Raw genomic sequence first — 144,179 nt, 5'->3', positions numbered from 1 at the left:
TTGCCCCAAATGGCTTGTCATATGTTTTAAAAGTCTGAAGAGTAAAATATGCGTTCTATGTATACAAAGGTAATTTCTTTTCCAAAGCTCTCTTCTTTTGCCCAAGCGGAGTGTTCACTGGCCATAACCACTTAGACATTATACATTTCAAAATGTTTTATCCTCAAACACTTGATTACTCTAAATACAACCCCTGCACTGAAATCACCCCCACCTAAAAGGCATTCAATTGACCAGAAGGAAGAAGCAGGCTGTTCCAAAACCACTACTCCAGGAACTTGACTAGTTTATCACAGGTAGACAATTTGTGTTATTTTCTCTCTTTGTGGAGCTCACCCCACGCTGCTCCTTACAATCCAAAGTAGCACTTTCATTTTTCTGATAGTGCTCCCAGCGGATGCTGAAACACTGTGCCACCTCTACTTTACTGATGTGTGGATTTCGCCCCCCTGTGAATTACCTCTGTTGAATTTTCTTTTGCTTTTTCTCGGGCTCCTGCTGACAAAGCCTGCAGACAGCAATGTACATCCTTAACAGACAGAGTACCCTGCTCCCAGCAGGGCGACCCAGGCATTCACAGCTCACACACATTGTTGATCAAGTGCTCCACGGAAAAAAGCTGTCTTTCTGCCACAGGCAGAGGGTGAAAAATCTTTGAAGCTTCTCAGAGGACCCACCCACTCACCCCTACCTATTTTTTCAAAGTAGGAAAAGAAAGCATCAAGTCCATTATAGTGTAGGTAAAGCTTCCCCCCACCTCCCCCCACCCCCATTCCTTGCTTCGTTGGCCTGAAATAATCTCTGTTCTGGGGTCAGGCTTTAAGAAACAGAAAGGCTTAATAGAGTATAAGTTTGAGTTCCGACTTTATTCCAGCCCAGTCTATCATTTATTCATTTAACAAATATTTTTGTATCCCTGCCATCTGTCCGACACCATTCTACACCTAATCTGTCTTCAAAATGTGTCCTGTTACCTCTACTTTTAAACATGTTGAGTTTTCTCTCCTGTCACCATAAAAATCTTCAGAACAAATGTAATTGATGACATTTGCTATTTCTTGTGGCGTGGGCCCTCTTATCAGGTACCACTGACTTTTCCAGCAGGAGTTTTCAAATCAAGAGTTCTACATAGGGTTGCAATGCTGAGTAGACTCATTTCAAATATCCATCACCCACTGTGTCTTACTTCAGTGTCCCCTCAACTCCCAGTCTATAGAAATGGTGTGGAAATTATCTAATGGACCTTATAGAGGCAGAAATAACTCACTGTGTTTGTTCAAAGACTGTTTATGTAGGGATCCCTGGGTGGCGCAGCAGTTTAGCACCTGCCTTTGGCCCAGGGCGCGATCCCGGAGACCCGGGATCGAATCCCACGTCGGGCTCCCGGTGCATGGAGCCTGCTTCTCCCTCTGCCTATGTCTCTGCCTCTCTCTCTCTCTCTCTCTCTCTCTCTCTGTGACTATCATAAATAAATTTAAAAAAAAAAAAGACTGTTTATGTAGATTTATTTGAAGATAATTGCATTTTAATGCAAAGAATAATATACTTCTGTGGGCAAAATTAGGATTACAATTTATTATCTTCTTGCTTTTTTAAAGTTTAGTTTAAATACTGTTTCCTATTATAAAAATTTTTATGTGGTCTGTGTTTATCATAATGACTCTGTTTATATAACACCACAAGTGTCAATTCGTTGGAGAAAAGAAAAACAGATAAAAATAAATCCTTGCTATGACATTTCCTTAAAAAGTTATTTAAACCTTTTTTGATTTCACTTGGGAACTTGAAAAATCTACTAAAATAGTACAGCAGAAGAACCAGATGGTAATACAATAAGTCAATGCAAGAATAGTCTTTTCATATTACAGAAAGGGCTCAGACATTGACTTCAAAATCACACAGAACGGCTGAAATACAGATGCCAGTCCTAGAAATTACTAAATCTATTGCTTTATTCTTTCAGAGTATGTTTCCTTGTTTCTCATGTACATTTAATAGATCTCCTGCCAGGTTGTGTGAAGTTTGAATGAGATATCATAGATGGCATGAACACATCACAGATCCAGTCATACAGTAGGAACTAGAAAACATTCCTTCTCATGACCTCCTTCTCATGGTTGTTTAAGAATAACCATGTCATCTTTACTCTTTGGGGTATGTTTGTGTGTGTGTGTGCATTTTTACTTATTTAATTTCTCTTTATCAGTAGATTATGGGTTTTCTGACAATAGTGTTGATTTTATTAGTACTGTCTCCCAGTACTTGGCAGAGTCTCAGACATGATTGCTTGCCTGCTGGTAACAAAATGGCAGATAATGATCAGAGCTAATGCAGGTGAAACCTTTTTGACATCACTAATGGGATCCATAAAGATGCAAACTTTCTGCTTTGCTCCATGTTTGAAGGATATGTTCTATCACACAAAGGCTATGACTCTTCCTAACAAATAAAAAAGAACTAACTTACTTTGTTTGAGGTCTAATTTTATCATCAGTGTCAATCACAAAGACTAAGTCGACTAGGTTATAATTCACATTCATTAAGATGATATAAGTAAATTAAGCAATTAAACATGTGTTCACTCATCCTTGAATGAATGATCTCAATATTTAAAAGTAGCAAAAGTTGGAGAGTGATGAAAGACATAGATGATTCCGTTCAATTCAATTTCATAAATAACTATTTCAAAAAATGGTAGGGAAGACAGGTGATAAGCAACTTGAGTTTGAGTTCTGATTTTGGTTACATAGTCTGTTATTTTTTTTTTCTTTTAGTCTCAGGTTTTATTTAAATACCAGTCATTTAACATACCTTGTAATATTAGTTTCAGGTGTAGAATTTAGTGATTCATCACTTAAATAATAATACCCAGTGCAGTGCTCATCACAAATGCCTTCCTTAATACCTATCACCCATTTAGCCCACCCCCACCACCTCTTCTCCAGCAGCCCTCAGTTTGTTCTCTACAGTTAAGAGCCTGTTTTATGGTTTACCTCTCTCTCTCTTTTTTTCTATGTTCATCTGTTTTGTTTCTTAAATTCCACATATGAGTGAAAGCATATGGTATTTGTCTTTCTCTCATGAACTTATTTTGCCTATAATACTCTAGCTCCACCCACACTGTTGCAAACAGCAAGATTTCATTCTTTTTGATGGCTGAGTAATATTCCATTGTATATACACACCACATCTTTATTCACTCATCAGTCAATAGACATTTGGGCTCTTTCTATCATTTGGCTATTGTAGGTAATACTGCTATAAACATCGGGACACAAGTGCCCCTTTAAATCAGTATTTTTGTATCCTTTGGGTAAATACCTAGTAGTGCAGTTGCTGGGTCATAGGATAGTTCTGTTTTTAATTTCTGCAGGAACATCCATACTATTTTCCAGAGTGGTTGCACAAGTTTGCATTCCCACAAGTCTAAGAGGGATCCCTTTCTCTGCATTCTTGCCAATTCTGTTGTTTCCTGTGTTAATTTTAGCCAATCTAATGGATGTGAGGTGATATCTCATTGTAGTTTGATTTGTATTTCCCTGATGATGACTGATGTTGAGCATCTTTTCATGTGTCTGTTAACCACTATACAGGGTATGTAGAACCACATAACCATGTGTCTATTTATATCTTCTACCCATTTCTAACTGGATTATTTGTCTTTTGGGTGTTGAGTTTGGTGATTTAATAGATTTTAGATACTAGACCTTTATCAGATATGTCACACTTTCACATAGATTCTCCCATTCACCTTGTAGTTTTATTGATTGTTTTCTTCGCCGTACAGAATCTTTTTATCTTGATGAAGTCCCAACGGTTCATTTTTTGCTTCAGTTTTCCTTGCCTCAGGAGATGTACCTAGTTAGAAGTTGCTACAGCCAATGTCAAAGACGTTGCTACCTGTTTTCTCCTCTAGGATTTGATGGTTTCCTATCTCATATTTGCATCTTTCAACCATTTTTAATTTATTTATGTGTATGGTGTAAGAAAGTGGTTTGGTTTCATTCTTTGGCATGTTGCTGTCCAGTTTTCCCAGCACTATTTTTTGAAGTGACTGTCTTTTTCTCATTGGATATTCTTTCCTGCTTTGTCAAAGATTAGTTGACCATATATTTGCAGATCCATTTCTGGGTTTTCTATTCTGTTCCATTAATCTATGTGTCAGTACCATACCGTCTTGATGACTACAGCTCTGTAATATAACTTGAAGTCTTGAATTGGGATGCCTCCAAGCTTTGCTTTTCTTTTTCAAGATAGCTGTGGCTAGGGGTGCCTGGGTGGCTTGGTTGGTTGGTTGTCTACCTTCAGCTCAGGTCATGATCTCAGGGTCCTAGGATCCAGCCCTACATCAAGCTTCCTGCTCAGCAGGAATCTGCTTCTCCCTCTAACTCTGCCTGCTGCTCCTCCTGCTTGTGCTCTCTCTCTCTGTCAAATACATAAATAAAAATCTTAAAAAAAAAAAAGAAAAAGAAAAAAAATGCTTTGGCTATTTGTGGTCTTTTGTGATTCCATAGAAATTTTAGGATTGTTTGTTCTAGTTTTGTGAAAGTGCTATTGGTATTTTGATAGGGATTGCATTAAATGTGTAGATTGCTTTGAGTAGTATAGACATTTAACAATGTTTGTTCTTCCAATCTTTTTTCCATTTCTTTGTGTCATCTTTAAGGGTTTTTTTGTAAGCATTCTATAGCTTTCAGAGGATAGATCTTTTGCTTCTTTGGTTAGGCTTATTTTTAGGTGTCTTATGGATTTTTGTAAATTGTAAATGGGACCAGTTCCTTGATGTCTCTTTCTAATGCTTTATTATTGTTGTATAGAAATGAAACAAATTGGGCAGCCCCGGTGGTGCAGTGGTTTAGCGCCGCCTGCAGCCTGGGGTGTGATTCTGGAGACCTGGGATCAGGTCCCACATCAGGCTTCCTGTATGGAGCCTGCTTCTCTCTCTGCCTGTGTCTCTGCCCATGTCTCTGTCTCTCTCTCTCTCTCTCTCTATGAATAAATAAACAAAATCTTAAAAAAGAAATGAAACAAATTTCTGTACATTGATTTTGTATTCTGTGACTTCACTGAGTTTGTGTATCAGCTCTAGCAATATTTTGGTGGAGTCATTCAAGTTTTCTATATAGAGTATCATGTCATTTGTGGAAGTGAAAGTTTGACTTCTTTCTTACCAATTTGAATGCCTTTTATTTCTTTTTGTGGCCTGATTGCTGAGGCTAGGACTTCCAGGACTGTATTAAATAGCAGTGGTGAGAATGGACATGCCTGTCTTTTCCTAATCAAAGAGGAAAAGTTTTCAGTGCTTCCTCTCATTGAGGATGATATTAGCTATGGGGTTTTCATATATGGCCTTTATGATATTGAGATATGTTCCCTTTATTTCTACTTTGTTGAGGTTTATTTTTTTATCAATAATAGATGCTATACTTTGTCAAATGCTTTTTCTGCATCTATTGAAATGATCATATGGTTCTTATTCATTTATTAATATGGTATGTCATGTTGATTGATTTGTGAATATTGAAATACCCTTGAAACCTAGGAATAAATCCTGCTTCATAGTGGGAATTTTATGATAGATTTAGATTTTAGATAGAATTTTATGATAGATAACATAGATTTTTGTTTGTTGTATTCAGTTTGCTAGTATTTTATTGAGAATTTTTGCATCCATGTTTATCAGGAATATTGGTCCATAGTTCTCTTTTTTAGTGGGATCTTTATCTGGTTTTGGTGTTAGGGTAATGCTGGCCTCATAGAATGAATTTATAATTTTTCCTTTCTTTTCTTTTCTTTTTTTATTTTATTTTATTTTTTTGAATAGTTTTTGAATAGGTATTAACTCTTCTTTAAATGTTTGGTAGAACTTGCCTAGGAAACCAACTGGCCCTGGATTTTTGTAGTGGGGAGTTTTTTGATTACTGATTCAATTTCTTTGCTAGTTTTCAGTGTGTTCAAATTCTTGTTTCTTCCTGTTTCAGTTTTGGTAGTTTATACGTTTTATGAATTTACCATTTTTTTCAGGTTGTCCAATTTGTTGGCATAAACTATTCATAATATTCTCTTATAATTGTACTTGTAGTGCTGGTTTTTGCTAAGTCTGGCTAGAAGTTTATCAATTTTATTATTTTTTTCAAAGAAACAGGTTCTGACTTCATTGATCTGTTCCTTTGCTGTTTCAGTTTCTATATCATTTGTTTCTGCTATAATCGTTAGTATCTCCTTCCTTCTGCTTGCTTTAAGCTTCTTTTGTTCTTTTTTATAGCTCTTTTAGGTATAAGGTTGTGTTGTTTATTTGAGATTTTTCTTTCTTCTTGATGTAGGTCTCTACTGCTGCACACTTTCCTCTCAGGATTTGTTTGCTGCATCCCAAATGTTTTGGAACTTCACATTTTCATTTCCATGTGTTTCTAAGTTTTTTTTTTTTCTTTTATAATTTCTTCTTTGATTTCCTGGTTGACCCATTCATAGTTTAGTAGCATGTGGTTTAAACTCCATGTATTTGTGGTCTTTCCAATTTTTTTCTTTTTCTTTTTCTTTTTCTTTCTTTCTTTCTTTCTTTTTTTTTTTTTATTTGTGGTTGTCTTTTAGTTTCATAGTGTTGTTGTCAGAAAAAGTGTATGGTATGATTTCAATTTATATATATTTTTTAATTTTTGAAGCCTATTTTATGATCTAATATGTTATCTGTTCTGGAGAATGTTCCATGTGCATTTGAAAAGAATGTGTATTCTATTGTTTTAGGATGGGACCTTCTGAATATATCTGTTAAGTCCATCTGGTCCAGTGTGTCATTCAAAGACACTATTTCCTTGTTTATTTTCTGTTTAATCTGTCCATTGATGTTAGTGGGGTGTTAAAGTCTCCTTCTATCTTTGTGTTAATATCAATTGGTTCTGTTATGTTATTAATTGTTGATATATTTGGGTGATCCCATGTTGAGTGCTTAAATATTTATAATTGTTATATCTTCCTGTTGGATTGTCTCCTTTATGATTATATAATACATTTTGTCTCTTTTTATAGTCTTAGTTTTAAAGCCTAGTTTGCCTTATGTAAGTAGCACTACTCCAGTTTTCTTCTGATATCCATTTATGTAACAAATGTTTCTCCACTCCCTCACTTTCAATCTTCAGGTGTCTTTGGGTCTAAAATGAGTCACTTATAGGTATCATATAGATGGGGCTTTTTGTATCCATTCTGACACTCTATGTCTTTTTATTGGAGCATTTAGTCCATTTACATTCAAAGTAATTATTGATAAATATGCATATATTGCCGCCTTATTATTTGTTTTGTCATTGTTTCTAGAGATTTTTCCTGATCCTTTCATGTCATTTGGTTTCTCCTTTGCATTCAGAATCCCCTTTAAAGTTTCTTGTGGAACTGGTTTAGTGGTCCCAAACTCCATTAGTTTCTGTTTGTCTGGAAAACTATCTCTCCTTGTAGTCTGAATCATAGCCTTGCTGGATAGAATATTCTTGGCTGCACATTTTTCCCATTTAGCGCTTTGAATATATCATGCACTTTCTTCTGGCTTGCCAAGTTTCTATTGAGAAATCTCCAACTAGCCTTATAGGTTTTTCCCTTCTAAGTTAAAGACTTCTTTTGTCCTGCATCTTTTTAGATTTTTCTTTATCCCTATATATTGCAATTTAACTACAATATGTCTTGGTGTTGGACTGATTTTGTTGATTTTGATGGGAGTTCTCTGTGTCTCTTAGATCTGGATGTCTGTTTCTTTCCCCAGATTAGGGAAGTTTTCTGCTTATATGTCTTTAAATAACTTTTCTATCCTCTTTCCTCTCTTCTTCTGGGATTCCTGTAATATAAATGTTATTATGTTTGATGGAGTCAATTAGTTCCTTAATTTTTCTAGTGTTGCATAATACTTCTTTCTCTCTTTTGTACATCTTCAATAATTTCCATTATTTTGTCTTCTAGGCCACTAATTAATTCTTCTGCTTCTTCAGCCTTCTTCTTCCCTTGCTTACACCAACCCTGTTTCCAATCTTGTTAATTGTTTTCTTTATCTCTGATTGATTCCTTTATAACTCTTTTATTACCATAGTAAGGGTCTCACTGATGTCTTCTATTCTTTTCTCAAGCTCAATGAGTATCTTTATAATTGTTGCTTAAATTCTCTATCAGGCATGTTAGCTATATCTGTTTTGCTTAGATCTCTTGCCATGGCCTTATCTTGTCCTTTCATTTGGGATAAATTCCTGTATTGGAATTTTGTCCAGATCTCCACATTCTTCTGTGTTTTAAAGAAGCCAGTTATGTCTCCTATTCCTGAAAGAAGAGGTCATGTAGTGCCCAGTGCCTGGCCCTTCAGAGACTGTCTCAGGTGTGTGCTGCATGTGCTCTGCTGTTTTGTTTTGACTGTGCTATCCTTCAGGCCAGTTTTTCACAGAACATTTCCTTGCCTCCTGTAGGTAGTGCTTGGTCTCTTGCCTGAATATGGTGAGTTTTAACTAGATGTCCTCTGGTCTACATGTGAAATGAGATCTGACACCACATCCATGAGAACTAAAGCCCTGGAGAAGGCTTTGGCCAGGAGATGTGGTGTGGCAGGGGTGTGTGCTGGTCTTCTGAAGGATGACCTGTCACAGTGGTACTGAGGCAAGCTTGACTGACAAGGACAGGCCTGCCAGAGTTGAGGGTCTTGGGATTGGTGTAAGCAAGTTAGGCTGCCAGTATAAACCTTGTGCTGCTTCACACGGGTGGCTCTGTGTTTATGCTGAAGAACAGGGGAAGGAAATGGTGCCAGCCAACTCCTTTATTCCTAGAGAGGCATCTTTATGAATGCAGTCTCGCAAGGATGAGCTTCAAGAAGAGCAAATAATCTCCCACTATGTGCCCCAGATGTTCTTCAGATTGCTATTACCACACTGTCTGCCCCCAAGCTACTTGACTGCCTCCTCTCCAGGAGCAGCACAATGTCCTTCAGGCTCTATCCCTTCCAAGCTGCTGACCTTTAAACCCCAGGCTTTAAGCTCCACTGGTTGCAAGAACTCATGAAATTCAGCCCCTGTCATTTTCTAACCAATGGCTTTGGGGAAATGTTCTTTTTGTGTTCTTCTGTGTGCCTCCCCCACCATCTCTACAACCATGGCTTCCTCCCCCTCCACAACACCTGTGATCTGTTTCTCCCCTAAACCATGTCTCCATACTTCCTACCTTCTCTGATGCAGCCTTTTCTCTCCAATAAGTTATGGAATTTGTTCTGTTGGTTTTTAAGGGAGATTTCTGAACTAATATGTTTTATTATTTTTTTTTAATTTTTATTTATTTATGATAGTCACACAGAGGGGGGGGGGCAGAGACACAGGCAGAGGGAGAAGCAGGCTCCATGCTCCAGGAGCCCGACGTGGGACTCGATCCCGGGTCTCCAGGATCGCGCCCTGGGCCAAAGGCAGGCGCTAAACCACTGCGCCACCCAGGGATCCCCAATATGTTTTAAAATAAACCTTCATTTGTATCTTGAATGTCCTGTTCTATCATTCCATTTAGTAAACAGACGTAGTCATGATTTTAAATTACATTGTTCACTCCCACCAATGATTGAAAGATCATGGCACAACATCTATAATAACTCAAATATGCCTCAGGCTAAAGTGAATACCACAAAAAAAAATAATGTTTACTTTTAAAGTACATTTGCAAATTCAATACAATTCCACTTTAATAAACTGTGCTCATTGGAAAATGAGAAAACATCCCTTTAAATTTACTCTGAGGAGAGAAATTGGCTGACAAGTCATTTGGATTCAAGGGAATCTTTAAATGACTAAACAGAAGCATTGAAGAATATTTCAGAAATGTAGCAATATTCAGCCAGAGGATTGGATCTACAATGGGGCTTTCTCCAAGGATCAATTAATAGATTGAACAATTTAAAAACTTAACACTAAAGCAATATAAAATTACCTAACATTAGGACAAATTCTCAGATGTGAGTTTGCTCTAGCATTACCTCAAGATAATATTATTATCTATTACAGTGGCATTGAGGGTGGAAGTCACATGGTCTGAATCCGTATAACATAGGGATGGAAAGTAGAACTGTGACTACATTAACACTTGTTGAGTTGTATGTGGTTTGTATCCCATACACTGAGAAGAATAACGTCAAGTTAGAAGAATTGAGAAAGAGAGGGAAACAGGCAAGAACCTTTTGAACTTGGCCGCAGCAACTTCTTGCAAGATACATCTATGAAAGCAAGGAAAACAAAAGCAAAAATGAACTATTAGGACTTAATCAAGATAAAAAGCTTCCGTACAGCAAAAGAAACAGTCAACAAAACTAAAAGACAACCTACAGAATGGGAGAAGATATTCACAAATGACATATCAGGTAAAGGATAGTATCCAAGATCTATAAAGAACTTATCAACACCCAAGAAACCAACAATCCAATCATGAAATAAGAAGAAGACATGAACAGAAATTTCTCCAAAGAAAACATACACATGGCCAAAAAGCACAGGAAAAAATGTTCCACATCACTTGCCATTAGGGAAGTACAAATCAAAACCACAATGAGATACCACCTCAAGCCAGTGAAAATGGAGAAAATTAACAAGACAGGAAACAACAAATGTTGGAGAGGAAGTGGAGAAAGGGGAGCCCTCTTGCACTGTCAGTGGGAATGTGAACTGGTACAGCCACTCTGGAAAACAGTGTGGAGTTTCCTCAAGAAGTTAAAAATAGAGCTAACCTACAACACAGCAATTGAACCACTGGGTATTTACCCCAAAGATACTGAGGTAGTGAAATGCCAGGACACCTGCACCCCAATGTTCATAGCAGCAACCTCCACAATAGCCAAACCATGGAAGGAGCCATGATGTCCTTTGACAGATGAATGGATAAAGATGTGGTCTATATATACAATGGAATATTACTCAGCCATAAGAAGAAGCAAATACCCACCATTTGCTTTGATGTGGTTGGAACTGGAGGGTATGATGCTGGGTGAAATATGTCAATCGGAGGAGGACAATCATCAAATGGTTTCACTTATACGTGTAATACAAGAAATAGTGAAAGGACTTATAAGAGAAAGGAGGGGAACTGAGTTAGAAAAATTAGAGAGACAAGCCATGAGAGACTCCTAACTCTGGGAAACAAAGGCTGCATAAGGGGAGGTTGGTGGGGACATCGGGTACCTGGGTGACTGGCACTGAGGAGAGCACTTGATGGGATGAGCACTGGGTGTTATACTATATGTTGGCAAATTGAATTCAAATTAGAAAAAGCAGAACTGGGCAGCCCGGGTGGCTTAGTGGTTTAGCACAGCCTTCGGCCCAGGGAATGGTCCTGGAGACCCAGAATTGAGTCCCATGTTGGGCTCCCTGCATGGGACCTGCTTCTCCCTCTGCCTGTGTCTCTGCCTCTCTCTCTCTCTCTCTCTGTGTGTCTCACAAATAAATAAATTTAAAAAAATTAAAAAAAAAAGAATTGAGAGAGATTCTGAATGTATGTAACAGAAATAATAATTGAAGGAATCAAAAGTTATTTGAGTGAAAAAACAAAGAAACAAACTTTTATTAGAGATGCAATTTAGCTCAAATATTTAAAGGACTATCATGAGGAAGGAGTAAATGTTCTGATTACTTCCACGGGATGAGGGATAAACATTCTAAAGAAGGCATATTTGCTCTGATGCTTGAGTATAATCATACATGCATATGAATAGTTTGCTTGTAAAATATGAAAGGACAAAATGATGTTGTGTCTGCTTTCATCAATTTTAGTGCATTTAATAGCTTTCTTTTGTGTGAATATATTTTGCTATAATTTTGGAAGGAAAATGTTAGCATATATTGCAACATAAGGCCTAACTTTTAATTAAATGTATCTAGTCATGAATGTGGGATTTTGTAAGTGATATATTTACACATAGAGGTAGATTCATGGTGAAGGTAATGAAGCTTATGCTTCACTCACCTTAACTTTGCCAGTCTATGCAAAGGACCTGAGTTAATTTTGCAATCCTAATTTTATATTATTTTTCTTAACATTGGTTCTTCAAATATTAACACTGCAGGTTCAACCAAAACTTGAATCTTTCTCTGCTCATATGGTAGTAAGGCCTTCATATTTTGTATCATCCTTTCCTTTCTATCATCCTTTTTGTAAGAATCTAAGATTTTAATATTTTGGTACTCTTTTTTTCATTGATTTGATTTTTTTATTCTCAATAATGTATTGATTAGATACCCTCTATTATATATAGATTTGTGAGAATTAGCACTGTAAGTATAATTTGCCTCCCATTCATTGTAGAAATGACAGAAAATATTGGGATAGGAGGCTAAAAAGTAAAATTTGACAAAGTTCTCTCTCTCAAATGATGTCTTTCTGAGTGTACGTGAATAATTAAGAATATTAATTTAAATATTTGGTTTAATCTAGCATTTTAGACAACTATAAAAACAGGGAAGAATAAAACACTGGGTGCTCTGATTCTGGAATATAATCATACAGGCATATGAATAGTTTGCTTGTAAAACATGAAAGGACAAAGTGATGTTCTGTTTTCATCAATTTTAGTACATTTGACAGCTTTCTTTTGTGTGAATGTATTTTGCTATAATTTTAGAAGGAAAATATTAGCAAATATTGCAAACAAGTGCTACTGTCTTCTAAATATTGTGTTCTCCTAATGTTAACAACAACAACAACAAAATACACAAATATGCTTGGAAATTAAGGGGCTAAGAGAGACTCTCAAATATGTCCAGGAAGTTCTAATGAGTAATTCATTAGGTTCAGAGATGATTTAGAGATGGATAAAATGGCAGGTTGAGTTCATCTTGAGATGCATAAGGAATCAATACAGAAAAGTAATAAAGTGGAACTGTTAAGAAAGAAAAAAATGGTATTGAGAAAGAAAGCAGTAAAATCAAGAATGTATTATGAACACTATTTGTAAAGTGCTTTATAATGTAGAAAAAACTCATAAACATTAGGTAATAACAAACATATTACAAGTGAACTTCAACTACAAGGGATGTACTTTGTGAATCCACATTTTAAATCCTTTCTTATTGTAAATCTCAACATAATAAACCAACTCTCTACGTATATGGACAATGTAGACAAGTGAAGTCTCTAACCAATAATGCTGTGCCAAATTGATTGGTTTTAAGCCAGTGCACCAATAAGAAAACATGATGGGTGATCCATAAGGCTGAAAACTTTAGATTTCATCCCTTTATGATGAGAAGCAATGACTCTGGTTCTGCCAAGCATTGTTTTGAACAACATCTAAAATATCCATGAAAAACATTTCTAGTGAGATAAAAGTATGGTATAATTGATTCAAGAGTATAACTGAACAGCGTAACAGCAAGTAGAGAATTAACAATGCCCATCTCCTAAAAAAGAGTTTTAAATTTTTTTGAAAAAAAAAAAAAAGAGTAAAGGTAAATCCATTAATGAGGAAGAATGTTATTCATAACGGGTATTAAATATCTATGAAAAAGGGAGTAAGGATCATTGAAGGGAAAATATTTCCCATTTAAATTGTCAATATTCTATATTAAAAGACTTTTTTGAGGGAATTCTTGCAAATTAAAACATTAATAAAAGTCTTCAAGACAGCTGACCCAAATTTTGAATGCATTTCAGAAGTATTTAGAAAATTAATACACCGTGGAAAGAAGCATCCTCAATTTCTTCCAAAGGAGAAAAATTTCTCTTAAAAAAGACCACTTAGGATGTAGCTTTCACATTGTTTAACTTCACAGATGTCAAGTTGCTTTTAGAAAGCTATATTGCATTTGGTTTTGTGAATTTATTTTGGTGACCAGTGTGGTGAAGAGACTAAAATTAAGGCTCAATGTCAAGTGCTGCCTTGACCTGTAGTAAAGTTGGGAGGGCCTATGATGGCATGACTGCAAGTTTCCTCCACGCTGCTCCCACAGAAAGGGTCCTATAGCCAAACAACCCTCATAAAGGGGGACCAGACACCAGTCCTGCTTATCCTTGAGTAGCACGTTTCAGTTTCCTACCGACCACTGAGTTATTCAGACAGGCCAATCACACCTTCCCACAGGAACCAACCAGGGTGTCACCTGACCTTGATACTCCAAAGTTGGTCTCTGACAGCCCCTGGTGGTTCACTCTATTTCCAAATACAACTTCTCTGTTGCCCTTCACCACTTTCAATGTCTTCCTCTTGTGAGGATATGTGTCTAATCAACTGCTATCAGTGACATTTGTCCGATGTCATGTGTCATGTGTTCGGCCATCTCCAGAGCCTTAGGGCAGAAAGCACTCCTCACCAGTGGTGTGAAAAGGTGAAAGGAAGGCTACAAAAGCAAACAAAATATATTATTATTATTATTTTTATGATATGACATTTATTTCAGGTAGAATCTCAATAACATTATGTATATAGGAAATAATATTTCAACTTATTTTGTAATTTTGCAATATCTTTCTAGAAACTAATGAGATTTTAAGTCGTAGGGTATACTTTATGAGGGGATATACTGAGGCAGAGTTAATATATACGGCTAAGCCACTTCTAGGGTAAATTATCCAGAAGGATATAGATCACAGGTCTTCTCACTTCAAAGTCTGTTTTCTTCTTATAATACTGAGTTGTCAGAGTAATACAGAACTCTCACTATAAAAATCCATTTGCAGTAACAGCCTAACACCAAACATGTATTTCACACATTTCTCCTAGTTTTCACTAAATTTCTTTCTTTGAATCTTTTCAACATTACTCACGGCAGTCAATTGGAGTCTTGTTTTAGTCAAGAATGCCTGCCTGCTACATAGAATTTTCTCTCAGGCAAAAATCAAATAGAACCTTGAGATGACTATTCCCATCTTTCCACCATCTCTCTGGCTATGGTTCTACTGCAATATCATTGATTTTTCTAGTATTCAACCAAGATATAAATAGAACAGTAACTGTCAAATGCATACAATTCCTAACTCTAACTCTGTTCCTATGCTTATTAGAATTTGAGATCTCTCAGTGTTCCAGATTCCAGTTTTTGAAGGGCAAAAAAAAACTAGAAATGTAGCCACTATTCATGTTTAAAAAAATTACTGTGGTGAACTGAGCATTCTTCATCTCTAAATAAAAAGTTTGAGATAGCTTTAATTTTCCTTTACATGGAGAATTTTTGTTTTGTTTTGTTTTGTCTTGCTTCTCTTGATATTGTGTTTGTATACTGCCATGAAAGTTAGGGTAGAAAAAAGAATTAAAAAAAAAAAAAAAAAAAAAAAAGACACTTGGATGGCTCAGCAGTTGAGCATCTGCCTTTGCCTCAGAGCATGATCCCGGGATCTGGGATTGAGTCCCGCATTGGGCTCTCTGTAGGAAGCCTGCTTCTCCCTTTGCTTGTCTCTGTCTCTCACTCTGTCTCTGTCTCTCTCTATGTCTCTCATGAATAAATAAATAAATCTAAAAAATATATATATAAATAAAAATAAAAACAGCCATCAATTAAGCAAAATGCAACTATTCTGGATCTGTCTTTAAAAGGCAACATCTGTTTTTATGATTGGACATTATGGATTATTTTCAATGTACAGCTTTCTGAAATATTTATTTTCTTAAGGAGGCCAACGGCTGATTTGAATATGATACATTTTTATTTCTCTTTTGTTTTATTTTTTATTGACTGTGATACATTAGAAACCACTTTAATGGGTACTTGTTCTGCTTTATAATAATTTCTTTAAGAGATTTGCTATTAACTAGGCTAAAGTTAACATAGTCATTGATGTATGTATTCACTGTTTAATTATTTATACCCAATAATACTGGATATCAGGGCAAAATTATAGTTACCTAGAAGTACAATTTATACTTCTAGTTCCTGCTATGGCGTTCACTGTGTAGTCTGGTTGTTTGAAAACAGCAACAAAAAGCTATATTAGTGTCTTTTTAAGGTTGTAATGCAAAACTCAGTATATCTGTTTTAAATATTATTGCTAGACAAAAAAGTTATTAAAGTTGTTCTAAGGTAGCAGCAGAGCTTTGGTTCTTAATTTTGTTTATCCAAGTGGTGGATTAGACCCACCAGTTATCTGAGGCAAGTTTCTACTTGCTCATGTATATGCTCTATATTAGCTTGTGCAGTGTTGAGTGGCTTTCTTTTCAGGCACCTGTTTTATCTAGTGTCCTTTCCAGCCATAAGGTAACATGTCACCCAATTGCCAAAGCATACACATCGGCCCTTATTTGATAACAGATATTTTGTGAACTGTAGGTATTTCACAGAAAATGTAACCTTGGCTTCTCCACTTTGTAAGTTTTTCTTTTCTTTTTCATTCCTTCCTTTTAATTTTGTTGTGAGAAATAACATTCATGGAATTTTCAAGTCATGTTCCATTTATCTGCTTTCTATGTCCTAAGACTTATTTTAAAATCATATCAATTCATCAGACATGTTGCATACTTAGAATGAATGATTTTGGATTTTTAAAGGATATTCTTTCCTGAAGTTCACCGTGTAATCACGTGGTTATGGTATGTTGATGAAAATGTAACTATTGCCTCAATGCAGTGGCGTACCTCTTATGAGGCTCAAAATATGAAAACTGTGATTTGTTTTATTTTCTTGTAAATGTGATTTTTAAAAGTATTGCGCATATTTATTTATGTTCTCTTAATTTTGCACCCATAGAATTCAGTTTCATGTATGCTCTCCCGCCTGTTGATTAGGTCCTGCAGTTCCATTTCAGCATGGTCATTTCCCACCCTTATCGTCTATGAACTGTCTCTGTTTGATCATGTTGTTACCTTAACCTTAAGTTATTGGCTTAGTGCTCACTAGGAGAGGTGGGCAAATTTTAAGGAGAGGTATATCTTGTGCATGTTTTGGCAGCTGTACTGGTACCCGTACCTGGGGCTCTCTTGCCTTTACCTCCGGGAATGGGATGGAGGGTTTGTTACCAGCCAGATGGCAGACAATGCATTTCCCAAATCCCTTTCCATCATTTCCATTTTCAGACCCCACCGGGGCCCCCATTGCTAGGGCCTTGGAATCCCTGGAAACAGCAGGAGCTTAGGAAGCAGGAGGCATATAGGGGAGTGGATCCAGGCTCAATCCTTGTGAAGGAGAAGGCAAGACAATGGCATTGGAGAAGAATTCTGAGTAGTTCTAACAGAGGCCCCAGACAACCTGACTGTGGAATGAGAAACTGTCATAACTCTTTATAGATGTCTGGAGTTGGAACAAAGGATCCAGGCCATTACGCGCCTGCACAGGTCTGTCACGGCTTTCTAGATTTGAACTTGGATGAGGCAGTTCTCTTCAGTTGATGCATTCCTTCAGTTTCCTTGAAGGAAGCTGACAGCTGAGTACTTTCCCTTGGCAGGGTTTCCTGCAGCTGAGGGAATAAAAGTCCACTCCTCAGGGTCATCTGGGCAGTGCCTCGTGCCATCCTCCACATGGATTATTAAATATTTGTCCATGTAATGGGTTTTACTGAAATCTAGAAGAAACCTCTATGTCATCATGTCTAAAATTTTTTCCTGTTTATTGTCATGCTGGTTTTCTTTTCTGTGGGTAGTGGTTTGGAAACTGCACATTTTCAACTGGATTTTTTTGTTTTTATGTTAAATTGCAGGAGCATATACTACCTCTACCTATACACAGTCTTTGTAGATTTTATGCATTACATCTATATTCTGAGTCTGTGACATGTTTTTGACTTTAACTATGATTAGTGTTAGTGCACAGTAGGTTTTCACGTTATTGTAGTTGAATTCATGAAACGTCCTGTTTGTGCTTTTTATATCTCAAGAACTTTTTAGCTTCTTCAAAGGCATACAGGTGTTTTACTATTCTACTTCTAAACATTGTGAAGCTTTGGCTGTCCACTTTAGTTCTTTACTACTCCTGAAGTGAATATATAAAAATGTCCTTTTATTCTCTGTGGCTGACAACTGTCAGAGCGGCAGCCCTTGACTGGCCCATATGTAGCCTTCCATGCACATTTACAATACCATCTCTGTAAAATATAAAAAGTCATATATCATTGGCCTGGTTCTTGTCTTTACTACTTCCATTAGATTTTTTGCTCATCTCTGAGGTAAATTTTGCTGATTTACTTAGAATAGTCCTAAAATAGATCTTGAAAACTGAGAGGGAAGGTTTTCTTTCCCCCAAAATGTAGTTATTTTGGCTTTTTCATTTTCCTCAATCCTTTAGAATCACCTATAACAATGTCATTTGTAATTTCATTGCATGTATAGATTAGATACATGCAATGAAATGATTAGATAATTAACAACTCTAAGTCACTGAGCATTCTTCTCTACAAAGTTGGCTTCTCTTGCCATTTAACCTAGTTTTCCTTAGTCATTTTTCATTCAATTTTTAAAAGTTTCTCCATGAAGATATTACTCAGATTTATTTTAAAAAGGAGATCTGTGCTATTTAATATTTTTATTGCTTTTATAATTGTTAATGTTTAGAAATTTACATGAAAATATGATTTGCTATCAATTTGTTAATAATGTATATTATACTATTATTTGCTAATAGACAAAAATAAGATCAACTCATGTATATTGTTCTTTTGTTGAACAATCTTGATGAATCCTTATTAATTTTTAAAATTTGACTGCTAAGTAATTTATGTTCCAGGTAGAAAATCATATATACTTTGAAAAACTCTTGTATCCATGTATTGCTTTTAGCCTTTGGCTGAAGCCAATATAACATTATATAGTGATTTTTTTTTCTTCATTTTAAATTATATTTATAAAATCAGTATGTAATGCTATCCTGGTGTATCTATTGCTAAATCTATAAATATATATCTACTTAGATATATATATACACTCATATACTCATCACACATATATACCATACATAGATATACATCCAAAAATATACTAGACACATATACACTAGATAGATATATAATCACTATACTGCTAATGCATCTTCTTTATTTTTCCTAATATTAAAGAGAAGCTTCTGACATTTCAGTTCTAAGTATGATGTAGACATAGATTTTGGTAGATGCCATTTAAGGAGGTTGATGTTTCTTATTAAAATAGCAGGATGTCTGATTATAAATATGAATAATTTTACTGGACGATTTTTCTGTACCTATTGAAATCTCATGTGTTTACTACTTTAATCTGATGTTATGGTGAATTACATTTATTGATTTCCTAGTGGTAAACTACCTGAGCATTTCTGGGATAAACATAGTTGTTCATTATTAGCTTTTTCAAAACATAGTGATGTATTAAATTTTGCTTATACTATCTAGAATTTTAGAATCTCTTATTGACATTAAAAGGTATTCTAACCCCCTAATTATTATTTTTTTTGCAAAGATTATAAATGTTTAGCGTTCAATAGATATCTCTTACAAATTTTTCTGGGCCTGTTGGATTTTGCAGTGTGTAGAGTATAGTTACATTAGTACTGATTCTACTGATTTAATTTTGTTAATGCTTACAGGCCTATTCAAATTTTTCATTTTTTTCCCTTGAGATAATTTTTAGTAATTGCAGGTATTTGTGTGTGTCAGGGGAACAGAGGTGGATTGTTGCTTCTGATTTTATGATTTATTTACCTGAAGTTGTCCATAGGATTGTTTCATCATTTGAAAATCCTCAACTTTGGGGCACCTTTTTAGTTAGGGGGCCAGTCCCTGATTTAGGCTCAGGTCATAATCTCAGTGTCCTGGGATCCAACTGCACATCAGCTCCCTGCTGAGCAGGTAGTCAGCTTGAGCATTCTCTCTTGCTCGTCCTCGGCTCCTCCCTTTGCTCGCACTCATTCTCTGTCTCAAATAAATAAATCTTTAGAAATAAAAAAATATAATAAAAATCCTTAACTCTATCTGCATTATGACCTCTTTTTAGCTACTAAAATTGTTCATTTTACCTATTTTTTCTTGATCAGTCCTAAAATAGTTTTTCTATTTTATTAGTCCTTACAAATCATTAAATATAGGCTTTATTGATCCTTTCTATTTTGTGTTCATTACCATTGTTTTCTGTTATCTTTACATTTTATTCCTTCATGTAGTATTTAGGCATATTTTATTGTTTCTAATATCTTAAGTTGGATGCTAGGCTTATTAGTGATCTACTTTGCTCCTTTACTATAAACACTTAATGCTGATAATTCCTTTCTAGTGTATGTTCTCTTGGTAAAAGTCTTTCTGGTGAGTTTCAGTCCTTTCAATATACAGAGACTATCCTTACCCCGAAAAAAACCCATTTTGCTTTAAAGAAAGCCATACCAGCATTTACTTAGTTGGTCTTTGCTTGCTCTTTTTCCTCTTTCCATTCTTTAACTTGCCAGCATTCAGGATTTTCATGTTAGATTGCCTATTAACAGCATATACCCGGATTTTGTTGTTTTTAAGTCCATTGTGAAATGTGTCATTCAAATAAGGTTTTTTCATTTGTATTTACATTTCATTTAAGAACCAAATTCAGTACGTTTGGATTTTGTATCTTATTTCTTTGCCCTTTATCCTTCCTTTTCAATGCTTTTTTTTTTTTAATTTTCTTGTGTTTTCAATTTACAGCTTTATTTTTAATTCTGTATTTCTCCTGCTACTTGATTATTTTTAATCTTTTAGTTTTTATCCCTAGGATTTTTAGATCTCATTTGATCTACTTATATCTATCTCAAGATAATTTACCAGGATAACCTCCCCAAACATATAGGACTTGAGACAATACTTTTCAAACTGATAGTGGTAAAGATTTTTTTTTTTCAATTTCCAATTCTTTGTAGACTGATAGATCTGTAAAATAAAATGGGCATGTTAGTAGAAAAGCAGAATGATAAAATGCACACTAAATACAAGGCTACTTTTTTGATTACTAGATTTAACAGACATAAAATTATTCTGTCAAAATGCTTTTAAAGTTCCTAAACTCTTACTCTCAATTTCAATGTACTTCTTGTCACAGATCAAGTACAAGACAGTTTGTGAACTGATACTGATCACGGAATGCAGCTTGAATGGCACTGACTTTGGATACTTTAATTGCGATCTGTTCTTTCTCTTTCTTACAGAATTGTTGTCAGATATTGAATATGATTTCAGTCTACCTTTTTTATTCTCATATTACTATTATTTGAACTATTTCATGTAGTTAAGATTTATTCAGACTTATTCACACATTTCTCAATTTCATTGCCTACTTTTTTTTTTTTTTTTTTTTTTAAATCTTAGACCTTCCTGTTGAGACACTATTTGTTCTTCTGAAATAACCCTTCTAAGATTTCCCTCAGTGAGGTTAGATTGGTGGCAAGTTCTTTGTCTCCAATGTCCCTCTGTGTTCTAAAAATCCTTGGTGATACTTTAGTTTGGTATCTAATCCTAAATTGACAGTTTTCTCCTCCCACCAGCCCTTTTTCTCAGAACTCTGAGGGTATTATTCTACTGACTTCACATTCACTGGGATGGTGCACATTTTGTAAGTAATCTTTCATTTCTCTTCGGCTACTTTGAGGTTGTTCTTCCCGCATCTGACATTTTTACATATGTTCATAAAACGTCTTGGTGTGGATTTTGTTGCTGTTTATTTTGCATGGCAGGACGTGTATTTCCTGAGCCTAGATATTCTTATTCTTCATCAATCCTGTGAATTCCTCATTCACCGTATTTGCCAATATTGCGCCATCGTATTTTCCATCATCCTCTGTGAATCCCTTTAGAAAAACGAGACATGTTTATTCTGTCCTCCGTGTGTCTTAGCCTCTGAGCTTCCTTTGCAACTTCAGGTTTCTCCATTCCTTGATGCATTTCAAGTTCGACAATTGTCTTCACAGTTGTGTGTGTGTGTGTGTGTGTGTGTGTTTAATTCACCACTCTATTGTTTGGCTTCAACGATTACCGTCTGGTGTGTGTGGGTGTGTTTCTGACACGCCACACTTCATTAGTGAGGAGCCTTGGTTGCGGGGGTGGGGGTGGGGGTGGGGGTGGGGATGGAGAAATACCCACCTCAGGGAATTTCCCCCCAAACCAAGCGTTCCTCTGCGCAGATTTCCAGGAAACCCCGTGGAGGACGAAATCCTGAGGGCAGCGCTCTGCCCAGCAGGCTACAGGGCCGGGAAGGGTGCCCAGGCACAACCAGGCCCCGGCCAGCAGGGCTTCCACGCTCCCGCCGTGGGCTCCCAGGAGCTCCTCAGCGTCCCGGCCGCGTCGCCCCACTCAGCAGGCGACGGACCACGTGGGGCAGCAGCGCGGGCGTCCTCACGGCGGGCGGGGCGGGGCGGGACCTGAGCCCCACCGGGAGGCCCCGCTGCGCCTGCGCCGCCTTCCCCTCGCGCGGCTCTGAAGGCTGAACCTGGCTGCAGCCCCCGGCGGCCTGAGGGATGCGGATCTCCTGGGTCCCGGCGCTGGGGCCCGAGGCGCCGCTGCCGCTCCTTCACCGGGTGTAGCCCCGGACCATGTGCCTCAGGCAACGCCACGGTCTCTGCGAGGAGCACCGCGCCCCTTGGGGGCCCCAGTGGGCTTCCGGCCCCCCTCACGGCCCCCCTCAGACCTTCCCCCTGGGCTCCAGGCCCCCCTCAGGGCCCCCGAGCTCCTGGCCCCCCCTCAGGCCCCCCTCAGGTGCCCCCTCAGGCCTCTTACCCCTGCGCTCTTGGCCCCCCCAAGGACCCCCCCACGCTCCTGACCCCCCAGGGCCCCCCTCAGACCTCCCCCTGGGCTCCTGGCCCCCCTCAGGCCTCCCCCTCAGGCCACACCCCCCCCGAGCTCCTGGCCCCCCCTCAGGCCCCCCTCAGGTGCCCCCTCAGGCCTCTTCCCCCTGCGCTCTTGGCCCCCCCAAGGAACCCCCACGCTCCTGACCCCCCAGGGCCCCCCTCAGACCTCCCCCTCAGGCCACACCCCCCCCGCACTCCTGGGCCCCCCTCAGCACCCCCCCCGGCACTCCTGGCCCCCCAGGGCCTCCCTCAGACCTCCCCCCGTGGCTCCTGGCCCCCCCTCAGGTTCCCCCTCCCCCCACACTCCTGGACCCCCTTCAGGTGCCCCCTCAAGCCTCTCCCCCCGCACTCCTGGGCCCCCCAGGGCCCCCCTCAGACCTCCCCCCGGGGCTCCTGTCTCCCCCTCAGGCCCCCCCTCGCACTCCTGGGCCCCCCTCAGGTGCCCCCCCCGACCATCCCCCCAACCCCCGCAGTCCTGGCCCCGGCAGGCGCGCACACGAGGCGGCGGACCTGGAGCACCCAGCCGCACGCACAGCGGGTTCTCCCACAAGAAAGCATTCCGTGATTTTTGTTCACAGTTTATCTATTTAATTAGTCTTCAACTCTTTGTGATATTTCACATTATCTTTAATTCTTCAGGCATTTGCTTCCATCTCTTACTTGTTGAAACGTCTTAAAAGTCCGTTCTTATTCTCTTGGGGCCCCCCCCCCGAGGGCCCCCCCGGACTCCTGTCCCCCCTCAGGTCCCCCCTCCGTCCCCCCTTCCGCACCCCCCCCCGCGCCCCGCGCTCCTGACACCCCCTCAGCCCCCCACCCGCCCTGAGGGGGAACCTGAGGGGGGGACAGAGGTCGGGGAGGCCTGTCCTCCATCTAGTCCTTCCACTATCAGAAACCCAGGGATTTGCATCTCCCGTCTTGGTCGTGCAGAATGGCCCTGGTGGTGCCATGTTTGTTAAACTTTCATAATTTGGGGCTGTGAGTTGAGGTTTGGTGGGCTTGTTCTGTGAGAATCCTGTGGGGCCACGTTTGGGTCATATTTTGAAAGATAATATTGTAAAATATAGATGCCTTGGAAATGTCCTTAACTCATGATTATTTTGATATAACTGTGTGGTTGGTTTTCTTTTTCTTTTTTTCCTTTTCTTTTTTCTTTTTTCTTTTCTACTCTTTTTCTTTTCTTTTCTTTTCTTTTCTTTTCTTTTCTTTTCTTTTCTTTTCTTTTCTTCTCTTTTTCTTTTCTTTTCTTTTCTTCTCTTTTTCTTTCCTTTTCTTTCTTTTCTTTTCTTTTTTTCTTTTCTTTTCTTTTCTTTTCTCTTTTCTTTTCTTTCTTTTCTCTTTTTTTTTTTTTTTTTTGCATGGTGCATGGCAAAAACCTGATGACCGAAACCGTGATGTGAGGGCAAGTGTGTATTTGTAAATCCTACGGGCTTGTTCCCACCTCAGCACAGGCCAAGCCAGATAAGTATCTTAGCCATGTTTGCTTATTGGCTTATTTTCTTTTAGAGTTTCTCCCAGGATAGGTCACTTTTTCCTGGTCTGGAAAGGGGAGTTACAGAGAAGTCTAATTCAGCCCACCCATCCACACACACACACCCCCAACACTCCGATCACATGGGCCAAAGTTCATCACGGATATTTTCTAGTAAAATTTGATTTCTGATGTTGGTAGAGATACTAGCTTTTAGCGGACCATTCTGGCTTTCACTTTTCTCTTTGATTTCTCCTTAGGTGTTTTTCTTACTTGGGGTGGGGTTGGACTTAACTATACATTTAAAATAACGTTTATTATATGTTTTCCAGGATTTCTGGCTGTATTATAGTGAGATATTGTTCAGGCTATTTATCTTGCCATAGTGTTATTTGAAATGTAAGCATATGGGCCAATTCACGTTCTCTTTTCTTTCCGTACTCTAGTCATACTTTACATCTTTCAGTCACTCTTTACTTCTTTACTTTCCAACCCATACTGTTTTGGTTAGGGTAGGATTAAGCATACTCCAGCTGTAAAAATAAACTCCCGGAATTTCGGTGCCTAAAAGAGAGTAGATGCTTTTTGTTTACTCATCTAACAACCCGATGTGGGCGTTTCTTGCTGGCAGGTGACTTTCCTTCATGTGGTATTTCAGGTATCCGGGCTCCTTCCATCCCAGAGGTCAACCAGGGAATAGAAATGACACACACCACTTTCATCAAACTTCTTGGATGGGAGTTAGTCCTGTAACCACCTGTGGAGGCAGAAGAAGCATAAGAAACACTCCCTTCCCAGTCAGGGCTTTATCTAATGAAGATGGCACGTTACAGTGAGGGCAACTCATTGTTGATGTACAGATACTCGTTTCTGTGACAGATGATTTGTGTGTGATATTCCCTGTGCCTGGACAGTTTCCCTCCCTTACCTTCTCTAATTGACACTGTTTTGTGCTTTGTCACCCAATCCCAATCTAAGAAATCCTTTCCAGATAAAGTGAGGGCCTGGAAAAATGACTTAAGAAATCCTCCGCTCCTCCTTAGCACTTACACAGTTGTAATTGATTTAATGCCTGTGCAATTGCTTCCTCAGTCTCCAACTCTCCTGCTTAAACCAGCTCTGTAAAGGAAGAGCTCATCTCTTTCCCAGCCCTTCCACTCCTCCCCACAACATGATATTACTAGTCCCTAAGTGTCTGGCAAGTTGTGAACACACAATAACTATGTGGTAATAGGTTAAAAAAATAAATTTAGGAGGTTTGTATAGAATGATCAACAAATTTACAGAGGAAACCATACCATTCAGTATCATCAAACTCTTAAGTGCTTATCTTGTATAAGTAGATCAATCCACCCACAAGGTATTTATGAAGATTTGCTCAACAGAGAGGGTCCTGTGGCAAAACCAAATACATATTCTGTCGTTAGGCATCTCATATTTACGTGAGGGGTGGGGTGTGAGGCATTTCTAAGCTGGGGCATTAAAACTCTCCTCTAAAACATTGAAAATTAGTTAAGCATAGGTTACACCAAGATATGTCAGCTGTGAGGTTGCCACAAATACTATATTTTGGCTTTTCTCTTAGAGACATACACGTTTCTTATATCTTTTTACTCTGGAAACCATTATTCTCTATTAGAATAAAGCTCGTTCCATTTAGATATCCCACAAAAGGGATATCATACAATTAAATATGCACTTGATCCTATAGTCATTATATCAAGTGGAGGGTTTTTATGTGCTCATTCATTCTCTAATTTCAAGTATAAAGATCAAAGGGATTTTTCCCTGTAAAATATAATAAAATTGTATACTTCTTAAATAAAGTGAAAGTGAATGTACATGGTTTTTTGAGGTACATATTGTATCATTAAAGAGAGTAATATGTCAAATATGCGTTAGTATATTTTCTTCAAATATGTTTTCAAAAACCTGATAGCATTATGTTTACGAGCTTTTATTTTTACTTTGTAAAGTTTTTCTTCTTCTTCCTCCTTCTTCTTCTCCTTCCCCCTCCCCCCCTCCTCCTCCTCCTCCTCTCTTCTTCTTCTTCTTCTTTCTTCTTCTTCTTCTTTTTCTTCTTCTTCTTCTTCTTCTTCTTCTTCTTCTTCTTCTTCTTCTTCTTCTTCTTCTTTTCTTCTTTCTTCTTCTTTTTTTTTTTTTTTTAATAGGTTTCCTGGCTTTCCTTCGGAGCTGTTTGCTTTCAAGCTGCTAGATTCCTCCAAACCAGGTAAAAAGAAAGCAATGAACTATTTTTGAACTTTCTTGGTAGAAACTTAGTTTTGTTGAAGTGTTTGCACACCTTTTATCTGACTCTTTAACATACATAACCACTATTCGCCAGTGCTGTATTCTTCATCTTAAGTTAGTCTTGGTAAGTGGCTGCTTATTGCTGCTTCATTTTTTTACCTATGTGGTTTTGCTTTGAATGTATGCTTTTTTTTTTTTTCTTTAACCATTCAGTTTGGTTCTGAATTATATCAGGAGAGCAGGCTTTTAGTAATCAAGGTCAATAGGAATCTCTACTCCTAATAAGTCATATAAAGCCTTTGCTGTGTGCTATTCCACAGGGCAGAGTAGAAGCTGTTTTATTGACCAGACTTTCCTAAGGGGACCTTGTAGCATTTGCAATTTTTGCCCTCAGGGGCTGGTAAAAGAGACCTCTGCTACTCTTTTAATCAGTACCAGAATCAGCAATTAACCTATAACTGTAGCTGGTGTCCTAGAAATGAGGCAATGTAATCTTTTCTCATTACTTCTTATGGGAAAATTGCTTTTGACATATGTGCTTTAAGGTTGCTCACACTTTTCAAGAAATATCCTTTAGCCTATGTCAGTCAGTACACATATTACCTCTTCCACAGATGGTCACATTTCAGCTTATCTGACCTAAAGTGTTCTGCGTTGTATTGTGCCTTAGTGCTTTTAAGGGTGCCTTATGCATATTTCTATCAGAATACTTATCACAGTGTTGTATAATCATTTTACTCTCTTGACTGTAAATCTTCTGAGACAGTATTTATCAGGAAATTTAAGTTACTAGGAAAGCGACTGGTTTTTCATTAATAATGGCATTTCAGATCAGCCTTAGGAAACAGATAGTCTCCACACAATGAAGAGTTCCCAGCACATAGTAATCTCTCAATAAATATTTCTCAAATAACATTCTTTTTTTTAAATTTATTTATTCAGAGAGAGAGAGAGAGAGAGAGAGAGGCAGAGACACAGGCAGAGGGAGAAGCAGGCTCCATGCAGGAAGCCCGATGTGGGACTCGATCCCAGGTCCCCAGGATCACACCCTAAGCTGCAGGCAGCGCTAAACCACTGCGCCATTGGGGCTGCCCATCTCAAATAACATTCTTAATAATAATACCTAATGGGGGTGCCTGGGTGGCTCAGTCATATAAGCGTCTGACTTGTGATTTTGGCTCAGGTCATGGTCCACTCTCTCTCTCTCTCTCAAATAAATAAATAAATCTTTAAAAAATAATGACACCTGATATACAACACTTCTTTTATGATAGGCATGATTCTGAATTGACTTATATTGATTCATGTAACCCTCAAAACAACTTTAGTAGCTAGGGCTATTATTTTCTCCATTTTACAGAAGAATAACTGATGTAAAAGGGGGTAAATACATTTCCAAATGGCACACAGTCAGGAAGTGATAGTGCCATGAGTCATATCTGGTCAGTCTGGCTCCCAAGTCCATCCTCCTCACATCACTGTAGGAAAAAGGTTCTGCAAAAAGAAATTACTTGCTGATGAAACATTTTCACATAAGAGGAAGAAGTACTTATACAAAAGACTGGCATGAAGTATAAATATATGTTCTTAGAGGGCACATGAGAGGTAAAGGAAAAGTTATTTGCATTCCTGCACATTTTCCATGAACCAAACTGTATATCATTTTTCTAGAGAAGTTTATGAATAAAACGAAGCCTTTTTATGTTTAATATCTGGAATTAAAAGACTCAGTGCATAATTAGAAGTGATGAAAAGACCTCCAGTTCTTAATGTTGGACTATTATAAGTTTTGGGTAGTATCTAAATTAATATTACCATGATAATAAAATACTACAAGAGTATAAAGATATGCATCATCAAAATTTTCTCATTAATGAATCGTGTTTTAAGCTATCATACTAATGAAATGAGACTTAGGGTAAAAATATCAGGAAATAGTATACTCTTGATAATTAGACAAAAGATAATTACACAGTCTACTATGTAATAGTAGACTGTGATACATTTTGTAATCCACTTTAAAACCTTTTATTTTCAAAAAGCCTTGAAATGCAACTCCAATTGCATTAGAAAACATTTACAAACTTTAGTTTAAAATATGTTACCTTAAAATTTGTAACGCACCTCAATATACTTTAACAAAAAAATGGAACAAAGCTTATAGACATACCTAAAAATTGAGTTTGAGATATAGTATGCTGATTTGGCATGTGCATGTTCCTATTAAATAACATATTCTGGTTAAAAAATAGTTTACTGCATAACTGGGTTCTCCACATAGAACTCTAAGGAAAAAAAATCAGCCTTTTGATTTGGTTTTAGGAATTATTGCAAGAATATTCATCTTAGAGCTGCTCTCCCACTGAAATTTAAATTTTCGTGTGCAATCTACGTTTCCCAAAGGAAAAGCTACTTGAAGTTGATTCCTAATTTTAACAAAGTTTTTGCTTTGTTTTAAAGTTTGACTGAAATTGGCAACTTATATTAAATTACCTTATTTTATTTCATTATGGGTAAGCATAAATAAATGTACTGAAAAATATAAGATTATGATGATCTATTTATTCAGATGTGGGGCATTATTTAGTAGCCTTTCCCCCAAACTGCCTAGCTTCAAATAATTCTCTTTCTATCTCTTTTTCCCCCTCATCTCTGTATTATTTCAAGCTTATATTTTAGATTTATAGAATTTTACATTAAAATAGTTAGATAATATATTTTCAATTTTGGTTTGCTTTTTGTGTGTGTATTTGAATTTAAGATATATAAAGGTGAGTATCACTAACACTACCATTTTTAGATTTCGTTTTGAATTACATATTCAAAAACTTAGAAGTAAGAACCAAGATATGTCTTCTTTCCTAAGAATTGTAGACTCTGGGCTTTTCTGGAGAGACTTTTTAGCATGAGATATGCCATAAGCCCTTAAATTATTTTCCACAATCACTGAAGCACATGCATTTCTGGGTCATTGTACATTTTCCAAGAGTTTTGCAGACTCTTCATAGATTATCCAGTAAAGAAGAATAGTTTTCAATTTGACAGTTATGGGATTGCAGTGCTACTGTTTGGTAATGTAAGGATAAATTACAATCTCATTTACACCATGTTCTTTTCCTTATGACTCCTGTGTTCTTACTTCCTTTAAACAAGGTATACCTGTCTCTATGACTTCCTGAAAACTCAATTTCTATTATGATGACACTCTTAGAATTTCATCATGTAGAATTTCTCATAGGCTTTAAGAATACCATTATTTTCAGACCACCACAATGTTTTAAACTTATTCTTGTAGAAATTGTGTCAATTAAACATAAATACCAGAAGTTCACCTACTTTGATTCAGTGGACACACTCTTCAATGACTGTAAAGAGGATTGTTACGGCATGAGCTGGGGAGATGTGATAATTCTCCACAGTTACAAAATGTGATTAATTTAGGAAGCCATGCATCTAAATAATAGAGGCTGGTCGGATTCCTTAGAAATCATAGGGCCTAGTCGAGATGTTCTCTCAGAGGTAGTAAATGGAATGCCTTTCCATGTAACCCAAGTCTGTTATTAAATTCAATTGAATTCAATACACTATATAATAGTTTTCATTATAGTCTACTCAGAATTGCAGAGGGTAAATTGACAAGGTCAATGGTATGTGTATTTGTTCTTTAAACTTTTCTGCAGCTTTGAGAATATCAAATAAAAATTTAACTAGTACCAAACCTATTATAGATTAGTACAAGCAATAAAGTAAAACTGAGTAAAATCTACATAGTCCGTAATTTATGAGTATGCGATTAAGTACTCCATAACTACATGGTAACTTTCAGCAAATACATGGATCTCTAATCCTTGTTTTGCTTATCTGTTAAATGAAAATAGTAAGAGTATCTCCTTCACAGGATTTTTCCAGAATTCTGATAATATTATTAAGACAATTGTTAATATTAAATGAAATATTGCATATAAATTACTAAGCAGAGTAGCTAACAGTTGGTTACTAATTAGTCAATAATTACTTGGTAATTATAATGATTCACATGTACATTTATAATTTATCAGCTGTATATAGTTTACAAAATTGAATTCTTTTAACAAGTTAGGTAGCACAAATTTTTCATTTATTTTGCAGTGTAGTATATTGAGGTTCAAAAAGTTGAATCAGTTGCACAATCACATAATTAGTAGATAGAACTATAATTTGAACCCATTCTTTATGATTTTAAAAACGATGCTGGGGACAAATGCATTAAATTATTTTTAAAATCATACTTCAGAAAATATCTATATTACAAAGCAATCTTATAATGTAAAAATTCTAATTTAACTTCTTCTGAATGTTCATCTTCTTTTTTTAAAATATTTTATCTATTTATGCATGAGAGACATAGAGAGAGAGGCAGAGACACAGGCAGAGGGAGAAACAGGCTCCCTGTGGGGAGCCTGATGCAGAACTTGATCCCAGGACCCCGGGATCACACCCTGAGCCAAAGGCAGCTGTTCAACCACTAAGCCACCCAGGTGCTCCTGAATGGCCATCTTATTCAAAATCCTGTATAAAAATGATAAATTATCTTATGTAGAGATGTCAAATTTTTCAAGTTGTATTTTGTTGCCTTGAAAAGTTTTGGAGAGTCTTCTACTTGCTCCTCACAGACCTGGTTTTGCGTCTTGGATCTACCAGTTATGAGGCATTTGTGTATTGGCAATACTTAAAGAACAAAACAGAGTCACTGTTTTCATCAAGCTTATAGTGTCTGGCACAATGTAGAGATTACAAGCTATAATTACTGCTCCTTCTAGAAAATATTTCAGGTGTTGAAGTACAGAATTTGTTAATTTCTATTTAGTTTTCTAATATCAAGGTGAATTTTACATTTAATTACTACATATTCAGTATAATAAATACTTTTGGAGGTATATTCATTTCATAATTGCATTTTTCATGTAATGTAAGTAATGTAAATGGGTGAGATCATCTAACTCAGCCTCTAGCACTTTAAGTTTTACATCTTAAAACTTGGAACTGTCCCAGTGACTCAGAGCTCATCCATTCCTTATTCCAAACAACGCTGTCCTTTGCTTAGGACCAAACGGGTACCCCTATGACTTTCTTAGGTTGTTCATGCAAAATGTGTCTATTCCTTGTTTAATTTTCTATTTTCCAACATAAATGTCTTTGATTTCTTCAACTGTTTTTAATGTGGCCTAATCTGAGAAGCATCTCATGATGCTTCGTCTTTTTCTAAAAGTGTTTCCATTTGTCTATAAGAGTTCTACTTCTAGTAACCAGCCTCAGAGTCATGGGGCAGCTGTGACACTGGAATTAGGTTCCTGACATTTTTCTGATTTAAGTAGCAGTAACAACTTTCTGACCTCAGGATAGGACTGAAAGAGGAATGACTTAAATGCTAGTGGCAGAGTCCCTGACTTTTCCTTTTCTAGTTTGATCATTGCTCCAATAAACCCTTAAATTCTGACCATTGTTCCAATAAGCCCTTACATTCTTAAAATGCCTCATTTTCTTTTCTTTCACTGAACCCTAAGTTATCAATCTGTAAAATGTGTATAGGTTCTAAACCATAGTGTTTAGCACTTACTACATTAAGTGTGAGTACTTTAGAAACTTTAATTTCACAAGCATCCCTATTACAAATCATTTTAAAAAGTAGTGGAAGTACGTATTTTTAATGTTTGATCAGAGAAAATAAGTTGAAGAACAACACCTTCTTATGTGTAAATTCATTGAACATAATATTTATTGAAGGTCTGTTATTTCTGAAAATTGTGAACATGATGGTTAGCAAAATAGACACAGCTCAAATCTTCATATATTCCATTTCAACGGAAAATGCACTCCACAGAAACAGAAATAAATGAATTAGGGACAGATTTTTACTTTCTGAACAAGATTAAATTTCTCATAAACTGGAAAATCTAATGACTTTGTTGATTTTAATATGAATACACAAGTGGGCCTATTTGTATATGTGTCACTGATTCAGTGACACTTATCTTTCCTATTATAGGTATAGTCAATCACCATCATACTGGCAATTGTGGGCTTTCTACAGAGATTTCTTCTTGACAACCCAACACCTACAACTTCATATTTCACAAGTGCAAAGATGACTTTTTATATTTTAATGATCTCTCCTTGCCTTCTCTAGTGATACATATCATTCAGCACTATTGATGATGCTTCCTTGGATTCCTGGATAATATTTTCATGGATTTCTTATTCTGATTATTGTTTGGGAGCCAGAGAACTTGTATCCATTCTCTTTCTCCATCATCTCCTGTCCTCCTGCAGCAATGCCACTTGTCTTGCAAGCAGCCTAGTGGCTAGAGATTTTTTTCACTTTGCCTTCAATAAAGGCGTAATTCTACTCAACCTTCAGTTAAAATCGGTGCTTTGGTTTAGGGTCATAGAGAATCTAGGTTCCTCAATACTTGGGGCTCATGGTTTATTGTACAAACAAATGGGGTATTTAGAGTTCAGGCCCATTCTGAGATATTTCAGATGTCAAAAGTTAAGTCAAATTTTGTGGCCTGACCTCAGGACCAATAACATTTTTGCCTTTAATGTGGAAGTGTGTTTTGAAATTGAAAAATAACAAAACAAAACAAAACAAAAATATTCCCAAAAATATTTACAAGGGATTTTTTGGATTTAACTAATTTTTAAACTAGATATTGTAAATTTACCTAAAATAATCATTCTCTGCATTGTATGCAGTTAAGTGGTTGGCCTATATATATAGTCTGTGGTTCCCAGTAAAACTATCTCAAATTAAGCTAACAGTGAGATAAATGGGGGTAGAACATTAGAGAAAATAATAATGGAACATTGAATGGAAAGTGACAGAAACCAAGGATTTGATTACTTTCTTAAACATACCTAGTTTGAGATTATTTAATCTGGTATATTAAGTCTTGCTTCCAAGAGGTTTTTTTTTTTTTTTCTTTTTTTTTATATCTGCCATCTGAATCATTAAATTTCCCCCCTTCCTCAGGAATAATTTCCCTGTTTTTCCTATTTATGCTGAGCCTCAGATTTGTGTATAAACTTGACTGCACAGGGAGTTGGATATCAGATATGAGGGCAAAATTGGGCCCATAATGGGTATTGAAATAAAAAGAATAATGAATTGAAAACCTGTGTACTTAAATGTGTGTTTTCCATTTCTGACTGAAAATGCTTCTCAAATGAAAGCCAATTTTCTTTTTATGAACTGAACTCATAATTAGGCACTTGAATTATAATAGTCATAGAAATGGTAGTTATAATATAGACGTATTACATTTGATTAGATTTTGCACAAGGGAAATTCTCCTTTGTATTAACTGGGCATTTAATTCCAGCTTCACAGAAGGTAACTTTGAAATTGTAGGCTGTGGACTGTGCCCTGCTCAAACGCTCTGGCTTGGTCATGGCAGCCCATGGAGCATCAGGGCCAGCCACTGAAGACTGTTTGATGCGAAAATTGTCATTTCAATTTTTCTGGGTTTCATTTTAAATTCCTTTTTTAATAGTGTGGTTCCATTGTCCATGGCATAAATCTGGGGGCAAGATTTGCATTTAGAATGCTATCAAATACACTGTTCCTTCGGGTATACGAAGGAGGGTACCCTCCACCAATTCACATAAATCAAGATAAGAATACTAAAAGCAAAGCAATTTGATTAGGTACTAAATTCAAAACATTACAAGATTGTGGTCTAACAGCCACTAGGAACTTAAGTCATCCTGCATCTATAGCATTGTCTAGTGTGGAAAATTAAAATGACACTTTTAAGAGATAAAGGCAATCTTATTCCTATTGAGCTTTAGGGTTCATGCCAGTTTATCTTGGTTATGAGGTGTAATGTAATATTATATACACATCTACTATAAACATTCGGACTTTTATAGACATGTCAAATGGGTACCACTTGATGTAAAATAAAATAAATTACAACCTTGTAAAAAGTTCCATGGTTTACTCTAACCAGAGGTACACTCTTTCTCCACCCTTTCTGCCATCTTAAATCCCCAGGAGAAACTGAAGAGAAACAACTGTAAATTGTACTTTAAGGGTTGTCAGAGCAAAATAATGTATAGTTTTCCAATGCCAGGGATCAAAATCTACCTCTGCTTTTTGTTACGAGATAATATCGTCAAAGTTTACATATTACAAATGAATAAATCCTCTGAAGCTTTTCAAGCTTATATTTAGGAAATGTGTCTATGGAAGTTTCTTTTCAGAAGTCTTACAAAAATCTTATGTATGTTGAGTTTGCCACGAAAATATGTGTTTCTTATTTCAATTGTTATCCTAAGTCCACAATTTCCTTGCATTTCTAAAACAGATATTAAAATAATACATCTAGAATGTAGATTAGGAGCCTTCTTTTTTCAATGTGTCTTCTTTAAAGCTAACATGATTTTTTTCTCATCTCATATTCTGTCAATGACACTGCTGTGGGCTTGATTTCTTTTTCTTTTTCTTTCTTTTTTTTATGTGTAGGAGATGTTTGGCAAGTAATAGCATTCCTTTCCTATCAAGTTTTACAGCTTTTATATAGCCAGAACAACCCATTTAAACTCATATTCATTCTATACATACTCACTTTTAGTGATATTTCTTCTTTGTATGCCCTCTTATAATTAGGAAGAAGGCCCCGAAGGGCCCAATTAGCCAACATGTGAATGTAATTATAACTCTTGACTTTTTTTTTTCTTTTTTTCTCCTTGTATGTATGTCTGTGTAGTATATAGCATAAACTACTTGGGAAAAAAATCCAACCAGGAATAAATTACATATTGAGTTTTTAGCTAATTTATGGCAAACATTCATCATGGTTGCCTAAGAGACACCGTTTCCTTTCACCTATATTGAAAAACAGTAGGAAGGGTGGACCTGCCTTTCATAGCGAGCTCCCTCTCACCTTTGGAAGTTGATCCAAACAACCAAACTTCCAGTCAACCCTGCGCCCAGTGCCCAGTGTCAAGTCATCGTGTAAGCCTGCCACTAGAGGGATTCTTAAGGGGGCTGAAGTTTGAGTGGTGAATTTGTGAAAGACGTGTGATCAGCTAGCATTGTTTTAAAGAAGACAATTTATAGCTTCAGGAAGTTAAGGTCTGAGGAAAGAATTGAAACTTTACTGTTGCATAGTATTAATTCTCAGGACCAAGTTTCCCAGTGTGATTGCCTTGGAACAAGGTCTACAAAGGCCATCCCAGGCACCAACAGACACCACTCTGAGATAGTCCTTGCTCTCATATTTAAGAGCTTCTTTCTTCTCTTGGGGCTATTAAACTTGTTCTCAATACGTGGTGCATTTCCAGAGACCGTGTTTCTCATTATGAAATAATGCATTTTCAATATATTGGAGATTAACCAAGGAATGTTTCGTCTCAGGTTATACTGAACATGCAAGTGGGATGACCCAAGTAAATGTTTCGTGTAAGTGCCTTTACTTTTATAACATGAATGTATAACTTATATTAACACTAGCATCTTGTACCAGGGCCACTAGGTACGACTATGCAAATTGTTCACTGTATTAACCCAGAAAGGACCCTTGCTGTAAACTCTGATGGTAATCAGAGGTCTGAAATATGGTAACTTGGGCTTCTACTCTGAGCTTGTGTACTAATTTTCTTGTTTTTATTCCCAATTAGAATCATCTGTCGCCCTAATCTGTCACTAAATTTACTTGTTCACGTTTTATTCCTATTTTGTCTGTCTTATATAGGCTATAATGGTAACACATTATCACATTTATCCTCCTAATAACTCTTGAAACCAGATTTTAGTACTACTCTTATTTTAGAGGTAAGAAAACAAAAGCTTTCAAGGATACAGCTTTTAAATTGGGGAGCCGGAATTTTTAACCCAGTCTTTCTGACTTCAGAGCTAGGGACCTTCATTATCAATTCACAGACAAACTACAGTTACATTCTAAACAACAGCTATGCATAAATATAGTCTTTCCTCTGCCATATTATCTTCTGGGCCTTGGCCACATGCTTCGCTCTTTTGTTGCCTGCTTCCAACTTCTTCCTACTGCCTGTTAACCAGTCAGATTTCCCATCTATCTGACTTGCTCTACTAACTCTTAGTTGAAATAGATGGAAGTTTTATGGAAAGAAAACACTTAGGAAATCCAGGCCCATCCTGCCTAGTAAAAGAAATCTTAAACCATGTCAAAATTTATATATTACTAGGACCACATCTTAGGAAATGTGGATCAATATTAACAAATCTGTTATGGGTTCACTCATATCTGGAAAGGTTTAGTTTACTTTACTTTAGCCTGGCTGAATTACCTGTTGACTCCTTGTTACTGTTTAGGTGATGCAGCTCCTCGAAATCTACAAATTCAGCATGAGGCTCTTACAAATAGTAAAGGATGTTGGCTTATGGTAGAGGCTCCTCCTGAGACTACAGAAGAGGTATGTTCAAGTGAAAGGTGGGAAAATTGCAGATGTCTCAGAAAGTTAAGGGAATGTTACAATTGGAATAGGTAGAGAAAACATGAGTGTAATAATAAGAAAAAAAATCTTGAGGTTTTATGGCTGGCAACTAAAAATAAGTTCTGAGAAACCAAACATACTGACCTAACTAACAAAGAAGAAAAACTTACCTGTTCAGGTAAAGATGTCTTTAGTGTGACTTTATACACTCTATATTAAATCAATTTAAACAGTATTAACTGGGCAATAAAACAATACCAAAATTATGATAAGGTCTGGTATAGATAATCTGAAAACTTCAGAGTATAAAAATATTTATGGAAGAAGTGTTTTATAAATTAAGCATCCTAATAAGGATAGTATTCTGAGAGGTCATAGAAGACTTAAAAAGAAAATGTGGACTGAAGTAAGGCCCCCAGCACCATTTTACTTAGTATGAAATCATGTTTTCTGTTGAAAAATGTGTGTGGTACAATTCTGTGGCCTGCTAGGTACTATTTTTTTCCTGATAAATCATATAATACCATATTATTTTAATATTAATTTGATTTATTTTATCTTTTATGCTTTGGGAATACCTGCATAGTATCTTAGTTTTAAAACAAGATAAATAGCTAACTATCAGCACATGACTTGAACCTTTACCCAGGTGTAAATATTAAAATAGGAATATATCAGCATTCAACTAACATGGTTGTCTGCTACATTATTATCCAATTAAAACCTTGTATATTTTTGTTCTTTATCAATGACTAAAACTCAGTAATTAAGAAATTTTATCAAATGGCTGATTGCTTAAACCCTAGAACTCTAGAAATCCAGGCCATATAAAATGTGAATTTTAAAGAGTAGTTTCATAATTTTGTGTGCAACAATAATGAATAGGTTCTACAGACCACTGATGTTAGGAATTAATGAAAGACAAGAAGCAAATTAGAAGAGATGCATAGATAAAAACATATGTTGATGTAGAGGCAGGAGTCATTTCAAATAGAAGGAACAGGATGAGACTGATGCTTTTAGGGGAACTACACCAGATTTTTATATCAATCTGCCCTCACTTGCACAGCTGGTCTGCAACAGCAGTCAGCAAGAGGTTTATTTCAGAGACTGAACTTGAAAGTGCAGGCATTTGAGCTAGCAATGAAAAGTGTACCCCAACCCCCAAAGATAACAGTATTTTTATTGATTGATTGATTGATTGAGAGAAACAGAGAGGTGGAGGAAGGGTCAGAAGGAGAGGGAGAGAGGGAGGATCTTAACTGACCCAGGGCTTGATCTCATGACCCTTAGATGATGACCTGAGCCAAAATCAAGAGTCAGACACTTAACCAACTGAACCACCTAGGTGCCAAAGATAATGGCATTTCTGAAAGAGGAGGAAATTCCTACAGAAATCAAGGTATCATTACTCCCAACCCAGTAGCACTTCATGCTTTTCCCCAAATCACTATAAAAATCATCCAAAGGGAACATACTAGCATGAATTACTAAAACAAATGTTATAGATCATAATCCAAGAAGATGAAAAAAAAAAGAATTTGAGAGAGAATGCATAAGATAAATATTGGTGTGCAAAGAGACCAATAAAACTAACAGTTAAAGCCAAACACTTGTTGATGCATAATATTAAAACACTGAAACAATATAAAACTAAAATACCAGATAGTATAAGCATTGAAATATTGGGACAAGAAAAAAGGAAATTGAAAGCTGTTTTTCTGTGGTAAATACATCTAGTGAAAGGAAAAAAATCTAAATAGTTATAAAATATGACTAAATAAGTGTGTTAAATATTAAAGGATGATGATCTTCAGAAGAAATTATGTGAATATTACACTTATCTCAAATCCCTGGAATAAAAAATAAAGAATAAATACTAAGAAGAATAGAAGAAACAAGCCCTAATTAATTATATTATTAATGGTCAAAAATGTGAAGAGTGCAAATACTACTTGAAATGAGAGAGACTCCTAAAATGTATGTTGCAGGTAAGGGGGGGTGGGGTGGGGAGGATAATCAATAACAAACAGAACCAATGATCAATTCCAGTTACATAGTACTTATAAGAGAGAAACACACTTAAGAATACAAAAAAACATTATATTTAAAGAGATGGAAAAGTATATGTCAAACAAATAAAAACAAAGAGAAGCAAACAAAGAATTATTAATTCCAGGCAAAATAGAAACCGTGGTGAAATTTTGAATACATTTTGAATTCCGTAGACAATATCTGTTATTTTTCCTTCCACCTAAAGAATGACCTTTTATTTTTCTTTCAGTTCTAGACAACCAGTGGTATCTTTTATCAGTTTTTGTTGATCTGAAAGTTTATTTTATCTTTATTTTAAAGAGTATTTTTATTGGGTATACAAATCTCAATTGGTAATTATTTCCTTGAAACATAAGCAAAACTCATTCCACTATTCTCTGATGTTTTGTTATTGTTGAGACATCACATGCTAACCATATTGTTGCTCCTTTAAGGTAATGTGTGATTTTCCATCCTTTAGCTGCTTCTATTTTTTTTTTTCAGTTTTAATCATTTTGTTATTATATGGCTAGGTATTGTTTTCTTTTATATTTGTACTTTAGAATATTAGAGACCTTCTACAAACTGTGTTTATTGCTTAAATTGTGTTTATTGACCTTTTTTTTTTTAATTTGGGGGTATTCTTTCTTCAAATATTCTTTCAGTTCCATTCACAAATGGATTCCAGTTGTCCATTGGTTAGCATATTGGAGAAATGTCTCACTTGTCATTTATACTCTTACAATTTTAAACTTACTCTTTTTTAAATTCATTTTTATCCCCTTTACTTCAGTTTGTATTGAAATATCTTGTTTGCTGATTTTGTGTTCTGCTCTGTCCAATATGCTGTTAAACCTTTTTTTTGAGTTCTTATTTTAATTTATTGTACTTCTTAGTCTAGAATTCTCATTTTTCTAGTTGATGTTCTCTTGTTAAATTTCTGTATTTTCCCCTACCTTTCTCTCTCTCTCTCTCACTTACATACATTTACACACACACACACACACACACACCCCATATTTCTATAGCCCTGTTTCTTTGCTCTTCGATAATTTTTTTAAATTAAATACTGTGTATTATATATAAAACTTACTGAGGATCAAGATGATGTCATTGTGCTCTAGTGAGTTTCTGTTCTTTCTATTGTTAGGTAGAATGAGGCTGATCAACTGAATCCATTCAAAGACAAAAGCTAAGACAAGGCCAGTTATGATTTTGGTTTTCCCCAGGATCCATCTCTCCTCAGCTAACATGTACTCGCAGGTGACAGTCATTCAGAGCTTTCAACTGAGAACCTATTGTGTTTGCTTGAGTTTCTTACCTGGCTGTTTCTAAATTCTAATCTGAATTTCTTTAGAAGGAAAAGTGTTTTTTTTCTGATTAGCTGTTTGGCCTTTTGTCTCTCTAGTTTTAGACTTTGACAAATGTCTTGGAAGAAATCTGCCTGTGTGTCAAGCCCAGTTTTCTTCCCACCATTCTGCTGGCATCTTGGCCAGTGTTTTGTATGTTCAGCCTTCAAAGATCATCATAAACTGCTGTTTTTTCTGTCTCCCAGCAGTGGCCATTTGCCCAAGCAAAGTACATATTCTCAGATTTATTTCCTGCACTCAGTTTTGGCAATTCCCCAGAGAAAAATGCAGCTACAGAAACTCAGTTCAATTCTTTCAGTTCTCCTCTCCTTAGGATCTTGGCTCTGTAATTCTTATTGTTTTCAACAGCAATGCAGTCTGCATTCTGTCTGGCTTATTTTTAGTTGCTTCAGTTGGCTTGTTTGTCCACCACATGCTCCTTTAATCTTTCTAGAAGTAAAACCCTTTGAACAAGTTTTCTTCAAAAAAGTGTATATTTACATATATACAAATTATATATATGTATATATACATATATATACAATTATATATATTATATGTATATATATAACTTGTTAAATGTCTATTGAATTACATACTATTTTATTTATTCCTTACAATAAATTTTAGGAGTATATATAATTTGTATAATTGTTTTCATTTTTAGTATATGAATTGAAATTACTTCCCAATCTACATAGTCTCTGCAAAGCAGATTTTGAAATCATCTTACTGTTTATGAAGAGAAACCCTGTGCTTTTCCTAGGGTTTTCCTAGGGATCATCCCTGTGATCAAGAATATCACATTTCTTGATGCTGATGAAAGTGAAGGAAAAGTAGAGAACCTTCAGAAGCCTGATGTCAAAGATGTTTGTGACTCTTTAAAAATTTTGCACATACCCCATGGACCAATTCTGTGATGCCATTCTCTCTAATCTCTAAGTAAATGTACTGGAGTAGTTGGAGCCAACCAGCTATAGGAAAAAAAAATGTGGGAAATATATCACCATAGTGGTATCATACAGAACATGGATTGAGGATTATTTAATGTGCTGAGCTCTCTACATGTATTAACATGTTTAAAACTTCCAGTAACCTGATGGCCTGAATCCCTTTTTATTCTTATTTTGCTAAGGTTGCAACCAAGCCTCAGAAGATAATAGGGTGAATGACTTAACTTCAAAGCCTGGATATTATCCATTGTATATACTGCCTCAAAAGTGAGAAATGATTCTTTTTCTTGTTTGGGAAGCAAAAGCACACAAAATTAGAGAAGAGAACCATGGAGACAAATTTTTGTTAGAATCTCTCAGTGACTAAATTTAAAAATTTTAACTCATGTATATGTGGAGTCTAAAAAAGTTGAACTTATAAGAAACAAAGAGTAAAATAGTGCTTATTAGGAGATTGGGTGGGGGATGATAGAAGTGATGATGTTTAAGGGTACATATTTGTAATAAGTAACAAGCCATAAAGATCTAATGCACAGCATAATAAATATGAACAGTGATATTCCACTATCATTTTGTAATGTGATAAATATCACTACATGGGCAATCATATTACAATATATAGATTATCAAAGCAATAGGCTTATACCTTACACTTACCCAGTGTTACACATCAAATTTATTTTTTAAAAAAGACAGGGACACCTGGGTGGCTCAGCGGTTGAGCATCTGCTTTGGCTCAGGGTGTGATCCCAGGACTCCTGGGGGGATTGGGATATGGATTGAGTCCCCCATTGGGTTCCCTGCGGGAAGCCCACTTCTCCCTCTGCCCATGTCTCCTCCTCTCTGTGTCTCTCATGAATAAATAAATAAAATCTTTATTTCTTTAAAGAACATAATTTGGATTAAATATACATCTTTTTTTTTTGGATTAAATATAAATCTTATCAAGCCATTATTTAATTTAGAAGTTTCTAAATTCTATGGAAAAGGATATATAGTCCCTTACTATAATAAAACTAAGGAAACAATAACAATAATAATAATAATATTATGAAAATCTTCATGATATTATAAAAATCAATTTTTATTATTGTCATCATCAAAATCTATCTGGGTAAATGATTCAACAATGTTTTATTTTTCATGGTTTGCATTATTAAAAGTCTTTTTCAAAAATACAACGCATTCAGTACATTAAAGTATAATAATATTGCTGGACATCATATGCAAAGATTTTTACATCAATTTGTGAATGAGCAAATAACTAATATATTCTATATTATAGAATAAACTCTAATGATGGGAAATGGCCTATTTATGGTATGATATATTTCCCTTTTCTATGATTTGTATTATTACAAATTGGTTATAATGAATTCATATCTAATGAGTGAAAATAATACTGATTAAGGATCTCCTGTGAGGTACAACAAAGTAAAATTGTAGGGAAAAAAAAATTGTATATCAGAGACATTATGACTGCCCCTTTCCATTTTTATTAAAAATGAAGCTCTGTAGCAGATGGGCTTCAAAGATATTTTAAAGATTTAAGTGCTAATGCGTGGGAGAATTCCAATGCAAACAGTTCCTTTAAAGTACTTCAGTGCATGCTGGGCTGTGGGAGGGACCTGGAGAGGCCTCTTAATCTTGCTTAGATCTTTCCATTAATAGAGTGCTATAAAATTACCTTCAACATGCATGAGAAAAGTGGTCTTACTGGGAGAAGCTTGGCTTCTTCCTGAATTATCTTCCCCTCAACTAAAATTTAGTAAACCATTCTAAATAAGGAAACAACTCCAGCTGCGATGGATGAGTTTCAGTTTGGGATTATTTTATTAAATATTGAATATTTTATTATTTGAAAGCATATGGCATACAAATGTTGAGAATTTCCAAAGAAGCCAGCTTCTCATTGGAATAGCATTCCTTTTTTTTAGCGCATAAACAATTGGTTAAAGTTAAGTATTTAAAATGGAAATATGTTGTTTTTATTTCAGAGCATAGTATCATCACAAAGTTTGAGTCTATATAAATGTCTAAAAAAGTCAATGCAGGCTGACCACAGTCATATTAGGAATCACATGGTAACAATTCTGAGGTCATTAAAATTGATAATCTGTTTTACCTGTTTTACGCTTATGAGCATTCTGCATGTAGCACAAAGACAAGGAGAATTTGATAACCAGTTAACTAATTCAATATGACCAAGAAACCTGATAAAACAGGACAAATTCTATCATTCCTAGAAATCTACTTTTATCCCATGATCAAATTCCACTTCACTTTACCATTTTAGTTCTACAAAACATGACAGAATAATTTCATATGTTAATTTGCTCTTGATCAGGGAAATTTTTTATATTTAAGAATTAGAGTTTTTCATGATATTAGATTGTATCTTTCTTTATATTTTTACTCTAACGTTACACAGTTTAAGTCTAGAGAAAAACAAGTTAAGAAAAGAAATGAAAATTACAGATGTAGTTTTCTGTTTACAATTGAAAAATGTTCTGTTTTTTTCTCTCATTTCCACTTTATCCAATTTTGTAATGAAGAAAGGATGTCCTCTTAGCCATTGTCCAAGTGTCAGTAACCGGGCAGAAAAAGTAGATTTGATATGTCATGATATCAGGCCTCATCCTGTCTATAGCTAGTGGGTATGACCAGCACGGTGAAGTCATTTACTTCCCAGGCTCCCCACCAGAGTAACCTTGCATAACCCAGGTTAACCTTGTATACGTGACATAATTTTGATAGATCACTCAATGTATTTGCAATATAAGAATAATTATATATGTACTGTATTTGTGGATGTGAAATCAGTAATATTTTGAAGGAATTTTTTAAATTCTAAAATCCTATATAGTTATTAGTAGTTATTTCTATGCTGTTACTATGAAAGGCTTTGCTCATATTGGGTCATGGGAAATTATTCTCCCTCTCTGTCTAGTTTACAGCTAGACAACTTTACTCCCCTCCACTTTATTTTATAGAGTGGGGAGTCCAGCTGTGAAAGCCTACACTAAATTAGATGAGTAGAAAAACAAAAATCAGGAATGACATTCTCATTCCATTGTTGCCACCCACCCAACTTATCCCCACCATCACCCCTATTTATAATAAGAGTTTTACTTGGTGAAGTACCCCATAAATCAAATCAAGGATTTACAAGAAGTTTTTTTTTTTTATTTCATAGATTTAAACATAGATTGAATGCTTGCATAAATATTGTACATTTTTTTAATAAAATACTAGCTTAACCAAAATACCATTAAGTAGTACAGAACCAATAAATAAAGCAACATTCCAATCCAGACATATTATTAAGGGAGGAAGCAATCAGATCTATAAAATAGTTCTACGTTGTAGGAGGGTGAACTCTTACAAACCAGATGTTTTAATTTTTGTATGGTCTTTGTATAGCACAGTGTGTTCTAAAGAACTTTACAGTCACTAATTAGAAAAAGCCTCACTTAACCCAGGTACTTTTGTTTCACCCAATTCTGAATGTCATGTGCAATTTAAAGTGCTCAAGCATTGACCTTTAATGGCCTCTGATGAATAATGTCCATCTCTGATTAATGATTTCTTTTGATATCAACAATGCTCGTAAAGTGAAAAAGCAAGATATTTTGCTCTTTTTCATGTGCCAGTCCCTGTTTGTTTGATGTAAATTGAAATTCTTTGAACACTTTGGTTCTTTTCTAGATATGTTGCTATTCCTAATCCTTTATAAAGAAGGCGTGGCATAGACTGTTTTCAGACACTTGTTTTACTATTAAGTTTTATCTCGTGTTGGTGTCTTTATTAGATGTTTAGGATTGAGAAGCCGGTAAATAGAAGAATATACAGAGAGACTCAAAAGAAACAACTAATATTTCCTGAGGAATTCTTCTGAAGACTCATAAAGTAGGAATTATCCTGGTTCCTGTTTTGGAGGTAGTGATGACCTAAAACCGTGAAAGATCATGTCTGAGCGTTCGTCAGTGAGAATGACAACATCATAATGAAAACTGGCTTTGGAATATGTAGACCTAACTTTAGGATTCTTGCTAGCTATCTGGCTCTGGTGAATTATGTAATCTCTCTAAACATTAGTTTCCATGGAATAAGTGAAAGCTAGTGTCATTAATGAACAATTCTAAAGATGATTACACTTTTTTTGCCTTAATCGTGTGTATATATATGTGTGTGTGTATATATATATATATATATATATATATATGTGTGTGTGTGTGTGTGTGTGTATATATATATATGTATATATATACATGTGTCATATTATCTATGGCAGGGGAAATCATCCATCCACTCTGTTTCTCTATCAGTAAAATGACAAGTTCCTTTGAAGGAGCTAACGTCTGCAGGAAGGAAAGTGCTACATAAATTTAGTTATTGCTTGGAGAATGGTAGGAAACAATGCTGTGAAAGTTCAATTAAATCTAACAGTAAGCATGTGCTTTCAGAAAAAACAAAGGATGGTTTTACTAATGTTTTTGCCAGCCATGCAAATGAACAGGGATCCAAGAGCCAATTCTATTAATAATGATGATAATAATAATAGTAATAAATTGGTATATTAGTTTTCTAAAAAAAACACCACAGACTGTGTGACTTAAACAACAGAAATTTATGTTCTCACAGTTCTGGTTTCTTCCAAAGTCTCTCCCCTTGGCTTGAATATGGCTGCCTTCTCTCTGTCCCTACACAGTTGTCCCTAGGTCAGTGTATTTTCTGTGTCCTGTGTCCTGTGTCCTGTAGCCCTACTACAATATGACTATTGGAGCTACACACATATGACTTTATTTTACATTAATTATCTTTTTAAATATCCTGTCTCTCAATATATTCACATTATAAGATACTGAGGTGTAGGAGTTCAACAAATGAATTTTGGGGAGTAACAATTCAGCCTATAACAAATGGTTTTCCACAGAATCCTAAGACTGATAACATTGGGGACAACCTCCTGTGCAACCAAAAGAAGAGAATGTGTTGAGGGGGTAGGTACAAAGAAAGGCAGTTGGGTCAATCAGAGTATCCAGGCTTTTATTCTAGGCTTTTATTTCTTTATATCAATTCAGCCATTTGTTACTAGCTTATATTTATATTTGATCATCATATAATTTTACGCTGTCAATCTCTTTTGCTCCATGATGAAAGTAGTAAGTAGGATACTTGATATGTTTCTCACATGAAAAGAAAACAAGGGGCCAGTGTATGCAGAAGATTGAAAATAGTCCTAAAAGAAATTCTGGCAGACCAATACACGTTTTTATAATAAGAAAACATGGAATTTTGGTTAATGTTGAAAATGAGAACTGTGGATCCATCTTAGGGGTTTGACACACATGAATATGAGAATAAATTGAGAAAATAACAAGTGGTTATTTTGTGCAGGATCATAGATTAAAAACAAACCGAAACAAAATGAAACTCTAAGATGTATTTATTTTAACACTGACTTGGCCAAATACAGCCTTTCTGTTTGTATTCATCAGTGAATTAAATTACCTCTAGTCATGCATTTATAATTTTGCACAAATGAATGATAACATGAGTGCTATGGTGCTACATGTTGTGGTGTTTTTGTTCTTGAATACCTAAACAATGATGAAATAAAGGGGGAAATTTATTCTGCTGAAGGAAGTGATTTTCACTATGTAAAACACTGTGGTATGTCTATGACTATGGATACATTTTAACTCCTTGAACTATAATTTACAATAAACTCTAAAAGCATTAAGAATTTTAATTGCAAACAAATATAGGAAGGAATGGGATATAAAGGGAATATGATTTTTGTAAACTCCTATGCCAAAATCAAATTTAGAATATTATTAGGTGTTTATTCAGGGGATTAAATCATTAGAGATATAAGGGCCCTTTAGTTGACTGGTAAATCAAATATCTCTACTTAATTTCATATGTGAGTTATTTGCATTTTTAATCTTTTCCATATATCATTTTAATCAAAGGTCAATTCAGTGTAGCTATTTGTAAAATGCAAGACAAGAACATTTAAACTATATAGATAATGACTCATAATTAGATGTCTGATGATTATGCCTTTACCTATTTTAAAATGCATCTTTGGAGAAGTTTTAAAAGATACTCTAGGCAATTTATTTTTCACAAAAATTAAGGTTAATGTGACATTAATATACAATCTCAACTCCATAGTTTTTCTGAATTGAACTTTAGATCACTGTGACCATATGTTATAGGCTGAATTATGCCCCTTCCAAAATGCATATGTTGAAGTCCTAATGCCCAGTACCTTTGGCGTTTGATGTCTTTAGAAATCAAACCAATTGCAAATGTAATTGGTTACATTAAAACGGGGTCATACTGGAGTATGGGATAGTCCCTAATTCAATACGACAGTGTACATGCCAAAGGCAGAAGTTCGGACATCAGTACATATACAGGGAGAGCAAAATGTGAACATAAAGATGGCCATCTATAAGCCAAGGAAAGAGGCTTAGAATGAATCGTTTATTCACAGTCTTCAGAAGTAACCAACCTGGCCAACACTCTTGAGTTTCGAATTTGAGTCACCGGTACTATGAGACAAATTTCTATTGCATAAAGCCACTCAGTTTGTTGTGCTTTGTTATAACAGACTGGCAAAATAATACACTATATCTCTAGTCTTGCAATTTTATTTTTTTTAATTATTTATTAGAGAGAGAGTGGATGTGGGGGAGGGGCAGAGGGAAAGAGAGAGAAAGAGAGAGAGAATCTCCAGCCCACTCTGCACTGAGCACAGAGCCCCATGTGGGGCTCAATCCCACAACCCTGAGATCATGACCTGAGCTGAAAGCAAGAGTTGGATGCTTAATGAACTGAGCCACCCAGATGCCACAGCCTTCCAATTTTATTTTTAATTGAAGAACACTTAGTGTGAAGACACTCACCAATGATACAGTCTTTTGCCAAGTTTCTTTATGCTTGTGAAGGGGTCTTGCTAGTATGTCACAACATTGAAACAGGAATATTTCTTAAATATTTTCGGCTTTGAAAAGTAGTTATTAATTATAGTTATGTTTCTAATGACAAAACAAAATTAAATGAATAGTATTGAAGATGTAAACAATTCATCTAGGAAAGAATCAACTATGAGCTATCAAAAGCTATACTCCATACATACTTGCAAATAGAAAGACTTCAATTTCTTCCTTGTGATCTACTTTTATAAAATGTTTTAAAAAGTCAAACTTCACAGTCAGAGTTCTTTAGGGTGGTGGCTATGATGTTTATTATACTATAGTGTTAGACAAACCTCTTCATATTCTTAAGGCTAAAGTGAGAAAGTGAACATAAACATATTTAACTTGAAAGAAGATTCTGAGAAGTAAATCGAGTGATCTAAGAAAGTACCTGAATTTTTAAATTGACACACTCATTTTTTGAAGCATAATTTATATAGAAAATGTGTAAATCTTAAGTGTACAACTTGACAGATATTTACCTCTGCATACACCTAGTTCCGGGTAAAAACATAGAACACTTCTGTCATTCCAGAAAGTCCTTTATGTCTATTCCTATTTAATTACCACTATTTTGACTTCTTATTTATTTATTTATTTATTTATTTATTTATTTAGTTTTTTAAATTAATTTATTCTTAAGGAATCTCTACACCCAGAGTGGAGCTTACACCTACAACCCCAAGATCCAGTGTTGGAAGCTCTACTGACTGAGCCAGCCAGGTGCCCCTTGACTTTTTAAATCAGATTAGTTTTGCCCATTCATGAATTTTATGCAAATGAAACCATACCATCTCTTCCGATGGTATGGTTTGCTCAACATAACTTTGCTCAACATAAAGTCTATGAGATTCATCCATGTTGTATATGTAAGTGATTTTTTATTACTGTATAATATTCCGTTTATGAATTAACCACAATGTCTGTTCATTTACGTGCTGATTATAGAACTAAACATGAGAAAAAGAAACCAAAAACTTTCCAGAAGGAAAAGGAGACTATCTTTATGACTTTAGACTAGGAAACTATATCTTTATTTATTTTTATTTTTAAAGATTTTATTTATTCATTCATAGACACACAGAGAGAGAGGCAGAGGGAGCAGCAGGCTCCACGCAGGGAGCCCTATGCGGGACTCGATTCCGGGTCTCCAGGATCACACCCCAGGCTGCAAGCGGTGCCAAACCGCTGTGCCACTGGGGCTGCCCTTGTTTGTTTGTTTGTTTGTTTGTTTGTTTGTTTGTTTTTTAAAGAGGAAAATATATCTTTAAATGGAAGAACATATTAATGATTTAAGGAAATTAACTTGAGTTCCATTAAAATTAAGATCTCTTTTTATCAAATATACATCATTTAAAAATGAACAAACAGATCGCATCCTGAAAGAAGATTTTTCACAATACACAGAACTGAAAAATTACTAACTATATAAATAACTCTTATAATCAATAAGAAATAGGTGGATGACTCAGTTAAAAAATTGACAATACTAGAGCAGGCAATTCTCAAAATAACATTCAAATAGCCTATAATCATATGAGAAGGGTCTGACATTACTCAACAAAGGAAATGTGATGTAAAACCATAATGATGCACCATTTCATACTCATCAGAATAGACAAAATTTTAGAAAGACTGTCAATACCATCTATTGGAGAGGAAGTGGAGTAACTGGAACTCTCATATACTATTGATCAGATGATAAATTGATTTGGAAAACTGTTTGATATTACCTTCTGAAGTTAGATATATGCCTACCCTATGACCCAACAATCACACTCTTAGGTATATTTCAAAAGGATATCGGTATATATGTTTTCCAGAAGATATGTATAACAATGCTTACATAATTTATAACTCCAAACTGGAAACATAATTTATAACTCCAAACTAGAAACAAAATACTCATCGGAAGGGAAAGGATAAATAAAATGTGGCATAGAATAATCATTAGTAATTACCACTACTATTATCATGCCTTTGTGTTTTCTCCAAATTTATAGTTTCTGATTAGATGTCATATTTTTGTTCCAAATGTGTACCTTTTCACATTTATTCATTGGGTAAGCAGAGCTAGAGCTGAAAATAAGTCATTTAGACAGATTATTATGTTGGAAGGAGAGAAGGCCTTTGATAAATATCTGTACATCAAAAATTATAGCTAACCTCTTTCTCCATGCCTTCATTTCCTAAATCTACTTTAGTGTGTTTCTTTCACAAATTAACAGCATCCTTCTAGAGATTTATATTATGTTTTCAGTAGTTGTAAGATCCTTTGCAACTGGAATTGCTCAAAATGTGAGTTTCTAGTACATAGTAGATATGTAGGAATGAAATGAGATTAGGTGAGAGGAAAAGCAAATAAAGGAAGGGGAAAGTTCTCTTTTTGTTAATAGTATTTTTTTTGTTTTTGTTTTTTTACTATCTAGCTATAGAGTTAAATTCTTATTTGAAAGAAAAGAAACACTAAAGTGTTATATACCGGATGTTGGGTGAGCTACTCAATTGTTGAAGTTTTAAACAATCCGCCTTGCCAGTATCCTATGGGAATTTAATGATTTCCATCCCTACTAATTTATCTAATTCCTATTTCTTATTTCAGGTTTTTGCTCCAGTGAACTCTAAGAGTTCACCAGCATCTCAGTCTCTAGTTATTACTATCTCTTTTTGCTCATCATAGATGCAGAGAAAGATTCAGATCCATATATTTGTTGTCTCTGCCCACCTCTCCACCTCTCCCAAGGACATTCACTAGGCATGTGATATAATAGGCTTGGCTCAATTTTGAAGCACAAAGAGGCTTTTCATGGGAATGGAATAAGAAGCTTAGAAGTGAGTGTTGGACACTCGTGTTCTGGAGGCCCTTCAGCCACTCTACCAACCAGATAATATGATCTTCCAGCTTCAGTCTCTTTTCATTTGTTGGGAAGAGAGAAGGCCTTTCTTTCTGTGTTTGTTTCTTTGCTCTCTTCCTTCTCAATTCTCTCCTCTCTCTAATACTAGACTTTTGCTCTCTATTCATGCTTAGTAGACCAGCTATCATATTGTTAAATCTTTCTACTCTCAGTGTGTGCCCTGTTAGGCACTCACAAAATGGAAGATATAGCAATCAATCCCTTGCTAAGACTTTGACATTTTCAGTTTTCTGTGTATTTGGATCTAATAAAAAAATACATTTTAAAAACTCTGATTTCTGCAGGGCTTAGGGGCTGTGCTTACAGTGCCATAACAAACTGCCAAGACACTAACAAGGGATTATCTGGGCAGTGGGAAAATGAATAGATAAATAAATTTCTAGTCATCAGGGCACTTTTTGTTCTCAATTCAAGTCTCAATCTCAAGGTGGTGAGTTCAAGCCACATGAATCCCACTTAAAAAAAAAAAAAAAAATATATATATATATATATATATATATATATATATATTTCTAGTCACTGATTTAACCTATGAAGTTAATTTCTGCTTCTAATTTCTTTTTCTTTTTCTTTCTTTCTTTCTTTTTTTTTTTTTTTTACCAACAGAGATAAAAACAATGAATTGGTCCAATTTAAATTCTACGTGTCCTGTTCTCCCTTGTTCTGATAGGAAGACCACCTAACTCTAACCTATAGAGTTTCAGACATAGTTTGAAGAAGGAAAATACAAAACCTGGTTAATCAACCTCTGAGTGATTCAGTGATAATTGTTTGAATGAAAATATGAAACTCATAGGAGTAAAGTTGAAACAAGTCTAAGGGATAGCTCTGAGAAGCCTGTAGCAGAGTAATTTGCCTGGTCACTGTAGACACTATTTTGATGTCCTGCAACATCTTTTTTTTTTTTTTTTTCCAGTTTAACCTTCTATAACCATATATTTCCCTTCTGTACATTTTGAAGTTTGCATTAAAAAATCATAGCATAGCAAATGGTTCTGATGCAATATTAAGGAAGGTTAAGATTATGATTGTTTAAAAAACACTCAAACTTTAAAAGTGTGAGAAGAGAATGGGAATTCAAGATTGCTGGAGGCCATTACTTTTGTCCTGTTTACTTTGTTCTAAAAGGGTCAGCCCTTGGCAAAATCAAGTACGTGTTCAGGTTCCTTCACTTTTCTGATCAAATCACCTTTTTTTCCCCCAAACCTGTGAGGCTTTAACTGTGATCTAATTCTTTTCAAGAACTTTCAGTTTGCTATTCTTTAAATATACAATTTGCTGATAAAAACATTATTTATTTTGTATTTATGATCTACTTAATGTTGCACTTCGCATTTTACACACAATTTCGAGAAGTAGGTAATACTGCTGTTATTGTATTACAAATAAAGAATCTAGATTTAGAGAAGTTAAGTAAATTGTCTAAGGTCATCAAGTTAATTAGAGGCAATGTAATATTGAAAAACTGGTCAGCCAGCTTCCAACAACCAAAATATTACCTTATCTGATAGTTGGTAACTGTAAAAGAATTTATTTATGAGATATCAGGGATGTGGGTGTGGCTGTGTGCACATGATTATTGAGGATGAAAGTGTTGGTGATCCAGAGGGGGGTAAAAAAAAAAAACTGTAGTAGTCACATGACTCATGATGGTGTTTGGAGATATTGGCAAGTATAGCTGGTATAATTTGCTAAACGACAGAAATAAAAAACAACTGTGGGAGAAATTATTCATTTACTAAATATTTATTAAGAGCCTACTGTATGGTAGGTATTTTTTTTTTTTGATATAATGTCAAAGATTAGCATTGTCCCTGTTCTCTAAGTTTAGAAACTTTGGGGGAGATATAAGCAAAAACAAATTTATGCAGAATGAGAGATAAAAAGAGAGGTATGGAAAAGCATGATAGCAATTTAAAGAATATTTTTCCTAATGACATTTAGAAAACTTCCCTAAGGAAATGGATCAACCAATGGAATTAAGTTTGATAAATAAAAAATAAGGAATACTTACAGTTGAATATGATGCAAGAAAGGGATTTTATTTTCTTTACAGCCAAATAAAAATATTGATATGAAAATTAACAAAAACAAAAGAAAAAAATCCACATCACCAAGGAAAGCAGGAGCTAGTCACAACCCTCTAAACCTCTACCTATAAGAAAAAGCTGTCAGGGCACTTGGGTGGCACAGCAGTTGAACATCTGCCTTTGGCTCAGGTCATGATCCCAGGGTCCTGGGATCGAGTCCCACATCAGGCTACCTGCAGGGAGCCTGCTTCTCCCTCTTCCTATGTCTCTCATAAATAAATAAATAAATAAATAAATAAATAAATAAATAAAGTCTTAAAAAAAAGGAAAGAAAAAACTGTTGGATACTGTAAAAGTTAGAAATAAGGGCAATCTCTTGTAACAGATCTAGACCTCTACAAATCTGAAACAGGTGCTGTTTTTTGAAATTAGAGACATAAAGAGGGCCAGCCTAATCTGTTGTCTGGATCAGTAGTGCCCTTAATGGATCATAGATGAGTCACTAAATTGTAAATCAGCACAGAAATATTTTCTAGTTAGAGGGATGGGCAAAGAGTGTACTGAGGGCCTGCACATCTCTACTTTCCTCAAGGAGGAAAACACTAATTGTAGAAAACTCAGCTAATCTGTTGAAAAAATGTTCTTAAACAAGCAGACAAGAAACATAAATATAGAAAATTACTAAAGAAGAGGAGAAAAAGGCCAGAGAAAAAGATAAAATTGAGGAATAACAATTTAAGCCCTGGGTAAATGAAATTCATTTCATAAACTGTAAGAAGTGAATATTTGTGTAAGAAAACATACCTTACCAAAATTCTTCACCAAAGCACTAGAACACTTAACACTAACCCAGGTGATATGAAAAAACAAAGCAAAACAAAACGGGGGGTGGGGGGGAGATTATCAGAGATGCCAGCCACAAAATATCATTCCCAAAAGGATCCAGAGGGAAAGTTAAATACTCATGAACAGGTTTTCTTAAAGCTTTTCAATATTTTCTATAACACAGGTAAAGAAAACACACCACACTTTTTTAGTTACACACACATCCACAAACACGACATTAATATGAACACCTGAGAAAAGTCATTTATTTATTTATTTTTAAAGATTTTATTTATTCATTTGACAAAGAGTGCGCAAGCAGGGGGCGTAGAAGGCAAAGGGAAAGGGAGAAGTAGGCTCTTCACTGAGCAGGGCGCCTGACCTGCGGTTCCATCCCAGGAGCCTGTGGTCATGACCTGATCAAAGGCAGGATGTAACCACCTGAGCCACCCAGGCTCTCCGAGAAAGGTAGTTTCAAGAATAAAGAAAAAAATAACTGCAGACAAATTCAATTATGAATATCTACATATCCCTAAGAAGAAAAATAAAACAACAGTAAGTTTATTTCCATAGTTGCTGAAATTACATTTGTAAAATGTTAATATGTTTATATTCTTTATTAAAACCTCTAAATAAAGTACAAGTAGATAGGAATTCCATAACATTGTGTAAGCACCCATAAAATGATAATGGTAGGAATGGTTATGATGCTGATAACTAATTTTACTTAGTGCTTATTATTGTTCCTGGCACTCTTTTACATATATACAAGCCCATGAAGTAAATACTATGATTATCCCTATTATATGGATAACTAAGGCATGGCATAGAGATGTCAAATAACCTTTCCAAGGTTAAGCTGGTAAAGCTGGATACAAACCAAAGTGTTCAGACTTCAGAATTCATATGTGTAACAGAGATCATCTTTTAGATGGACTGGGTACAAAGCGCAACATATATGGAGACCTATGTGAAGAACACTTCAACTCTCTCCTGCAAAACACTGTAGAGAGAGGGTAGGCAAGCTTGAATGAGTGGAAAAACTTACATTGTTCTTGGATGAGAAGACTTAACGTCACACATGTACATAAAACTTTTTATATCCTACTTATTATATTAATGTTTTCAATAACAGTGATTGGAAATATTCTAAGATTCTATTTGTAAATGAATGGTTAAATACAGGATAGCTGTACAGTGGGACAGTGTGGCATTAGTTGAAACAGAATAATAATAAGGTTAATTTTTATGCACTGATGTGAAAAGACAACCAAGCTGTATTTGGTAGATGACAAAAAGAAGGCACAGAACAGTCCATATAACTCTCCTGTTAATGTATATAACCAAGATTCATAGATGTGTATTTACCACAGATATGTTTATATATGAACATTTTCATAAAGATATGTAAGAGACCAGTAACATTGTTTAGCTCTGGGGAACTACAGGAGGTAGAGAGATACTTAATGTTTAACAATATTTCTCTGATTTTTCAAACCATGTTTGCATATTCTTTTTTTTTTTTTAAATCAAAAAACATATGTAGGTATGTATATAATTATCTGGGTTTTCTGCCCAGATGACTGTGGAGGGAATACAAAGGCGGTCTCCAGAATGGCCCTGAAATGAAGGATATTCAAGTCAAACAAACATAGGAAATAAAAAAAAAAAAAAATTAAGAAAGCTACTGATAGTAATTTTCTAAATTGACCAGCAGTTGACCCATCACTCTAGCTATGGTAGCTCTGTAGCCCCAGAATATTCTTAGTCTGTTCCTAAAAGAAAGGTGACATTTTAATAATGCACTACTAGTATTACAGTAGAAAATTACACACTTCCATGACCTACAAAGATAATTTGAATGTAAGAAAACTAGCTCCTGAGGGATTCAAAAGTCGAGGAAATCTACTGAATATTTTTCTATGACTGCCAAAAAAGAATCCGTCTTTCAGAACTATAGTCTTAGCAGACTAAACCTAATACAGAGGTCACACAGAGCAAAATTTCATCAGTTTGAACTTGGGTTGATATATACAGTATATTATGCTAGTCAAGGAAGTCCTAGTTTTACAATAACACCAAATACATACCAGCTAATTGATAGTAGGTTAATAAAATGTTGCCTATTAAAAATCCTAGTCAATGTATTTGTTCTCTGCGTTTATTAGAACCTCCTTAAATATGGTTCTATCATAATAAATTTTCAAAGTGAAACTTCTAATTCCTAGGGGTTTCTGGATTATCAAATATTTAGTGTTGTTCCATTGGTATAGATGGTGTTTTGTATGAATATTCTGATGGTTGTTAACGTATGCTTGCCATATATGCTACTTTTTAGACAATATTTTTTATTAAATACTCAGATGATTAGTCTTCCAAGTATGACAGTTCATTTTGTAATTATTGAGTATTTCTTATATTAAAAGGGAAACTCATAAATTATAAAAATAGTAATAGGAGATTTCAAAATGAATATATGCTAACAATGGAATCTTTTGGAAAATATAGTTTAATTTCCAAATACTGAGAAGATAATTCTATAATTCAGTGTTTCACATTTCCTTCTAAGATAGTCCAGTCCAATGATCATAATAAAATCTAGGTCTTCTAGGTTTTTCGAAATATTGGTGATCATTGCACAGTTGTGTAAATGTAGATGTAAGAAGTGGAGAGGAGTAAGAATGTATTTTGACAGCATAATATAGTCTGGAAGTTATTTTTCTGAATAAATTCCAAAAATTGCCCCGAGGTATTTTTGTCATTTGCCTCTTTCTTCTAGAAGTTGATGCTGAAAAAGCAAAATAAAAATAGCAATCACAATTCCTAACAATTGCATATTCTGAGATTGACTCAGTTTTGTTAATTGTAGTTTTACAGTAGTTGGAACTGGTTTGTTTAAAAAGAAGTACGTAGATGCTTCCCTTGGTTTTTTGTTTGCTTGGTTTACCTTCTTACAAACCTTTTTATGCTGTTTACTGCAAATAAGAACTATCAGTCCAATCTCTAAATAAGTGGATTTGGGGAAATAGTTTTCTAATATTTCTTTGCTAAAGTGAATTTAGAATTTCAAGCATTTTAAATTGCATAGGCTCTCTTTAAAAACATATTTTTAATTATTTATTCCTATTTTGTCAATATGAGAAAGATTATATATATATAATATATTATATATATATATATGCCATACACTCTACTAACTAAAGACCTCAAAGACTAAATTCTTTATTTTTTTAATATTATGAAGGGATTAATAATAAATACATTTCCTGGATACTCCTCAAGACCAAGCCTTGTAGATCTCCAATACTGACTGGTCTAATAGGGCAAGAGGAACCAGTAATGTGACAGCAAATTACAGCCATATGATAAGAGGAAAATAAGTGATTTTCTTACATGTAATATCATAAAATATTTTAAAGCATTTTTCCGTTTACTCATTCATTCATTGATTCATCCAACAAATTTTACTACATGCCTAATGTAAGCCAGGAAATAAGCTAAGTGCTGGTTACATAGTGATGAGAAAATAGGCCTTTGTTTCTGCCCCCTTTGAGCTTAGAATTCACAGAGGGAAATAGATATTACAAAATAAAAACACCTACCTCAGTATAAAGTATATATTGTCCATATTTCTTTTAACTGCTATTTTTCACTTCGTATATCATGAAACTGTTATTTTCAAAAGTCAGATCATTCTAGCCCTCTGCCCAGAACTCTCCAATGACTTCCTGCCTGATTCAGAATAATCATTTAATGCTGGTGGTTGCTCTATGACTCTTCTTTGATTGCTGCCTTCTTCCTCACCAGCTCACATTGGCTCCCTGGTTGCTTCTCAGCCACACCAAGCCAGCTGCCACTAACATGTCATATTTCCTAATCATTCACCCTGGGATCCCCTTCCTCCAAATGTCTTAGGTCTAACCTGTTATTTTCAACTCTGGGAGGTCATCATTGAGCACCCAACTGAATAACCCATTCCTCCAATGCATTCTATACTTTACTTATTTGTAGCGTTTAATACATGTGGCAGGCTATACCCTCTTGTGGTTATTGCAGGACTTGACCTTCTAGAAGGCTAGCTCCATGCAAACTAGAGATACTGTTCTCTTCATTGTCCTATCTCCAATATCAAGATCATTGTCTGGCACTTAATAAGCATTTAATGAATATTTGTGGAATTAATGAATAAATAAATAAAGAATAGATGAATAAACAGTTTTCTAGTCACTGAAGGTTTTTATTTGCAGCATTAGAATTTTTAATGGTATAAATGCATCATAATTTATTTAATGAATCTTCTATTTTTATTCATTAAGGTAAATTAATTTTCTTTTTTTTCCCCTTTATAAACAATGCTGCCAGGTACTGCATTATAGTTAAATCACCTGCTATTATTTCTTTGGGAAAAATTCCAGAAAGTTGGATTTTTCAAAGAGTTGTAATCAGTCAATACTAGATAGTAAGAAAATATCTGTTATTGCTAAGGAATGTCTATGTCTGAAATAAACTGGAGTTCATTGAGGGGTTAGCTGTTAGACTTTCTGTTCAACAGAAAAGACTTCAACTCCAATTATTCTGGGAGCATTTCCATGCCTCTAGTCATGGTTTCTGTTGAATTCAATTTTTCAGTTTTCTCCAGTAACAATTTTGAACCACAGTTTGTCTAGGTAGGAAACACAAATGTGAGTTTTAATATGTATAATATATGTGCCTTGGAAATTTTTTTAAAATCTCACTTCTAAACATCCAATAACTTTAAGAATCAGAATAGGAAACATAAATAAGGACACATATAGCGATCTATCCACAACTATTTGACTGGGAAGTAGATTAAAATCTTAAATTATTGCTGAAGTTATCTAAGTTAAAAAAGACTCAAATACAAGAGTTGAAACCAATCAAAGTTTCTCCTGTCAGCTGCACTATTTCCTATGGAGATAATCTATGCAAGTAGTATTTATCATTTAAACAGTCCTGGTTCAAAGACCATTGATGATGTTGTATTACCAAAAGAAAGAACTTATAACTGACAGTTTATTCAGCAAGAGAAGGGGAGAATGAAGGAGGCTATTTGCATTTAGCTCACATTTAAAAAAAAAGAGAAAGTAAAGAGAACAGTTTCCAAATTTGACATCAACTCCCCCCGCCCCCCCCTTTTTCATTGAAGCTCTGTTTTAGTTTAGAAAGAAATTCTAAATTGACATTTAAATGGTGGCAGGGCAATTCTCCTCTGCCTTGTGAAACGGTCTCTGGAAATGTACAATTACGCTGTCATCTTTAGCACTCCACATTGGACAGAGTTTAATTATTAATGTGTTTCCCTCAGAGAATGACTCGATCATGTCACAACTCTAGACAAATACAGCTAATGCAAAATCATAAAATATTCACTTGAATACTGCTGAACTGACAGGAAATTAATTCTATGAACACTTTTGATATTACCAGAAAATTAGTTTCAAATGCATAAGACTGAAATAAATGTGTTCATAATTTGCTCAAGGGTAATGCTCATCTTGCAATCAGTTGGTGTCTTTTTATAAATGTTACAAGTATTCAACATGGCTTTATGATAAAGAGGACAGCTAATGTAATGTATTATTTGTAGACAGTGTTTTACTTGTAAACAGCAGGGAGTGAAGAATTGCTCTCTCAGAAATATTTAAACTCCAGTAATATTCTGCTATTTATCATTTTGTAGAACTGAAGAATGCCATCAAATTTTTTTTTTTTCAAACACTGAGAAGCTTAAGGAATGGTAATGGGATTTCAAACTTTTCACTCAGATCATTCTTCCAAGTTTTAGAAAATATCTGAAAATGATTGAAAATGATTAGTATCTTAAGGCTACTCAATGTCCAACATTGAACAAATTAGAGATTTTATGTTTTCGACAGTGAAAAGTACCCCTCAAATATATTTACTCCTTCCTCTGTTTGTTCAGCAGATTGCACAAATTTTAACAAACTATTTGGTAATTATTTGCATACATACTTTCACACTTGCCCAACTAAAAGCCCCTAGAAATTAATAGCTTTGTCATTGACCTCTATTCTTAGTATCTAGTGAAGTTCATGGTGCAAAGTCTATATGCAGAAGTTTTTTGGTGTATAATTGAATGAATGGAAAAAATGGATAAATTAAAATAATCTATTAAAAATATCAATAGGGAAATACAATCAGTCAACATTTAATAAGTCAATTTTTATGATAAAAAATCTCTAAAAAACATCTTTAAATGTATCTCAGAGTGACTTCTTTAGATATCATTGATTTCTGCTTTTCTGGGAATTCCTACTGACACATAAAAGTAAATTCTTGTGGTCAAATTTTGCTATCTGGCTATAGTGAATTCATGAAAGTTAAGCGAATGAGAGGTTTCCTCCTCAGATTTTGAAATTTTGAGCATTACCAGAAGTAAATCATATTTGACTGAATTCTAGTGAGAAAGCTTGCCAACATGTGATGAAAGTCAGAATTCTTTCTGTCTTAAGTTCCAGCTTCCCTGTTTCCTTCTAAGTAATACCCCTTTTAGCTTAAGCTGGCCAGAGTCAGATGTTTCTATTGCTAGAAACCAAAAGATTCACATAATAAGGTATGATAAAAATTATTTTGACAATGTCCCACTGTACTAATTTTATGTTTTTTTTTGAAACAAAGTTATCTATATTACCATGTTTAGGGTTTTCAAATCTTTCATGCCTTTTTTCATATACATTTTATGTAATGTGAGAAAAGAATTACCATAATTGTTGGACATTCATTTTATACTGTCTGTAAAGATGCTGTAATAAAATATTAAAAGAAGCATGGTTATTAATGAATCATACCAGTGAATTTTAGTTTAATAGTTTTAACTTATTTTAAAAATTGCAGGAAATGAGGTTGTTCATTATGCCATAAAGCCACTTCTTGTAATGACAACTTGAATGGGGGTCTGAGTTAAATATGACTGTATAAATTCAAAAAGGCAAAAAAAAAAAAAAAAAAAGCCCTGAATTAAATGTATTCATAGAAAGTGAAATATAGCAAATTAATTGAACAATGAAAATTTCAAAAACAATGGCTGGTGGTTTTATAAACCCAATGTTTTGATGTTATTTTTATAAAGGTTAATTAAAATGCATTCTAAAGTGTATGCCAACTTTTTACCCCCTTTACTTCAGGAGTAATTATTCATTCAGTAAATAGGAGCTATCATGTTTACTCATTCATCTAGCAAACTGAATGCAAAGCATCATGCTAGGGGGCTGAGGAAGAGCACAATGACGAGGGAGAAAAATTTCTATGTTCAAGTAGCTTTCAATCTATCAGAGATAAGAAAAGTAACAAAAAGATACCATTTATATGAAAATATGACTGAATGTTAGGAGAAGTATACATTTAAGATAATAGGAAATTTAGATGAAGGAAAGGAAAATCTAAATAAGGATGTTTATGAGAAAATAGTAAGAATTCATGCTGAAATATGGAGCATATTCAAAGGCCAGTATCCAGAGGGCAACTAGGAGTTTTATACCTCAAACAATAATCAGATCTTCTCTTTAGTTTTCCAAATAAATGTACTATCTTGATGTTACAAATAACACAGATGTACTCCGTTGTGAAATTAATAGGGTTGTTTTCACTCCCTCTATATATTTCCTCTTTTCCCATTACCTCTTGGAGCCACTCCAATCAGGTTTTAATCTTTATCTTTTCTCTCAGTCACCAATAACATCCACATTGTTAAAACCAGTAAGTGTGCAAAATTCACTATAAGCAGCGTTTTGCCACTTGATCATTCTCTCTTCCTAGAAACTTTCTTCATCTGGCTTCCAGACAACCCCACATCCTTGTTTTTTCTCCAACATCAATGCCCTCTCCTTCTTATGATGATACAATGATGATGATGACGATTATAATTCACTCCAATCTCTTAATATTGAGATATTCCAGGGCTTAGTTTGTGGATGGTTTCTCTTTTTGCCTGTTAACCTTTGTGATGTAATACTGTTTCATGGATTAAAACACCAAATGTACAATGATGACTGCAGAATTTACATCAAATTAAGAATCCTTAATTCTAGACTCACTTTTCCAACTGCCCTCTCAATGTCTCCATTTTAGTTATCCAGAAAACATTTCAAATCAGTACCTCTGGCATATTCCCCACCCTGAATCGTCTTTACAGAGAGCCTTTCCCATTTTAGTTAAAGGCAACTCCATTCTTGTTACTCATATGAAAACTCATGGAGCCATTTTTGATTACTTTGTTTCACTCACTTTTCCCCAGATCCTGCTGATGCCAAGCACAAAACATATCCAGAATCTGATAATTTCTTATCTCCATCACTGCTACCACCCTGATCAAAGTCTGTCATCTCTTATCTAAATGTATTCCTTGTTTCTACCCCTGCTGACCTTCAATCTATTGTCAATACCACAGTCAAATTGATCCTGTTAAATGATAAATCAGATATCTCCAGATTTACTTGTTATGATGGTGAGCTTTATGTGGCCGCCTGGCTGGTCTATAATAACCAGTTAGTCAATGAAACACTAAGTGTTTCTGTGATGGTCTTTTGTAGATGCATTTAACATCTAAAGTCAGTTGACTTTAAGTTAAGGAGATTATCCTGGATAATCTGAGTGTGCCAGATCCAATCAATTGAAAGTCCTTAAGAGCAGACCTGGTGTTTCCCTAAAGAAAAAATTCTGCCTGTGGACTTCAGCATCAGTTCTTGCCTGATATATAAGTGAATTCCTTGTAATAAATCTCTGTCTCTGTCCCTCTGTCTCTCTCTATATGAACATCACTACCATGAATAACAAGAACCAAACACACACACACACACACACACACACATACACATATATACATACACATACATATCCATCATCTAGTAGTGATGCTCTATAAAATCACCAGAACACTTAATTCGCAAATATGGGAACACTGCTTCTATGAAAAGGACAGGGTTAAGGTCTAGTCACATTTTCATCAACCCATGAATGTATAACTTTATTTTATATGTTGTTTTTGTTTAAAGACACCTTATTTAATATATAGTTGATTCATTAACATTGAATTCACAGCCAACAGCACTATAATTTGTGCTGAACAAACCTTATCTAACGTGTATTTTCTCGATAAAGCATGTCAAAGACTTTCTGTACTAGGGAAAACTAGATAGCACCATGCTTCTGGGCTTTTTTAGCAGTGAAATCACTGAAAAACAAATAAACAAAAACAAGGGGCAGAAATGCTGAATAGATCACAAAAGTAGTCTTGTTACAGAGCTGAAACAGGAGGGCATGCTGTTGTCTTGTTTGCCTTCTGCAAGAAACGTATGTTGGGTAACTCAAAATTTTCGCTGCTCTGAATGACCACAAAAGTACCATGATTATTGATTTGTGGGTTACAAATAAATGTTAGTAAGTAGATAAATGTGCAAATATAGAATCCATAAAGAATGAGGATTAAACACCCCCTCACACATACATATGCATCAAATGTACTACACATACACATATGTGAATAATGTATATGTATGTTTAAATATACCCCTCCACACACATATACACTCATAAATCCATGAAAAAGGAAGACAACACACACATACACACCTGTCCCTTTGTTTCTGTTTCCTTGTCTCTGTCTCTCTTTCGAGGAGACTATATACATATATATATTCCACTGGTTCTATTTCTGTAGTGAAAACCTATCTGATATACTTCTCATTTATCTACTTTAAGGCTGCTCAAATTTCAACTCCTAAGGCCCATTCTGACACTGTTGTACTTCTAGCCTTCCGTAGTCTCCTTATTTATTTCTTATAGCCCATATCACGTTCTAACATTATGTAGTATATTTATGTTACATATTTGTTGACTATTTATTCTACTTGTTGTTTATTGTCACTTCCCTAGATTCAATGTAAACTTCACAAGAAAAGGATTTACGTCTATTCTGTGCACTGACATATCACCATTGTTTAGAATGATATTTATAAGCTAATAGATGCTAATAAGTATTTTTCACTGAATGGATAAAGTGCTTGATAAAAACATTGAGTTTTATGATAATTGGCTTACTGTTCTCTTCAATGAACTTAAAACCCCCTAAGTTTATTCTTCTTGGGAAATTTTAGAATAGGCAATATAAAGTTTACTCTGTAACAAGTGTGTAAGTATTCTCTGGTAGCACAAATTTCAGAAACCAGCAAAACAGTCAGGTAGGGCATTTAATAAACAAGTTTTGCCATCAAGAGTGGAACCAAGAAGAGATATTAATTCAGAAATAAAAACTTTATTATTATATGTGAAGATGATTGCTCAAACCGATTGCATGTAAGTTCTCTTAAGAATAACATATAGGGGGGATCCCTGGGTGGCGCAGCAGTTTAGCGCCTGCCTTTGGCCCAGGGCGCGATCCTGGAGACCCGGGATTGAATCCCACATCGGGCTCCCTGCATGGAGCCTGCTTCTCCCTCTGCCTGTGTCTCTGCCTCTCTCTCTCTCTCTGTGTGTGTGACTATCATAAATAAATAAAAAATTAAAAAAAAAAAAAAAGAATAACATATAGGAAATTCAATAGGAACAGAAAGGAAATAATGAGGAGACTAGAGAAATCCTACAATCAAATATATACAAAGAACAGGAAGAGGAAAATGAGATAATGAAAGATATAGTAAAGAAAATATTGTATCTACCTACCTACCTACCTACTTATTTATTTATTAATCAGTCTAATGTATACATGCCAATAGGGAAGTGTTGGATGTGCCAATAGCGAAGACAAATTAATTTCTGTTTAATAAAGTATTTAACCCTGGCAATTAGGAAATCTTTTCTTCTTCAAAACATTGTATATCCATTAAGACAATGATCATTTTTGGTGGTCTCACATAACTAGTACGTGGATTGGAAATGGGGGGGTCCCTAACAAAAACTGGTTTTCCTTAGAAAACTATTTTGATTTGGGGTAGTATGACAGGGTAGGGGCTAGTCCAGAAGCCAGAGCCACAATGATGGAGTGGATGAGGAATACCCCATATCAAACACACAACTGGTCTCCCTTTATGATGTTTGCTATGTGTTGGGCTCCCTGCTCAGCAGGGAGTCTGCTTCTCCCTCTGCTCCCCCCTGCCTGCCACTCTCATGCTCTCTCTCTTTCTGCTTTCTCTCTCAAATAAATAAAATCTTAAAAAAATGAATAATGAACTCAAAGATCAATAGAAAACATTTAAAGTGAATTAGAGACTAGAAAAGAAAAAGAATAGAAAGGAAGACATAGAGTATAAAAATGTATGAATCAGAGAAAAATTTGATTTTGCTAGGTAACTTATTATGACAAAATGCAGTTTCTTGAAACAATGGCCATTTATTATTTCTAATTTTTTCACAATTCTGTGGGTTGAATGAATGGTTCCTTGAGTCTGGAAAGGCTTAACTGATCTATGCTGGGCTAGAGTTCTTGCTCTGGAGTTACCTGGTGTGTAAGTAAGAGGCTAAATAATCTAGAATAGTTTTCATGTTATTAAGCATCTGTTTCCACCACAATTGCCCAGTGTTCAAAACCATTCAAATAGCCAAGACAAAATTTAAGGTGTAGAGAAACAGGTTCAACCTTTTGAGGGAAGAGCAATAAATTCTCTTTGAAAAAGGGGTTTGTCTACATGGATGAGAAAAAAAAAAAAAAAAAAAAGAGAGACTTTTTTTTTTTTTTTCAATTTACCATGATCTGAAATTGAAATCTCAGAAGGGAAGAACAAATGGGTTAAACCGAATGGAATATTTAAGAGTTATTATCTTAGAATTTTCCAAAACTATTAAAATTAGACATCAAACCCCACATTTAAAAAGACCAGAAAACCTCAAAGCAGAATAAATATTTAAAGTTAATTAATTAAAGAAACCAAAACAAACATCTAAGAACACATTAAAATGTTGAAAAATAAAGACAGAGAGATAATCTTAAAAGTAGCCAGAGAAGTAGGAACAGTGTCCTCCAAAGAAACAATAGTAAGATATTGGCTAACTTCTGAACAAATATTGTGAAAAGCAGAAAATATTTCAGTAGTTCTTTATAACACTGACAGACAAGAACCTATCAGAAGTAGATGAAGTTTTGCTAAGGATGTGGAACAAGTACAAGTCTTGGCATATTTGGTGGGAACGCATCTTGGTAAAATCACTTTGGAAAAGCAATTGGCAATACCTTCAAAAGCTAATATGTAATTTTTTCTGTAACCCATCAATTTCACTCCTAATTATAATGTCCCTCCAAAAATGAGGTCATATGACCCCTAAAATAGAATATTCATAGCAGTGTTCTTCATAATAGGTACATATTAGAAGCAAGCTAAGTATCAAAAGGATGGATAAATACACTCTTATTGTTTATATAATGGAGTACTAGTATAGAATTTTTAATATTCATATTTACTAATTTTATCCTGAATTCCCACAGAGATTATCTGAACTATGTATGAAATATCATTCTTTACTTAAAGAGCAAATGATAGCTCTTTGGTTCCTCATATTCCCCCTCCTATTTCTGGAGTGTAATGAAAACCAGGTCAAATACCATACACAAAAAAACTTTGAAGTTTGTATTATAAGCAAGAAATGGAAACAAATTGATTTTCTCTGCCTATATACAGGAGAAAAGGGGAGATGATTCCCTCTCTTATCCAAATGGAGGGAGAAGAACCTTTACTCTTTCCAGAAGAGATGGAAAGGATTCTGAGTTCTCACTACAACCCTTCGGAATATAAATAAATCTCTCCAATGGCCAGAGAGTCCCTAAAGTCTTCAGATTTTACAACCTAGAGATCTCTCCAAAGTCTTGGACCTCTTTTTCTCTTGAGTAAACACATACCTTTGAAGTTAGGTAAATCTCTCTGGAATTTCCTCTCTATCTATATAATTGCAAATTTAATTCCCAGGACTTTCTCCCAGCTCAGGATTACAAGTTTCCTGTAAAATTTATTCAGAAAGCTCCAACTCTATAGAAACACAAACATACTTTCTCTACACTTCAATATAACATAGCATATGAAATAATAAACTATTGCTCAACTCAGCAACGTGTACAAATCTCACAGATCTATGATGAGTAGAGAAACCAGAGAACAAAGAGCCAAGCATTTTATGATTCTATTTGTATGAAATACAAGAATTGGCAAAACCAATTTATGTTGATAAAAAATTAGACTAATGGCCCTCTCAGTATTTTCTGCCCTCCAGCTTCGGAAGGTGAGAGTCTCTCTATGCTGCTAAGAAAGACTGGCTTTCACACATCACTTAAATAGATTATTGATCATCCTCAGCCTTGAATTGTTCTCCTCCCCCCACAATGTATGGATAGCACTTAGCAACAGACATCTGATTTTATACTTCCTAAAATTACTACTTCCTCTGTACTTTTCAAATACCCAAGATGAAGTACCAGCCAAAGTATTCTCTTACACCAGTATCCTTTACCAGTTTATGAACAGTATAAATTCTAACAATTGGTCTATTACAATATGACAAAGGCTAGTCTAGTCCAGTTTTTCAAACTAATTAATTGTGTCTGTCATTCTTTCGTCTTTAGGAAGTAGTTCAAATTGGTCAATTACATGTTTGTTGCTTTATTTTATTTTTTTATAGAGAAAAAGATGTAATGTGATAATGTGATCGAAAGGTTTTTGTTTTCTTTCTGGTTGTTTTTGAGGAACAAAATCTAATTTTCGACATGCAAACTTGTCATTATATAATGCATATGAGTTCGTGAGTTTAAATTTTTTAATTACAGTTTTGCACAGCACAAGCTTTCAGTTACAAAGAATGTTTCACTGTATTTGTTAGACATCCCTTTGTTTTGATGTTATCATGAAATCAAATTTCTCTGCTGGCCCAGTTGCAGTAGGGTAAACCACTCTGTTTTGGTGATTACTTTTCCTCTCTCCTAACTGATTACAAGCCAAATTATAAAATGCTTGAAGCATTCAGGCTTAAGCCAATTTTTAACTTTAAAGCATGAGAAGCCTGTGGTAAGGATTTAATGAATTTACTTTTTTTTCCTCCTTTGTATTGTATACTAGCAGTTGAAGCCTGTGGCAGTTCCTGTTTGTTAGGTGAGTTTAACACCAGACCTGACATTATAATACAACATTTATAATTAAGGTTTATTTACAGATCTCAAGTGTTTCTATAGACTTTCTTATTGTTAGAACTGAATTAAAAAGAAAAACAAAAATTATAATACTCTTATAAATGTGAAAAGGGAGGATTCTAATTATTTCACTAATAAAAAATAATTAAGAGATGCAACATGTAACTATAAAAGTATATTAATGCTTTTATATTTTTCTTTATATCTAATAAAAATTGCAATCATTAAGCAGAAGATAGCATCATCACAGGATTTTTAATTTTATTTTATTATTGTTATTTTTAATTTGGGCATTTGTGACACCATAACATGGTGGTTAAGAAGTCTTTGGAGTCAGACCGTCTGGGTTCACATCCAGGGTTTTCCATTTGCAATCACTGTGACCTTGGGCTAATTATCTCCTTTAGACTTTAGTTTCATATTTGTAAAATAAGAGATATTAGGAATTATTAATAGGAGTAATAACACTGATCTCACAGAGTTGCTATAAAATTTAAGTGAGCTAATGTACATAAAAGCACTTACCAAAATGACCAGAACTTAATTTTACATAAAGAAAAATAAAACCAAAACCAAAAAAACTCTTGAAAGCTCTGAACAGAAAATTAAACAGTTATAGGAGATTGCAAAAATGGCTTTAAATAGTCTTTCTTTCCTGTACTGTACACCTGTCTTTCCCATGTGACTTTATAATACTTTTCCATTCTGACTTTGGCCGTGTGACTGACTTTGGCCACTCAGATGCTAGCAAGTGTAATTCCGTAAGAGACTTAGAAGTCTTATTTTTACTCTTTCTTATGTCTTTGCCTTTGCCAGGTGAATATACCTGGGCTTGCTTGATGGAGGAGGAAAGACACATAGGACTGAGTCAAATTGTTCCCATTGCTTCAGTTGCTGTCATTTTAGATGAGCTTATAGTGTTATAAGATAAACTGAAGAATAATAAAAAATTTTAAGAATTTCTTTGAGCATTTATCAATTTGAACAGGATAGCACCAAACCAGAAGTGGTTAGGAGTGCTCCAAGGACAGGAGCTTCAGAAGAGACTGTCATAGAGAAAAGGCAGAAGCAAAGTGAAGAGATTATTGATTGGTTATAATTTAAAGCCTAGTTGGCTGTTTGTGATTTTTGTCCTTAGGTTTTGATTTTTTAACCTTGAGGTATTTACAGGCTTAGATTTTGGTTTGCTTAGGTAGGCAATCACAGCATTATAGCCACTTCAGACTAATGGTCTCCTTATTTAATTAATTTAATAATGGCCAGCCAGCTTTCACTCATGTAGGCAAGCTGAGCCAAGATCTGCAGAGCTACCTATTTGACACCTTGCTAATACTACACACATGAGCTATAAGTAGTCATTGTGTATTATTGAGTAGTTTGGAGTTAGTTTTGGTTGTTGGTCCTGTCCATTTTTCTGGGAAACATTTTTATGATGTTTGTTATTACGATAGTATGATACTGCAATTTATAATAAGTAGATTGATAAATAAGAATGACCAAGTATATATAATAAGAAATACATACAGGATGCCTGGGTGGCTCAGTTGGTGCCTTCAGCTCAAATCATAATCTCAGGGTCCTGGGATTAAGCCCCTGCTGAGCCGGGAGCCTACTTCTCCCTTTCCTTTTGCCTGTTTGCTCCACCTCTTTGTGTGTGCATTCATGCTCTCTCTTTGTCAAATAAATAAATAAAATCTTAAAAAAAAAAAAAGACACATATACTTGATCTTTGACTCCATTTGTGGCACAGAGGTCCTAAAACTCTTGGAATTTCCTAAGTGATAAGAACACTAGTAGTATCTTTTAACATTGGTCTTTCATCCCAGTTCCTGACACTGTGTCCCTGAAACCCTTGTAATTGGATGATAGGGGTATCTTGCTCAAATGAGGTGACTGTAGGTGGGCTCCTAGATGACAGCTGGTTACTGGAAAGACCAAGTCATGATTAGAAGCTTGGAATCTTCAGCCTCCCATTCTCCTGAGAAGAGAGAAGCCCTGAAAATAGAGTTAATCATCAATCTTGCCTACATGATAAAGCGTCCACAAAACTCCAAAAGCACACGGTTCAGAGAGCTTCTGGGTTGGTGAACACGTGGAGGTGCTAGGAGAGTGGGGCATCTGGAGAGGACATTGAAGCTCTGAGCCCCTTTCCACATGTTCATCTGGCAATTCATCTGCGTCGTTTATCATGCTCTTTAATAAACTGGTAGACATAGGTAAGTGCTTTTCTGAGTTTTGTGAGCTGCTCCAGCAAATTAACCAAACGTAAGGAGAGGGTCATTATAACTTCTTATCTATGGCCAGTTGGTCAGAAGAAACTGGGCTTGCAACTGGCATTTGAAGAGAGAGACAGAGGCAGTCTTATGGGACTGAGCCTTTAACCCTGTGAGATCTGACAAGATCTCCCGGTAGATAGTGTCAGAATCAAGTTAAAGTGTGGGATACCCAGCTGGAGTGACAGAGAGTTGCTTGGTCTGGGGGAAAAGAAAATAATAATAATAATAATAACATTTGGTGACCAGAAGTGAAGTGTTCTCTGTGAATCTCAGAGGGACACTTGCATGGCTCAGCAGTTGAGCATTTGCCTTTGGCTCAGGGTGTAATCCTGGAGTTCCAGCATCAGGCTCCCTGAGAGGTTCCTGCTTCTCCCTCTGCCTATGTCTCTGCCTCTCTCTTTGTGTCTCTCATGAATAAATAAATAAAATCTTAAAAAAAAAAAAAAGGGAGCTGTTCAGAGAAAGACATAGTAGGGTTTTTTCCTCTATGTAGGAAGGTAGAAAACGTGAGATGTTTCTTTCTGAAATAAAATGTAACCTAAGTATCTCAATGAAAGAAGCAAATTTTAGCTTAGACAGTGGTATTCTTGGGTTTATTTGTTAGATTCTCTTCAGATATTTCCTCTGTGGACTCCAGTATGAATTTAAATGTTGACTGAATGGGCATGATAAACTATGTACCCTTATTTTCAGAGTTAGCAATCTGATCATTTAGACATACATAAAATCTCATACATATAGTACAATAATAAGTTAGCACATTTCCAACCATAATTGCATTTTCTCAAGAAATAGAAATAGATCCCTATAAAGAGAGAGTAACGTAGAGTTTACAAAGCATTTTTGTTTATTTTTATTATCTCATTATTTGTGGATTTTTGTACCAGCACCAATACCAACTAGTTTTAATGTCATCCAAAATCATATGTAATACACTAGAAAATTAATGAACAAATACGTTAATAGCACCAAGAGTAAGATTGATTACAAGAAATCATTACTCAATATATCCCAACAGGCACATTTAAATCTCTGTAGTTCAATTTTAAATATGAATGCATCATTATTAGGTATAATAACATTTGAAAAAAAATGAATCATAAGACCAATTTTTGGACTGCTGAATAAGAAGTTCTTACAGAGCATATAACTAGAGATGCTTGTAGATATGTAGGTCTGGAACTAAGGATTGAGTTAAAGATACAGGAATGTTGTTTTATGTAAATCTTAAGGTGAAGGAGATGGATTATGGAATAAAATGAAAAAGGAATAAAATGTAGAGCTCTAAAACACAAAGAAGCAAAATGAGAGTCAGGAAATGAAACCGGTACTTAACAGTCCAAGAATGAGAAGAACCACAGTAACTAAGTTGGAAGAAATCATTAGGGCAGTTGATGTCATAACTTCACACACAACACAGGATTCAGCTGAAATTAGAAATGAGAAGTGATGCATGTTAGCAGTCCCAGTAGTGACTACAGTGAGACCATATTTGATGTGGAAAATGTGGATCTGACAGCCAGATGAAGGAATACTAGGGCAAAAGCAAGTGGAAACTGTGTATATAAAGAAATAATGGGTATAAGGAAATACAGTAAAATGGATGAGCATTAGAGTATTAGGGAAAGACTTGTTTGTAGTGTGGGAATGAAAAACAGCTCCAGCTTTCTATGACATGGAGAACAATTAGTAGGGAAGTGTTAGCGAAGATAGAGGAGAAAAAAAGGAGTTAATTGATAGCAAGATTTTTTTCCTGAAGAGGTGAGATGGGATGAAATGATAATGCTCAGGAAGAAGCTTTAGATAGGAACCCAAGACAAAAGGGCAACCCCTCCCCCAGCTTCTTTTATAGAAGAAGAAAGTAGAGATGAATGCAGATAAAGATAAATATAGATGATGAAGTAATTTAGTAGAAGGGATTCATGTCCCATAGGCACAATTTCTCCAGGTTACATGACACAGGTCATCAGCAGAGGGGAGCTAGAGCTAGGGTTGGGGTTAGAGCTAGGGCTGGGCTAAGAGCCACAGTGCACTCTCCCCACAGCCCACAGGAAAGAGAAAGAGAGGGAGGGGAGGAGGGAGGAGATGGTAAGAGGACCAGAGTGAAGTTGGAATTAAAACGTGAAGAAAATCAGGAAAGGTTTGGCATTGTTTTTAGGGGAAGTAGAGGGCTATCTGTGTATTGCTGAATACCTTTGATGTCTCCTTTAAATTTGAATCATAATTAAGGTAATCATTAGAAGATCATATGATTATGTCATTTTTAAAATTAAATAATTGTCTTCCATTATTACTATTATTATTTCAACTATAAAAATGAGAATCTGGAAGTTTAGGTGTGCATTGTAGATAATCTTTTTTTTCATTGTAGATAATATTATATATACAGTAAGATAGAAGTAGTTTTTATTTATTATTTATTATTTATTTATTTATTTTATCTTATTTTTTTAAGATAAAAGTAGTTTTAAAAATCAGGAATGAGTCTCAAAACTTAACCAGAAATCAGAAAATAATCAGAGAAATAGATCTCATTCTATTTTAGAATGCATTCTGAATCTATGAGTAAATATTTCCCAACTACGAATGATGAAAATGACACAAATCATGGCCTACAATATATTACACATTGTTTATATGGTGTAAATTAAGAAAATTTGAATTAAACAAAATTTATATGCATAATATATATTAAAAACACTAAAATTTTCTTTTAAGTAGCTTCTATTCCAAATTTATAGCTCTTATTTAAGGAGTAATAAAGTACTGTGGGAGTGTTTTAAGTAACAAAGAAATATAACTCTCCTTCAAGTGATGAGGGGCCAACGCAAAATGCAAAAACATCTGTTTAAGCAAAACAGCAAACATCTTTGTATTTGGCAACATAAGCAACCCTAATCATAGCACAAAATGTTTTCATTTTACCTCATACTAACACAATAATTAAAGCATTCTGAATTGTTATGTTTACAAAAATCTATGCGTTTTTGAACTCATTGCATAAATGAGTCCATGATGGTTTGCCTCTAATATCGTGTATACATTAGTTTGGTTTCCAACTTTTATCCAGAATTATAAAATTTCAGCTACTCAGAAAAAAAGCATAAACATCCATCTAAATGATGTTCTTAATTATTTTTGTTTACACAGAGAGATTCTGGGTGGGATGTTGGCCGATCACGTTGCTTTGTAAATAAATTGTAGAATTATTCATTTATTAATTTGTGGCATCCTACTCACATGAGTCAATAAGTCTCAAAGCCAAGTCTTTCTTTAAAAATTTATAGGAGGAAACAACAACAACAACAACACAACTGATAAACAAGTATGGTCCAAACTTTAAAGTCAGTTATTTTGTCAAATACATTGTCAAATCGTTAAAATTAAATGCAGTTGTGCGCTAGAGACAAACATGGAAATGTTTTCCTATCATCTCTCTTCTTCATATATGTTTGTGTGGAGGTTTCATGGGATAAGGCCCTACTACACTCAAATAGGAGAAGATAAACACAAATCTTGGGGGGAAAAAAAGGAAGAGTAAAATGATTCTCAAAGCTAAAATTGCAAAGAAAATTAAGAAACTGAGTGAGGGTTCATGGGAACATATGCTGCAGTCAGATTCGAAAGCCGAGGCAATACTGTGACTCACTTAACTTTTAATTCTCCAAACGAGACCCTGAAAATTTGTGTCATGCAGAATTGTGCACCTGAGTGAGGTGGAGACCTCCTCTGGAACTTGCAAGTACTTATTAGCGCGCATTCGAGGAAATAAGTACAATAAATATCTGAAGGAACTTACCTCAGTAGGCCCAGAGGCCAAAGTAGGCAAGACTTCAGAAGCTACTCTTTGTGTTCATTTTCGCGCTTCAATCAGACAGCCACTTATTAGGCAGCCACTGTGTTCAGAATACAGGAATAGAGTAACTGTTAATGCGGCCATGCGGATTTTGGCCCTACTGCCACTCATCCATGTGGCTGTAACCTCAATCAGAGACACAACCGCGATTCCCATTGCGTGTGTGATCATAGGATGACTCCTGGCAAATTGGATGAAAAGAAAAAAAAAAAAGATTTTGCTTTGCATTCAATTTGCTATGGTTATAGAGACTCAACCATTGTATCTTTTATGATTTGTTAAAAAGGATTCAAGGTGTAAGGGCTATTGTGGCAGAAGGCATATAGTATTCATAAGGCACCATATAGGGAAATATAGAGGCGTAAGAGTCCAACCAGCTTGCTTGATCTCTACCCTACATCACTTTCGACATGTCGAGTGTCTCTGTCCTGGTGTCTCTTCCTTGTGAGAAAACACAAAAGGCAATGAATAACCCATTATCCACATAATAAATTTTAGACTCAGTTTTTGTCTGTGAAAATGAATAGATATCTTTGGAGCCAATTTTAGAAGTCATAGGTTCCAAGTTCTGTTGTCACTTACTATCTGAACTTGGGCAAGTCATTTAACCTCTCTGAGCTCGAGTTACTACGTCTATGAAATTGAAATAATAATAGCTAACTCACAGAGTGCTGTGGGTCAAACGCAATACTGTAAGTGAATAGGTTTTGGAAACTGCAAAGTATACTACAGTTTAAAGTAGTATAACTGACTATAGTTTCTCTTTTCTGGCACAACAGGTAGTAGAACTGATTTTTTTTTTCCTATGCCTCCTTTTCATAAGTCAAGATAGAGTTTATCCATGGAAAACATTGTCCGTAGGTGCCCAGAATGGAGCTGGGTTCAGTAATCTTCGTGACTTAAATGGATCCATCTCAGTCTTTAAATAGAACATCCATGGAGAGAGAGGTTATTGACTTCACAGTGTCTAATGAGAATTGTTTGAGATGTAAAGCATGATGCTAAACTCTAAATTTCAGTACCGTTCTTTTTTTCTAATCTAAATTTTGAGACTTGAGGATGAATTTAGACATGTCCATAAAATACATTTTTTTATAATGAGGACAAAAACATGTAAGAAGAGAATATTCACAAACATTCCAACCCCACCACCAACATGCTCTGCCTTCTTAAGATCTGTCTTTCCCTGCAGAAATCATCTTTTCTCTTGCTCTTAGTGAAGAATTGTGCAACTGACAGATCTGTTTCTGAGAGTCTGATTCATGAGAAGAGATAATGGAAAGGAGAAAACTGGGGGCAAATGGAAGAAGAAGAAGAGGAAAAGAGAATACAGAGGGAGAACCGGAGAGGCAGGAGTGGTCCATCTGTACTTCTGGCTGAAATGGACTCTGGATAAAGGACATAATAGACATAAAAGGAAAAGAAGAGGGCAGGAAGATAAAGAGAAATCCTCAAAAACTTGTTCTTTACAAAGTTTTGGATTGGTTGCTGAGAATGAGGAGAAATAAAATTAAAATTAAAGTTTTTTGGGGAAAGTAGGTACCACCAATGTATTGAAAGGCTAATAAATAAGAATATAGGATCTATGCCTTATAAACAGAGATGTGATTTTTACTTGGGCCATATGCCTTAGCACAAAGATGATATATTATATTACCCCAGGTATATTCAGTTGACACTTATGTGTTTTTAATAAATGTTGTTCAAACTATATGAAGGGTGTTTCTTAGCTATGTAGTTAGTTGTAATTGGTAAAATTTATAATGAGATGCAAATATATTTTATACAGGCTTGCTTTGTAGGACTTTACATTCTTATACTCTGCTTCCTCATCAATAAATTTCATACTAAATGAACAAAAATGCCTCATCGAAAATAACAGTGAATAAAATTGTATTCTATTTTTTAGAAAATATGTTTTACCTAAAATTACCTATTTTATCTAGAGTTGAATCTAAAACATTTGCTGTATATAATTTTATTAGATACTGTTAATTGTTCCTACTCTGCAAAGACCACTATCTATTATATTAAATGAAAGGAAAATTTGATTTGATTAGGGGAAAGTAGCATCACTTTCAAATTCCTTTTCCAGTATTTAATACTTATTTAGCACCTATAGTATGCTCAAGTACGTCCATCTTATTATTTATTTATTTATTTATTTATCTATCTATTTATTATAAAGATTTTTGTTTATTTTTTCATGAGAGACACAGAAAAAGAAGCAAAGACATAGGCAGAGGGCAAAGCAGGCTCCCTGTTGGGGAGTTTGACATGGGACTTAATCCCAGGACACAGGAATCACAACCTGAGCCAAAGGCAGACACTCAATCACTGATCCACCCAAGTGCCCCCATCCAATATTTTTAAATCATTTCGTGAACACTAATGGTCTCTCAATTCAATTGAAACTAGGATTTAGCCACAGGACATTAGTATAGACAGACTGCTTTCAGGCTGACAGGCTCAAAAGTTAAGTCTTGGATTATAACTGAGGATGCCCTTCAATATAATTACTTCTCTTTATTTTCCAAGTAATCCTTAAAAGTTATTGATTGCATCAATCATACTGTAAGTGCAATATACAGAAGTGTTTTTAACTCTGAAATACAAGTTGACCGGTAGTGCCAATATTTTGGTGGCGCCACTACTTCAAAGCACAGTATTTATATGCAACTAAATCTGGGAAAAATTTGTCATTCATTCTGTGCTGGGGACAGAGCTAAGTGACCAGTAATGGTGGTGGTGAATTGACATAATAACTTTTTGTTTCGTGGAAGAGTGAGTGGATGGATCATTGGTTGGTAAGGGTAAACAGCATTTTCTAGTAAATATTATGTGATTTACACCTTGTTGGGAAAAAAATATCATTTTTGTGTAAATATTTACTGTCTTGGGATTAAGGCCAGTTGAAAACTATATTTTCATACCAGAATGATATCTAAGCTATTTCTCAATAAGATAAAAGAGTAGCTTACAGACAGTTTGCTCTAAGATAACTAAGAGAAATGATCCTCCAAGAACTTCGATACTAGGGAGGTTTAGAAGGTAAATTTAACCTTGACTATTATTTGAGTCTTCTTTTGGAACAGTGAACTTGGTTTTACTGACTTGTAAAAGCTCACCTCATTGTTTCTAAACAGAGTTTTCCATCTTAAACGGGTTATTAATATTGTCGGTAATGTTTTACTCAGAATCAAAACTGGTGTGAACACAGTGTAAAGTGGATACTAGGCAGTTAATAGTCACAAAACTACTGCAGGTGAAAGAAGCTGTCTGGAACACTATTCTTCTATTTTCTGAGATATATAAGGCTTTATTGTTCTACTAGTCTTAAGTACTTTCTATCCTTCCTCACAAGAAGGCCTTTTCGCTTTATGTGGTAAGAAGGAAATGAAGTGACTGTTGCAACAAATGTGGGATAGAACTAGTAAAAGCAGAAAGCATGGTTTGTATTAAGAACAAAACACTATAAATTCCATTCATGTGTGTTATCTGAAAAAGGCAATTTTATAAGCTGTAAAAATCAGGATATAAGTATAAAAATATGACTTAGTAATATGAGAATCCTTTGAACTGGATTTTCTTTATCACTGGTTTGAGTACTTGCCCTCTGAGCCCACTTTTGAGATCTATAATGCTATGTGGAAATAGGAATGACTATACAACTCATGATTAAAGAGAGTCTTTTCCAAGAGGGTTGAAGCTCAACTTTTTCCCTTTTTGTTTTGTATTATTCATATTCTATTAGTAAAACGACTTAATGATTATTATATACAGTGATTACCATAAAATATTTTGGTTGATATTGTACTTTTAATGAACTTTTATCAGGAGACTATATTAAGAATGTGTGGGCTAGAAAAAGGCATTTCCTCCCTCTGGTTTTGAACTTGTGTTCTCTACCCCCTCAGAACCTTGTGGGGATGACTTCGTGGCTCAGTGTTGAGTCTCTGCCTTTGGCTCAGGGTGTGATCCTGGGGTCCTGGGATCGAGTCCTGCATCAGACTCCCTGTGGGGGGCCTGCTTCTCCCTCTGCCTGTATCTCTGACTCTCTCTCTGTGTCTCTTATTAATGAATAAATAAAATCTAAAAAAAAAAAAAAAGAACCTTGTGCTTCTATGTCTGTTTCTCTATTTCTAGCACATTGAGTCTCTTCTCTTCTCTTATCTCTCTTTGAACCTTCTCGCTCCCATAACGTGGTTATATTGCCCTTTCTCATTTCTTGCTATTGTTCTGATAATGTCTAACATGGTATTCTTACCATTCTTCACTTCCTAATCTCTACTGTATCCTCAGATCTGAAAGTCTACACATGAAGATCATCAATAATCTGCCCAACCCAAAAGACTTCTTCAATCTTTGAAATCTCGAATTTTTGAAATTTTGACGAAGCTATTGCCCACACTCTCTTTGCTTAAAAGTCATTTGTTTCATTATATCTGTGACACTATGTTCTTCTAGTTTTCCAAATTCTTTCTTTCCTGAAATTAATTTTCTACACTTTTCCCCCCCTCCCTGATGATATTCTTAGAGAATTACTCACCTTGACCTCTGGCCTTAAACTTTCTACTATGTAAGGAGTTGCAAGATCTTCATTACTGACTATTTGAACTTTAATGTTTTACTATCCCTTCAAACTCAATATTTCTAGAATATTTTCTAGAAAACAATTAATAGAATTTCTTGTCAAACTAGCTCCTGATTCTCTTTCTGCTATTTCCCTTACGACCCCAGCACTATCACTGGTATCTTACCCACTTCCACATCCCAAAATTATCACGCTTTGTTTGTTACTTTTAAAACAATGTCTATTTAGCTCATCTTTCGGGTTTCTCTTTACCTCAACATTAAAGTCTTTTATCAGTCCTACTTCAATCACCTCAGATAAACTCTGTAAAATAACTTTGCCAAATAACAACTTTAAAGCGAAATCCAATGGTTACTATGACTATTACTACTACTTCTACAACCACCACCACCACCATCACCACCCCACCACAAAATCTCATCACCCTGCTTTACATCTCCTTATTCAAATACGTCTTATGTTTAATCCCTTAACTTCCTGAAGATAATAACAATACAAAAGAATGCCAGCTTCAAATTTCAGCGTCTCCCCATTTCTTACACTAATTGCTAGAACTGGTATTTGGGATCCCCACGATAAAATGCCAGTGTTCTTTTCTTACACATACTTTTTCCTGAGGAAACCCTGTCTGTGCATTGTATGCCAAATATGCCATCTTTTTACCCTCTGTTATAAAATATTGTTTACATTATTCTCCATGCATGCTGCTAGGTTCTTTTATCACCCAGAAAAAGTCCCACATCTTTTCATACTTAATCTCTGAAGTGAACAGTTGATACTTATTGCGTATATAACATTGTATTGTTAGTGTTTTCTATGAGTTTGTTTTGAATAGCACCTTGATTTTAAAGTCTTTGAAGCAAATAAAGATTTAAAAAAATCATTTTACTTCAGCATGAGGTCCTTGAACAGTTGATTTTCTGAACATATTAGTTCACTGTTAGTTGATATATTATTTTTTGAACTAATGCCCTACTTTATGTACAATAGAAAATAGTATAAGAACATTTATATATTCATTCTAAAACTATAACCTACTCATTAATTATTATTTTCTTAAAATTTTTGGATAATAAGTAAAATATTACTATTTAAGATCCTTTTATTTCTGCGGTAGAAATATTCTGCCAATATACTTCTTTACTATAATTAAGAGTTTCATGAGAAAGAGTTGAAAAACAATCCATGGCTTATGAACTGAAAGAAATAACCAGAATTTTAAAAACCTGTCCTGATTTTCTGATTTACCTGGACTGAAAGATAGAAAGGGACTGAAATGATTTAGCCAACTGACCATGACGCTGGAGTTAAGTATTATTGGGAGTGGGAATGCTCTTGCAACACTAGTCAGCAGTCTTACAGAAGCATGACATTGACTGGGCAGGGAAATATGGGTGGACCAGGACAAATCCATTTCCATTATTTGAAAAAATAGCGTAAAATACTGACTCCAATGATGGGGGCTTACTGAGATTATTCGAGGATATGACAGACAGAATACTAATTTTTGTTATTTAGATTTTTTTTTGTTATTTAGATTTTTGTAACAAAATTTTGCATCCCTGCAAAGTACTACTTCTCCTTTGAAGCATTATCTGTACAACATCATGGAGAAGATCCTGATTTATTTCTAATATTTTCCTCAGAATAAAATTTATTAGTGGCTATCTACAAATTTTACCTTAAATGAAAAGATTAGTAGTAATTGGATATACCATGTACTATTACCAGTGCTTAATTGATATTAGTTTATTTAATACTAACCAAAATCCTATAAATGCTAATAAAAATGGATTGCATTTTGTTACACATTTTCCTGATGTCAGCATTAAATTTTTTTTAAAAATTAAAATGCTCTTCATATTTGCTTTTATAGTTTTTATTCTGGAAATCATTATAGAATGTAACATAATCAAACAGAAAACAAAAGAAAACCAAAAAATCTTGTCCTAATAGGAAGTGTACAAAATATTCTTTTGAATAATTTGGCCTTGAATGAATCCACTCTTCCTGGTCCTTGGCAGAATGTGGAAAACATTCATCTTTGAAAATAAGAACAAGATAGAGAGTCCCAAGGGCAGATTGGTAATGGAATCTTTTGCAAGTCAGCATTACAAGTTCCCCTGTAGAGAACACATGTGTCATGGAAGAAACAAGCTGTTTATATTTCCAAATTTTAGAAATTTTCTACCTTACTATCTTCCTAATTTCATAAGTTACAGACATATAAAAACACACAAAGAAATTTATATAGAGGTAAGGAGGTTGAAGTGGGGAAATGAAAAATAGTTTAAAAAGATGGCACTTTAGCAATTTAAATTAATAGATTTGTATGATAATCTTCTGACTTGTAAATTCTATTTAAAAATTATACAAATCTGAAAACCTTGTAGGGAGTGATATAGTCTTATTTCATAGTGATGATTAATATCAATAATCCACATGAATTGATGGATTCTTAGGGACATTAATGATATATGTTGTACTTTCATATATAGCAGTGTTTTTTAAAAAAAATTTATTTTGGGAATAATGAATTAGAAGACTTTGAGTTTCCTTCACATCCTGTGGATGTGAAAATTGCAAATGTTGTAATTAATATAATTTTTAAGAATACAAAAGTTAGAAGAATGTTAGGGATTGATTTCATTCTATATCTGAGCTGTCCAATAAGGAGAACCACTGGACACATGTGTCTACATAACCTTTTAATTAATTAAAAGTAAATACAACTGACATCTTTCTATTGGAGAGTGATGTTTTAAAGTTATACTCTTCAAAATGTAAAATTTATACTTTATTGAATGTAAAGCTTCTGAGGACTCAAATATTTGCATATAATGCATAATATAAAGTCAGTATAAATATTTATTTACAATATAATAAACCAGTCTATCAGTATGCTCTCATTTTATGCTAATAGCATATTTTCAGAGGATTTTATATAGGTCAATATAAAAATCCTAACCTTTCTATATCATAATATCTTAAATGTATACATGTAAATTTTTCTGATCATGCAATACCACAAAATATCTAAGCTTTATTAATGTTATATTCTATATTTGGAATATAATCACTCATTTTATACTAAACAAATCTTAAATAAATATTTTATAACATACTGCTTTCAAACAATTAAACAAAAAATAAATCTAGCCTAATTTCTGAACTAATCTTAGCTGGGAAAGGATTGAACTCATGGAAATCTTCAGTTTTTATAGTTCATTGGTTTCTGAATTATTGAAGCACAATAAGTTTCAATTGAACTTAAAATTGGAAAATTGCTCCTATTTTTGCCTTGGCCTTAAAAATAGCCAAAGAGATTTTGGTCAGAATTATGAGCCATTGGAACCCAGGAATTTTTGTGAATGTTTGAAGGCATATTACTCTAATGTTGACACCTTTGGATATATTCTTATAAATTAGAGACCTTACACTAAAATGAAGCTACTTTTGTAGACAAGTAAAGCCACTCAATTACCAGCAAATTACGGTGACTCTCTAGTTCTCCATATTTTAATCTACAATTGCGTAGTTCAAGTGAGCTGAATTTTGTATTTATTTAATTTATACCACAAATTCAATCCCCATCTTGTTATCGAAAGAGATGTAAATATGTAGATGCAGAACTAGATATATAGACAACAATGCAAAGATAAATAGAATTTGTCTTCTCTTTAAGGATAACAAGTAATAAGAATCCTCAAATTCTGAAGAAGTAGGCATTTACCTGCCAGGCTTTCTTTTTTCTGCTCCAGAGTATCTTAAAAGACACCAAAACACTTACCTGTGTCCTACAAACTCACTTCCCACTACACTCCCATATAGGATAATAACGGAAAAATAGAAGGGTGGGATAAGGTCATTGTAGGCCCATGAGAAAATGTTCTGTGATCTATTAGTTTCTCTCTGTGAAGGGAGATAGATGAGTAGGATTCAAGAAGACCATTTATAAACATTCAGGATGTTCTCCATAGGAAGGGATGTTAGCCATCCCACAATGGATGTTTGCCAAACTACAGCAACTGACTAGCTTAGGGCAGTGCACCTGAGTAGGGTTCTATGAGAATTCTTAGAAGAAATTGTCATGTGGTTCCTGGAGTTTGGAAGGCATGTTAAAAGAGTCTGATGCCTGGTCTCAACTATATAACTCGGAAGAGGTGGGAGGCTGAAGCTACCACTCACAGGTTTGGGTTCTGAAGTTTAATAAGGGCAGTAGAAGAGGACACTACTCTTTGTTTGGTATGACATGGATACATAGGTTCCTCATGTACCAGATGGTTACTGAAGAAAATGAGTGGTTCAAAGCCATCTCGAATGGTATTGCACGTAAGAAAATGTATTGTTGTACTGTGGCGTTCCAGTAGTAAGCTTTTGTAGATAGAGTGTGTATGCAGGAAGCAGGAACTGAAGGGATTGAATAGTAAAGGTTCACGGCTTCATTTTGGAATCATGAACTATGAAAATTCCTTGGGGGTTTCCAAAAGAATTCTACAACTGTGCTCTGTGAAAGATATAAAATGTGAATATTGTCCCACACAACACCCATCACATGTCTTTTGTCCTTTTCTCTCTATGCTCCCTCCATGACTCTTGATTCTGTTCTAAAAGAATCAGAAATAGCAAAAGATGGATTATGCCTTATTTGCAAGAGATCCCTAAGCCATGACTCAGATGCTAGCTGGGGGTGAGGGGGTAGGGGGGTGGTGGAGAGGAGAAACAGGAACTTGAGTTGCAAATTATAATAGACTTCTAACGTGGACATGGAAAATTGTTTTAATTCCTGGGAGTTATTTGAAAGCTAGGGAATTTGAGATGTTGTCTTAGCACAGAGAAGAGAGAAAATCAAACATGTTCGAAAGCAGGGGTTGCAGGGAAATAAAACTGTTTCTTCCTTGTTCCCTCAACAATTTAAACCTTCCAATAAATTTGCTGCACATATATGAACCAAATTCTTTTCTAGATGACTATCTAAAAAAATGAGTGTCATTGGTCAAAATGGAGAGAGGATGAGAGAAGATGAATGGTTATTGGTAATTCATCACAGCTGCAAAAAGGAAGAAACACACTGAAAATGCATAGAATATAGGTATGAGTACTTATCTCGGGGTTTTCTAGTCCACTCAAACAATTTTTGTTCAAGTCTTCCCAATTTTAAAATCATTTTCCTTGATAGAGAAGAAAGAAGTTGAACAGCTCTGTTTTCTTACTGTCATCTGTTAATATTATACCGTTTCACTTAGCTACAACTTTTCCTTTATATACTTTTTGTTTTTACTGCCAACATAACCCAGAGTTTTTTGTTTGTTTCTTTGTTTTCTTAAATGTGTTTCCCCCTCAGGTGTTAGCTTATACTAGGATATATTTTCCTTTCATATTTTCTTATAAAGTTTTGTTACTCCTTGGCTGCCTTTCAATATATACCTTTTCTTCTATATTTTGTATGTACTTCTATATTCTAAGCTTACCAGAGATTTCTATGTATCTGAATATTTCTGCATATCCAATTTAATAGCATTTAATCAATTTGATAAAATTTTTTTTTTGGAGTTCATTGTTGCATGAGTAATCTCTCATTTCATTTTTTTAAATATTTTTGATGGAGTTTGATTTGCCAACATATAGCATAACACCCAGTGCTCATCCCATCAAGTTCCCCCCTCAGCACCCATCACCCAGTCACCCCAAAACCCCGCCCACCTCCCTTTACACCACCACTTGTTTGTTTCCCAGAGTTAGGAGTCTCTCATGGTCTGTTACCCTCACTGATATCTCTCCTTTTCCTTTCATTCCCTTTCACTATTTTTTATATTCCCCAAATGAATGAGATCATATAATGTTTGTCCTTCTCCAATTGACTTACTTCCCTCAGCATAATACCCTCCAGTTCTATCCATGTCGAAGCAAATGGTGGGTATTTGTCGTTTCTAATGGCTGAGGAATATTCCAGTGTATACATAGACCACAGCTTCTTTATCCATTTTTCTTTCGATGGACACCAAGACTCCTTCCACAGTTTGGCTCTTGTGGACATTGCTGCTATAAACATCAGGGTGCAGGTGTCCTGCCGTTTCACTGCATCTGTATCTTTGGGGTAAATCCCTAGCAGTGCAATTACTGGGCTGTAGGGCAGATTTATTTTTAAGTCTTTGAGGAACCTCCACACAGTTTTCCAGAGTGGCTGCACCAGTTCACATTCCCACCAAAAGTGCAAGAAGGCTGCCCTTTCTCCACATCCTCTCCGACATTTGTTGTTTCCTGTCTTGTTAATTTGCCACATTCTCATTGTGGTTTTGATTTGTATTTCCCTGATGGCCAGTGATGTGGAGCATTTTCTCATGTGCTTGTTGGCCATGTCTATGTCTTCCTCTGTGAGATTTCTGTTCATGTCTTTTGCCCATTTCATGATTGGATTGTTTGTTTCTTTGCTATTGAGTTTACTAAGTTCTTTATATATCTTGGATACTAGTCCTTTATTGATATGTCATTTGCAAATACCTTCTCCAATTCTGTAGGTTGTCTTTTAGTTTTGTTGACTGTTTCTTTTGCTGTGCAGAAGCTTTTTATCCTGATTAAGTCCTAGTAATTCATTTTTGCTTTTGTTTCCCTTGCCTTCATAGATGTATCTTGCAAGAAGTTGCTGTGGCCAAGTTCAAAAAAGGGTGTTGCTTGTGTTCTCCTCTAGGATTTTGATGGATTCTTGTCTCACATTTAGATCTTTCATCCATTTTGAGTTTATTTGTGTATCTGGTGTAAGAGAATGGTCTAGTTTCATTCTTCTGCACATGGCTGTCCAATTTTCCCAGCACCATTTATTGAAGAGACTGTCCTTTTTTCAGTGGATAGTCTTTCCTGCTTTGTCAAATTTTAGCTGGCCATAGAGTTGAGGGCCCATTTCTGGGTTCTCTATTCTGTTCCATTGATCCAGGCGTCTGTTTTTGTGCCAGTACCACACTGTCTTGAGGATCACAGCTTTGTAGTACAACTTGAAATCTGGCATTGTGATATGCCCAGCTCTGGTTTTCTTTTTTTAATATTCCCCTAGCTATTCGGGGTCCTTTCTGATTCCACACAAACCTTAAGATGATTTGTTCCAACTTTCTGAAGAAAGTCCATGGTATTTTGATAGAGATTGCACTGAATGTGTAAATTGGCCTGGGTAACATTGAAATTTTCACAATGTTAATTCTTCCAAGCCATGAGCATGGAATATTTTTCCATCTCTTTGTGTCTTCCTCAATTTCTTTCAGAAGTATTCTGTAGTTTTTAGGGTATAGATCTTTTACCTCTTTGGTTAGGTTTATTCCTAGGTATGCTATGCTTTTGGGTGCAATTGTAAATGGGATTGACTCCTTAATTTCTCTTTCTTCAGTCTCATTGTTAGTGTATAGAAATGTCACTGATTTCTGAGCATTGATTTTGTATCCTGCCATACTGCTGAATTGCTGTCTGAGTTCTAGCAATCTTGGGGTGGAGTCTTTTGGGTTTTCTAGGTACAGTATCATGTCATCTGCAAAGAGGGAGAGTTTGCTTCTTCTTTGCCAATTTGAATGCCTTTTATTTCTTTTTGTTGCCTGATTGCTGAGGCTAGGACTTCTAGTACTATGTTGAATAGCAGTGGTGAGAGTGGACATCCCTGTCGTGTCCTGATCTTAGGGGAAAGGCTCTCAGTGCTTCCCCATTGAGAATGATATTTGCTGTGGGTTTTTCATAGATGGCTTTTAAGATGCTGAGGAATGTTCCCTCTATCCCCACAATCTGAAGAGTTTTGATCAGGAATGGATGCTGTGTTTTGTCAAATGCTTCCTCTGTATCTATTGAGAGGATCATATCATTCTTGTTTTTTCTCTTGTTATCTATCATGTTGATTGCTTTACGAGTGTTGAACCAGCCTTGCATCCCAGGGATAAATCCCCCTTGGTCATGGTGAATAATCTACTTAATGTATTGTTGGATCCTATTGATTAGTATCTTGTTGAGAATTTTTGCATCCATGTTCATCAGGGATATTGGTCTATAATTCTCCTTTTTGGAGGGGTCTTTGTCTGGCCTCATAGAACGAGTTTGGAAGTATTCCATCCCTTTCTATCTTTCGAAACAGCTTTAGTGGAATAGGTATTGTTTCTTCTTTAAACGTTTGATAGAGTTCCCCTGGGAAGCCATCTGACCCTGGACTTTTGTGTCTTGAGAGGTTTTTAATGACTGCTTCAATTTCCTTTTTGGTTATTGACCTGTTCAGGTTTTCTATTTCTTCTTATTCCAGTTTTGGTAGTTTGTGGTTTTCCAGAAATGTGTCCGTTTCTTCTAGATTGTCTAATTTATTGGCGTATAGCTGCTCATAATAAGTTTTTAAGATCGTTTGTATTTCCTTGGTATTGGTTGTGATCTCTCCTTTTTCATTCATGATTTTATAAATTGCAGTCTTTTTTCTCCTTTGTTTTAAATAAGGCTGGCTAACGGTTTATCTATGTTATTAATTCTTTCAAAAAAACAATTCCTGGTTTTGTTGATCTGTTCTACAGTTCTGGTTTCTACTTCATTGAGTTCTGCTCAAATCTTTATTAACTCTTCTTCTGCTTGGTGTAGGTTTTATTTGCTGTTCTTTCTCCAGTTCCTTTAGGTGTGAGGTTAGCTCATGTATTTAGTTTTTTCCAATTTTTTGAGGGATGCTTGTGTTGCGATGTATTTCCCTCTTAGGACTGCTTTTGCTGTATCCCAAAGATTTTGAACATTTGTATCTTCATTCTCATTAGTTACCATTAACCTTTTAAATCTTTTCTAATTTCCTGGTTGACCCTTTCATCTTTTAGCAGGATGCTCTTTAACCTCCACGTGTATGAGTTTCTTCCAAATTTCTTCTTGTGTTTGAGTTCAAGTTTCAAAGAATTATGGTCTGAAAATATGCAGGGCACAATCCCAGTCTTTTGGTATTGGTTGAGACCTGATTTGTGACCCAGTATGTGGTCTATTCTGGAGACAGTTCCATGTGCAATTGAGAAGAATGTGTATTCAGTTGCATTTGGATTTAAAGTTCTGTAAATATCTGTGAAATCCATCTGGTCCAGTGTATCATTTAAAGCTCTTGTTTCTTTGGAGATATGTGCTTAGAAGATCTGTCATTTGCAGAAAGTGGCGTATTGAAGTCTCCCAGTATAAATGTATTATTATCTAAGTATGTCTTTACACTGGTAATTGATTGATACCCTTGGAGCTCCCACATTAGGGGCATAAATATTCATGATTGTCAGGTCCTCTTGTTGGATAAATCCTTTAAATATTTTATAGTGTCCCTCTTCATCTCTTACTACAGTCTTTGGGATAAACTTTAATTTATCAGATATGAAGATTGCTACCCCTGCTTTCTTTTGAGGATGATTTGAAGGGTAAATGGTTCTCCAGCCTTTCATTTTCAGGCTGTAGGTATCTTTAGGTCTAAAATGAGTCTCTTGTAGACAGCAAATAGATGGGTCTTGCTTATTTATCCAGTCTGAAGCCCTGCATCTTTTGATGGAATCATTAAGGCCATTCACATTCAGAGTTACTATTGAAAGATATGAATTTAGTGTCATCATGATACCTATTCAGTCCCTGTTTTTGTGGATTATATCTTTGGGCGTCCTCTTTCTTTTACAGAGTCCCCCTTAATCTTTTTGCAGAGCTGATTTGGTGGTCACAAATTCTTTCAGTCTCTGCCTATCTTGGAAGATCTTTATCTCTCCTTCTATTCTGAATGAGAACCTTGCTGGATAGAGTATTCTTGGCTGCAGGTTCTTCTCATTTAGGACCCTGAATATATCCTGCCAGCCCTTTCTGACCTGCTAGGTCTCTGTGGAGAGCTTTGCTATTAATCTAATATTTCTCCCCATATGAGTTAGGGATTTCTTGTCTCTTGCTGCTTAAGGATTTTCTCTTTATCTTTGGAATTTGCAAGTTTCACTATTAAATGTCGAGGTGTTGAACATTTTTTATTGATTTTAGGGGGGGACCTTTCTATCTCCTGAATCTGAATGCCTGCTTCCCTCCCCAGATTAGGGAAGTTCTCAGCTATGATTTGTTCAAATATGCTTTCTGGTCCTCTGTCCCTGTCGGCGCCCTCTGGAACCCCAATTAAATGTAGATTTTTCCTTCTGAGGTTGTCATTTGTTTCCCTTAACCTTTTCTTGTGGTCTTTTAATTGTTTTTCTCTTTCTCCTCAGCTTCCTTCCTTGCCATCAACATGTCTTCTATGTCACTCACTCTTTCTTCTACCTCATTAACCCTCATCGTTAGGACCTCCAGTATGGATTGCATCACATTTAATTGATTTTTAATTCTGGCCTGATTCAATCTAAATCCTGCAGTCATGAAGTCTCTTGGATCCTTCCTGCTTTTTTCCAGAGCCACCAGTAGCTTTAGTAAATTAGTAGTGTTAGTAAATTGAACACCAATAATTGTGCTTCTGAATTGGCTTTCTGACATCAAATTATAATCTAGATTCTGTAACTCTGTGGCAAAGAGTACGGTTTCTGATTATTATTATTATTATTTTTTTTTTGTGTGTGTGTGGTGAGTTCTTTCTAGTCATTTTGCTCAGTGCAGAGTGGCTAAAAATGAGTTGTGTTTGTTAGAAGCACAAACTCTTCTCTCTGTAGCATTCCAGCTGTTCTCTCTTTAAATCTCAGGTCGAATTTGTAGGTTTTCAGGATGATTTGAAAGTTATCTAGGTAAGTTGGTGGGGACAGGTGACTTGGGGACCCTATACCTCCGCCAGCTTCCTCTCATTTATTTTTTTAAGAAAAAAAAAATCACATTATCATATCAATAGATGCAGAGAATATGTTTGACTAAATCTAATACACATTAATAGTAAGAAAACTCTCAGCAAACCAACTGCTCTGTTATCAGTTAGGCTTGTTTGCATTAAGATCCCTTATGTCTTCTTGGAGAATTGACCCCTTTATCACTATGCAACACCCCTCTTTATCTTTGATAACTAGATTTGTCCTTAAGCTGGCCCCATCTGAAATTAATATAGATACTCCACCTTTTAAAAAATTATTGCTAGGGTGGCATCTCTCTCTCCATCTCTTTACTTTTAATCTATATGTATGTCTATATTTAAAATGGGTTTCTTTAGACGACTTATGGTTGATTGCGTTGTGTTGATTGATCCACTCTGACCATCTGCCTTTTAATTGATGTATTTAGATCACTGATATTTGTCTTAGTCCATTGAGGCTGCTATAACAAAATACCACAGACTTTTGGCTTATAAAGAACAGAAATTTATGTTTCATAGTTCTGGAGGTTTGAATTTTGAGATCAGGGTATCAACATAGTGGAGCAAGACCTCTGCTTTCAGGTCATAGACATTTTTTGTTTGTTTGTTTTTTAAGATTTTATTTGGGCAGCCCAGGTGGCATTTCATTTTGATTGTTCCTAAGAATTTTTAACACTCTTCTTAAATTGCCCCCCCCATTTTTTGCATGTTGCCTCCGTTATCCATTTGAGCTCTATCATATTATTCATAATAGTTTTTAAATTCCTGGTCTGATAGTTCCAATATCTTTACCATATCTGAATCTGATTCTTGCGTTTACTATTTATTTTCAAACTGTTTTTGTTTGTTTTTGCCTTTAATGTGCCTTGTAAAGTTTTGTTGCAAGACAGACATAACATGCTGGCAAAAAGGAATTGTGGTTAAGTAGGCCTTCAGTAATATGGTGATAAGTTGTGAGGGAGGAGGAGCACTTAATAGTCCTATGTTTAGGTCTCAGTCTTTTGGTAGTCCTTTTGCTTGGACTGTGAACTTCATAAGTTGCTCTCACTTCTGTGTTTTGTTCTATTTCCAACTTCTTTTGTGGTATGAATGGCTAGAAGATGCTGGAGTTGGGTATTTCCTTTCCCATAGGTGAGTTAGGCTCTGATAAAACCTCAATAGTTTAGACTCTGGCAAAATAATATATCTTCAAGGCAGGCCTTATTAATTGGAACAGAATGCTTTTACATGTTTCACAATAATTACTTTTTCCCATCCTCCCACCCTTGCTTTGACCCTTGCTGAAAGCCAGAGGGGAATTTTTTTTTTTTTTTTTTCCAGATCTACATGTGAGAACCTGGTATAGCTGTTAAAGGCAATACTCTCAAAAAAAAAAAAAAAATGCACCCACTGCACATCCTATGTCCTGATGACTGGGTTCCTCTAGCACATTTATTCCTCAGGCTTTTCCATATTAAGACTCTAATAGTTCATTAATTATTAGTTCCAATTGTCCTAACCAGATACTCCTACTTCCTATGGAGATTTCAGCTCCAGTAAATTGTGATTCTCCATATCTGCCTCTCTCTCCAATTTGGAGGGCAGCAGTTTCCTCTGTTACTTCTTTAACAGATCTAAGAAGATTTGTTGATTTTTTCATTGTTTAATTTTTTGCTTATTGTTAGGACAGAGTGGTGAAGTCTAAGACACTTCACCAACTGAGTCACCCAAGGCATCCATTAATTTTTCAATGTTAAAATAAGCCTACAAGTGGTATAGAGCCGTTAAGAAATTGGTATGTTTGGGGACACTTGGATGGCTCAGTCAGTTAAGTGGCAGGCTTTTGATATCAGCTCAGGTCGTAATCTCAGGGTCCTGGGATCAAGCCCTGTGTTGGGCTCCCTGCTCAGTGGGGAATCTGCTTCTCTCTCTCCCTCTGCCCTTTCCCCCTACTTATAAATAAATAAATCTTAAAAAAAAGAAATGAGTATGTTTTGTGTATAATTTGCCAATCTTTTGGTTGGGATTTTGATGACTATATTAATGAGAGAATTTGATCTATAACTTTCCTTTCTTGTGGTAGTCTTGTCATGCTTTGGTACTGGAGTTACATGTAATTTCTTTTTTTTTTATAATTAAACCATGAATACTAGAATTTTAGAAGAATTTAACACTTCTTTGCCTACCTGAGCACTATTTTAATAAACATTTTATTCCTATAATATTTTCATGCCTGCAAGATATTATTATATTGCATGATTGATATGTAGTTGATACTCATTTATAATTACTCAAGTATTTTTATTTTTGATTGCTCTTCTTTCCTTCCTGTATTTTCATTTTTTGTTTGAGTAATTAGTTTTAATATATGCTTAGTGTGATTTTGCTAAAAACAATTCTAAAAGCTTTTGTTCATTTGAAGATGTCTTTAATTTAATTTTGAAAGATTTTTTCTCACTATAGAATTTTCTGGTTGGCAGTTTTTTTTTTTTTTCTTTCACTAGTTTAAATTTGTTAATTAATCAATTAATTGATTCCATTATTTTTGCTGTTTTGTTCAGTTTTGAGAATTAGTTTTCAGTTTTAATATTTCTCCTTGAAATTAATATTTATATATATCTTTCTCCCTCTGACTAGATTTAAGATTTCTCTTTGCCTTTTGTTTTGAGTAATTTTACTGTGATTTCTAGATATGGTTTTCCTTGTATTTAACTGGTGCTTCACAGTGCTGCTTTAAAATGTGTGTTGATGTCTTCTTTAGTTTTGAAAAAGTTGTAGCCATTTTTTACTAACAAAGTTACTATTTGATTACTTTTATTAATTAAAAAAGTTTTAGTAAAATTCCCCATCTTTTCATCTGCTTTCTCCCAATTTTTCCCCTTTAAAAAATATGTTAACTGTAGTTATTAAATAACTTGCCAACTGATGCCAAAATCTGGATCATCTCTTATTTTAAAAATATATTGTATGTTTTCCTGTTGGATTTTAATCATATATCATTTCCTTCAATGTTTAATTATCTTTCAATAAATTTTAGAAATTATCCATTGAAAATTAGAAAAGCTGCATGTATTATTCCTCTAGAGAGGTTTGCTCTACTTTCTCCAAGCTGAAAAAATAATGGGTGATTATCTAGTGTCTTCAAGGACTGCTCCATATTAAGTTTGCAGTCCTTGTAAGGTTCAGCTTACCTGTGGTTTGTTCTTGATTGTAATCCTTTCCAGCTGATACCTTAATGTATTTTTTGGTCCTTTTTCCCTTCCTGGGCCCCAAATTCTAATGGTTTTCACAACAGGCTGAGGAAAGATCATCTCTGAATTTTAGAGGCTTTCTGGTTAGGCTTTAATTTTCTTATCACGTGGAGCTCCAGAATTTTACAAATGTCTTTAGGTTGAAATTAGCAATGACTTGAAGCTTCCCAAGTCTCTTCCAAAAACTGGCTCGTATTTTCTTTCCTAAGCAATGACCCTACTCAGAATTCAAAGCTTGGATTCTCAGCTTCCTGACCATACCTAGAATCATCAAATGTAGCCAGGGTAAGAGTAACTACAAAAGTCAGCTCACTTCTTGAACTTCTTTCTTTTTTATTAGGCTTAGTCCCCTTGTTTCTTGTTGCCTTGGTACCTCACCACTGCTTTCAGTGAGATTATTTCTGTATTTCATCCAGCAAGAATAGTTGTTTTGTGGAGGATTTCTGATCTGGCAATAGTATTACTTTCCCTTCCTTTATCTATCTAGGTATGGAAATTATTATAATCCTGACATAAACCCAAACCTGTTAAAATATACTGTTTTATTTGTTTGTTTTGGCTTTTTAAAAATACTTTAACTGGATTGCTTTTGGAATTCTGCATCTATAATATGTGGAGGAATGAGTCTCATTTTTTTTCTTTTATTTTCTGTCAGGTTTTGTTTTAAAGATTGTGCTTACCTTATTAAATGATTTGGGAATTTTTTTTTGAAATATTCATGAATAGTTTGAGAAAAATGAGAAATATCTTGTTTTCAAATATTTACTGCTACTTTTCAGATGTGAAAATCATCTGAGCCTCCCCCTACTCTTTTTTAATGTAGGGAGATAAATTCTGGATATAGTTTCTTCAGGTGTCCCCCCTTTTTAAACCACTTTGGAGAATCATATTTCTTTTTGATTAGCTCATTTCATTATATATTTCTATTTTTTTACTTTCTGCTTTGTGTATAGCATTCCTATGTATAACTGTAGCAAGAAGGAAGTAATGTCATGACTTGACTGGTGAGGGCACAGAGTAGCCAAATATATCTAGCTAAAATATGGCAAAATTAAAATCTGAAATTGAGATTTCCAACCACAGTGCATTTTCTTTCCTAATTGAGACTCATCTACCAATCTCAAGTCAGGTGGTCCCAAAGGTAATCAGAGCTTAGAGCTGCATTCCAATGTGATTCTCTAGGATAGCAACACAGAGAACTTACCATTTGAATAAAGAAAGTTAGGTTAAGTGTCAGTAGACTGGCACTTAAATGGGTTATAATAGGGTAAAAATTAGAACATCACACTATGGAATATATTGTTCTAAGAATATCAGTGTATCAATGTAGACTATTATGAAATGAGTGAAATCGTAATAGCAATTGAATTTGAAAACTGATATTGTTTAAAATCATATTATGGGTCAATCTGTGGTATCAGCACAAACTTTTCTTTTTTTTTTCTTTTTAAAATTACTTTCCTTGGGACGCTTGAGTATCTCAGTTCGGTTGAGTGTCTGACTCATGATTTCAGCTCAGGTCAGGATCTCAGAGTTGTGAAGTCAAGCCCTGCGTTGGGCTTCGTGCTCAGCACAGAGTCCACTTTCTCTCCCCCTATTCCTTCCCCAATTCACACATGTGCATATGCTCTCTTTCTCAAATAAATAAATAAAATCCTTTAAAAAAATGCCTTCCTTTTATCCAGCAAATCATAATCCCTAAGTTTGAGGAAGGATGAAGAAATGGTAAGCTAATTGGAAAATAAACATCTTCTACTAGAAGAACAATTCTAATAATGAGGGAAAAAAGTTCATGGATATGACCATTCATTTTTAAAAAGTCAGAAAGCATAATAAGGTATTCCCATCCTACTATAGTAATTAATGATTATTCTGAAACACAAAACTAAATTTATCCATGAAAGTATGACTACGATAAGTAATTAATAATTATTCTGAGCTAATTGCATGAATTTCCATGATCTAAAAACTTATGATATAATGTTATGTTTCACTGACTGATTTTTGAAACTGTACACATATACAGATATTTAATCAGTGCTATATATAAATACATATATACGCATATGTATATATGTACTCTTAAACCACCCCTGTAGGAAAAGCCTGTGACAATAATTCAGAATTATCCATTAGTGTCTTTAGCATATTAATCATAGGTTTTAAATTCCCAGTCTGATAATTGTAACATCCTTGTCATGTCTGGTTCTGTTTGATGCTTGCTCTGTCTCTTCAAATTATGTTTTTTCCCTTTTGACACGCTTTGAAAATTTTTACTGATACCTGGACATGATGTGCTGGGTAAAAGGAACAGCTGTAAATATGGCTTTAGTAATGTGGTGATAAGGTGTGAAGGGAGCAGAAGCTGTCTACAATCCTCTGATTAGGTATGTCTTTTCGTGAGCCTATGCCCTTCAACTGTGAACTGCTCAAATGTTTCTTCATTTTTTCTTTTCTATCTGCTTAGTTGGGATAATGTGGCTAGAGTAGGCTGGAGTAGAAATTTTTCTTCCCCCAGAGGAGTCAGACTATGTTAAAACCCCAGCAATTTAGACTCTGATCAACTGATTTCCCTGAGGTCAGTCTTTGTCAGAAGGACAGAGTGTTTTGGCATTTCAAAATTGTCCCCCCACCTCCTCTGTTGGAAAAACAAAATATTTACTGATATATATACTATGGAATCTGGTCAAGCTTATGGAAGTAAATTTCACAGTATTATAGGGAGCCCATTACCCCTGGAGTTTTTAACTCCCAGAATGATCCCAACTGAGGTCCCAGCAATTTGTTAATTATAATTTAGGTTTTCCTACCCCACTGGCACAGGTTCCTGGGGTGGTTTCAGAGAATATCTGTTCAGGAAAGCTCTGACTTCCTGTATTTGTTTTTCTATCTCCTTAGACTTGGGGACAATGGTGTGTTCCTCATCCTCACCTCTTTTTATGGATCCAAGAGGAGTTCTTAAATTTTCAGTCTGTTCAGCTTTTTACTTGTAGGGTGGAGTGGCAACTTCTAAGCTTCTGATATATAGAACCAAAAACTGGAAGTCCAAAGTGTTGATTAACTCTAGGTAAAACAAAAAATAAAATAAAACAGAATAGCAACAACAAAAAGCCCCCACAAAGCTGAAAGTGTTTTGGAGACAAGATAGTGGAAAATATATTTAGATACCTACTGAGAAAAATATCTATCACTGATCCACCATGGAACATATTTAGAAAATAATGCAATTTTCTTTTTATTCAACGAAATAATTCATTTACTTGCCTCTAAAGTAAATCAACATATTCAGACAGGGATAAATAGTTGAGGGATTCAATAAGAATTCTTAAGAATAAGGACAAATATCATCAAGTTATATTAATGGTTTCTGTTCATAACCAATTCTTTTTCTATGAATGTACCATAGATTTCCCTCACCCACTTAGGTTGTAATATCAGCATACAGATATGTGGGATACTATTTTAGATTTTCATTCTTAAAATCTGAATTCAAGAGAAAAACATCCTTGAAAATTAACTTTAAAGCTAGAAAATGTTTTCTTCTTACTTTTATTGATAGTATACATGACATCTACAAGAGTCTAGAAGCTTGTGCATCTGTAAAATTTAAATAGCAATACCAAGAGAATTGGCAACTTGTTTTTGGAACTATACAAGTTGTTAATTATATGTACTCTAAAGATATACTCCAAAGGAGAAACTATTGAATTCAGAGTAATTTTTGTAAGTACAAAATAATTCTGTATGTTTATTTCCCCATTATTTATTTTATATCTTGAAAGAAGGAAATTTTCATGATTTTTTTTGATCCTCACTGAACGACAACTCCTCTTCCCACATATGAATTAGGTAGAAATAGAAGAAGTATACAAAGTTTGCTTACCTGTATCAAAACAGCTATTCCATAGTTGGCTTCTAAGAGAGAAATTATGATGTTTGTTTACTTGTTTAATTTCAAATCTAAAATGGGTATGGTATATAGTATTTGAAAATGTAATTCAGTGAACCAAACAGTTTATAGGACACACTAATGAGGAAATATACTGTACTTATATAGAAAAGACTATTGGAAAGCACAGCAGCTTTTGAGAGCCAAAGATAAACATTTAAAAATTATTTACATTAGAAATTAATTATTCATTCAATGAAAAGGTGTCTATTAAGTATATACCATGTGCCAGACAATGTTCTATAAACTTGAGATATACAAATAAACAAACTAACGCAGGCACACCAATTATTCTCTTAATGCTTAAATTATAGTAGAGGGACATGAAAAAACCTACAAAAACTAAGCATAAACATAACAAATAAGTAAATCTTTATTATATAGAAAGTGACATTACATGGAGGATTGGGAAAGAGAACAGGAGAATAAGGCAGTTACAGGGAGAAAGTTGCAATTTTATTTTATTTTATTTCTTTTATTTATTTATTTTTAAGCAATCTCTGTGCCCAATGTGGGACTCAAACTCACAACCTGGAGATCAAGAGTTGTATGCTCTACTGACTGAACCATCCAGGCACTCCCCCCTCCCCCCGAAAGTTGCAATTTTAAATAAATTATAAATAGGACCCTGAGATTAAGTGGACCTTATAGGGAAGGTATCATTTTAACCAAGACTTAAAAAAAAAGGTATCATTTTAACTGAAAGTTGAGATGTCTGGGTGGCTCAGTGGTTGAGTGTGTCTGCCTTTGGCTCAGGATGTGACCCCGGGGCCTGGAATCAAGTCGACCACATCTGGCTCCCCACAGGGAGCCTGCTTCTCCTTCTGCCTGTGTCTCTGCCTTTCTGTATCTGTTTGTCTGTCACGAATTAAAAAAAAAAAAAGAAAAAAGAAGAAGAAAGAAAGAAAGAAGAAAGAAAATGAAAGAAAGAAAGAAAGAAAGAAAGAAAGAAAGAAAGAAAGAAAGAAAGAAAAAAGAAAGAAAGAAAGAGAAAGAAAGAAAGAAAGAAAGAAAGAAAGAAAGAAAGAAGAAAGAAGAAAGAAAGAAAGAAAAGAAAAAGGAAGGAAGGAAGGAAGGAAGGAAGGAAGGAAGGAAGGAAGGAAGGAAAGAAGGAAGGAGGAAGGAAGGAAGGAAGGAAGGAAGGAAGGAAGGAAGGAAGGAAGAAAGAAAGAAAGAAAGAAAGAAAGAAAGAAAGAAAGAAAAAGAAAGAAAGAAAGAAAGAAAGAAAGAAAGAAAGAAAGAAAGAAAGAAAGAAAGAAAGAAAGGTGGAAGTGTTGGCTAAGTTCAGACAGAAGCCCTAATAAAAAAGCTAACTGGGAAAAATCAAGGAGTAGCAAGGAGGTCAGGTAGCTAGAAGGGAGAGCCTGAGGAGAATGATGGAGAGGTACTCAGGGAGAGAATAAGGGTGGCATCAGGTGGATATTTGTAGACTGTTATAAGAGTTCTAGTTTCTGATGATACAGAGAGACAGTGGAACATTCTGAGCTAAGTATTGAAATAATCTGACAAGCTTTAAAAGAGCCACTCTTGCTGTTATGTCGAGGGTATATGATAGACAAGCAAGGTAGAGGTTGGGAAGCCATTGATGGAGGCACTAGGTCTGGAGCCAGTTCACTGGGGAGTTGATTTTGTGTTAGTATTTTGAAAGGGACAATGGTAAGAGTATTTATATCTATGAAATTGCCATAGGCTGTAAACCAGGCCTTCTAATTAGTCAATTTTAGTATGATACTTGTGTCATTTAAAGAACATGAAAGGATTTTAGTTTAGTTTTTTTTTTCTTTTTTCATTTGAATTCTTTAGCATAGAGTTAGTTTACTGCATTAGCAATGGATCTCTGGTTTCTTTGGCACGTTGGAATTGGCTACCCTTACGATGAATCATTTTTAAGTATTGCTTTCCGTTTGGAAGAAACGGTCCAGGTTGTCTCTACAACAACTAATTAATTCCTATACTTCCTTTTAAACAGATCTTTAATTTTTCTAAGCCAATCATGCCCATCTCACTTCCTTTGCTAATATCAGCTTATGAATAGGCACAACACAAAAATGTGACAAATTAGTCCAAGGTCAAATTAGATCCAATATATAAAATATTCTCATAAATCGAGACACAGGAAAAGATGGATTTTTTTTTTTTTTTTTGGATTCTGTCTTGTTTGAACAAGATAACTAGAAATGCCATAGCTACGTTGGACTGTTGCAGACAGCTATCCTGAGGACCAAGCTTCTGTGCTAATATTAGACTGGAGAGAGAGAAGGAATCTAGATCCCTTATAATGTCTAGGATGAGCCAGAAGAACTATCTTTATCTTTCTCATTCTGTGCAATAATAAATATTTCTTTATGGTTTAAGTCTATTTGAGTTAATGTTCTGTTGTTTGCCATTGAGAGTATCCTATTTAACGTAAAGGTCTGAGCTTCCATGGCTCCTTTGGCCATTTCCTTCTCTTTAGAATAAATATGTTATTCAGATATCAAAACTGTCTCTATCATTTATAGTTTCTTCATTTATTCTTAGGTTTACTCCAAAATTTAGAACTTGATATCAATTCTCCTAGAGGATCACAAATATTTTTAAACATTTAATTTATCTATTCGAGACACAGAGAGAGAGAGAGAGAGAGAGAGAGAGAGAGAGAGGCAGAGACACAGGCAGAGGGAGAAGCAGGCTCCATGCAGGGACTCGATCCCCAGACTCCAGTATCACGCCCTGGGCTGCAGGCGGCACTAAGCCGCTGAGCCACCCAGGGATCCTGGATCACAAATATTTTAACAAAGAGATCAACACCTTAATCCATTTTTTAATGCAACAATTAACCTAGGTACATAGTACCGACTTTTGTCTATCAGTGTTATCAAAACCCGGATTCTACTGGTATTCAAGCCGATACCTATTGTTCGGCTATTGTTACTTTGGCTTACCACATGATTTTTTTGTTTTTTGATGTTTTTTGTTTGGTATTTTCATTCCAGGTTTACAGATGACAAAAGTGATGCTCAAGGAGCTATCTAATGTAAAACAAAACAAAATAAAACAAAGCAAAGCAAAGCAAAACAAAACAAAACAAAAACAAAAAAAGAGATACCTAATTGTATAAATCAGTACTGACATGTTAATAAAACATGTAAATGTGTCAACTGTGCACTAATGTATTTGAATCTATTGCTCACTTATATATTGTTATATAAATAATTTTTTGTGTACCTATCTGCAATAGAGATATTTAAGCATAAATACACACACACACACTTAAATATACACACATAAATATACACACACACTTATTTGCTGGCTTCCAAAATTTGATAGCATTATGTACACTAGTAAATATTCATTAATTATATAAATATATAAAGTAAGAGGCTTGATGGTGTATTTATATTGATTCTATTAACATGCTGTAAAAATAATCAGCTTTAGTTTCGTTTCTTATGCTTACAGTCTCATTTTTAAATGTGTGGGACAGCAAATTTTAAACCATTAAAAAATCATTATCGAGATAATTAAAATCATGGAAACCAGTTTTAAGATAATTAAAAATAAAGAGAATAAAACATAACATACTGTACAATTATAATAATGTTTAGGTATGTGTTTTTATGGACAGAACTGGAAGATAATTTGCAATAAAATTTCCTGTCTCAGGGATTTATAGTACTTTTCTGTTTTGTACATACTCTTTTTATTATTGTAATTATTTAAAAACCATAGGGGATCCCTGGGTGGCGCAGCGGTTTGGCGCCTGCCTTTGGCCCAGGGCGCGATCCTGGAGACCTGGGATCGAATCCCACGTCGGGCTCCCGGTGCATGGAGCCTGTTTCTCTTTCTGCCTGTGTCTCTGCCTCTCTCTCTCTGTGTGACTATCATAAGTAAATAAAAATTTAAAAAAAATCCATATTTATAAAAAATAAAAAAATAAAAAAATAAAAACTATAAATATGGAATTAATATTTTATTCTAAATAATTTCCTAGTAACATTGATCTTATACTTCTACAAATAATTGGAAAGGAAATTCAGTAAATTATTTTCCATTTACAACAACAACACAAATAACCAATGACTGAAGTAGTAGTTTGGTAGTACCTAGAAACTCAATGTAGAATGTAGTTTTTAAGTTTATCTGGAAAATCTGAACAATGTAACAGCCACATTGGATAATTTAGCACTCTAAGTCCTTAGTCCTCCCATAGTTTCCCACCCCTTGGAGATGATCTATATAATCACTTTATTTCTTCACTCAGTCTCTTTACTCACTGCCTTATTGATCAAATACTCTGGAAAATAGACTTTCTGAAAGTATGATTGTCGATATTTTATAAACTCTTTGAGATTGTATTTATCCAGAATAAAGACCTATGCCTGAAACCATAATGATGCCAAACTGTATAAATTAGATACAAGGAAAATAAGGAGAATAGAAAGATAAATACTATATTAATTTTCATGTTATCTTTTTCCCTCAGCCCCTGGATTTATTTACCTAATTGTTCCCAAGGTGGTAGAGTTTGGAAATTCACTTTCAGTAATCAGTGTTTGTCAGGGATCAAGAAGCTCTGACCTTCTAAACTCTCCTAAGACCCTCTCCTTTTTATTGAAACACAGCTACTTTCCCAATCCTCTACAGAGGAGGCTGTAATTGACCAGATTCCCAAATGGAAATGTGAAACAAACAAACGAAATAAGAAAAAAAAAAAACAAAACAAAACACCTGATATAACTTTGAACATCCTCAGAAGTATTTGCTACCAATATTGATAGAGGACAGATATGTATTGTTATACAGTCAACAGATTTTAAGTACATGTTTTATTACTGCTTACATTTCAGCATGCTAATGGTGTAGTTATGGGAAATGTTTTTACAGAAAATAGTCAATTATCAATGAGTATTTATGATATACTTCTATGCTAAATAAACACTGTACTGAGTGTTTTGTCACAGTATATAATACACTTGTCCTCAAGAAGCCATATACTCTCCAAGGAGTGCTTAAATATCCTGACCAGGTACAACCAATGAATGGAAAGGGAGCTAACTTCAAAATTTGAAGACATACAAAATTCAAGATAGTATGACCTTACCTTCTGTAAAATAATGAGAGAGTAGGGGATTCATTACAGAAAATGTTTAATATATTATATGAAATAATATATGTATAACTTAAGATACTATATTTAAGATACTTCCTTTAGAATAAATATTAGTGAAGGAAACATCGTAATCTTTACCAGTTTTCTTCTTTATTCTCAAAGCATATGTGTTAGGTGTGGCAAATAGATGGAGGGTATACTGACAGTGAGCAGGTTGGTTTGTTCGGAATATTTTGGCCATGGATAAAATGTTATTTAAAAAGTATATGAAAACAAGCTATTTATTTTATTTTATTTTATTTTATTTTATTTTATTTTATTTTATTATTATTTTATTTTATTTTTATTATTTTATTTTATGTATTTTATTTTATTTATTTTATGTATTTTATTTTATTATTTTATTTTATTATTATTTTATTTTATTTTATTTATTTTATTTTATTTTATTTTATTTTATATTTTATTATTTTATTTTATTTTATTTTTTATTTTTATTGAGAGGAGGAGAGAGTGCTCCAGTGAGAGTGCAAGAGCAGGGGGAGGGAGAAGCAGACTCCCCCCTGAGAAGGGAGCCCCACTCCAGGCTCATCACAGAATGCCTGGACCATAACCTGAGCCAAAGGCAAATGCTTAACCAACTGAGCCACCCAGACACCCTGAGGATAAGCTTTGAATGTTGTTCTGACTCCAGGTAATGAAAGATAAAGGTGATTTAAATCCATAAATACATTGTAGTTAGATAAGCAGCTTAATAATAAGAGACTAATAAAAGAAGACTTTAATTATCCTTAATCTTACTTTTTGCTACTTTGTATTCCTTTACAGAATGTTTTATTTGTGAGCAGGGTATTGTACAACCTAATACCTTATTTAGAACATACATAGATTTCCATTTGTTTTCTCTGTTGATTCCATGAAGTTGATATTTTTTTTTTTTTTTGCCAAGTCATCTCACTTCAGCATCAAATATATAAACTATGCCTAGATAATTGATATGTATCTGGGAACAAGAATCCCAGATAAGCAGTTAATGATATTAAAAATACTTGAAGAAACATTGAAGTATAATAGTCCATATTATTTTAAATATAAATACCTTAGTGATATACATATACACACATGTGTAGATACATATATGTGTGTTTATTAACACATACTAACCTTTATAAAGATTATACAAGTATACAGTTCTTTTTTTTTAAGTGTACAGTTCTTTATGGATTGAACAATGGTTTAAAAAAACTTAGAAAAACACTATTAGTCATAATTCTTTCTGAAAGAATTAATAAAGGAAAATCAGATAAAACCTGTAATATTTTAGGGATGGCTCAGTGGTGATCCTGGGGTCCTGGGGTCAAGTCCCAAATCAGGCTCCCCGTAGGGAGTCTGCTCCTCCCTCTGCCTATGTCTCTGCCTGTCTCTCTGTGTCGCTCATGAATAAATAAATAAAATCTTATGAAGAGAATTACCTGTAATATTTAAGAAACCCAAAGCTGAAGAACTGGCCTTCCAGAGGCAAGGCCTTTATGTGTAACTTTATACCTAAGTTATAAGAATATCTGGAAAAACTTGACAAAAAAAATGAAGTTCAGCTCTTAATATTTAAATTTTTGCTCTATTTTGACTTTTATTTGAATATTTTAAAGAGATTTTATTTATTTATTCATGAGAGACAGAGAGAGAGAGAGAGAGAGAGAGGCAGAGACACAGGCAGAGGGAGAAGCAGGCTCCATGCAGGGAACCCAGTGCGGGACCCCATCCTGATCCCAGGACTCCAGGATCACGCCCTGGGCCAAAGGCAGATGCTCAAACACTGAGCCACTCAGACATCCCTTATTTGAATATTTTTCTGCCATTTACATTTTTTAAGTTTCCCAATGTTATCAACTAAGAGAAAGTTCAAAATTAAAAAAAATCACCCATAATTCTATTATTATGATACTAATTTTGGGTGCTTTCTCTGTACAGTCTTTTTTTTTTTTTTTTTTTTTTTATTTATGATAGTCACACACACACGGAGAGAGAGAGAGAAAGGGAGAGACACAGGCAGAGGGAGAAGCAGGCTCCATGCACCGGGAGCCTGACGTGGGATTCGATCCCGGGTCTCCAGGATCGCGCCCTGGGCCAAAGGCAGGCGCCAAACTGCTGTGCCACCCAGGGATCCCTGTACAGTCTTTTTACATGTTTATTTTATATATTAGTGATCATAGGATATGTATCAGTTTTCATCTTACTATATCCATTTTTCGTTGTAGCGTAAAATTGACTTTGCTGCCTTGTGGCCTTCAAAATCATCTAACTTTCTAACTTGATAAGTAGCTCATCACCATGAACATGCCTGATGACATCTGATTTCCTTTAATCAAAGCCGAATCTGGCCCTGGGATATATGAAGTGTGGAATATGTAGTGGAATATCTACACCAAGTTGAGTAAGACTTCTGTGAAAATATAACATAACTCAGGGATTAAAAATCTGTCTCTGGAATCCTGACATAGGGCTTTATTTTAATTTTGTGAATGTGGACCTAAGCATGTGACTAAAGCTTGGTATTGTAATACATAAAGCTGGAAAATAACTTCTCTCTGGGCATTTAATATTACCATGAATTATGACACTGGGTTTTTTTTTTTTTTTTTTTTTTTTTTTTTTTTTTTTGACACTGGGGTTTTGAGTATAAACTCTTGAGGCACAGATAGTTGGACTTGTATATTGGTTGCTCTACTTGCTAGTTTTACCACATCAGATGAGTAATTTCAGCTGAGTCTCAGTTTTCTTATTTATAAGATCCCAATAATAAAATAACTAATAGAGTGGAGTTCTGTCTTCATCCAGTTGATATAATCTCTGTAAAGCAGTGAGAGTGACAGACATATGACAGTAGATTTTGGCAATGGATATATTAGTAACAATTGCAGAAATTTAAGAAATGTTGGTGTTCTAATATAGTTTCTTTTTATTTTTTGCGTTTGTTAATACCACATAAGGCATTGAAAACATTTTATATTATCATTTTTTGGAGAATTGATTGTGTCTTCAGTTATTCTCATTTATATCATCGTGTGCTGTCTGACAAACTCTTTGGCACTTACTTTTTTTATTACATCCTGTCCTTCCATAGCCGCTGACAGAAGCGATTGCAGCTTGAGGTCAAATCAGGCAATAAAAATGAATTGAGCAGATTTTAATATACAGTGGCTAAATTTACAGTAGAATTGTTTTTTAGTCCACATTTTAACTCATCTTTTGCAACCTATTTATGTTCAAACATGCATTGATTATGGAAATAGTTGCAGAAAATTAAGCCATTATCCTATTTCTCACAAATTGTTATGACTAATCTCATTCTTGTTTATAAGCCTTCATTATTCAATGCATATATTCATAGACTTGACCTTAAGTCAGTTGATACATTCATGAGATGAAACCCAAAAAGATATCACAACTGCACCTACTTGTTCACAGTAGAAAACGGCTATCAGTGGGTGTGTTGCATTCTGAATAATGATTTGAATAACTGCTGTCCTTCAGACTCTGGTGTGCATGCCCCCAGTCTCCAAGGAGATCAGCATTTACTAATCTGACTCAAGTGCAATCCTTAGGCTATTGTTCAATACCTCCAGGCAGAGTTTTGTGTTTCTTCCTGTGTTCTCTTATCACCTTGTTCATAGCTCTCGCATAACACTATCTGCGATTTTTTTTTTTTTTTTTTTTTTTTTTGCTTTAATGTGCTGAACTCTGAGTCCCTGGAGATCGAGTCCAGTCTGTTCATTTGTGTAACCTCAGTGCCTGGCATGATGCCTCATTGGAAAATGAATACGCATTGAATGAAGGACTGACCACTGGGATGACACGTACAGAAGTTCCTTTAATTAAGAACAGCTTCGGTTGAAAGCCTATTCATGTGCCTGAGCCTAAAGAAAAACTTGGTCAGAGATCAGTAAGAGAGCTATTGCTATGATGTCATTGGTCTCCATCTTTTGGCTTATTTTAAATTATTTTCTTTGTATATTTGCACTTAAAATTTTCCCTTTCGGTGTACTTCCAACATGGAAAATAAAAACTTAAACCAAAACAAATAAAAACCTCTATGGTCAAACTAAAATAATCATGCTTACCTAACTAATGTCATTTTTAAATTTGTTAATGTAGTGTGTTGATTTGACTTGCCCTGAGGCTAAGCTTATTTAAATCTATAACAGTTCTAAGGTTTAAAGTGTATAACCAGAGGTGATCCTGTATTATCTGAAAACCTGATCGGGAAATGCAATATTTCTTTTTATTATAATTAGTTACCGTCAGTATCGGTGACAATATATTTCTTGCTAGGTTTTTTTTTTTTTTTTTTTTTTTTTTTACATTGTTAATGACCAGTGGAACAGCTGAGAAAAAAAAATATGCCTGTATATACTGGCTTTAACAAAGCATATGAGGTTAAATCGAATTCCATTTTCAAAATTATCATTTTTCTTCTTGTCTAAATAAGAGACATTTTCAAAAGCAGACATATTTGGGGCACACAGTTTAAAGCAACACTAGAGTAATAAAGAAGCCATAATGTGCTTTTATTACTTGAGTTTTTACAGTTTGGGGATAACTCGATCGTATTATCACCATTATTGAGTAAAACATGCAGCACTTTACCACGACAACAGGAACACCTGCTAGCAAAGCTGTTAAACTATGAGTTTCCCTATTGCTCAATTCAACTAACAAGCTGCTTTAAACTGCCTCCTAATGTCTGTATAACATCAGTATTTTTTTTTTCCTGTCCACTCATGGGGCATATTGTAGAGAGCTATTCATCAATTATCAAAATTCTTTTCTTTTTAATTCCCCAGAGGAACTGAAAAATTTTAAGCTGGATGATTTTAGTAGCAAAATCTCTTACTTACTTTAGTATATCTTTATACATATATTTCACATTCCTTTGAGAAATATGTAAAGAATCATAAATCTCACTCAGAATCTATCTTGAAGGTTGCCAGTGTAATCTTTCTATCATGTAACATAATAAATCACTGGTTTTGAAAGATAATGAGGTCTCTGAAATTATTCAGTAATCAATTTTATTTTTGCTATTATTACAAGTTTTCTTCTTATTATTAGTGCAGGAAACATTGCTCCTGATGTTCTGTAATACAGGGTTAAAAGTCGATGACTATTTTTATCATGTTTGAAGTCTTTGCTATGTACCTTTGTACGTTGACTAGGTATGCACTGTAGAGTGGAGACGCAGTGTTTGCATACTGAGTAATTCTAAAATGTAAACTACATTCCTTAATATTAATGTGTTTTAAGTGACACCAGTTATGGATATCTATGATTCATATTGCCGAGCTGTTCCCCTTCCCCAGAATGATGTACTGTCACTGTCCTATTCATTTTAAATGTTGTATTCATAAGGGTTTTGTGACTAGACATCACTGTAAATCAATGTTATTGGACTATATTTCCAAACAAAACATTTACAAAGACAGTCATCCCACGTTCCATACTCAGAGTACAACACTTGCATGAAGGTCAAATAAAGTCGACATCAACTTATGGATTAGTTTATTGAAAAAGCAAATGAAACCAACAGTTTTTGGAATACCTTAATAAGAGGTTTAATATATTCATGTTTCACTCCAGAATTCCTAATAGTCTTAAGAGCTCTGCTAGAAATGTAAAACAAATAACATTAGGGGGATATATAAGTACTCGAGGTTGTCTTTTCTGATGAAGCACAGGGAGTATTCAGAACAGTGTTGGTTTATATTATGACTTTAGAAAGTATGTAGTAATACTAACAATGTCAGAGTTTACTTCCAGATAAACATGATTCACTTATTATCACTTACTACTTACTGAATTTGTTTCCATGGTTGATATACAGAAATATAGTCTGCTTTAGTAGTACAAGCTGATCTATTTTTTTTTTTTTAAAGTTTGTTTTGTTTTGATTTTAATGTTGGGAAGTCCCATAGTTTGAAATCAATAATACTTCTTAATTTTTTTTTTTTTTTTTTTTTTTTGCGACCACTTGGTGTGATGGAGGTTTTGGGTAGTTCATGGCTCACAAATATTCTCATGTAATGTTCTATATGTTTTCTTTTCTCTGTCTTCATGTTCTCCATCATATAGATTCAAAAGGAGGTCATATACTATGTAAAGAATATGCCTGAATCATGGGGCACGTGGGTAGTGCAGCTGGTTAAGTGTCTGACACTTGCTTTTGTCTCAGGTTATGGTCTCAGGGTCATGAGATTGAGCCCCACATCAGGCTCCATGCTCAGCGTGGAGATTCTCTTGAGATTCTCTCTCCCTCCCCCATTGTCCCTCTCACTTGTGCGCGCTCTCTCTCTCTCTATCTCTCTACATATATATATACATATATATATGTATATATATATGTATATATATATAATTAATGAAAAAAAGAAAGAAAAAAAGAAACAACAAAAACACCCAAATCAGTAACCTATGACTATATTACAATAAACCACTGAAGTGTGAATAAACAGGAAAAAGACATTTAGATCTCTTGAGAGTTATGTGTGATTCTTGAGTAAGGGCCATTGAATCTAGATTATCTTGCATAGTATGGGTTTTCTGTATATTAACTTAGATGCTTCTCTAAAGAGTGGAAGATAAATGTGTGTTAAAGGTGTTCAAATGAAAAATAAAACTTTTCCTTGAGCAACTAGTGATATTTTACATAAGAGATGAAGAACTCTCTGAATCCCTACTTTCTTCATGTTGATGGGAAACTTGCAAGACTTCAGAAAAATAATTTTTAAAGTTACAATCTGACAAAATAAACACTTAGCAATCAGGAGTATAATACCAAAGTATTATACCAAAAGTTCCTGTTAATAGAATATATAAGCTGTACACATTAAATAAGTGTACAGTAATTTGGCAGGTAAAAAAATTAATTTTGCATGGAAAATTGCAATGTGCTACAGGTAGGCTAATTTATCTTAAAACCAAGCCCATATTTTATACCATGATGACATCCATCCATTTTATATTCTGGTGCATCACTTAGTACAGGGAGTGCTACACTCGTTCATCATCTAGGGCCCTAACTTATTTCTTAATTATGCTTCTTGGTGTGTGTGGGGGTGGTTCATTCAAGAGTTTCAGTGGCCATAGACATCAGAGCTTTAATTAAAGAGCAATAGATATGTGTGCTCTGGTATACCACACATTTTAAGGTAAATTTGATAAAGATAGGATCTTAATTAACATTTGCTAGCCATAAGTTGTTCTTGTTTTTAGGTTGTTGAAATAGTCTGAAAAGTTTTATCACTTAATTTGGGATACTATTTGAAGGGGTGTGGTGGAGGTGGGGGTAGGAAGGAGTAAACCAATAGCAAAAAAAAAAAAAAAAAAGAGAGAGAGAGAGAGATCCCATTCCCTTTGTGAACAATAAGCCAATGGAAGAGAGAAGGCTAATCTGTCTATCTGCAGGTTTCTTTCTTTTTTTTTTTTTTTTTTTTTTTAAGATTTTACTTACTTATTCATGAGAGACAGAGAGGAAGAGACACAGGCAGAGACAGAAGCAGGCTCCATGCAGGGAGCCCGATGTGGGACTCTAGGATCACGCCCTGGGCCTAAGGCAGGCCCTAAACCGCTGAACCACCCAGGTGTCCCCATCTGCAGGTTTCTTTTAACCTTATGACATCCTTTTTATTTTACCCTTTTACAATTATCGTAAGGACGCCATTCTTACCATGTACTTTGTATTAGTTCATTGCTATGCAGCACAACCACCTCTGGAAGGTAATGTTCACTCCACAAATGAAGAAAGCAAAGAATAAAGAGACCTGCTCTCTTGCCTAGGGTTACATTATAAGTTAGTGGCAAAATGTGTATTAAAATTCAGGTCTCCAGAGCCCCAGTGTTTTAATTAGCTTAATAATCCATGCTAACTTTCATGATTGTTAGGGCTTAGGCTTTGGTATTCTTTAACATTATTCTCAACACCTATGAAAAATGGCTGCCCTTCATAAGGTTAATGCAAACTATGAGTTACACCAATTATGCAAACCCTAATCTTTGTAACTTATCTACCCCCAGGGTTCTCAGTGCTGTGTGAGCATGTACTTTTTTTTCTTATTCAAAAGAGCTTTCACCCACTTCTATGAGCACTTTCCTTTTACACTATTAACAACAAAAACAAAACCATTAATTGAATGTTACCACATTTAAACTTATAATGAAGGTATAATTATCCCAACTGTATTAATAAAGAAATTAATGTTCAGTGACTTGTCCATGGCTGCATAGCTAATAAGAATTAGAATGGGGATTTAATTCTGAGACTTAATTCGAAGTATCAAAACACATGATCTTTGCCTATAAAGTTGATTCTTAAAAGAAATAATGTGATACTACTGGAAAAACCAAATCAATAAAACAATTTGAAAGTGTATACATTGTTTCAGAGTTCTTCATATATAAAACTTTTCCCTAGGCCCATGTACCCATTAGTCATCATTTATATTCTACACTTTATTCATTCTTTCCTTCATTTATTCAGTTAGTCACTTGACAAATACTGAGCTAATTGCTGGGGGAATAAAGCCAAGAAAAGAGATTTTAGATTGTGGTATTATAGTTTTTAAATATAGGTAAAATAAGGTGCCCCCTTAACGCAATGGGCAGCATGTCTGTCTCATAAAAATGGCTAAAATAAAGTGGATTGACTTTAGATGGAATGGTCAAAAATATTATATATATTATATATTATATTTATCATATTATATTATAACTGGTGTTAAAAGAAGAGCTAGAACTATTGTATCAAGAGTGAGAGAAAAATAGTCCCTCAGGGATAAGCATAGACAAAAATCTTCATCATCATTGAGTTTATACCCTAGAGGAGGAGATAGAAAAACAAAGTAAATAAGTAAAAGATAGATACAGGTATAGATAGGAGTACTGAGGAATCCAGAAGCAAAGCATTGTAGGGGAATCATTTTAGGTAGGATGTAATAGAAAGTCTCAGTGAGAAAGGGACGTGAATGAGGACTGAAAAGCAGTGAGGTACAAAATCAAGCAGATCTCCAGGAGGAGATGTCCTGGACAGAGGGAAAAGCAAATGCAAAGACCCTGAGGTAGAAGTATACTGGGTGTAATAAAGAAGAGAGTAGAGAGTTTTAAGAAAGTTTATGGCAATATCTGATTAGTATTTATTTTAGGAAGGTAACTTTTGTGAGATCTGGAAAACAGAAGGGAGAACTCAAGAATGTAATGGGAGAATAATGGGAGATAGTTTTGTATAATTCAAGATGAAAAAATGATTATTATCTAAACAAGGATGGGTGGCATCGGAACTGGAGCAATAAGCTACAGTTTGGAGGTGGAATAAACAGGACATATTTTATGATTAGTTATAATGAGAGAAAAAAGAAAAAATATCAATAACTACTGAATTTTCACTGATAGGTGGGGGTGCTATTGAATTAGGGAAGATACGACATTGAGGAAGTAACAAAGTATTCTCTTTATCACTATTATATCTGCGATGTCTATAAGATTTTAAGAGGAAATTTCAAGTAGAGAGCAGGGGTCTGACATATAAATTTCTATTTTATCGGCCTCAAAATGCTAGGTAATTGAATTCATAGGCTCTCCATTTCTGAAAAATCTACTAAGCACAAGCTTAGAAATATGATACATAACTATAGGTAAAACTTGCATGTGAAATTCTAAGGATTGTTAAACTAATTTACCTACAAGCAAATAACTAGTTCTAGCCTTAAATAGATTGACAAAAGAGGTGATTTTATCAGTAGCTCAGAAATTTTTAATCTAAGTATCAATATAACCATCAACAGAATTTGGATAGAAATACCACAAAAATACAAGGAAATTGAAAACTAATAGCAAATTTTATTATTTAAGTCCTGTCTAGCTTTTACTTGATTACCAGGTTTCCTAGATTTACTAAGGCCTAATAGCATCTTGAACTCACTGACAAGTATAACCTAAAGTTCAAGTACGATGACAATATAGGAGATTGTTTGAATGACATGAAGATATATTAAAGGTTACAACTTAGAACTACCTGTTTGATATCGGAGGATGTGTTTTGTTTGTCAGGTGCAGTGGTTTAAACATGATGCATTGGATGTCATTAGGTGGGGTGTGCTCTTTCTGGTCGGTCTCAGATACCACGACTCCTTACTGTCCTGACCTTTATGCTGTTTGCTTGGTTCTTGACATGATTTCACATTGTTAACCACCTATAGATACCTTGAGCATCTATCTACTTTTATGTTAAGACTAACTGGCAAAGCACCGTGCGTGTTGGTTCTTTGAGATGAGCCCTTATACAATTGCTTTTGTTGACTTGTGCTTTGGTGTGTTTCCATCAGTCTGTGCTGAAAACATGTTATAAGAAATAAACCTATAGATCCTATCGTGGTGTTCATTGTAAGAATATTGTTGAGGATGTTATACATTACAGCACATAGCATTCCTTTTATGAAATGATAATGAAAAACTTGATTTCTATTATTTTTAAGATTTTATTTATTTATTCATGGCAGATACACAGAGAGAGGCAGAGACAGGGCAGAGGGAGAAGCAGGCTCCCTGTGGGGATCCTGATGTGGGACTCAATCCCAGGACCCCGAGATCACGACCTGAGCAGGAGGCAGACGCTCAACCACTGAGGCACCCAGGCATCCCACTTAATTTCTAATATTATTTGATTAAGTTATTTCTCTAATTAATTGGCTCATTTTTATCCCAGTGTTAAGAACCGATTTCAATGTGTAGTTTCCACTGGTTGTTTGAAAACTTAGGTCAATGTGAAATAGTAGAAAACATATATAATGGTCTCTGTCCCCACTTCCTTGCACAAAGCCCCCCAAACTCTGATAATGTACTGATAGGAACACTAAAACAATCTTTCATCCTAATATTTGGTCTCTGACCATGGCTTCCGACATATAACTCCTAAATCCTTTGAAATTTCCTGAATTATAAGAATGTTTCTTGTTTAGATAAGGTAACTCTTGGTCGGCTGGTGGGTAGATTCAGAATGGGGGCTGGTTGCCAGAAAGATCAAACCATAATTAGAAGCTTGGGGCTTTCAACCCCACTTCTCATCCCTTGGGAGGGGGAGAAGGGCTGGAGATTGAGTTAGTGATTACTCGCCTATATGATAGTCTCTATAAAAATCCTATGAGTACGGGGTTCAGGAGCTTCCAAGAATGAGAACACATTCATGTGCCAAGAAGGTGGTGTACCCCAACTCCATGGTGACAGAAGTGTCTGCTCTCTGTTGCTTTATTATATTAATAAACCAGTAAATGTAACTAAGAATTTCTCTGAGTTCTGTGAGCTGTTCTAGCATATGGTGAAACCCAAAGAAGGGGTCATGAAAACCTCCAGTTATAGCTGGTTTGGTCAGACGCACAGAGGACAACCTAGAACTTGTAACTAAAACATCTGAGGTGGCAGAGGAAGTAGCCTTGTCAGGCTGAGCCTGTTAACATCTGGGGTCTGCACTAACTTTGGTTCGTGTCGCACTGAATTGAATTGTAGGACACCCAGCTGGTGTTTCAAAGCCTGGCTTGAAGTATGAAAACCCACACACGTGGTTTTTCAGAAGTGAAGCAGTGTGGTAGTCGTGTGAGAGTCAAGGAGACACCCAGGGGAGTTTTCCCAAGACAGTCAGGATAACAGATGTTGGAACTCTGGGGTAGGCAGCATTCTAACATGAGCTCTATTGACCCTCACCCTTATATGCTCTCTTCCACTTGAACGTGAGGGGAACCTGGAGAGATGAGATTTTGCAGATGTCTTAAGATCCCAAATTAATTGATTTTAAGATTGGGAGATTATCTGGGCCAGCCTGGCCTACTCATATGAGCTTTTTAAATATGGATCTAGAGGTTAGAGGCCGAGGCAGTCAAAGATCCAAAGAGGAGAGGGATTCAGCTTGAAGTGTATTCTCTGTTCTGGCTTTGAAGATGAATGGGGCAGAGGGGCCAGGGGGTATGGATGGGCTCTAATGGCTGAGAGAGGTCTCCAGCAGGCAAATGGCGACCTCAGTCCTACAGTTGCAAGGAGTTAAATTTGTCCAAAATCTCAGTGTTTGGAAGATCATCCTTCCCCTGGAGACTCCAGAATTTAACACACGCAGGCCACCACTTTGATTTTACCTTGTGAACCCTGAGCAGAAAACCTAGCCACACTCTGCCTGGACTTCTGACCTAAGGAAGTGTGAGCTAATGAATGAGTATCATTTTAAGTCACTACGTTTGCGATAATTTCTTCTGCAGCAATGGGAAGCAAATGTCGACGATTATATCAAGAACCGTGAAGGGTCTGAAATTTTACTCTGCTTGCAACTAAAATGTAACTTGCCACAGTTTCCTGCATGCAGGTCGGAGACATGGGGCTCGCGGACCACAGACAGATGGCCTTAGTACTTGCAGCGATAGCAGGGCCAGGGGGGTCAGGATTTGTGCTGATTGTTTGAACCCCAATTCCCACAGGGTGATGCAGAGAGGGCCAGATGATTGGGCCTCTCTGCACATGCACTGGGTTCTGTTACAGGAAAGGAACTCCCAGCACAGGAAACAAAAATCTTTTATAATGGGCAGTCAGCCGGCTTGACCTTGGCCCAGCATGAGACATTATCTTTATTAAACTGGATAGTATATAAACCTGGCCTTTGCTCCCAAGAGAGGCACTATCTCGATCTTCTAAGGTCTCTTCCTATACAAAATCTATCAGTGATGAGCAGAAACAGGAAAACTGTCTTCCAGTATCTTATGCTTACACGTTCCTTACTGAATGGTGGCAGTGAGCACTAATAATAACGCATGCGTCCCTGAAGTATTAAGATGCGTGAAGAGAATCAACACAATACTATAGGGAGACACCTCCAAACTATTAGATTTCAAATTTTATATAAAACAAATTTACTATCCTGGCTGAAAACTACATTTATAATCTATCTTTTAACATGAATATATCAAGGTGTAGCAATTTTAAAGTAACCTTATTTTTTTTAATATTTTATTTATTTATTTGAGATAGTAAGTAAGAGAAAGAGAAGGAGTGGTGGTGGCAGGGGGAGGGAGAAGCAGACTCCCCACTGAGCAAGGAGCCCAACATGGGGCTCAATCCCAGGACCCCGGGATCATGACCTGAGTGGAAGGCAGGTGCTTAACTGACTGAGCCACCCAGGCTCCCCAAATTAGCCTTATTCTTATGTTTATGTTCTTAACTTTGCTACTTTTCCCTGTCTTTCCTCACTATTTCTAATTCATATCACAGTTTTATATTTCCTGAATCTCTAAAAGAATTCGAAGAATTGTGCTTAGGCAAAGCCAACTAAAACAGAGTAATTTGATAAGAAATTGCCAAGCATAAAATATATTTTCGTAGCTTTCCCTTGACTCCATATATTGCAAGGGCTGTGACTGGCTATGGGATTGGGCTCATTAGACTGGATTAATTGCAGTTCCTGATAGCTTTGCAGAATGTAGAATGCTCTGAAGGCAATCATTTGGAGAATATTAGATATTTTTAATATTGCCATGGTTAATTTCATATCTCTGAATAAACTTTGGCTCTGAGCAAGGTTCATACCCACTCAAAATGTGACTTGAATAAAAGAGATGCTCTTTCCATGCTGATTGGGCAAATTGAGTTTCCAAGCCCACCACTAGACCAACCGCTGTGGGAAGAAATCAGGCTTATTCGCGTAGTGCTAAATTATTGTCTATCCAGGCGCCAGTCTTGATGGCAAATAAGATGAAATTAGCTGATAAATTTCAGACCAAGCAGAGACCCACTTCGGATCTGGGGGGGAGGGGGGATCAATCCCACTCAGGGCTCACTGGCTGCTGAATGGGGAGAGGGGACAAAGGTGAAGGAGTGCCCTAACATAATGTACATGATGCTGCTTGAACCGAAGCAGAGGTGACTAGCCCTCTGTAGCAGGATAGGAAACTGAGGGCAAAACTGTGATCATTGTGGCCTCAAACCCATAGTAAGTGGCAATGTCAGATTTCCAGGCCAGATTTTCTGACCTCAGGTCTGTTGCTCTTGTCCCTATGTCCTACTCTCTTGTGACATGTTGAGTGAATCAGTCTGAACTGTTAATGAAAGCAGGGCTTGAAAGATCGAAGAAAGGAAGAGCAATGATATAGAAATACTTCTTTGCAGAAAAAAAAAAAAAAAAAAGAAAAGAAAAACACTTTCAGAGAGGAAGACACCCAGAAACAGCAACCCCAGGTTGGATTTTGTAAGACGATGTTTGACTTCTACACAAATTTGGCTGGGTCAGGACCTTCAAGTACTCAGGGCCCAGTAGCACGGTGGTAGATTGCAAAATCTGTGCCACGAGAGCACTTTTGCAGATTCACTATCCCACTGCGACTCTTCCCAGAACAGCTCAGACTAAAACAAAGAAAACAAATTCCCATAAAACCCTAACTAAAAGGTCACGGAAAGGAGAGGCAAAACTCATTAATTTTTTTTCAGGGCCTGAGGGTTCCTTCTTTAAAATCTGTGCCACACTGGCACGTGCAGTTTGCATGATGATTTTCTTTTGTATCAAAGCACACCCACTCCAGGTGGCAATACCCTGATGCCTCTCTGCCCTTTGGCTCCGCGGCCCGGCTCCCCTGAGGCTGCCTGGTGAATCCAGGTTCACCTTTTGTGAATCGTCCACGATGGGCCTGCCTCATGACAAATGTTATTCCTTAAATAATCTTGGTTGTTTTCTCTCTGAACTATATATAAATGAAACAACATCCAAGTGAATTGGTGCATGTTGTTATTTCTGAGGACCACTCTTTTTAAGGTAGAGACATAGGGCTGCCATTTTTCTCAGAAAAAAAAAAAAAAAAAGATATGTCTCAAAGACAGTAAATAATATAATCCCTAATTTTTATCCTGTACATTTAAGGATTGATACGAGACTGAAAAGTTTGAAAGCCTATGTAACCTGGCTAAATTCAGTCTTCTTTCCCTGTTCTCTCTCAAAAAACAAGACAAAGGTCTAGGAAGGAAGAGTTTGATGCCTCTTAAGGAACATTGGTCGCTGCCCATTTTCCACTCTGCATTGACAATCTCCGTAAGTTCTGGAAGCAGGAGAGAGAGATCCAGACATATTCCAGAGCAGGGAATGAGAAACAGTTGTTTGCATTCTTTTTGTTAAAGAAATAATCTCTGCAGTTAAAAAAAGTCAATCCTTTTTTTTTTTTTTAAGATTTTATTTATTTATTCATCAGAGACACAGATAGAGAGAGGCAGACACACAGACAGAAGGAGAAGCAGGCTCCATGCAGAGAGACCAAATTGGGACTCGATCCCGGGACCCCAGGATCACGCCCTGGGCCAAAGGCAGGTGCTCAACCACTGAGCCACCCGGGTGATCGATTTATTTCTTGATATACAAATAGGTAAGTGCTTATAAAAATTTTTACAAGGTACACATGTATTACTATAGTCATATATTTGTATTAAATAATATACACAAAAGTCCATGAAATTAAGATGAGTGAGATAGAGATGAGATGAAAACATTTTTAGAAAATGTTCTGTTCTATTTATAGTGGTGCTAGAAACTTTCAAAATTTTATTAAAATTATTTGGTGCTTTTAGTTGATTAAATATGCAGCAGCAGCATCATAAATATCTTGATTTAAGACTTTATGCAAGAAAATGATTTGCAGATTTAAGTTCTCTTTTATGAAATACTGCCTATTGGTTTAATGAGTGTCATTTTGGAAAAGTCAAGTGGTAAAACTTCATAGATCCAAGTAGAAGAAATGCATGTTGCCTGCATTTACTAAATCTTGAAACTCCTGTTTTAATGCTACCCACTAATAATGCAAATATTTTATTGAAATCAGATACTAGGTTTTGAGCTACCCTGATATTCATCAGTTGTTCCTTTGAGTTGGAAAGTGCTGTAGTTTTATAAAATATCGTCAAATACAGGCACAGAAATTCATTTGGAAGATTTATAATCAGAATAGAGAGGGAGAAGTCTAAGTTTTCAAAGCATGCTGATAGGAGATTTTGTATATAGGTGACACTTTGTTTTCAGCCACACATTTATCTGAAGATGGATATATTTTAAAATGTCCATTTCCAAATGTTCTCTTTATAGCAGGAGGTTCTTTGAAAAGCAACTGCGTTCTTACTCATTGTTAAAATGTGGCAATTTGGGTTCTTATTTTTGCAAGGGAAAAACATGTAAGTCATCTTCAACTTTGACAGTTCCTTAAGTGCATTCGGGTGGTGTGTGAAGTATCTTTGTGTGATATGCAAAATTTTCCCTCAAACGGTCTGCTATTTTTCAAAATATTTAGAGATGCTTTTGTTTAGATAATAAAGTCTATACGTTCACATTCAAAAACTGCAATACCTCATGATATACTAATACATAACAAAGGAGTGAGGATGTCCCTGCGCACCCAGGGACATCCCATTCTTTCCTTGGTGTGTGATAAGGAATCAGTTCATGTGCTGTGACTAAGGATGGCTCATATTTGTTTCTGTTTTTGTTTTCCCTCCCTGTACCTCAGTTAAATCATCTCATGCAGTTGGTGTGTACAATTTTTTTTTTGAACCAATTCTTTTGCGGAGTTCTTTTGAAACTTTTTATTTTGTAATAATTTTTGATTTGCAGAAAAGTTGCAGAGACAGGACAGAGTTTCTATGTATCATTTACGCAATTTCCCCTAGTGTAAAAAAAAAAAAATTAGAAAATCATGATACAGGGGCACCTGAGTTGCTCAGCGGTTGAGTGTCTGCCTTTGGCTCAGGTCGTCATCCTGGGGTGCTGAGATCGAGTCCCGCATCTGGCTCCCTGCAGGGAGCTTGCTTCTCCCTCTGCCTGTGTCTCTGCCTCTCTCTCTGTGTCTCTCGTGAATAAATAAATAAAATCTTTAAAAGAAAAAAAAAAAAGTCATTCTACGTCTGTCAAAACTAAAAAGGTAACATTGGTATGATACTATTGACTACAGACTTTACATGGATTTTATGCATTTTTTCACTAAAAAATGACCTTTTCCTGTTTCAAGATCCAGTCCATGATACCACATTGCTTTGAGTTGTCAGGCTGCATTAGTCTCCTCTGATCTATGACAGTTTATCAGGTTTGCCTTTTTTTTATGACCTTGACAATTTTAAAGACTAATGATCTGGTATTTTGTAGAATGCTGCTCTGTTTGGGTTTGCCTGATGTTTTCTCATGGTTTTTTTTTTTTTTTTTTTTTTTTCTCATGGGTTTTAAGAATATCATGGCCAAGAGTTACCCTTCTCATCACATCATGATGCACAATATCAATATGACTTATCCTTGGTTGTTCATCTCCATCAATCACTTGGGTTGGGGGAAGGGTACTTAAGATGTTTCTTCACTATAAAGATAGTTTTTTCCTCCCTTTATTTTTGGAAGATAGCCATCGAGTCCAGGTTACATACAAGGAGAAGAACATATTTCACTTTTTTAAAAATTAAGTTTTAAATTTTAATTCTGGTATTGGTAACATACACTGATATATTAGTTTAGGTGTATGTTATCGTGATTCACAATTCTACACATTATTCATTGCTCATCATGATAAATGTGCTCTTAATCCCCTTCATTTATTTTACCCATTCCCCCATACACCTCACATCTGGAAACCATCAATTTGTTCTCTATAGTTAAAACTTCAATCATGGGTTTGTTTCTCTCTCCTTCTTTTCCTTTGTTTTGTTCCTTAAATTCCACATGTGAATAAAATCATATGGCATTTGTCTTTTCCTGCCTTATTTCATTTAGCGTTATACTTTCTAGCTCCATCCATGGTTTTTGCAAATGGTAAGATTGTATTCTTTTTCATGACTGAATAATATTCTAATATATCACATCTTCTTCACCCATTCATCTATCAATGGACTTGGGCTGCTTCCATATTTTGGCTATTGCAAATAGTGCTATAATAAACATAGTTTTTTTCTAAGATTGCTTTTATTTATTCTGAGATTTTTTTTTAATTCAATTTGCCAATATATAGTATAACACCCAGTGCTCATTCCATCAAGCGCCCCGCTCAGTGCCTGTCACCCAGTTACTCCATGCTCACCACTCACCTCCCCTCTGCAACCATTTGTTTATTTCCCAGAGTTAGGAGTCTCTCATGGTTTGTCTTTCTCTCTAATTTTTCCCCACTCAAGTTCTCTCCTTTTCCTTAAAGTCCTTTTCACTATTTCTAATGTTCCACATGAGTGAAACCATATGATAATTGTCCTTCTCTGAGTGACTTATTTCACTCAGCATGATACCCTCCAGTTCCATCCACATCGAAGCAAGTGGTGGGTATCCGTCTCTTCTGATGGCTGAGTAATAGTCCAGCTACACCTGTGGTGCAGGTGTCCCAGTGTTTCACTCTATCAGTATCTTTGGGGTAAATACTTATGTTCCCTTTGAATTTGTGTTTTGTATTTTTTGGATAAATACTCAGTAATGCAATTACTGGATCACAGAGTAGTTCTATTTTAAACTTTTTTTCTGTTTATTTTTACTGTTTTCCACAATATCTATACCAGTTTGCATCCCTACCAACAGTGCAAGAGAGTTTGTTTTTCTCCACATCCTCACCAACACTTGTTTCTTATGATTTTGATTTTAGCTAGTCTGACAGGTATGAGGTGATATTTCATTGTAGTTTTGATTTGCATTTTCCTGCTGATGAGTGATATTGAGCACCTTTTCATGTGACTATTGATCATCTGTATGTCTTTGGAGAAATGTCTGTTCATGCACCCTTCCTCTGTTTAAATCGGATTATTTGTTTTTCGGGTGTTGAGTTATATCAGTTCTTTATATATTTTGGATGCTAACCCTTTATCAAATATGTCATTTGCAAATATCTTCTCCCATTCAATAGATTGCCTTTTAGTTTTGTCAATTATTCCCTTCACTGTGCAGTTCTTTTTTTATTTTGATATAGTACCAGTAGTTTATTTTTGCTTTTGTTTCCCTTGCCTCAGGAGACATATCTAGAAAAATGTTGCTGCAGCTGATGTTAGAAAAATTACTGTGTATGTTCTTTTCTAGGATTTTTATAGTTTCAGGTCTCACATTTAGGTTTTTATCCATTTTGAGTTCATTTTTGTGAATACTGTAAGAAAGAGGTCCAGTTTCAATCTTTTTGCATGTAGTTGTCCAGTGTTCCCACACCATTTGTTGAAGAGATTGTATTTTTCCCATTGCATGTTCTTGCCTGCTTTGTTGAAGATTAAATGACCATATAATTCTGGGTTAATTTCTGGGTTTTCTAGTTTGTCCTATTGATCTGTGTCTGTTTTTGTCCTGACCATACTGTTTTGATTACTACAGCTTTGTACTATTACTTGAAGTCTAGAATTATGATACCACCAGTTTTATTCTTCTTTTTTAAGATTGTTTGGCTATTCAAGGTCTTTTGTGGTTTCATACAGATTTTAGAATTATTTGTTATAGTTCTGTGAAAAAATTGCTGTTGGTGTTTTGATAGGTATTGCACTAAATGTGTAGATTGCTTTGGGTAATATAGGTATTTTCATGATAATTATTCTTCCAATTCATGCTGCAGCTTTATTGAATTCATTTATCAGTTCTAGGAGATTCTTGATTGTTTTCTTTAGGAATATATATATATATATATATATATTCTATCATCTGCTAATAATGGAAGCTTTAATTCTTCCTTACCAATTTGGATACCGTCTGTTTCTTTTTGTTGTCTGAGTGCTGTGATTAGGACTTCCAGTATTATGTTTAATAAATGTGGTCAAATTGGACATCCTTGTCTTGCTTTTGACCTTATGAGTAATGCTCTCATTTTTTCCCCTCATTGAAATATGATGTTAGCTGTGGGTTTTTCATATATAATCTTTATTATGTTGAGGTATGTTCCCTCTAGACGTACTTTGTTGAGGGTTTTTATCATGAATGGATATTTACTTTGTCAAATGCCTTTTTTGCATCTATTGAAATGACCATATGGTTTTTATCCTTTCTTTTATTTGATATAATATATACATTGATTGATTTGCAAGTATTGAACCACCCTTGCATCCTGGGAATAAATCTAACTTGATTGTGGTGAATGTTTTTTTTTTTTTTAATGTATTATTGGATTTGGTTTACTAGTATTTTATTGAGGATTTTTGCATCTATGTTCATCAGAGATATTGGCCTCTAATTCTCCTTTTTGAGCATACATTACTTTAAACCTAAAAGGACCCAAGTTGGTATTTTGAGTGTTTTGTGAGGTCATTCCAAAGTTCCTTAGGTTCTCAAGTAGGGTACTATTGACATTTGGTAGAGAAAGCATGCCAGCAAGACTTCATGAAAACCTCCTAAAAATTAGGAGGCAATGTATCCTGGGATATATCATATACATTTCCCCCAAGGAGTAAGGACATAGCTGAAATATCAGTGAATCCATTAACTATGACAGAGTTAGCCAAGTGAAAGCCACAAATAAGCCCACAAAAATCCCGGATACCACTTCATTATTCTACAAATGGCCTGATAAGAGAATATTAAAATGGAAGAAAAGGTCAAAAGAGAAATGAGACAGGACGACAAAGATGATACTCCTATATATTCAATCCAAATTCTGAAATAGCATCATCTCAGAATTTCTTTTTTTTTTTAATTTTTAATTTTTATTTATGATAGTCACACACAGAGAGAGAGAGAAGAGAGAGAGAGAGAGAGGCAGAGACATAGGCAGAGGGAGAAGCAGGCTCCATGCACCGGGAGCCCGACGTGGGATTGGATCCCGGGTCTCCAGGATCGCGCCCTGGGCCAAAGGCAGGCGCCAAACCGCTGTGCCACCCAGGGATCCCTCATCTCAGAATTTCTTTAGGCAAAAAAAGGCACATTAGAGGTAGAATTACAATACTAAATGCTACTCTGATGTATGCCAGTAATGACTGAGAAATCAATGGATTGAGCCATAAGAAATCAGAATCAAATAGATTATTTTTTGTTATCATACAATAGTGGGAATGAGCTCATGCTAGAAATTAAATTGAATTATGTAAAAATAAATAAAACTCTCTTATATATATATATATATATATATATATATATATATATATATATATGTATGTACATATATATCTGAGTTTTATGGACTGCTGTTACTGTCAGATTCATACTTCTCACACAAATGTGGCAGTATCATCACCAGATACAAACATGAAGCCTGTCCATGCAGAGATGGTTAGATGATAAGGAAATTAATACAAGAAGGGTGCCTGGGTGGCTTAGTCAGTTGAATGTCCCATTCTTGATTTCAGCTCAGGTAACGATCTTGGGGTCATGGGATGGAGCCCTGCATCAGGCTCCATGCACAGTTGGAATCTGCTTGGGATTCTCTCTCTCTCTCTACCCGTCTCCCTGCTCATGTTCTCAATATCTCTCTCTCTCTCTCTCTCTCTGTCTCTTTCTAAAAACAATAAATAAATAAAAATATTTTTTTAAAAAGAAGATTAATACCAGAATTAAAATCATGCTTCATGGTTGGGCCAAACATGGTATATTTTCAAATTGTTTATAATCTGCACAGATATTTCATAATGACATTTGTTTTCGTATACTGACATTTCTTAAGATAGGATGAATCAGGACAAGAGTATCTTAGTTTTGATGAGTGTTTCATAGTCGGAGACATCAAGTTTTCATTTCTAGTTTTATTATTCAGTAACTCTGATGTTGCTGAATTTATTCAAATTCTGTGAGCCTTAATTTACTCTTAGTTCTTAAATGGAGATAACAGTGAGTGCTTTATGAGGTTATTATGAGAATTAAATGAGATCACATGTGTGGTATATCAAGTGCAGAATGCCACAGATAATAAGTAATCAATAAATCCGAGCTTCCTCTTATTATTATTATTATTATTACCACATTATCATCCTAAATATCTACTTTGAATTCTAAAATTATAAGAAATTAAAACGAGATTAGTGAAATCTAGCCAGGAGCTGAAATGGCAAAGGAGAAATATAACAGAGTACAAATAAGAAAAAAAAAAGTTCATAAAGCATAAAGAAAGAAGTCAATTAAGACATGGAATTTCCATCAGGAAAATCACTTCAAAAAAAAAAAAAAGACATAAGTTGTGAGAAGAGAATGGAGTATAAATTGACTGAGTTGATAGTTCATACAGATACCTGGGGCTGCTCTCTTGAGGAGTTATCAACATTCCAATAAAGGGCAGTCCTTTATTTCAAGCTAAGGCAATTAGAATTTATTTTACTTTACATATTTTAATTCATCAGTCCTAATTAACATATTTTTTACAAATATAATGGGGTGCTGTATGCCAAAAACAAATTCCTATAAGAGCTTGTGAGATTTTCAGCATTTTATTTCTCATGGCTGACCAACCATGAAGGATTAGTGAAAGTAAATTTTTAAAACAATGCTAGCTGTTAATTTAAAGCATAAACTTTTCTGATCTTTATTATTATTGCTAGATAAAGAGTTGTCATTTCTAAAGAAATGCTGGAAAGTAGTTAATTTCTCTTTATGCTTAGGGTTACAGGCTTTTAAATTTGTAGGTCTATTTCAGGCCTCATTTAGCTATTAAGAAATTTACACTATTTCCTTCACTTTCCTAATGGCCAGAGATACTGCAATATAAATTGAGAAGGATAAGAAAAAAGAAACAACTTAAATTTTCATTACAGTTATACTTTCCTCTCATCAAAGGACCTCAGAAATTCCCCTGCTGTATCAGTAATGCCAGGTAGTTAATTTCTCTGCCCAAACAGGATCCACAGATGTGCTGACATAACAATACCCAATGTTTCAAGATCCTCAAGGATATTAATAAAAAGCTATTTCTTATGGGAACTTCAGATTTTTTTTTTTTTTTTTTGCCCAGGAAAGATTACAGATCAGTATTTATTATCTCAAAATATTAAGGTAATTAGTGCTGGGTGAATTAAAGAAAAAATGCAACGTTCACAGTGGTCCAGATAAATACCGAAATTTTGAGGATGCTTACTTGAACTTTATCAAAACTATGGAAATTCTGGTGTTTGCAAAATTGAACTGCAAGTCTGGGGGGAAAGGGCTATCTTGCAAGATTTTGAAAGCATCGTGTTGCTGGTTGGACTGAAAATACTACATGCATGGCTGTTCCCTGCTTTTTCAGCATTCTCTAGGTCAGCTTAAAAAGAGATGAAAAAACCCAGAAGTGCAGAGACATTAAAAAGGCAAAAGTGAGCTTTCCAACTTTATAAATGAGGTCCTTTTTTTTTTTTTTTTTTTTTTGTCTTTGAGTTTTACCTGACATTTCATTGATCTTCACTTTAAGCAAATAGTAGTAAACCGAATTACTCTCATAGTGGCTCACCTGTCCCGCCCCTCTTTTCCCCTTCTACCTTCCATTCTTTAGCCTACTAGAGGCAGGGAGCCCCCTTGGCAGTCCACGGAACTCCGTGCTTGCATCAGCTCAGGGGGGATCCAGAGCTAGATGAGAAACAAGCCTGGAGACTGCAATGGAAGCTTGAGCAGATTGTGCAATATCATTTCACATGCTATTGAATCCCCTTATGTCACATTTTTCTGTTGCCCACAAGAAATCAGCTAAGGGCAGAATGAGGGAAAGCTGGCATGGCAAATGGTCTTCTCGGTGGTTTTAACAAAGCAGTCACACCGGTGGAGGGCCGCCTCCTCTTGAATTCTGCTCCACTGTCTTGAGTCCATTTCTGAACCCCAGCCAGCACCCAGCTGGTAGGATACTACAATGCTGTCATGTCATCAACCCAGTCAAGATGTTCCAGTGTTTGTATGTGTGTGTGTTTTTAAACTTGCCAAGTTGGCTGTTTTCCCATAAATTGCATGGAATAATATATATATATATTTTTTTTTTAGAAAGGTTAGCTTCTATTTACCCATGGGTGAGCAGGTTTTTAGAGATTGCTCAGTAAACAGAATTCAGGTCAAAATTCATGACAAAGAACAGCAGTCATATTTAGATACTCAATGGCTCATGTTAATATAGAATATTAGAAGTCAAAAATAAGGTAAAATACTAGGAAGTTTTTACTATAAGATGCACCTGATATCACAAGTAAACTTTACTATTTCCCAAATAAGTTCTATTTCTTCACTATACAGTAGCACCTTTCTTTTTGACAGTAGTTTACTTTTTGAGTATATGTGTGTGTGTACTTACGTGTTTCTTTTATAAAAGCTCTCCTGGCAAAAAATCAAAACATTATCTATAAAATAAAGTGCTCAAGAGGAGAAAACAGTTTTCTGCCCAAGTAATACATAAGTCAAGCTGGTTTATTTGAGAGAAGCTTGAGTTTGTTTAAAAAAAATAAGCATTTGTGGGTATTTTTAATAATTTGAACATATGGTCTGAGCAGAAGCAGAAAAGGCAGTTTTTTAACTTGATGTCAGATCATATCACATTATGTTGATTTATACTGCATAATGTGATATGCTGCACATTTTTAATAAATGGGCTTTTTCATCTCAACAAGGAAAGATTTTTGGGGTACAAATCTGGTGATGTCCTTTGGGATTCTTTAGTAGCTCTCCACTAATACCTTTTTCAAGTTTCTGACAGAGGTTTTTCATATTTTATTTACTCCTTCCATTGGGTGAGAAAGCAAACATATATGACACAAATGAACTTGTAGCAGAGAGAATGTTTGTTTTTCCTTTTTTTTTTTTTAATCACTGGAGGGAATTAAGGTTTATTTATTTAGGTCAGGAGCAACAATTTGATGATGAGAAATGATAAATTCTTTGATGGTGGTGGGGGGAGGGTTGTAAGGTAGGGTATGAGAACCTGTGTAAGGGAAAGAGAAAACAGAAACATTGTCATGTCAGAGAGGTCTGATCTGAACACCAAAAGTACCGAGTGTATACCATTGAGCCCCTTACCCAGTGGTCCATAGTCCATAATCCCTTCTTATGCTGAATCACAGAGAGAAGCTGCTAATATTTCTGAATACCTTTCTTTCATATCTATAAGATCCAACCAGTATTTTTAAGAAAGAATATAAACTTTCAAAATCTATTTTTAATGTGAAAAAAAAGCATAAATAAAAGTAGTCAATCTAAGATTTCACTGGAATCTGACTCTGAGAAACAAATATAAAAAATATGCTTTTCAGACTATTATTCCAACTTTCTTTTCCCTCTTTTATTTACCAGTTATCACCCAAATAATTAATGATCTTTAATTAAACAAATATCTTTAAGGTACTAAGTAGTTACATACCCATACCTAGAAAAATAAATTAAAACTAATTAAACTGTGATGCATCATTTACCTAGACAATTGCCAAGAGACAGTGTAAAAATTTAAAAAAAAAACATAAGAAAAGCACAAAATTCCTGAAAGAGTATCAAGTCAGTAGGGCACATCAATTGTCTGGCAACTAAATTTTATATGCAAACAAGCAAATATGAAGTCATGTGATGGTAGGGGCCAGGTTTGTCTGTTACACAATATTTTCAACAACTGGCATTGAAACAAATCAGAAATAATTGTTGAATAATAAATTAATGTATGCAATGTTATCTTAAAAAGGAAAATAACAGGAAGATGTTATATATTTTTTAAGACTACAAATGAGAATAAAATCCATTAGTATTTTCAATTAGTATATAGAGTATACTTAGTCTAACAGTGCCTCAGTTAATTGCTTGACATGGATTATTTAGTTTTATTTTCATTAATACTCCATGTCAGATTTAAGAAAAAAAAAATAAAGGAATGTTTAGAGTTGATAAGTAATTTGCCTAAGGTCAACAGCTAGTAAGTGGTGAAACTAAAGGAGTAAGACCTCAGAGCTCTCCACACTGTATCGCCTAAAAGATTTAAGGTCACAACTAAATTTCTATTGCAGTTATTGTTTCACATAATTTCATGAATGGAAAATGGAAATTGGAAATGGAAATTTTAATGGCAAAATTTTCATAGCTTGAGGGAAATATTAAAAGATTAAGCAGTGAAATAGCCAAATATACTAAATATGATTTGGTTTGAGATCGTGTGAGCAAAGGCAGTAAAACATAGAAGGATCTGGACATCCAAGTTCTTATCAATATTATACCAGCAACAAAGAGAAAGGTATTATGGCCTGAAAGTGTGATGCTAAAAAGATAAACAAAATAATTTGCCAAAGAAATTTACTGAATGTCGGAACTAAGAATCTGTCTCCAGAAAGAAATGGAGGTGCAGTTGTCAGAATTTTTGCTAATGCTTAACTCACTTTTACCTGTTTTTCAGGTTAGTTTTTCCACGTGAAGCTCAACTTATCTTGGGAAAAGAAATAGTTAATTTATATATCACCTAGAATTAGCTTCTGTGAGAAACAGATCCAAAAATCAGCAGCTTAATCAAGAAAAAAATTATTTCTCTCTCACATTAAAGTCCAGACTAGATTGTCTGGGGACTGATAGGGCACCTTTGTTTCACAATGTCTTTAGAATACATATCAGGGTCCCTCTGTCTCATACTGTCATAGTCATCCTTTGTTCCCAAAGTCAATTCCTAATTCCCAAAACTGTCATACCGATAGGAAGGAGGAAGAGATATTAAAGAAAGGATAAAGTATACATTGCAGCAATATCTTAAGGGAGGTAAGCGGGGGAAACACAAAATACCTTATTTTACATCTCATTGGCTAGGACTTCATCACATGACCTAGGATGTGGCCCTGTTAGGAAAGGTATTGTTTTTGAGGGTAGTCAGCTAGAAATAGGCAATTTCCTACACATTGCTATGGAAGAAAGGAAGAGTAGATATTGAAAGGTTGCTAGTAGTCTCTGCCGCAGTTTGCAGTTACTTAGAGAATGAAAACAATTTTTACAGAGACTTGGGAACTTGCTACTGTTTCTAGTGTTTGAGAAGATTTCCGGGGATTCTTTGCTTTGTAGTCAGATTTTTGCCTCAGAAGTAGCAAAAACTATACCACAGATAACGTGTATCATTGGAGCCCATGAAACCATATGGATTGATTTACATTTTTTTCTCATACGTGACCTTTGCACTACTTGTGGTCAGTAATATACTAAATGACAGCAATCCCAAACCCAGACTGAGTTATTATTCTTAAACATTACACTTTGAGATCTGACCTAGGTCATAATCTTTCCCCAAACCTGCTTTTATTCCTGCTGTCCATTTTGATGAATGACACCACCAAGGTACCTGGGGTCATGCTTTATTTCTTATTCTTTCATCCAACACAGACAAATACTGTTGAACAGACTCATTCTTCCCTCAAATCTATATGGGTCAGACTGATATAGTAAAAGGTTTTCCAAGTAATTTCTACCATTCTTTTACTACCCTCGCCTCAGTTCTGCCCAGTCCTAACAGGATCCTTCTCCTTTCTCTGTTAAGAAGCAAAGAAATTCTATCTTTATTACCTTTAAGGGTGGGCTATTGCTGCAGAAATTTCAGGAACTAAGTAGTCAATGTCTAGCTTTATGGTTTCAAAGCATAGATGGCAGTGATAATACCAGGAAAAACTCTCTGAATATAAAACATCTATTCTCTGGAGCATCAAGTGCCTTCCTTGCAGGTCCTGACCTAAGCAATAGGTACAGATGAGTGATGATTATTTATAACTATAAAAGTTATTCAATGTAGAGACGGAAGGAGGAAGAGCCAAAAGAAGAGCAATAACATTTACCACTCTCATGTCTTTGAAGGCACATTCAAATACTCCTTCTGGAGTCAAATCTCCATAGGGTGTTCTAATCCTCAGAGGGATTTGGTGATCCAAGAGCACAGGAACTTTCTGCATCTTCATCTTGTGCTAGGGTGCAACCAACCTTTGAAATTTGCTCCACACCATCTTGATGGTCAAAGAGTACAACAGAAGGGGCAGTCATGGTAGGTCTATACAGTCAAAAGCTAAGTGATCATGCAAAATTTCCTCAACTTTTCTGAGAACATTATAGAATTAGCTAAAAGAGAGCACTGCCTAAGGGGCCTTTCAGTTGCACAAGAGCTACCCTGCTGTTGTCTGATTGGATTGTGCCCTTGGATACATAGAGAATATATCAACCCATTTCAGTGAAGATAAATTCAGGAACACTGGAGACCATCACTCCTTACTCCCATCTCCACTCAAGTCCAGCATATAGTATCTATGGAAGCTCAAAGAAGGCATAGAGGAGGATGTCCACAGCTGAACCAGGGAAGAAAATAAGGCATAGGGATAAAATGGCCAGTGAGGACCTTAAACCCATTTCTCCCTCAATGGCCTGGTTTTATGTAAACACCGACTCCAACTATCCCTGGATGGCAAAACAAACCCCAAATCTGGGGGTGAAAAGAGAAGAGTCAGTTTATATTACTAACCTAAAGGGTTAGTTACAATATACATAATATTTAAGAATATAAACATATATGTGTGTATGTGTATAAAATATATAATAGACAAGTTTTATAAAACCTATTACATATCAATTTTCTTTTTTTATTGCATCAATCCTGAATCAAGTTGTAGCCATCATGTTTTACCAGGAGCATAGCCCTTGGAGTTTCAGCAGTGATGACTTACACATGCTGTTCTTGGATTAACAAGAACACAGGCAGTTTAGGGGTATATTTTTGACTCTTTCACTGTGAAGTCCAGTCTGTATTAAGTAATATCACTGGTATTTGCCCAATCTTTTGTACCAGTGTCCCTTCACTTTTTTGTACACTACACTTGTTTTAACAATAATGTTTGCGGTTATCAAGTTGCATCACAATTAAGTGTTCAATTGTTTGCTTTTCCTGGTGGAAGCTCTTTGAGGGGAAGGAATAAATTTGTTAAATTAATGCCAGCATCTGATACGTAGCATATGATCAATTTTTTAAATAAAATGAATAACAAATAAATAATTTCGGTACCCTTTTTGCATTTTGAGTTTTAATGCCATCTTAAAATAATTATCATAGTCATACTAAAAAGGAAGAGGACTAAGAAAAGAGATATCTTGAAGTGCAGAAGGAAATGTTTGGAGGTTATAGTAAGGAAGTGTGTGGAGGTTATAGTAAGGTTAATAGGAAAAAAAATGCCTAAATCTATATTTGCTGCTCACTAGAAAGAGGGCAGAGAAAAATAAAATCAGAAAGTGTTTCTGCATATTTCAAAGTTTTCAACTGTATATTTAAAAAATATATTCCAATAATATTTTAACAGCTCCATTTTAATTTAAAAAAAATGAACATTTACTTTTGCTCCACAGGCTTTAAGTAGGAGCTTAAACATGGTAATGTAAGGAAAACTTTTCTACCAAATTTATAGTCTAAAAGCAGATCAGAAAAACAGCAAAATAGCACCCATTTAGCTAATTCATACAGCATTTTCCCAAAGAGAAACATATTTTGTTCCAGTTAAAAATGAAATAGGAAAAGTTCTGTGTACCTGTTGGTAGATTGTTAGAAATGTTTCCTTAATACATTGTATCTCTCTATAACTGTGGCCCTTTGCTATGGCTTTGCTGCTCCTGCTATCAAGAGGTAGATTGTATTTTCCCATATTTTTGATTTATGCTGGCCTTGTGACTTTCTTCTACCAATACAATGTGAGGAGTGATGTTCTGGGACTTCTGAGACCAAAATTTAAGAGGCTTTTTCCTTCTGCTTTTACTCAGAAGAATTACAATCACCATGCATGAAAGTCCAGGGCATCATGTTGTGGAGACAAGCAGGGTGGAAAGAGAGGTAGGTCTTGTGGAATAAGAAACCAAATGAAAAGGGAGATGGGGTGAAAGAGAACGGAAGCTCCAGGCATAAAAGCCCAGCCAACAACAAGGAAAGGAACACCCCCAGCTGTGCGGTCAGCCCCATACATTCATGTAGATATTAAATTAATAACTACACAATTTAAAGTTAGATTTTCAGAGCTGGTGGCAGGCGCATGAGTCAAGTCATCTGGAATGATCTCCAGCCTTAGCTGGGGTCAGCCCTGGCAGCGCAAGTATGGAGCAGAGATGAGCTGAGCCCAGTGAGTCCTGCCTAAATGCTGGATCCAAATAACTGAGAGCAAGAATGTTATTTTAGGCTATTAGGTTGTGTGGAGGTTTGTTATGAAGCAGTAAGTAACCAATGTAGTACCTCAACGGTTATCATGGTTTTATGTACACCCCAGCAATCAGTGCAGGCTGGTGGCACAGTAACAAGCAGTCATTGATTACAGATGTTCTGAAATTTCTGCTTTAAAAAAAAAACCCAAATCATAACATGATTTTTTAATGAAAACATATCTAGTGTAACATGTGTGCAAAATAGTGTATCGCTTAATGCTGAGCCAAAGTATATTAATCTTACAAAATTGCCATACACATAGAAGAGAACTAAATGATTTTACTTTGTTCAAAGAAAATATATAATTAGTATTTCTAAAATATATCATACATAATAACAAATCAAATAAAAATATATAAGTGCCATTAGAAGAAGAATAATGAAATAGACATTCATGTAGACATCATTAAATTAAGGAACATAATTGCATAATTTAGAGTTTCTTGCATGCAGATTTTCTGTTACTCAGTTTTAAATGGCATGATAAATAGCATTCATAGGTCATGAATTTTTAGTGTTGAAGCAAAAACTATTTTAAAGGTTGGAAATGTTATATTTAACCATAAAAACAAATATTCCAGCTACTTTAATTTCGCCCATTAATATGGTTTGTCTCATCAATACAAGAAATATGAAAAAATTGTTTCAAATGAAGGCAAGGAACAATGTGCAAGCATGTCTTACTCTTTTTTCAGTCATGTGAAGGACTGCGTAATAGATTTTAGTCTCTCAAGATTGAAAGATGAACTGTACTTCAAAAAAATTAGCTCAGAATAAGTAAAGAATGTTAAATATGACTTTTTTATTGCATTTGTTTCATGTTACTGTATTTGACCATTGATCATTTCATGTTTCACTTAGCTGTTTTGGCTTTCTCTTTGTGAGTAAAGACTAAAGAGTTAAATGGTTTAATCAAGGATTATCACTAGATTTAATCAACCTTGCTAAACAACACATTATAAATCAGAGGATCTTCTACTTTTACATTAGACCAAAAAAAAAAAAAAAAAGTGTCAGATATAATCTCTGATTTTTACCAAGGCAGTTTAATTTAAATCATATGAAGACTTAGAAGATCTCATGAAAATGTTTTATAAAAGCTGATTTTTAAAATGGTTCATTTGCTGTACAAAAATGTTTATAGATTTTTAATAGTCTCTAGAGAGTCATAATTTTTCTTGAGTCTATTACTTATTATACTTTCAGGCATTATGGTGTCATTTTCATTCAATGTAAATTTTTGAAGGAGAAGTAATCATAGCTGAAGCCTCTGAAAAATCATCCAGTTGTTACAATTAAGTTGATTGCCAGTCTATATTTTTCATATAAGCAGAAGAAAATTTGCCACTTTGAGAATGACTTGGCAATGATGAATGACACTCAAGTTGCGTGTGTACTTACTGTTCACATAATGCTTCCCCCCGCACCCGTAATGTATCTAACCTTTGTTTTCCCAAGCATTTTATAGACAACAAACTCCCAACAATTCCCAGCCCTAATCAAAGACAGAGGGCTGGGGTTTTTGAGGCAGGGACAAATAAAGTAAAAGTAATAAATTGTGTCCAGCTCACATTTCCTGGGTTCATATTAATGTCATGTAAATAATGAGGCCAGGACTCTCGATTACTGGATTCTATATTGCATTCAATGGCATAGGTTTCCAAGTCACTTCCAGTTTAAACAGTGAAAAAGTAGCATCTTATAAAAATATTAGAAGTAGAAATGTACAAATGACTTTCCTTGGCATCATTATGCCTCTCAATTCCCATACGTATATAAAGAATGTCGACAAGAGAGCTTTTGTCTGAAGTGTCTTAGTCTTGCTGATATTCAGAAGGATTTTCATCATCTGATCATCAGCATCCCATCAAGTTCAGAGTATTATTTGATGATTCTCTTTGTATCTGTGAAATGGCAAAAAAAAGTGACAAAAGTGCATCAGTTTATGTTTAATTTGAAAGAAAGACTGTCTTTTTCTTGCATTGGATGACTTTTGCAGCAATTAAGCTGGAATAGTCTTGGAATTAACCAAGACTATTAGGATTTGTTTTATTCATTCTTTGTTGCGTAATAGATCACACTTCCTCCCTTCTCCCCACTGAGTGGCTTAAAAAATCGTTATCCTCTGTGAGTCTGTGGGATACTGAACCCAAATGAGTGGTTCTTCTGCTCCAGTTTATGTTTCATGAAGCTGCAGTCATCTGGGGCCTTGGTCTGGAATGTCCGAATGAGTTCACTCACATGGCTTGGCAGTCAGTGCTGCTCCTGGCTGGGATCTGTTCTGGAGTTGCTGATAAGGGCACTTCAGTTTTTTTCTGTGTGTGTCTATATGTGATGTAGGCTTCTCAGAGTGTGGGGCTGGGTCTCAAGAGAGGCAGATTGGGATCCCTGGGTGGCGCAGTGATTTAGCGCCTGCCTTTGGCCCAGGGCGCGATCCCGGAGACCCGCGATCGAATCCCATGTCGGGCTCCCGGTGCATGGAGCCTGCTTCTCCCTCTGCCTGTGTCTCTGCCTCTCTCTCTCTCTCTCTCTCTGTGACTATCATAAATAAATAAATAAATTAAAAAAAAAAAAAAAAGAGAGGCAAATTGAAGAGTGAGCTTCTGAGAAGGAAGGAGGCAGAAGCTTTCAGTTCTGATATCAATTAATTCTTCGGCTGTCACTTGAACCACATTCTATTGGTCAAGGCCATATGCCAGTTCAGATCTGAGAGGAGGAGAAATATGTTCTATTTCCTGAAGTGAGGAAGGATATCTGTGTATGCAAAGGGAAGGAGTTTGGGGGCCACCTTTGGAGACTCCCATAGTCTCACGTACTAAAGTTTCAACTCTTACCAACTATCACTTTAACCAATTTTCCCATTCCTCATTTGTTGTACCCTTAAAACAGGGAGAATGCTTCTTTGAGGCTTATCTGTTGATCACCTACCATGTGCCAGACACAACTGGATAGTGTGAGAATGTATGAATTGCAAGCTTCACCAGGTAAAGATGACAAAAAATGATACGGTTTGAATCTCCAAATTATTAGAGTTCCTATTGTCCTGTATGTCAAAAATTTGGACTTATTAATCTTCTCTATTTTTTTGAGGGTTTCCCTGGCAAACTTCATAGATGCCCCATGTTTCCATCTTCTCATTTTGCCATCATACTCCTGCATATATACCAGGTTACCTGCTACTGATATAGTTTTCTTCCCTGGCCATAGTCATGGATGACTCACATGTTTTATGATGTTTTTCATAACACGATTCATACCAAGAAATAATATTTATCAGGAATCCATAAAGGCTCAATGATAAGGTAAGTGTGACACAAAAGTAGCTTAGAACCACTACTAGCAGAGGTTATTCTTTGGTCCCACAAAAAAAATTCTCAAACCATTGCCTTCCTATACACAAGCCTTTCCATTCTGGGTCCTGGTTTATCTCACATCACAGGAAATTTAGATTATCTCCACGAATGGAAGACTGAGCCCGACTTTATTCCATCCCCAGAAGTAAGAGTTAGACTTAAACCATTGACTTTCCGAGAGTCCAAGTTAAGGTTAATTTCCTGCCACTTATTTTCAGAATGATGGGCAGTGAGGATGCCCATTACTTGGGAGTGTAACGCCCAGTCACGTGAACATGGTGTGTTCTGGGTCACACAAACGGCATGCAGCAACTTCATTAACTGACAGTGCAATCCCCAAGTCAGATATGTTGTATTAAATAACACCTCTGTGAAACACCTCATTTCAGGTCCTTTGATTTCTTTCCAACCAGGGGGAATGAAGGGAAAATCAAATCTGATTATCTATTCTGGCTAAGCCGGGTCCAGGCTGCTAATGAAAAAGGAAAAAAAAAAAAAAAGAGCAATTGCTTAAACCCAAACCTCCCTCTTTCCCCTTGGTCTTTGTCTCTCTTTCTCTCTCACACACATACGCATCACAAAGAATATATGTTTCAAGCACAAAATGCTCTAAATCCAGACTAAGGGAAAAGTGAACTAAACTAAACTGCACTAAATTTGACTTTTATTAGTTTCCTGAGGCTGCTGTAGCAAAGTACTACATACTAGGTGGCTTAAAACAGCAGGAATTTATTCTCTCAAAATTCTGGAGGTCAAGGTTCTGAAGTCTGAGGGTGAGGTCTCCGCAAGGTTGGTCCCTTTGGGAAGTGTTTCACATCTCTCTTGCAGCTCCTGGTACTTGCCACTCATCCCTGGAGTTCCTTGATTTGTAGACCCATCACTCCAATCTCTGCCTTCAGTGGCAATGTTCTGTTCTTTCCTCTGTGTCTTTGTGTCCAGATGTCCCTGTTTTTGTGAGGACACAGTCATACAGCAGTGATTGGGCCACCCCAATCGAGTATGACCTCATCTTAACTTGACTACGTCTACAAAGACCTTGTTCTCAAATAAGGTCATGTTCATAGCTACAGGGGCTTAGACTTCCTCATATCTATCTATTTGTCTATTTATGCAATCATTTATTTATTTATTTTTGGTGGTGGGGGGGAACACATTTCAACCCCACACTCAGTATCCGTATCCAGAAACAGCTGCTGCCTTAGAGACAGATACACACAAGTCAGACTGGTAAACAGCCCACTTCACATTTATCACATAAGCATCTTAATTTGGGTTACATCACTGCATCACGATTCCCCAGGAATAATTGATGTACTCACCTATTTGCCTGACATCTGTGCCAGTTACAGAGTAGAGTCTCCACGTCGTCCCTCTTAGAATAAAGAAAGGTCTGCCCCCAAACAAATATCAATTTCCAGCCAATAAGGCAGAAACTGCTTATAACCTCCCACTTGACAGTTTTCTAACTTCAAAAATCTTAAGCTCCAGTCTCCACTGGGCACCTGTTTACAAGGATAAAATGAAGTAATAGAATGAGAAATCCCCCAGCGTTCTTGGGAAGAAACAGTGATATACAAATCCAGGGCAGTTTTATTATTCTCTTTTCCACACCACTGAATTCATTTTCTCAGTGGGAAGCCTTCCCTATCAGCCTCTTTTTTTCTATATTCTTTCCCAAAGCAGCGCTTATCTTTTTTATACCCCTTTCACATATATTATGTCATTATCGCTAACAGCAAACTTTAAAGGAACCTGGATATTGGAGCTGTCGCTGTACTCCTGAGAGAACACCAGGCTACCCATGGAGAGAGAAGGAGGCCTGCTGTTAAGACTCTCCGTGTGGCGAGATGACCAGGGTAATTGTCCTGGCTCTGCACTGGCAGGAGTTGGACCAGACCCAGGAAAAACACCAGGGGCTCTGGGAGTTGGGAGTGGGCTGAGCAAATGCCTCCTATCACCAGTACAAGGGGGTGGGAATTCAGGCTGTTGTCTCTCCCTTGGGATTATTTTAAAAAAAGATTTAAAATCAGGTTGCTAAAACACACAGATTGGAATTTCAGCCTGGACACTGTTTGATCTGGGACAGGGCTGATGACTAATTGATGAGAGCTCTAAATGGTTTGGATATTCCGCTCCAGAGCTGAAGATTGCCTGAGATCAAATCTCAAGCTTAATTTCTTTTTTTATTATGAAATAATTCTGACCTAAAATAACTACAGAAAACCGTGTAATAAACTTCATTGTGAATTTCCTATTCCATGGTATTCAGTGCTTTTCATTTTTTTTAGATTGTCTCTTGAACTACATGTTTTTAGCTTGAATGTACTCAAATGTATTACTCTTTTCTTTTTTTTTAATATTTTATTTATTTGTTCATGAGAGACACAGAGAAAGAGGAGAGACAGAGGCAGAGGGAGAAGCAGGCTCCATGCAGGGAGCCCGATGTGGGACCCGATCCTGGATCCTAGGATCACGTCCTGAGCTGAAGGCAGATGCTCAACAGCTGAGCCACCCAGGCATCCCTATCTTTTTTCCTTTTTGGTGTGCACTTTTGTGTATTGTTTAGGGAAATATTTTCCCACCCTGAAGCAGTAAAGATACTCTCCTTTATTTTTTCTTAAAGACTTTAAAGCTTACTTTTAACATAATATATTTAGACCTATAGAAATTTATTTATGTCTATGTTGTGAAGAAGATATATACATATTATTTATATATAAACATATATAAAATATATATATTTCTTTACAAAGGGTAACCAATTTTCTAAGCTTGTATGTTGAATGGTATATTTTCTCATTTGATTTTTGTGAAAGACAAAATGTACTGAAAAAATAAGGAGATAATTTTATTCTGTAAAGCTATATACAGCAGTTGGAAGAAAGTTAATTGATGAGGAGCATCTCAAAGTAAAGGAAGGGCACTTGGAGTATCGTCAAGGTGGCTCTACAAGAGTCAGCTGCAAGTCTTAGGGAATCATGAGGAAGGATGCAGAAGGATATGCAAGGGCATATTTTAAAGTTTGCCATTGTCTAGAACTCAAAAGTGTGGGAGGAATTCCAGAGAACAAAAAGGTAGGGTGGGAGAATTGTTAACCATCATTGCCTTCTGGTAGCCAAGGCATTGGTGCTCATGATCAAACCCCTTATAGCACGTTTTCTATAGGTCTGAGTCTGTTGTTCAGTTAGTGATTAATCTAGCCATGTGTCAATATCATCCTTTCTTTATTATAATAACTTCAATATAATTTTTAATATCTCACAAGGTGAAAAGATGATCTTGTTCTTCCTTTGTAAAATCATCTTGGCTCTTCTTGTTTCTTTGTCGAGTTGCAAGAAAAACAGTTACGACTTTTGCTGATATTACATTGAACTTAAAAATTGATTTTTGGAAAGGTTAGAACCTTATCACATTAGGACTTTCTATACATTAATCTGGTTTTTCTGTTTACTCAAGTTTGTTTTCATATATTTCAATTAAATCCACATCACCACTTGGTTTTTTTTTATACCCCCTCATTTTTAGTGAAATAGAGTAATCAGCGAAGAGAATATTTTAATTAGTTACATTTTGATTAAATTTAAATTGTACTAGATTTACCTTTAATTAAGAATATGTTTCTGACCACAGAGGTAATATTGACTAATTGTAGAAATTTTGGATAACAGGGAAAATGGTAAAGCAGAAGTTATTATCAACATTTAACATATGTTTTAACAATTATCTTTTTTTAAAAAAAGATTTTATTTATTTATTATAAATAAAAGAGAGAGGCAGAGACACAGGCAGAGGGAGAAGCAGGCTCTATGCAGGGAGCCCGATGTGGGACTTGATCCCGGGTCTCCAGGGTCAAGCCCTGGGCTGAAGGGAGGTGCTAAACCGCTGAGCCACCCAGACGTCCCTCTTTTAACAATTCTCATATCGATTATTCTTATATCTGATAACACCGGGAACACAGTTATATGTGTAATTTTAATTTCTACTCAAATCACCAAATAATATTACAAAGTTTAAACAAACATATTATACCATTATGTGGATTTGCCGTAATTATTAATTTCTATTAGGCATTTTGGTTGTGTCTAACCCTTGGTTTTTATAAATAACATGTTTTCAGAATATCTGTATAATAAATCTTGCTAACTCTGCTTAATTCCTGAGGACAGAGGTTGGCAAACTATGGCTTGCTTCCTGTTTTTGTAAATAACATTTTATCAGAACCCAGCCACGCTCATCTGTTTATATTTGGTGTGTGGCAGCTTGTATGCGACAACAGCAGAGTTGAACAGTTGCGACAGAAACCATATGGCCCACAAAGCCTAAAATATTACTTGCTGGCCCTTTACAGAAAAAGACTGCTGACTCCTACCTTAGTTAGGGTAAAATCCTACACATGAAATTTTGTCTAAACCTATTGGTAATTTTATAATATCCAAGACACTCTCAGTTTTCTCCCTGAAGTTCTGAAGTTTGTGGCCATCTATGAGCTCCTGTCTCAAAAAACACAATTACTAGGATTAACTATTCAACCTTCAAATTTATAAAATACATTTTATGCTGCCCATCCCCCTAGTGGATATTTTTTTTAATTATGACTCAAGCAGTTTAATCATATGTTAAAAATAAACTTGATATTTACTTTCTGTGGCAGATATTTTGATATTTTATATCATAATTTTCAAATCACAAAACTGACTCATGGTTGGCTCTCCACAGTGTGTGCTCCAGTGAACTCACTGCAGCATCAAGTGATGCCTGACATATTTGACAGCAGTCAAGAGGGTAATATTCGTTCCTGAGAAAACTGAGGCTGTCTGGGTTTCACCCTCCACTGTGTGCATGTGCTGATCTCCTACTATATACCAGAAAACACTGCAAAGTTTGTCTCTTTTCCGTCTCCAAGGAGATTTTTATCTTTTACCGTTAGTTTTGTCACACAAATCACCAGAATGAATATTCTGGACCTGTTCTTTCTCAATAGTTTGTATTTCATATTCTATAGAAAAGAGTAAGGAAATATTTATGATTTTTTCTCTGTGTGTGATTTATCAAATGCTGTACCGACATGATTTATATATGCATACTACACAGGGAACAATTTTATTTGGTGGCAAATAAAAAAATGCAAATAATGGGAAACTATATTTTCTTTAACTAGTATAATAATCATTATACTCTAATATCTTACGCAGCAAATTTGTTGAGAAGATGGTGTAGGTGTAATGTTTCGCAACAAATCACAACTAATATATTCTTTACAGGAGAAACTGCATTAGGGAGATGGGAACTTTTCCTCTCTTTGTCCACCCATTTTATCTTACGATGATGTTTAAATTTATAATTTATTCGTTCTTTTTTACTGTCAAATCTTTCCAATTAAGAGATTAGAAATAAATTTTTAAGGATCAAATGTCTTTATTACCATTTTAAAGTGTTGTGATTATTGATTAGTTTGTGTTAGGTGTGAGAGTGAAGGGCTATTATTGGAATATTTTAGAGAAGATAAATGCCTATTGGTATTTGACCTCTTGCTTTTTGTCATGAGACCAAATAAATCCTTTCTACATCTTATTTGAACTTTGGCCATGATATTTATTCATGACAGTGATTCCCAGAATATGGGTTTTTAGTGAGAAGATGACTTTTTACAGAGAAGTGATGTGCTTCTAGGAGTCTGAGAAGTGATGAGAAAAAGGAGGATTCAGGTATATTGAAAAATCCCATGCTGGACTGACATCAAGATTCCTGTCTAGCACCACGTTATATCCAGGCAGGGATATACCACTTTCTACCACTCCACTTCCACCCTGGACTGGGCAGGGGGATACTTTTATGGATTGTGTAATTACTTTTCTAAAGACCCAATGCTAAGGGATGTTCGTTTGTGAAAGGTAGACAAAGGCTCAAGGACAGTCATGACCCTGAAGGGAGGAGAAGCACTCCCACCTCAGTGGTTAGCGAGGGGTTTGGGTTTTGACTTCAGCTAATAGAACGTTCTGATAAACTCTGTCATCAGTATATTTCACAACGTGAATGGAAATCATCTGTATCAGAATTATACCCTCAGCCACTTGTTTAATGTATGCAGGTTTCATAGGTGTAAGAAAGAGGTCTCTAGAGTAATGCCCGATTTACAATTTTCAGAAATGCCTCCAGATAATTTGTATGTAGATCAAGGACTATTGATAAAGAAATGTATTTTCCACATTCTTCCTTATTTTAGAATTCAGGCCTTTGAGCTTATGATGGGGAATTATGAGACTTTTGCACATACCTGATTTTTCATACCGTCTCAAATAAGAATTTATATCTAATATACAAAACTTGTACAGACTACCCTTAATATACGGTGTCATTGAGTGGGAGATGCTATGACTATTGATTCAAATGTCAGCTTTGAATACTCATTCGGTTTTTCAAACCTATTCCTCAGTGGTAAATGACATCAGAATTTAAGTCAAGGGCCATATCTAAATCATTTTTTTGTTCCAAGTTTTCTAGATATTATCTCTTACCATTTATCACATTTATCAAATTTACCTATCCACATTCATTCACACTTGCCCCCACACACGAAGAACTCATTCATGTCATTCAGTCAGGTATGCACGGAAGCATAAATGCCTCGCATAGAAGAAGTAAAAGTTCCTCAGCCCACTTTTCCTAAGAAAATCAATCCAAAAAAAAAAAAAAAAAAAAAAGAAAATCAATCCAGAGAATGAAGACATGTGAGTATTACCACAGGATGAACTTCACTCGTTTGATTTTTATAAGTTCATAAGAAATTTGAGACTTAGTCAAATACTTGGTCAAATACTTCTTTGCACTGGAATTCCTATGAAACCAGTTACTTCATATCCTTCATGCTTGAAAAAATATAGTATATAAATAGTCTTACTGCGAGCTTTAGTTTTGGAGATGAATCTAGGAAAGATAGTCCCAAAACAGATTAACAGGAGTATTCACTACATAAAGAGAAATTTGGATAATAATTTTGGTTGGGGGTGAGGAGTTTTCCATTTCACTAATTACTAGATGAGCACAGTTGGCTTTCACTGACAGGTGTAAACAGCTCCAGACTACCACTGGCTGGTTCTCATCTTTGCCTCCAAAGTAGAGAAATACAGCGCAGCACAGAATAGTTCCAGGAATAAATACTGCTTTCCACCTTGACTTTTCAGGTTACTTTGGTGTTTTTATAATATCCTCATGATTAAGCAGAGTTCCCCTAAAAATTAGAATATGTTGTTAAGAAAACTATTTCCTCAGTGAGTGAAATCTTTAACCTGTGACATCATATATGGCTCAAAACCATCTCATGGAAACGTCCAAAGGGATAATGGAACCTCAGCTACCTAATACTTTTCTAAAATTCAGGACAGCGACTTGACAACTTCTGCAGAGGCATCTGAGGCTACGGCCCTTCCCCAGAGATTGGTACTTGCACAAAACACCATCATGTTCTGGGCAGATCTCTGAAGCTGTGCTCCTCTGTGATTGGCAATGGGCCACTAGCTGAGGAAGAAAGAACAGATGATTTAAATGTTTCTCTTTTCCACGGTCTCTTCCCTTCCTTGTCCTCTCACCTTCCTTCACTCCTCTCCTCCCTATCTCTTTCCTTCACTTTGTCCTCCCACCATTTCTTTTCTTTTTCTTTTCTTTTCTTTTCTTTTCTTTTCTTTTCTTTTCTTTTCTTTTCTTTTCTTTTCTTTTCTTTTCTTTCTTTTCTTTTCTTTCTTTCTTTTCTTTTCTTTTCTTTTCTTTCTTTTCTTTTCTTCTTTCTTTTCTTTTCTTTTCTTTTTTCTTTCTTTTCTCTTTTCTTTTCTTTCTTTCTTTCTTTCTTTCTTTCTTTCTTTCTTGTGCTTCACACAGAATTAGATCAAGAATATGCTTTGAGGGGCCCCTGGGTGACTCAGTTGGTTAAGCGCTGGACTCTTGATTTTGGCTCAAGTCATGATCTCGGGATCATGAGATCCAGCCCTGTGTCAGGCTCTGTGCTGGGTGTGGAGCCTGCTTAAGATGCTCTCCCTCTTCCTCTGCCCTTCTCTATCTCTCCTCCACCCTACTCATGCTCTCTCTCTCTCTCAAAAAAATACATTTTGAAATAAACATGTGTGTATAAATAAATGGTGATTATCAGTCTGTCATGACAGGACAAATGTTTCTTTGTCTCTGGCTGCCTGGCATAGCTGCTCAAAAATACTCTGTGGTAAGTTCAACCAAACTATGATTTTCACGTGGAGTGGCTTGCTAAGGTAGACTAGTTAAGTTCATGACTTGATGGGTCCTTCAATTTGACCTCCCAAAATAAACTGAGTTGATGGTATTTCAGGAAAATGTGCTTAACCTATCTTTCAAAATCCTTAAAGAATGCAGGATATTGAGCCAGATATGTCTTTAAGCATTTCATTCTTTATTTCCCTTTAAAATACCCTTAGTAAGAATTTAAACGTTGTTACATATGCCATATTTGTTGAAACCTAACTATTCTAATCTTTTCATTTTTGTGTCTTAAGTGCTTGCTTTGGGGCCTGTCTTTTAATGAGAAAGTTAAGATACCTAAGCAAACTGAGGAAATCCATGTAAAAAGGTGGTTCTGTTTATACTAAATAGCTATTTTTAAGTTTTCACTTGGACAGTGGTCAAATGCTAATTATTCGGACTTTGCAAGGCCAAAAGCAAATAATTTCTGTAAGGATGTTTTGATAGGTAGATGTGGTGAGGCTGAACTACCATCCCCAGAACTCCCTTTTGAGAATGTTTCTGGGATGATTCCAGGATGTTTTGATGTGATACAAGAGATAATCTCTTGTGAGAGTGGGTCAGGAGAGAAGGCAGTGGCCATTTGTAACCAAGCACGCACCTCCTCAGAGTTATTCAGTCAAACA

General features: G+C 35.4%; 1 protein-coding gene and 1 long non-coding RNA gene across 4 annotated transcripts; one reads left to right on the top strand and one right to left on the bottom strand.

Moving 5' to 3' along the window:
• The first annotated feature begins 24,070 nt into the window (after positions 1-24,070).
• Positions 24,071-137,514, top strand: LOC144318323 (uncharacterized). Of its 3 annotated transcripts, XM_077905158.1 has the most exons (7): positions 24,071-24,976; positions 26,316-26,374; positions 35,795-35,839; positions 36,731-36,831; positions 134,828-134,922; positions 135,029-135,240; positions 137,028-137,514. In XM_077905158.1, the coding sequence occupies exons 1-5, from the start codon at positions 24,789-24,791 to the stop codon at positions 134,888-134,890; spliced, it is 456 nt and encodes a 151-aa protein (XP_077761284.1). In that variant the 5' UTR covers positions 24,071-24,788; the 3' UTR covers positions 134,891-134,922; positions 135,029-135,240; positions 137,028-137,514. The 3 variants fall into 3 exon arrangements, with proteins under 3 accessions (XP_077761284.1, XP_077761286.1, XP_077761285.1); XM_077905160.1 differs by lacking the exons at positions 134,828-134,922; positions 135,029-135,240; positions 137,028-137,514 and adding exons at positions 38,146-38,254; positions 38,655-38,820; XM_077905159.1 differs by lacking the exons at positions 134,828-134,922; positions 135,029-135,240; positions 137,028-137,514 and adding an exon at positions 41,002-41,924.
• On the bottom strand, positions 132,410-137,153 carry LOC144318324 (uncharacterized). The gene is made up of 3 exons (XR_013384178.1): positions 137,044-137,153; positions 136,611-136,793; positions 132,410-133,842 (listed from the first exon to the last, which is right to left on the bottom strand). It is a non-coding gene; the product is annotated as an uncharacterized LOC144318324 (long non-coding RNA).
• Positions 137,515-144,179: the final 6,665 nt, after the last annotated feature.

The sequence above is a fragment of the Canis aureus genome, chromosome 8 (assembly GCF_053574225.1).
Source record: "Canis aureus isolate CA01 chromosome 8, VMU_Caureus_v.1.0, whole genome shotgun sequence".
Lineage (NCBI taxonomy): Eukaryota > Metazoa > Chordata > Mammalia > Carnivora > Canidae > Canis > Canis aureus.
The sequence above is the reverse complement of the archived record's forward strand: the minus strand, read 5'-3'. Positions and strand labels throughout refer to the sequence as shown.

Excerpts from the sequence above, each read along its gene's own strand:
- LOC144318323 (XM_077905158.1), top strand. The coding sequence starts at position 24,789 with ATGTGGTATTTCAGGTATCCGGGCTCCTTCCATCCCAGAGGTCAACCA. Across the intron at positions 24,977-26,315 it reads AATGAAGATGGCACGTTACA|GTTTCCTGGCTTTCCTTCGG; the intron begins GTGAGGGCAACT and ends TTTTTTTAATAG. Across the intron at positions 36,832-134,827 it reads CTCCTGAGACTACAGAAGAG|GGAGAATGCTTCTTTGAGGC; the intron begins GTATGTTCAAGT and ends CCCTTAAAACAG.